Source organism: Halichoerus grypus, chromosome 9 (genome assembly GCF_964656455.1).
Source record: "Halichoerus grypus chromosome 9, mHalGry1.hap1.1, whole genome shotgun sequence".
Classification (NCBI taxonomy): domain Eukaryota; kingdom Metazoa; phylum Chordata; class Mammalia; order Carnivora; family Phocidae; genus Halichoerus; species Halichoerus grypus.
In genome coordinates, this window is record NC_135720.1 from 107,373,066 (window position 1) to 107,511,320 (window position 138,255).

The 138,255-nt window shown below is 44.4% G+C and overlaps 3 protein-coding genes and 2 long non-coding RNA genes across 7 annotated transcripts; 2 read left to right on the top strand and 3 right to left on the bottom strand.

The window, feature by feature from the left end:
* Positions 1 to 25,042: 25,042 nt before the first annotated feature.
* Positions 25,043 to 70,269, top strand: LOC144379084 (uncharacterized). The gene is made up of 3 exons (XR_013441266.1): positions 25,043 to 25,161; positions 52,485 to 52,635; positions 68,776 to 70,269. It is a non-coding gene; the product is annotated as an uncharacterized LOC144379084 (long non-coding RNA).
* Positions 33,411 to 36,453, bottom strand: LOC118542241 (uncharacterized). 2 transcript variants are annotated; one of them, XR_004920496.2, is made up of 3 exons: positions 36,306 to 36,453; positions 35,118 to 35,245; positions 33,411 to 34,358 (listed from the first exon to the last, which is right to left on the bottom strand). It is a non-coding gene; the product is annotated as an uncharacterized LOC118542241 (long non-coding RNA). The 2 variants fall into 2 exon arrangements; XR_013440953.1 differs by having other exon boundaries at positions 35,118 to 35,249.
* On the bottom strand, positions 55,954 to 64,418 carry NCR2 (natural cytotoxicity triggering receptor 2). 2 transcript variants are annotated; one of them, XM_036102211.2, is made up of 5 exons: positions 64,102 to 64,418; positions 63,612 to 63,953; positions 58,603 to 58,732; positions 58,375 to 58,485; positions 55,954 to 57,758 (listed from the first exon to the last, which is right to left on the bottom strand). In XM_036102211.2, the coding sequence occupies exons 1-5, from the start codon at positions 64,412 to 64,414 to the stop codon at positions 57,575 to 57,577; spliced, it is 1,080 nt and encodes a 359-aa protein (XP_035958104.2). In that variant the 5' UTR covers positions 64,415 to 64,418; the 3' UTR covers positions 55,954 to 57,574. The 2 variants fall into 2 exon arrangements, with proteins under 2 accessions (XP_035958104.2, XP_077911474.1); XM_078055348.1 differs by having other exon boundaries at positions 57,692 to 57,758; positions 58,700 to 58,732.
* A 6,541-nt stretch (positions 70,270 to 76,810) lies between the features above and the next one.
* Positions 76,811 to 80,606, top strand: LOC144378988 (trem-like transcript 4 protein). Its single transcript, XM_078054415.1, has 5 exons — positions 76,811 to 76,938; positions 77,130 to 77,474; positions 78,189 to 78,228; positions 78,916 to 79,015; positions 79,644 to 80,606. Exons 1-5 carry the CDS (start codon positions 76,887 to 76,889, stop codon positions 79,665 to 79,667), a joined length of 561 nt encoding a protein of 186 aa, XP_077910541.1. The 5' UTR covers positions 76,811 to 76,886; the 3' UTR covers positions 79,668 to 80,606.
* Positions 80,607 to 82,388: 1,782 nt separating this feature from the next.
* On the bottom strand, positions 82,389 to 83,412 carry LOC118542234 (heterogeneous nuclear ribonucleoprotein A1-like). Its single transcript, XM_036102225.2, has one exon. The coding sequence runs from the start codon at positions 83,373 to 83,375 to the stop codon at positions 82,389 to 82,391; it is 987 nt and encodes a 328-aa protein (XP_035958118.2). The 5' UTR covers positions 83,376 to 83,412.
* Positions 83,413 to 138,255: the final 54,843 nt, after the last annotated feature.

Genomic DNA, 138,255 nt, shown 5'->3' on the forward strand with positions numbered 1-138,255 from the left:
GAACCCGATGAGGTAGTTACTATTACTGTCTGCATTTAACAGATGGGGAAACCGAGGCACAGACCTTCACGTAGTAAAATAGCAGCTGAGATTCAAACCCAGGCAGTCTGACTGCAAACACCATGCGTTTAACCACCAAGCTAAGCTTTGAAAGCAGGAAGGGTTCCTTAGTCATATGTGCGGCACCTACAAACAGAGGCCTTGTGGCGTTCTCCTACAATGATAGGTGCTGTGGACATTTTTCTTTGAAAGAGTTGAATGAATCACACTGACTCTACTTGCCAAACACCTGGCTCCTGACACCATGGGGGCCCAGGTGGAACCAGGGGTTCTCAAGTGGGGACATGTGACAATTTCCGGAGGCATTTTTGGTTATCACAACTGGGAAGAAGTGTGTGTGTGTGTGTGTGTGTCTGTGTGTGTGTGTGTGTCTGGTCTCTACCCACTGGCATCTGGTGGGTAGAGACCAGGGATGCTGCTACACATCCTATAATGCACAGAACAGCCCCTGAGTCTCAGTTTTCTCACCTCTAACGTAGAATTTCATAAGACCCACTTCACAGGCTTTGGTGAGGGTCAGCCAAGATAGTGGCCAAAGGAAACTGTTACTGTGACTATTAAGGGGTGGGAAATGTGGGGCCTAAACCTGCCCTTTCCCCCTCCCCCAGGAGATGTAGTTTGCGTGGGTGGGGGGACAGAGCTTCTGGCCCCTGTCAGGGAAACGGAGAGACCGAATGGGGAGGCCCTCCGAAGTCCCAGGCCTGCAGGTCTCTGGGGACAGTGGGCAGAAGGGCCAGGGAGCAGGGAAGCTCCCAGGGGCCAGTAGCGGGCCCAGCCGCCTGCAGACCTGGCTCTGTCCCATTGGGGCCTGGAAGCCACTTGCCCAGACAGTAGCAATTATCGCAATCAAACAGTTGACACCAATTATGCACCAGGCCGAGAGGCATCAGCAGCTGCGCAGGCGCCTCGGCTTTGCATATCTTAATGCGGACTGACAGACGCTGACCCTTCGGGGCGCCGGCCTTGCCAGCTCTCAGCTGTTTCTGTGGCACCAATTTTCAGAGCCAAATTACTGCAGGGCCCGTCGCTTTGCAAGAGAGACCTGCGTCCCCAAGACAGAACCGTTAGCGCCTCCAGGGTCCCTGGATTGTGCAGCGCGGGGCAGAACTGTCCTTCCTGGGTGGGCCCAGCACACGCTGGGTTCTTGGGGAAGCGTCCATCAGGCCCCCATCTCCCCTCGCAGGGAACCCATCGCTCCTTGCCGCGAAGGATGGGGGCGCTCTCAGTCTTGTCTACCCCTTACGAGCGAGGTCTCGCTCTTAGCCCCTCATGCCCGGGAGGGGGGAGCAGGAGGGAGTGTTTTAGGAAGTAAGGATGGTCCTGGACACTTTTCTTTTCTGGAGGTGCAGTGGATGATGCACCGTCTGCCTTGCCATCCGCTGGGCGCACAGAAGTGCCTGCCAAGCACCCAGGTGCTGGGCTAGAGCCCGCACACAGGGGGTGTGGCGATTGTCGGGGTCTGTGTTGGTGCCATGGCACCTGGCAGTCAGGGACCTATGGAGCTCTAGTTTCCTGATCTGTAAAGGCCTTCTAGTTTTAGGACACAATCTCCTTAAGCAGGAGGTACATCCTCCTAAGGCCTTAGGTAAGGCCAGGTCAACGCCTTAGGTAACTTCAGGCGTTTGAGATCACCAGGGCAACGCCCTTTCCCTGGTCTTACATCTGACCTCCTCCTCCTCCCTAGGGAGTGCCAGCTCCTGGGGGACCCCATGCGCCCTCTCACCCCTGCACCGTGCCAGGCGCTCTGGAAGACTACGGGGTGGTGAAGGAGAAGCGAATCATGTTTGCAGCTAGTCTTTCATGTGCCTGGCTTTGACGAAGTGCAAGCCGCCTGCCCATCAGCGCCTCCCAGCTTCCGCAGGGCTGGCGCCTTCTTTGCATCAGAGACAAACAATGCCAGCAGCCTCTGAAGTGGCACCGCACTAGGCTCTGGGGGACCAGGGGGCCTGGCGGTCTCCCACTTCTCCTCTTTGCCCCCAGACCCTCCCTGAGCCCCGTGCTAGCCCATCCGGCCCGCCTGAATGTCAAGGAGGACTGCTTTGGGCCGGGGTCCCCTCCAGAGCAGGGAGAGCAGCTTCTTGGCCACTCGGGAAGGCGGATCACCTTACAAGAGCACTTTCCCAGACGGAGAGTTTCCCTAACGTGTCCGTCTCTCTCAACACCTCCAATGAGTTCCCCAACACCGCTCGGACTGCCAGCCCAATTTGCGTCTCTTAATGCACCTCCATCCTATTTCCCCGATCTTGTAAAAATAACCCCTTTCGGTTGGGCCTCTCCCTTGTTCAAATGGAAAAACAGATTCGGCAGGGGCGGGGTTGCCAGAAGAGCTGGAAGTGGGGCTGCGGCGGTAGGGACCATGAAGTTTTGACTCGCCACTGATGGAAGAACTCCAACTAGGCCATTATTGGGCACCTACTGCGTGCTCCTGTAGGCTTCTGTCCTTGGGCTGCCAATTCTTTGGCCCCGTCATAAGGACAGAGTTGTGCGAGGGTGACTGCCCTATTTTTGAAGACGTCGCCTGGGGACCCCCTCTAAGTCCCAGCCGCGCTCCCGGCCCGGGCGTCTCCTCTGAAAGCGAAGTTTCTGCGCGGGTATCCCAGCCAGTCTCTCGGCCCCGACTCTTCTGAGTCCTGGCTCAGACCCGGCGGCCCAGGAAGGCGGTTTCTGGGCCTCCTCCTTCAGGACGCCCACGTCGTTGGTGCTAGGGCATTAAGGCTGCGCCCTGAGGTCAAGGGCGCCGGCGCGGGGCGTTGCGGGCGTCCCTTCGGGCCCTCGCCGCACGTGCGCGTTCCAGCGCGGCCCCGGGGCCGTGTGAGTCACTGTCCCTGCCACGCGTGGCGCCCGGCCCAGGCGGCCGCCGCAGAGGCCGGCCCGGTGCCAGGCGGAAGTGGGCGAGATTCCGCCGTGCCCCCCGCCCCCCGCGGCCCCGCCTGCCCCCACCCCCCCCCCCCACCCCGCGGCGCCCGGCCCACCGCCGGTCCTGTGCGCTCGGCCGCCGCGCCGCTGCTCCGCGGTCCCCAGCGCCCGCGCCGCTTCAGACCCAGCGTGTAGCGCGGCTCCTGGGGTTCCCCCCCCACGGAGGGCGGGCGACGCCCCTGACAAGGACGGGGAACGTACACGGGTTTCTCGTGTCAGCAAGTGCATCGGCCGCCGAGCGGGATTCCTGGGGATTAACGATCAGACACAGGGAGCCCTGTTCTCTCCTTCTCCGCCCTCTTCCCCACCCCAGGAACAAGAAAAAGAAAAATCTGTTGAAAATGCACTCCCCCCGCCCCCGTCGCCCCCCTTCTCCTTCTGCTCTCACCGACTTAAAAGAAAAATAAAATACATTCCAGGAACCAGGACGGCTGCGGAGCAAACTCAAACCAGAAAATGCTTAAAGATGTTTTAATGTCTTAAACACAGGGGCCGGTTTGTGTCTAAAAGTTTCCACATTAAAAAAAAAAAAAGCAAATTCAATATTAAATATCCTTCCACTGCCTCCTGGGCCCCTCCACCAGCCTTCCTGGTTCCCCTCGCTTTCTGGGGCTCCACCTCCCCGTTTGCCTCTGCACCTCTGCTTTCAGCTGTGGGCTATTAGCACCCGGTGTGAACAGAGACCAGGCCTCTCCATAAAGTTTATATTCACATTCCAAAAATGAAAAAAACAAGGAAAAGGGAGAGAAACAACACCCTAGGTGCAGGCCCAAATGCTCCTGCGAGCAGAGGCCTCCCCTTCCCCCACGGTCCGGCTAGAGGAGCTGTTAACTAGCAGCTGACAGATTTTTACAGCACGAATTAGACCCTCATTTGGCTCAGGATTAGCCCAAATCTTCCATCTCATTACGGCTCTGCCTGGTTGGAGCCCCCTTTCTTGGAGCTGGGGAGTTGTGGATAGGTTTTTGGGGTCCTGGCTGGAGCCCTCACTCTCTGAGCTGGGATGGGATGGGGCAAGGAGGCAGGGTGGAGGCCCTAACTGGGGTGCCTTGGGGTCCTGGCTGGGGCTGGAGGACCTGCAGGAGTTTCTTGAGGAATTTGTGAGGTGGAGTGGACACCTGCCTCGTGTGGTAGAAAGGCAGGTAAAGTCTTATTTTTCCAAGGGATCGCAAACCTTGGGAGTGACAATAGTGATTTTAAGATTTCCTGAGCACTTACTCACAGACAGAGCCAAACTGTCTGTGAAGCCCTTTTTGCATTTAATCCTCATAATAAACCCATGGTGTGGGCACTATTACTATCACTCCCATTTTACCCATGAGGATACTGAGGCTTTGAGATGGTAGGACATTTCCCAGAGGACACAGCCCATAAGGAGGAGAGTCAGGATTCAAACCCAGCACTGAGTGACTCTAAATCTGAGCCCTTAGATCAAACTGCCTCTCATGTTAAGATCCCAGTGGGTGCCTACTCTAAAAGCATCTATTTCTAAGCTCTTGTTCTTCATCTCTCCCATCAACTATCAGGAACCTTAAGCCCAAATCCCTGCTGGTACAGTTCTGACCATCTCCTGTTATCTACTAGCTAGCACCTTCCCATTCTAGAACCACCCATCGGCTTTGAGAGGGGCTTAGGGTAGGACCCTGGTGGGGTGATGGGCTTCTCTCCCGCTCTTCTTTGGCCCAGTGAAGCACTTTACAGGGTGTAATGGGCCCGTGAGGCAGTTAGGCATTTGCCAAGAGGCACCATGGGAGAGAGGAGGCATTCATGTCATCCTCATGAAGAAGGGCTGGAAGATGCTGGAACCCCTGGTAGCTAGGCTGATGTTGGCCTCTGGAAGCTTGACTCTGCAGAGGCAACTCGAGCTCTTTACACCCTCTTGTCCTGACAAAGGTCAGCACAGGGTGGGGAGAAGCTGGTGTTGGAACCTCTGGTGTCTGGACACCAAGGACAGGGTGAAGCCTCTGCTCTCCCAGCTCCAGAGTGCTCTTCGGGGGACAGGACCCTTCAAGGGCCAGCAGCAAAATGTCTGGTAATTCTGGAGCTGTTCAAAATCCTTCCTTCCTTTCTTTCTAGGTGGAAATTGGAGGAAATCTTGAAGCATATGTAATACTTAGACTTTAAGTGCCGTTTACACAGTTAAATCACTTTGTCAGTTTAGGAATGTAAAAATGTTTTATGTATAACTTGGTTTGCTCATAAAATCTTAATTTGGGTGTGTTTAGAAATGCAAGGCCAGAGAAGGGGAAGCTGAGATTTGAGGGGGAAACCTCCAGCCCTCTAACTTGGAGTGAGAAAACAATTTCAAGGTGCTTTATAATTTTTGTTTGTCTCGGCGTGAGGCTAGGCACGCGTGTGATTCTGCACACCCGGACTTCAGAGGCTGCCCCATCTCAGGACAGAGCCACAGGGCAGGGAGAAAGAGACACGTACAGAGAAGTGACAAGGGCACGCAGAGCCAGGGAGGCCAGAGCTGGGTTTTCCTAGGGCTTTTGAAGGAGGAGGAGCATGGCTTTGTGCAAAGGGAAGCCATTTTCTTCACGGGAAGTCACCCCATTCCCTAAGACTCCAGTTGCAGTGTCTCTCTGTTATTTAGTCCACCCTACAGCTTTTAGTCTTTCTTCTAGTCTCCTGGCCACCCTCTGACTTCTAGTCTCTTGCCCCTGGACCACAGAGTCTCCCCAAAGGACACCAAGAGCTCCTAAACTCAGTTCATTTCAGCCAACACATATTAGGATCCAATCTTTGCCCTTGGGTGCCAGATGCAAGCCATGTCAGAAGAGGATAATGGCTATTTATTGAGTACTTTATATGTGCCGGGCACCGTGTTAAGTGATATGTGTATTTTATTAACACACTTACAGGGCGCCCGGCTGGCTCAGTCGGTAGAGCATGTGACTCTTGATCTTGAGGTCGTGAGTTTGAGCCCCACCTTGGGCCTAGAGCTTACTTTAACAACAACAACAACAACAACAACAACAACAACAACAACAAATACACTTAGTCCTAAGAGGTGAGTCCTATTAAATCCATTTTACAGATGGGGAAACTGAGGCACAAGTTGATTAAATAACTTGCCCAAAATCAGCTGGGATTCAAACCCAGGCAGTCTGAGCCCTGTCTGTGCCCTTAACTATTCCAGGATTCCAAGGCCAGAAGTGTTCGCACTGGGAGGGCATTGTCCCCAGCCTTGTGCATCCAGAAAGGCCTCCTTGAGGACATGACTCCTGAGTGGTTGCAGAGGCAAAGAAAACAGAAAAAAACATTCCAGACTGAAAGGACAGCAGACAGAGGTATCATGGTATAAACTCCAGTACCACATGCCAGGAGATAAAAGTTGTTTTGGAATTTCTAGAATGTAAATAAAGTGTGAAGCCAGAGTGGGGCAGGGGAGGAGGCTGGAGAGACAGGTAGGAGGAGGGCCAGACCATGGCGAGCTTGCACGTGCTTGGAGTTCCAAAGGTGATGAACAGCCATCAAAGGATTATGCCAGGGGATAAATACAGGACATCACACATCCTCCATAGAATTCTTCAGGGGTGGGGACCACCCTGGAAAAATGGGTAGAGGTGAGACTGGAGGTGAGAACATCAGTTGGGACCTGGATAGACAACTTGACATTGGCAATGGAGAAATGACTTGAGTAGAGGAAAAAGCTTTTTTTTTTTTTTTCTTTCACTTATACTTTATGTATCTATTTATAGTCTGCCTTATTCCATGGAGAGTTTTAGCTAGATCTCGGACTTCATAAATTCTCCTCAAGAATGTTGTCTTACTTTTCCCCCACTAAGTGCTCACCATTGGGTAACTTGACCCAGTTCACCTTACTCAGTTTCTTCTCTGAAAACTGGCATATTTATTATAGTGAGGTGACCATGCAAGCTGGTTTGCCGAGGTCCGTCCTGATTCCACCTGTAATGTAGTTAGTGATACCACTCCCCTTCACTCTGCAAAGTGTCCTGGTTTGAACTATGAATAGTGTAGTCACCCACTTGAAGAACATATTTGAAAATGATGGTGGGCTAATTTACGTATAGGTACATTAAATGATCTTACTGGTGGGGTGCCTGGGTGGCTCAGTCGTTAAGCGTCTGCCTTCGGCTCAGGTCATGATCCCAGAGTCCTGGGATCGAGCCCTGCATCGCGCTCCCTGCTCTACGGGAAGCCTGTTTCTCCCTCTCCCACTCCCCCTGCTTATGTTCCCTCTCTCACTGTCTCTCTCTCTCTCTCTGTCAAATAAATAAAATCTTAAAAAAAATGATCTTACGGGGCGCCTGGGTGGCTCAGTTGGTTAAGCGACTGCCTTCGGCTCAGGTCATGATCCTGGAGTCCCTGGATCGAGTCCCGCATCGGGCTCCCTGCTTGGCAGGGAGTCTGCTTCTCCCTCTGACCCTCCCCACTCTCATGTTCTCTCTCTCTCTCAAATAAATAAAATCTTAAAAAAAAAAAAAAGATCTTACTTGCTCCTAATGATAACCCTATGAAGAAGGCAGGAGAAAGGTTATTGTCCTTCCTTTTTCCCCCATCCCCTTCCTCTCCCTTCTTCCCTTCCTTTCTTTCTGTTTAGTATCTGAAGAAAAAGAGGTTCAAATAAATTAAATGACCTGCTGAAGGCACCCATGTAGTAAGAAGTAGAGATAGGAGGTAGACTCAGATCTTTTGAGGAATGGTCCACTAGCTTTCTGCTACACCATAGTCTCCCTTACTAGGCTGGTGTAGATTAAAGATGGCGGCATACTCTCTGTTGCTCCTCCTATTGAAAGGCGGAGTCTAATCTCTTTCCTTGAATCTGGGTAGATCTTAGTGATTTGCATAACCAATAGAATTTGAGAGAAGTGACATTCTGAGACTTCTGAGGCTAGGTCATAAGAAACTGTGCAGCTTCTGATTAGATTTTTTGGAATGCTTGCTCTGGGGGAAGCCATCTATCCTGTAAAAAGCCTAAAACATCCCCCCCCGCCTCCGCCAAGACTCCCATGCTGTGAGGAAGCCCAAGCCAGCCATGTGATGGAGAGAGAGACTGATGGATCTATGGCCAACAGTGGTGGTATATTGGGAAACCTGCTCTCTGAAAAAAAAGTGCCCTGATTTATGGTGTTTATTGATTTCTGGTTGTAACTAGTCCCACTAGGGCTGATTTTGAGCTACTAATGGCTTGCAAAAGTTTCTGAATATTTAACAAAATGGCTGGTATGAGGCAGCTTCAGCTGCCCAGCCTCCAGCCACATGAGTCATTCTGGTTAGGACCCCAGATATTGTGAAGCAGAGTGGAGGTGCCCTTGGTGAACCTTGTGTAAATTGAAGATTCATAAGCAAAATGAATAAGCGTTATTTTAAATCACTGTTTTAAGGTGGCCTGTTATACAGTAGTAGATAACCAGAACATGTGGAAAGACAGATATGCATGTCCTTGAAGAAATGGAAGCACTCTGAAAAATTTAAAGAACCACTTCTCTCCCTGTTTTCTCTGCTGTCATTAAACTGGTGAAATATTTCAAGTGAAATCTACAGTTTGTCATAAAGTTGGAGTCTGAGGTGGCTTTCTCTTTGCCTTTGGCCTCAGATGCATGGTTGGCACCATTCCCTGACACATGAAAACAGGGGGAAAGGCTGGGCTGAGAATGGGACAGGTTAAGGTTGAGGTGACAGTAGGCCATCTGAAGTCAGGTGTCCAGCAGGTAGTCAAATTAGGTGGAATTGACTTACGATTTGTAATACAGCTCAGCACCTCGTTTCTAACAATTCATTTACTTATGGTGATTCCAGTATTGCTTTTGAGCAAATGATAAAGCCAACAAAGCTTGTCTTCAGCTCATGAAGCATCCTCTCTGCTTTTTTCCTCTTTTTGGCGCATATTTACAACCTTTTGCTCTCCCTAAGAATGTGATTTGTCTTATCTTTCACTGTGGAAAATGGGAAGGTGGCATGGGAAGTTTGTTTCTTTAATGTACTTACAATCTATTGCTGTGTAACAAATTTCCCCAAAACTTAGCAGCTTAAAACAAAAATTGTTATTATATCATGGTTTCTGTGGGTCAGGAATTTGGGTCAGGAATCTGGCTCATTCTGGCTGAGGGTCTCTCATGAGGTTGAAGTCAAGGTGTTGGCCAGGGCTACAGTCATCTGAAGGCTTGACTGGGGCTGGGGCATCCACTTCCAAGATGGCTGCCTCACACTGCTGTTGGCATGAGTTCCTCGCCACGCTGGCTTCTCCATAGGGCTGCTTTTTGTGTTATGACATGGCAAATGGCTTCCTCCAGAGAGAGTGATGAGAGAGAGGAGGAGAGAGAAGAAAGAGAAAGAGGCAGAAGAAGAGGAAAAAGAGGAAGAGGAAAAAGAGGAGGAGGAAGAGAAAGCCATGATGCCTTTTATGACTTAGTCTCAGGACTCACCTACTGTCACTTCCAACATATTCTGTTTGTTAGAACCAAGTTGATGAGCCCAATGCACACACAAGTGGTGGAGAATTAGGTTTTACCTTTTGAAGGGAGGAGTGTCAAATGATTTGTTGACATATTTTAACCTAACCACAGTTTTTCAAGGAATTTCAGAGAGTAAATCAGTTGTATGTCAGGGGCTGGGGGTGGGGTGGGGGGAAGGAGACCTATTTTCCAGATTCATGCTTTATCTATTTGGCACACTTTTAAGATGGGCCTTGCTAGTTAGACGATTATATGGTAGAATGTTACAGTTGGAAGGGACCTCAAAGGACTTTCCAAAGGCTACGAACTGGTGATTCTTGGACCTAATTTGTCCAGCAGGTCTATTTTGGTTGGTGAAATCTTGATTTCTAAAATTTGAATGCCTTTAATTTGGACACATCCCCTCCAACTTGCCTACTGTACCTCATTATCTTACATAAGCCAATTCGCTCATTTGGGCAACCCACCTGACCTCTGGGTTTTCCTGAGTGCTTGAACCCCTGGTTCTTATCCCTTTCTCTCAGTTCAGACATGGGGAACCTGAGGCCCAGAGAGATGAAATTGACTTGCCCAAGTCAAAGGTTAAGTGAGTGGCAGAATCAGGTCCTGAACCAAGGTTTTCTGACTCCCAGTTCAGAACTCCACCCACTGCTCTCCTTGCCTCCCCACATCTCATCACAAGTGGCTTCCCTGCCTCCCCGTGTCCATAGAGAGCATCCTTGCAGCCCGTCCACTCACCACGAATGCCCCTGCGCCCCCATCTAGCCCCAGACAGAAGTGGGGAGAGCGATGTCTTTTATCCACATCTAAAGATCTGGAGATGGGAAATCTTTAAGTTTCACAGCCCTAGAGGAACAGAGAATCAGAGAGCGATTGCTGGGAAAACATGGGGGAAGCAGCATGGTGTGAGAGGGAGACCCTGGAGGGTATTTCAGTAGGTTAATAACCTAAGCTGTTGCCAAGTTGAAATTAGAAAGAGCAAGGCTCTGCCTTCTGAATGTGGAGGAGGGGGGCTAATCCTGTCCTTTGATAAATGGATGACATTCTAGCAAAATGAGATGCTCCGCCCCAGTGGCTGCAGGGGGACATTGGGCTGGGGAGGCGGGGGTGGGAGGGGGCCTCTGGAGCCCCAGCAATGAGGTTAAGATGCGGAACTGTGCAACACTGGTACATTAGCACGGAAATTGCAGTCATTTTGGTAGCACTTTATTAAATAACCTGCAATAGATACAACGGGTAGAGGCACCCATCTCGGTTTGGATCGTTCACCTCTCCCCCAGGTTTTCCTGAGAGCTACCCCCTTCCACAGCTTTCTTGGGTCCTCTCTGGCCCACTCCCCAGTTCTCTGCCCTCCTCACTCATTCTCCTTGATTCTGACCTGGACTGCTATAGCCCTGAGCAGCTCCAGCTTTTCCCACCTCTACTCACCCGCTGCCTTGCCTGGCCTGCAGTGCCTTCCAGGCTGCCCACTGGGAGTGCAGGGACTCTCCTCCCCACCTCTCCCTTCCCAGTGTCCCTCATCTCCAGGTAGTGGTCTGCAGTAAAGAAGTCACCTGCCTTTTGTACATTTTAGGGAGGGCTAGTGCTGCCTGGGTCTCCCCAAAGAGGGGTGACCCCCTGAGAGTCCCTGGGTATGCTCAATGTTCAAGCACTCCCAGCCCTCCAGGGATGCGTTTTCTCTGGTCTCTTAAATTCACAAACTGGTACACGTGTAGAGGTCTCAGAGGTAGAGACTGGCCCACGTAAGCTTAAAACGAGCTCCGCTCCTCCCAACTACACCCCCTCCACTCGCCCCTCAAGTCTTCCAGATGCTGAGTGGAGGCCCAGACATAATTTGATTTGGCGCAGTGGTTCTCTGAAAGGGAAGACTATTCAAGGGGTTAGGTGAAGCTCTTGAAACCTAACTCAACTGATACAAGCGCAGTTTATTCCAATTTTCTCCTTCTTTCATTGGGAAAAAAAGATGGAGTATTTTATGCATGCTGGGTAAAACTGTAGGCGTTGGGGATTTAGAGAGAGAGAGAGAGAGTGGATGGGACCCTGTTTCCCAAACTGCTCAGTCAATGATAATAATTAAGAAAGTCTTATTAGAGTGGTTATGGAAGGCTTCCTATGTGTCACAGCAGATGTGTATGTGTAATGTATGTCTCAGTTATTCCTCACAACAATCCTATGAGACAATTACTATTATATTCCCCATTAAATAGTGAGAAAATGAAACACAGAGAAATTTAGGAACTTGTTCAAGGTCACACAGCTAGTAAGTGGTAGAGCTGGGGTTTGAATCTAGGCTGTTTGGCTCAAGCTCTGGAATTTGTGCTCTTAAACACTAAATTACAATTCAGGGTAATTTTCATGGCGGGGGGAAAGGGAGGTAGCTAGACTTAGACCTGAAGGAAATGTAAAAGATAACCCAGAGCAACCCTAATGTCTCAGTTAAGAAAGCAGGGCTCTGAGAACTGAATGATTTTCCCAATTCTGGAGTCCCTAAGTGGGTGTTGAACTCATACTGCCCGTTCTAACCTAACAGGCAGGTTTCCCTTCCCTCCGCAGCTGCCAGGAATCTGGGAAGGTTTCCTAATCTGAGGGAGATGAACCTAGTGGGGGAAAAGCATTCCAGGAAGGGAGCTCAGCAGCAGCCAAGATGGAAGCCCAAGATTCCTGGCAGGTTCTGGAAACAGCAAGTAGAGGGAAGAGGCTGGAACACGGGGAGCCAAGGGGGCAGGGAAGGATGAGGGAGGAAAAGAAGATGGGGTCAGATTGGAAAGGGCCTAGACTATTTTGCTAAGAAGACAAATGAGAGTTATTAAGGACGCCATATCAAATGTACTTCACTGATGCTTTCTCTGGCCATTACACAGAGCCCAGGGAGGAGGAGACATCCTAAGGACTGGCATAGCAAGTCTTCCAGAATGCTCTCGTGTTACCAGGACATTGACAGAGGTGGTAAGAAGAGCACGGAAGAAGGACAAAAGGGGGAAGTAGAAACTCATCAGTCAGAATCCTAACTTGACTGAAGTTTGCAAAAAGAAAGTTAAAGGAATTGTCAGGCCAAGTTGAAAAGTCTTCAACCAGTGGGGTTTTACTAACAGATAAGAGCCAGAGTGAGTATTTTGCATTCACCTTCACAAGGAGAAGAACCTTTGGATCGAGGAGTGTGAGGCAAACATTAGTAAGAGAGAGCTGTAGCCTCTCAGAAGCCGGAAGACAGCGCCTGGGTTCTCTAAGCAAATTCAAGTCTCCTGAAAGCAATGCAGGGAAGGAGCTTGCCAAGCCATGCCCTTAGCCTTGGAGCAACCAGGGAAGGGGTGGGGGTTCTGCAAACTTCTGACTGGTTGTCCAACATTGACTGCAGTTATGATTCCAGATGGGGTTACGGAGGGTTTGTTTGTGATAGTCTCCCTGGCTCCAGTCTCTATTTTTCAAGCAACTTTAAAAAATAAGTTATACAATTTAATAAAAACAGTACATGCAGATAGTTGAAAAAGTCAAACAATGCTAAAAACGTTACAACACGACCCAGCAGTCTTCTGTACCCCACCCTGCTTTGCTCCCCATGCTGGTTGCTTGCCAGGCTCACCAGGGACAACATTCCCAAACTTTTTCACTTTTCCTTTTAGCTTTTCAACATGTTCTGGTACTTCCATGTTTTGAAATGATATGCATACGATACTGTCTCTTGATTCATTCCTTTTAGATTGTTTTGTAAACATCCCCTGGTGAACATTACCAGGGCTCCTCCACCGTACTTCCGAGTGTCCTTCTGGTAGATGGGGATATGTGACTGTTTGTGGCCAATGAAATTGTCCGAGGAGGTGACGAATATCACTTCTGAGACAGGAAAGGCTCACGAGTGCTTCTCTGGTTTGTCTGTTCTACCGCGGAACTGGGGTACCTCGTGTTCCCGATGGTGTAGCTACAAGTTGACTGAGTCCCCGAATATGGAGCAGAACCCCTGACGACCCACTTGGGGCATGTAATGTGAATAAGACATGAACTTCTATTATATTGTGCCATTTATTTAGATCTGGGTTTGTTACCGTAGAATAACGCCATGCATCCTGACTAATAAATATCTTTATGAGGAGTTTGGCTCACGTACACCCCCTTCTCCAAACACTCCTGATCACATTTTAATTTTTGGTTAAGTCTATTATCACTGTTTTCAATTTTATGATTATGTCAAGATCGCTCACTGCTGAGCTAAATAGTGTTTTATGATTGAATCTCTTTTATCATAAAACTTGTTTTCATTAAATTTAGTAATCATTTCGTTTTAGGAATTAGTTTCCTTTGAAATCCTGACTGAATTCTCCTCATTCCTCAACAACTTTCTACACAATGTACCTTATTACAATTTTCTACCCTGTCACACCATAATATCATTCATCAGCTTCACTTTCCTTTTTTCTTGGAAAGAGCTCTCCTGGAGCCCTCCAGACTTCTGCTCTAATATGGACTGAAGGCTTTCTAAATCTATACAATTGTTGATCCCCATTCTCTGGATCCCATGTTGTCTTCTTTTTTGGTTTAATTGCTCTTTTTGGTGGAACACCTCTTTTAGTACCTTTCTGAGAAAGGGCTATTGGAAGATTTATTTTTGAGATTTTGTGTGTCTGCAATGTCTTTTTACCATCCATATATGTGACTGATAAATGGGCTGGGTATACAAGGGTAGGTTGAAAATAACCATGGCAGAGACCACTAGCTGTTCACCAAAATCTTGGGCACACAGTTAGACTATATTTCTCAGCCTCCTTGGCAATGAAACTTGGCCATGAGTTTAAGTTCTCTTTGATGGAAATTAAAATCCCAGACCTGGCTCATTCAGACTCTCCTCTGCCTGCTCTTCTATGCTTTTCTCGCTTCCAGCAAGACAGATGGAGACAATGAAAATGGGATCCTAGGGGTTTGCAGAGCCATGAGATGAAGAGTGTCAGTTCCTGAATCATCACATGGAGAACTGTCCTGCCCTGAACAACCCTCCCAGGAATGGTATGTGAGCTAAAAATAAACATTTATTGCTTAAACCAGTGAAATTTTGGGGTGTATTTGTTATGTAGTCTGACCTACCCTAAACTAGCACAGAAATTGATTCTAGGCGTGGGGTGTTGTCATCGTAGAAACTAAAACAAGGGGCATTGGCTAGGGGTAAATGGTGAGGAAACAGATATAACAGGATGCTGAGGGGGTGGGGGAGGGTGGGGGTGGTGGGCGCCTGTGTGGCACAGTCGGTAAGTGTCTCACTCTTGGTTTCTGCTCAGGTCATGATCTCAGTGTTGTGAGATCAAGCCCCATGTCAGGCTCCACGCTCAGCATGGAGTCTGCTTAAGACTCTCTCTCCCTCTGCCCTTCCCCACCACGCTCTCTCTCTCTCAAATAAAATAAATAAATTAAAAAAAAAAAGATGTGGCAGGAGGGAGAGCTAGAGATACTTGTTATGCTGTTGTAAAAGTGTTTGGTAAAAGTAATACCAGAGATAATTTAGTATTCTACTGAGACTGCACCTAGAATGGAAGAGATGGGAAAAAGGCAGGCAGGGTTTGTCGTTGGTTAGTACCTCACTTAACATGTTGTCATCAGGAAAGCACTGGTCTGTTTGCAAGCAGGGATTAAGGGTTGAAGAAACAGTGTCTGGACCCCACAGAGGAGATGATAAGACCAAATAAAGTTGCAAGACTGTGAAAGTCATCTCAGTTAAACAGAGGTTAGCTAGCCCTGTGGCAAGGACACTGCCTCTCTAATAAGCCTCTTGTTACAGATGACTTTACAGTAGCTGATATTAATTTGACAGAGATTGGCATGGGGCCAAAGAAGCAAAAACCCAACAAACAGATTTAAGAATCATGGCTAGGACACTTTGAATGTGGTTACTAGCACATGTAACCAATGGGAAATAAATAGATCAAAAATCTATTTGAAGGAAGAAATTAAATTCCCAAGGAAACCACAAAAATGGCCTAAAAAAACCCTTTAAAACAACACTTGGATCCCCGAGCTTCCATGAGCAACAAGTGGGCTGTGAAAGTACCACCCCCAAAATGGAGAATCCCCCTTAAACCACTTCAGGTGAGGCCACAGGAAATAATGGACAGGGGAGAATTTCCCAGAGGGCAGAGCAGAGGCTGTGGAATACAATGGACAGTTCCTTCCAGAAGGAAGATCCAGGCTCCCATGAAGTGACCTCCATTGCCAAGTCTGGGGATCCCAGCAGTTCCTGTCATTGTTATGGACCAGGGACTGCCCGTGTTTCCTAATCTTCATTACAATTATCCTATATATTGGATGTGTGTAGGGTTGGAGGGTGTAACCCAATTCCTACCTAAGTCTTTGGACCAATAGAAATTCCATCAGATTTGACAGAAAAGACTGCACATCACCTAGAGCATGTGGACATAGCAGAGTGCAGAAGCTGGATGGGGCTTTGCTTTAACTCCTTTGGAAGGGGATCGAGTGTGTTCCATGAGTGGCAAGAGGGTCACATGGCTACTGCCTGTGGAAGAGACTGCCAGCTGGGTAGCCAAATCTGTTCTTGTTCTTTTTTATAAGCACAGAAATAAGGTTGTATTTTCTAGTCTTCCTTGTTGGGAGGTGCAACCACTAAATTCTCTCCAGTGTAGTGTGAGTGGACATTATGTGTGCCAGTTTCAAGCCTGGCACATAAAGATGTCCCCTGTATGGTATCTTGTGTGCTTTCCTTTTCTACTGGCTGGCTGCAGATATGAATGAAGGCTCTAGAGCAAGTGTCCTAACCTGGGGTCCATGGACCGGAAGTTCAGGGGATTCTATAAACTTGGATGGGAAAAGTATATCTTTATTTGCCCTAACTTTGAACTGAGATTTAGCATTTATTTCTGTTATGAATGAGCTTACAAAACACAGTAGTATTAGCAGTAGCTGGGACTTCGTCACCAGTAGAAATCATGGATATTTTCATATCACATTACAGTTGTTGCAGATATCTCAAAATATCATTAAATTCATCAGTACTCAGGAATTACAGCAGTTATTAGACCTGCCACTAGACTGCACATAATTGCAGTCTTTCTGTTGACAGACAGTCATGCAACACAACTGGCCGATGCTGAGTGGGGGAGGCATTCAGCCACCAAATGGTGAAGTCACATTGTCTCATATTGATGAGCCAGATATCTATGTTACTTTCCAATAATTCCTGCCTGCAGTTGTTGGTCAGTTAATATGTAGAGGTAAGGAAGTGGTTTTCATTGTCAAAGGTTGGCAATGCGGGGTGATTAAAATAAGAATTTTTTTTTTTTTTTTGAGTAGGCTCCACGGCCAGCGTGGAGCCCAATGCAGGGCTTGAACTCATGACCCTGAGATCAAGACCTGAGCTGAGATCAACAGTTGGATGCTAAACTGACTGAGCCACCCAGGTGCCCCTGAAATAAGAATTCTTAGCTCTCCTTGATATGCAGGCCACAATTGTAATCAATCTTCACACTGATATGTCTTTAAAGAATAAATGTAACTTTAACTCACCTATGCTTTAAATGTGTTGTCTTGTTAGCTATTGAATGAATACAGAAACATATATTAATTACTACATCAGGTTGTCTTTTTATGTTTTGTTAGCTATATGTCCACATAATTGGTTTGCTTTTTACTAGTATGAGTTTTGTTTTGTGGACTTGAAAATATTCTAAGAAGGGGTCAACAGGTGTCACCAGAGAGCCAAAAGGGCCCAGGGCACAAAAAAGGTTTGGAGGGAGCCTGTGGTATGGCTGAGCCACAATGTGGAAGGAGCACGGCTCCCATGGAAGACAGCCTGCCTATTACCTGAACATTCATCCAGGACTATTATGTGAGCAAAAAATAAACTTCTGTTGTTTTAATTTGGGGATTTATTGTTAGCAGAGCATAGCCTACTTCATGCAAAGACATTGATCCATTGATTTGTAGCATTTGTTGTTACCCTGGGGAAGTTCAGAACCAGACTGATACTTGTTCTGTGTTATTGCCCTGCTTTATGTAATCCTCACTCCCACCATTAAAAACAAGTTTTTTTTGTTTTTTTTTTTTTAATGAATCCTTTTGTTCTGAAATTTCAAATGTTGTGCCCTCTGGTGGCTCCATTAATTATGCCAGGCCCTCAGTGGGCTTTTTTAAGTCTGTCAACTTGTATCTCTCAATCTGAGGAATTCTGTTATCTCTTAGGCAATGTTATTATTTGCTATTTAACAAATCATTCCCAAAACTTAATGACCTAAAAGCGTAACAATCATTTTATAACCTCTTATGGACCTGGGGAAAGCTAAGCTAAGTGGTTCTCTCTCATGAGATTATAGTCAGATGGTAGCTGGACTGGAACAGTGAGGACTGGAGTACCTGGGGGCTTACACCCCTTCCCCCCTTCTTCTCATGGTAGCCAGTGTGATCCTTCCACATAGCATAGCTTGGGCTGCCTCATAGCATTGTGGCCTTTGGGCAATTGGACTGCTGAATGGCGGCTCGGGGCCCCAGGGAAATTATTCCAGCAAGCAAAGCAGGAGGAGCATTGCCTTTGATGACCTAGCTTTAGAAGTCACATACTGTATTGGTGAATACAGTCACAAAGACCTTTCCAGTTTCAAGGCCAAGGGAGTTAGATAGTATCTCTTGATGGGGGCATGGCAAGGTTTGAGAAAAGTGTGTGGGATATGAGGTGTTGCAGCCATCTTTGGGAAATACAACCTGCTACAATTTCCTGTTTCAGTTCTTTCATTATATTCTAATAGTCAGTTTTCATCCTCTGGACTAATCCTTTAATTTTCTTATCTATTCTCTCTTATTATCCCTCACTTTATCTTTTTGTTCTGCTTTCTAGGACATTTCATTGACTTTATCATCAACTTCACTACTGACTTTTACATTTTGACTACTATTTTTAATTTGTTCTCTGTTCCTTTTTATTTTCTTAAAATATTGTATCCTGTTTTTTGTGTCACGGATATAATATCTTTTGTTATCTTCCTGAGGCTATGAATCAAAATTTATTTGAATTGTTCTGCTTCCTACAATTCTTTCTTTTCTCTATGTGTTTTCTTCCCCTTCTTTTTTTTTCCTGTGGTGTTTGAATCTTTTCTTAAATATTTGATTATTTTTGGACTTTTCTGATTGGAAGTGCATAGATGAGCTTGTGGACGGCTGTGTCTTGATTGGGTGGCCAGCTGGCTGTTTTATTGGGAATTCCAAATGGCAGAGTTTGCCAGTCTTTTCTCTGGGGCCATTTGGTTTCTCTGGAGAAGGCTTTTTCCATCTCCTGTGTGGGAGCCAAGCTGCTGGTGTCTGGAACTGAGATGGGAAGGGCCTGGGGCCCTCATTACCATACAGACTCTGGTTTGATTTTCTCAGGCCTTTTGATGTTCCCATTTTGGAGCCTCCCTGGTTCATACCATAACTCCAGAACAAATGTCAGGTCTCCTGCAGGTTTGGGAAGGTGTGATTGGCTGATTGTAAGCAGTAGGTGGGTGTCTAGAATGGTCTCATTACTCCTTTATGCAGGGTTTCAAATAATCCCTGTGTCTAGCCCTCTGCTTCACTTTGGTTTTCTTCAGTAGCTGGTGTATCCCATTTTTTAATCATTCCTAAATTTTCTGAGGCCAATAGGTTTTCCTCTCCATGATACCTCTGCAGATATAGGGTTTGAGTTTCCTTTTCTTTGCTAGGTCATATGCCATTCTGCCATCTCCTCTGTTTCTTATTGTGCTACAAGGATTTAAATGTCTCCTCATTCTATTGAAGATGTAGTTGTGTTTCTGTTTCTTGCTTTATTTTATATTTTGGGTGGTATTCAAGCGGTGAAGGGATGGAATCTGGAAACCTTTTATGCCTATGTGTCACAGTGGGCTTTGTGGATGAGTGCCCCACAGGTCCCATGCTTAGGAGGGTCCAGCACTTGGTTTAATGCTCTACTGTTGTTTTCTTGAAATTTGTACTTGTTTTTGACAAGTGTCCCTGTATTTTCATTTTGCACTGGGCCCTGCAAATTATGTCGCCTATCCTGTCCACTCTTGATCTCTCAATCCATCTTCCCTGCTGTCGAGTGATTGTTTTGAAACAGAAACCCAATCATGTCAAACTCTTGCTCAAAAAGAATTCAGTGGCCCTAAAACCTTCAAGAAAGTCCAAGAACACTAGTGTTGTGTCCAGCCACCGTAAGCACACAAATGGACCACCTCAGGGCCCAATAACTGGTCTCTCAGTTTCCATCTTTACCTCCCTGTAGTCCAAAGGGCCATCTTTAAAAGATAGGCTGGACAGGCCTATCTCTTGTTCAACTCTCTTCACACTTAAAATACAGTGCAAGTCCTCACCCAGGCTCTCAAAGCCTCCTGTGGTGTGAGTTTTGCTTATCCTCTGACCTCACCACACCCATCACCCTCTCCACACCCCCACTGGCCTCCTTGCTATTCCTTCCTGTTCTACCTGGAAAATCATTCTCCCAGGAAACTGCACCCTTTTCCCTGATGCAGACTGAAATGTCACCTTCTCAGAGGGGCTTCTTAGACAACTGCATCTAAAACAGTGTCTCTCGGGGCACCTGGGTAGCTTAGTCAAGTGTCTGCCTTCGGCTTGGGTCATGATCTCAGGGTCCTGGGATTGAGCCTGCGGGGCGGGCAGGTTCTCTGCTCAGTGGGGAGTCTGCTTCTCCCTCCCCCTCTCCCTTTGTCCCCCCTACTCATGCTCACATGTGCATGCTCTCTCTCTTCTCTCAAATAAATAAATAAAATCTTAAAAAAAATAAAACAGTATCTCTCATCATTCGCTATTCCCTTACCTAGCTTTATTTTTCTTCATATCATTGGCTACACTAAAATTATATTTGCTTATTTATTAATTATCTGTCTTTCCCAATAGCACATAAGTTTCATAAAGGCAGGAATTTTGCCTCACTCACTAAGTATTTGTTGAATAAAAAAATATTTTTTGAATGGATACGTTTCAAGAAATATGCGGTAATCCTCACCACTGGGTAAGATATGAAAGCATAATCTCGACAGAGGTGTGTTTGGATTGAAAGAAGCTCTGGGATGGTGGGAGGAAAAAAGGGGAAACCTGGTGGTGCCTTCCTGTGTGGGATTAGAGCCATCGTCTCTGATATGCTAAGGGGCTGGTTTAGATGTCTCTCTGGGGCTCAAGAAGGTTGTCCCCTATGCATAGATCATATGTGGTTTACTTGTCCCTTTTCCTACTAGATTAGGAATACATGCAGAATAGAGACTATTTCTTATTTATCTTTATTTTCCTCGAGCCTAGGGGGTATCTGGCACATTGGAAGTACTCAATAAATGCAAATTGATAATGAATGAATAAAGCAATTCCAAACCACAAATGGCATCAAGAGCAGAAGCAACCCCTGAGAGAGAGGCTAAAATTTTGTTTAGAATTCTCCTAAGGCTAGGGCTGAGTGACATGACTCTTTGCGAGTTCCTTCAACATGACAGCAGAAGCAGTCCAGATCCTTGTGAGTATAAATTCAGATTGTCAGTTGGTGGCAGACAGTGCAATAAGGAGGGAGGTAGAAGATGAGGTCAGAGGCTTCTATAGTTGGTGACAACGGATGGTAGCTTGGACTAGGATGGTAGGGGTGCATGTCGTGAGAAGTGATTGAATTTTGGATACAGTTTGAAATTAAATTACAACATAATTTACTGATGAATTGCATCTGGGGTGTAGAGAAAGAAAGGAACCAAGGATACATCCAGAGTTTTTGGATTGAGTAACTGGTTGCCAAATTGTGCCATATACAGAGAAAGAGGGAAACCAAGGGTGTGGAGCAAGAGTTCATTCAGAACATAGTAGGTCTGATGTGATGGTTAGGCATCTGAGTAGAGGTGTGGAAAGGGCAGGAGATAGGAGGCAGGAAAATAGAAACCAAGGGTGGGCTGGAGATATGCACTAGGGAGTCAATAATGTGTAGATCATATTCAAAACCATGAGACCACATGAGACCATTGTACTGGGTTGAATAGCATCCCTTTAAAATTTATGTCCATTATGAACTATGGATGTGATCTTATTTGGAAATAGGATCTTTGCAGGTTTAATCAACTTAAGATGAGATCATTTTGCATTAGGATGGGCCCTAATCCAATGACTGGTTTCCTTTTAAGAAGAGGAAGATTTGGATACAGACACCCACAGAGGAAGATGGCCATGTGAACATGGAGGCAGACATGAGTTACACTGCTCAAACCAAGGATTGCAGGCAATCACCAGAGGCTAGGAGAAGCAAGAAAATATTCTTTCCTCAAGCCTTTGGAGGGAGCATGTGCCCTGATTTCAGGCTTCCAGCCTCTGAACTGCTAGAAAATACATTTCTGTGGTTTGAAGTCACCCAGTTTGTTGTACTTAGTCATAGCAGTTCCAGGAAACTCCTACAATCACCAAGGGTGTGAGTGTAGATAGTGGGCAGGGGGTCCCAAGGATGGAGCCCTGGGAAACCGAATCTAAAAGAGGTCAGGAAGAGGAAGAAGATCCTGCAAGAGAGACTGAAAAGGCATGGCCAAGGAGGTAGGAGGAAGACCAGGAGAGTGAGATGTCCCAGAGCCAACATGAAGGGAGTATTTCAAGAAGATAGAAAGCCTGAGGTGTTCCAGATAAGGTGGTAACAATGAGGACTGAGAACTGGTCTTTGGACTCGGCCATGTGGAGATCACTGGTGACCTTGACTGGCCTTGTTTTGGTGGAAAGATTGATTTAAAATTAGAGAATGGGAGATGAGGAAGTGCGGATAACAAGTAGACAATAACTTCCATTGTCCTTGATGGCATAGTTGGCAATGAGAATGATCTCATCTCATCCTTAACAGCGACCCTACAAGATGGGCATCATTATTTACAGAAAGGAAAACTGAGGCTCAGAGGTATTAGAGAATTTGTCTAAGTTCCCTGATAGAAAATAAGTGTCAGAAACAAAAATCGAGGGCTTCCCAGGAAATGTTTTCATTTAAAGAAGCCTTTTCTCCAGCCCTTCACCTGGCCCATACCTTCATCTGGTCTTTCCCGATGTTCAGGGGCCCGTCCCCCTTCCCCATCCCCCAGAGGATTCTGCCCTGTGGGGTGGGGATGCACAGTGATGGGGAGCCTCATCTTAAAGGCTAGTCTGTTTCCTCTCTCCACTCTATGTCTTCAAGTAGAGGTTGAACACTCAAATACCTCCAGGGGCTGGGCAGGTAATGGACAAGAGTTAAGTGTGTCCTGAATGGGATAATTGGAAATGGGTGAGGCTGAGGACAAAGTTGAACAGAAGGCCCCACCTGGAGGTGTTCAAATTCAAGTTTCAAAAACTGTGAGTCTGCCAACAAATGTGACTATGATTAAATTTGGTCCCAGGCCAGCATGTGGACTGAGATATTTTCAGTCACCCCACCATTCTTCCTATCCCAGGGGCTGGGGCCCTTACCCCTGAGGCTCCCTGTCCTGACACAAATGGGTGCCTCAAGCTCAACCAAATGACCGATGTCTAAAGAAGACCGGATGTGAGGGCTGAGGAGACACTGTCACCCCACAGTCCCTGCCCAGACCTTTACCCTTTCCTGGGTCTTCATCTGCCTCTTCTCAATGTGTCTTGCTGACTGTCAACCCCTTATACTGGCCATATTCCACTTGTCTTTCCAGAACCCCTTTTTGCCCACCTTGGGTGGATGATCTGTACGGGCTGCATCATGGCCTTCATGCCCTCTGGCTTCATGTTGGAATGGAAGCCTGACTAAAGGTCCAAGGGAACAGAGTGAGGGCAGAGCACCTATTGCCCTGGTTCCCTCCCCACAGGGCTGCTTTGGGCTTCACCAAAGGTCACAGCTCTTCTCAAGGTGGCCTTCTCTGACTCTCCTCCTGGTTCTTCTAATTACTCCTTCTCCTTGCCTTTTAGAAGTCGTTACATCTCTCTGCTTTTATAGCCCCAGGCACTGCACTATCCCTTGGGGTTTCCCCCATCTGTCCATATATACCTTTGTAAATAAGAGTCCCTTTGTGCTGGGTTGAATAGTGTCTTCCCCACAAATTCATGTCCACCCAGAATCTCAGAACATGATCTTGCTTGGAAGGAGAGTTTTTGCAGATGTAATTAGTCAAGATGAGGTCATACTGATTTGGGGTGGCCCTAACTCCGTTGGCTGGTGTCCTTGCAAGAAGGACATGTGAAGACACACAAGGAAGAAGGCCATATGGTGATGCAGGCAAAGATTGGAATGATTCGGCTACAAGCCAGGGGAACACCAAAGATTGCAGGCAACCACCAGAAACTAGGAGGGAGGCATGGGACAGTTTTCTCTCAGAGCCTCCAGAAGGAACTAACCTTGTCGACACCTTGATTTCAGACTTCTGGCTTCCAGAACTGGGAGAGAAGTAAATGTCTGCTGTTTTAGCCACCCAGTTTGTGGTTATTTGTTACAGAAGCCCTAGGAAACTTAATACACCATCAAATTTTCTTTCGATTCTTCAAACTCGAGTGTGCCATCTGTTTCCTGTGGGAATGCTGGCTGATAGAATTCTCTAACTCATCTCCAGGGGCGTTCCATCACCCTCGGTAAGCCCTAAATCCTCACCTTGGAATCTAAGACCCTCCCACCAGGGTTCCATGCTGCTTTTCCAGCCCTCTTTTTGCCTGGTTCCCATAAATGTGAATCCCTTGCCCCGGCCAAGCTGGTCTCTTGGCTCCTGATCCTGCTTTGCATTTGTTCCAGCTACTCTTTCCTGGTTCCTCCACCCAAATCTCATCCATTCTTAAACCCAACTCCACTCTTCCTCCCCCAGCAGAAAGCTTTCCAGACACCCCAGTCTGTGGAGATCAACCTTATTAGCTCTTGGTGCCAACACACTCAGTCCTGGGGTGCCTGGGTGGCTCAGTCAGCTAAGCATCTGCCTTCGGCTGGGATCGAGTCCCACATCCAGCTCCCTGCTCAGCAGGCAGTCTGCTTCTCCCTCTCCCTCTGCCTGCCACTCCCACTGCTTGTACTCTCTGTCAAATAAATAAGTAAAATCTTAAAAAAATAAAACCACACTCAATTCGGCATATGGGGGGTACACACCAGTGGCATTACACGGCATCCTGTGTGTGCTTCTCCCCAACTAGACTGCAAGCTCCATGAGATCAGGAAGAGTACCATATTCCCCATGTCAGGTCCCACAGTGCTGGGCACATGGGAATGAGAGTGAAGAAAAGCCTGACATGTTTCTGGAACTGATGCTGTTAGTGTACCACCAGGGGAAGAGGCAGGACCTTCTAGGCTCCAAGGAGAACCTGGGGTCCACAGCTCAGTGACTCAACACGGGGTCTTTGGAACTGAGTAGCTGCAACCCATCGGTGACATCATAGTAGGGATAGGGGCCTTCAGTCCCCTGGACTTCCACGGCTACAAAGAGACACTGCAAGAGGTGGAAAAGAGAATTCCCCCTTCTCTCTCAATTACATCTTTCCTCTCATCCCCTCTCACATTTCAGTTCCCAGCCCAGACTGTATAAAAGAGTGAGTCTGACTGATTCCCCTACTAGAGGTGTGTGTTGGGAGAGAGGGTGTGTGGGAGGTTCTAATCCTCCAGTCTGAAGAATCAGACTTCTCCTCCTTATCCTTCACCCTCCTCTCCCTTCCCAGAAAACTCCTCTGACTCACTGATATTTCTAGTCACCAGCTCACTCCTGCCCCAGCTTTCAATTTCTCTATTTCTCTTCTTTTTAGAGAAAATGAAGAGACACCCTGTTGTAGAATCCATCTCTAAGTCCTTACTCCTGGAGGAAGACAACTTCCTTCGGAAGGAGGCAGAGTGAGTACTGTATTGGGACCAGGCACGGGGAGGTGGGGGTGGGGGGTGGGTGGGGGGGTGGGGGGTCGGGAGACTCTGTCTTTGCATTTTCTTTATTTCTCTTTCAACTGATCTGAACTTCCCCCCTTTTAGGAAAGCCAGGCACCCCAAGGGATCAAGATGGGAGGCAGAGGAAAGCCTAAGGGCTCTGTCCCCTCACTCATTGGGGAATAAGTTCTGTTTCTCTGTGCTCCATGGCCCTGAGCCCTGTGTCTGTGGGTGTAGTCTGAGAACCAAAGCAGTGCTGCACCCCCGACCCCCTGCAGTTTCCCGCCCAGCCTCTCGGGTGTTCCCTAGCTTGTCAGAAGGGAAGAAGCAGCTGTCTCCTCCAGTGATTATCTTCAGGGCTCAACTCTCCCAGAGTTCTCCAAAGCCCAAGGCCAAGGCCAAGTCCCAGCTGCTATCTTGGCATGGGTCAAGAACTTCCTGCAATGCCATGCCACTATGCAAGCTGGTACCCATGGGTGTGTGGCCCCGGGGACTTCTTGACCCACTCCCCCAGTCCTTGCCAGAGAAATTCCTGCACTCAATATCCCATTGGGAGGGAGCCATCTCCCCAGCCAAGGAGCCATATCTCCAGTGATACTGCTTACAGAGGGTGCCCCAGTCCTCTCTACCATTCTTGTTTAAATAAAAATGTATTTAGTTAATTGTGGTCTTTTTCTCATATCTACTGAAAGCACAGTAATTGTTTGAACTGAGAAAATTATTTTATCTTCTCATTCTACTCCCATTTGGGTTTTCCAGGGTCCTGATCTTATAATTGAGGGTGTTAATGGTTTTTCAGCTATGGCTGCCTGTTACCTTGCGTATAGGGGGTACTGTGACCTTTGGATTTTTTTCTATAGTGTCCAGTTCCAGTGGGCCATAGAGTCAGAACTACCTGAGTTCAATTTCCATAAACCCATAAACCTGGTGGAATTTTGACTGGAATTGTATTGAATCTATATATCAATCTGGTGAGAACTGGTATCATTAAAATATGAGTCTTCTCATTCCTGAACATGGTATATCACTACGTTTATTTAAATCCTTAAATTCTCCCAGTAATGGCTTGTAGTTTCAGTGTAGAGGTCTTGCACATTTTTCATTACATTTGTTCCTGGGCACTGGATAAGTTCTGCTGCTGCTGTAAATTGTATTTTTTATAAGGAATTTTCCTAAGTACTGGTGATGGGTAGTGTAGGAAGGAGAGCCTCTGCAACATTTACCTTCATCTTTTTTCTAAAAGAACAGCTTTACTGAGATATAATTCACATACTATACAATTCACCCATTAAAAGTGTACAATTCAATGGTTGTTAATATATTCACAGATATGTGTGATCATCATCACAATCAACTTTAGAACATTTTATCACCTTGCAAAGAAACCGCATACCTTTTAGATATTACCCACTTATTACTGCATTGCTTTTCATAATCTTATTTTCTGTTTTTTGTTGCTGGTATAAAGAAATATAATTTATCTGAGTTTATCACTTGCATTTAGTGACTTGGTTAATTCTATTAATTCTAGTAGTTTGTAAATTCTTTTGGGTTTACTATGTACAACTTAATGTCATCTATGAATAATAATATTTTGACTTTTCCCTTCCCAATCTTTAAGCCTTTTATTTCTTTTTCTTGTCTCATTGTCCTAGCTAGGATATCTAATGCAATGTTGAATTGAAAGTTGAAGTGGACATCTTGTCCTGATCTAAAGGATGAAACTCACTATTTCATCATTAAATATAATGATTGCTGTAGGGTTTTGTTTTATCTGTAAATAGTCTTTTTCAGGTTAAGGATGTTCCTTATAAACTTACTGTTTTTATCATGAATTGGCCACCCGAGTTCAAATCTTGAATCTTCCACTTATTAGTCATTCTACTTTGTGGAAGTCATTTACCTTCTTTGAGCCTGTTTCTCTATCTTAAATTGGGGGAAGGAATTTCTATCTTAAAGTTTCTTGCAAAATTGAATATTTATAAATAACACCCAACCCATAGTAGGCACTCAACTAAATGTCTAGCGTTACATTATGCCTTTTTTATCATTCTCCTCCTGTTGCCTATATGCCCCATGAAGGTTTGCTTTGCCTCTGTTGTTCTGTGCTGTGTCCTTAGTGTTTAAGAACAGTGCCTGGAATAGAGAAATTGCTTCAGGCAAGAACTTTTTTGATTAATCAATGTCAATTCCCTCTTTTCTAGAATCCTATGACTATGAATCATGGTTCTAGGGCCTGGAATTATACTTGCCCCTAGAGAATCACATAGTTCTCTTGGGTACTTCCAAAGTTCAGTGCCAACTTTCCTTTTGACCTTTAAAAAATGTTATGTTTTCCCTTCTAGGTTTTTTTTTTTTTAAAGGTATTATTTATTTATTTGTCAGACAGAGAGAGAGAAATAGGGAGCAAGCACAAGCAGGGGTAGCAGCAGGCAGAGGGAGAAGCAGGCTCTCCGCTGAGCAAAGAGCCCAATGTAAGACTCCATCCCAGGATCCTGGGATCATGACCTGAGCCGAAGGCAGACGCTTAACCAACTGAGCCACCCAGGCATCCCTCCTTCTAGGTTACTTAATCAATATCTGCAATCTCTTCCTCCCTAACTTGCTATACATCCATGATAGAACTTGAGGGTTGAGTCCCAGCCTTCCCAGATGCACTGCAGGGCAGTGGACAAGTCCCTCCCCACGAGTCTCTTAGACCTTAGAGATTTCCTTCAGTTGTGGTTCCAGTGCAGATGGGATGCTTGTGGTCTTACAAATCTTGGAGGAATCTGCTTTGCTTTATCGAAGTCTCTCCTGAGAGCAGCAAAGAAACCAGGTCTAGGATGAACCTTTTAGACCCCCAGCAAGTTCTGAAATCAGGGAGGCGAATGAGGAACTTGTAGCCTGAGGGATGAAGACCAGAACAGGGACACCTCTGGGCACTCCCTAATGCCACTTCCTTTCAGTTCATATCAGGTCTTCCAGAACACACCCTTCTCTGTCCTAGAATGCCTTTCCTTTGCCACCCAATCCCTTTTATCCCCTAGATCAAGAATTCTCAACCTTGGCACCATTGACATTTTGCACCAGATAATTCTTTGTTATGGGGGCTGCCCTGTGCATTGTAGGATGTTTAGCAACATCCCTGACCTCTAGCTACTAGGTGCTTGTAGTTATGATAGCGCACTCGGAGTTATGATAACCAAAAATGTCTTCAGACAATGCTAAATGGCCCCCGGAAGACAAAACTGTCCCTGGTTGAGAACCACTGCTCCAGATGATCCTTCTGAAGCCCCCTTTTCATCAACCTCTCCCCAGCTCAAGTTGTCTGTTCCTCGGCCATCCTTTCCTCCCCTGCTTATACTCATCCCCCCTCCTCTGAACTCTGAGTCAGCCTGAACCAGAGCTGCCACCATGCCCGGTAAGAATAGCGTCCAGCATTTACAGAGCACCTGTTGCTGTTGCACAAATTATCTGATGTAATCCTTACAACAGCCTTGTGAGTAAGTAGATGTATGGTCCTCTCCATGTTTCAGATACTATCCAGAGAGGTAAAGTCACTTGTCCAAGGTCACACAGTTGGTAAGGGGTGGATTGGGAATTCAAATCCAGGCTGTCGGCTCACAGGATCATAAACTATTCACTCTATACAACTGGATATTTCCTCAATTGTTTCACTTATGTTCGTCTACTTCCAGACTGGACCAAAAACCCTTTGAGGGCATTTGTGGATGCTCCACAGTGCTGAGCATAGGGCAGAAGGGTCCAGTATGACGTTAGTGATTGACTTCCTGCTATTATGGGGTTTGAGACATTACAACAAGCGTGTGTATGGGTGAAACTGAGGATTGAGGGGAAGAAAAATCTCAATTTGAGGCTTAAATATATATTCACAAAATGCATTTAGCATAGGTGCACATCTCAATGAACTTTCACAAACTGAACACACGTGTATAACCTGATCAAGAATCAGATCACCAGGGGCGCCTTGGTGGCTCAGTTGGTTAAGTGTTAAGCGTCTGCCTTCAGCTTGGGTCATGATCTCCGGGTCCTGGGATCCAGCTCCATGATGGAGGGGAGTTCTGCTTTTCCCTCTCCCTCTGTGTGTGCGCACGCTCCCTTTCTCAAATAAATAAATAAATAAATAAATAAATAAATAAATAAAATTTTTAAAAAATCAGATCACCATCAGCCCAGAAGCTTACCTCATACTCCCTTCTCCTCATCCTCTCTTGAAGTAACTACCATTTTGCTTTCTGATAGCATAGATTCCTTTTGCCTCTTCTTGAACTCTTAATAAATGGAAACATGTAGTATGTACTCCTTCATGTCTGGTTCTTTTGCCCAATATTGTCTGTGAGAATCATCCATGTTGCATATAGCAATAGTTCGTTCTTTTCTCTGTAGTATTCTGTTGTGTGCCTATATCAATTGATTTATTCATTCTATTGATAGTGGACTTGGTAGTTTCCACTTTGGGGCTATTGTGAAGGGCGCTGCTGTGAACATTATTGTATATGTCCTTTGGTGAACACATTATACATTTCTGTTGGAGGAATGCCTACCTATAGAATTGCTGGCTCACAGGTATGCATGCTTCAGCTGCAGTAGACACTGAAATTTTCCCAAAGTTTTTGCATTTGGAGACTTTTAGAGCCATACTTACCCCCCCCCCCCCACTCCCTTGCTTTTCTGAAGAGATGGGAGGAGAGAAGTGGTATGGCTTTTCTGGAATCTTTTAGATGACCACTCTACTCAGAACCTTCTTTATAGGAAAATAATGTCAGAGATGAAAGGGATGGTATGGATCCCAAGTCCAAGACTCTCCTTATGCACAGGGAGAAACTGAGGCTCAGAGACAGGGGTTGCCTGGTCCAAGGTGAGTGGCATGGTTCTAGCCTGGTCTAGAAGCTAAGTTTCTGGATTCTGGATGCCATTTTGTTTTTTGAGTACCTGAAGAGAGATGGTCATCTGGCAGGTGATGGAGTGGAACTAGATGCACAATTGGACCCACCAGAATTGTATGTGAAGCATGTGGGGGAGGTGGGACTGGTGAGCTATCTTGCTTCCTATATTTTCCTTGAGTCTGGGCTGAAGCCAAGGAAAACAGAAGCCTGGCTGCTCCTCTCACCAGGGGAAGTCAAAGTGAGGGGCTTTACAATTAGAGTCTGGAAAATCTTCCACTTCACAGCCTCCTCCCTGCACCCCCACCCCCAATCCAGGGAGAGGACTGGGGGGAGGGCTCTGTTGGCAGTAGGGACAGGGGTTCCAGAGTCTGGAAACAAGATGGGCTTCCCCCTCAAGGGGCTCACAATCTTGGGTAAAACCAGACAGACCTTGGGCGTAGAGCAAAACCCATTTATTACATACTGAAATTTCATCCAGTAGGAACCTGGCGGGAGCCCTGAACCAACCTGCGCGGAAACAGCTAAGCCCGCATGACCACCAGCTCCAGTCTCAATCCTTACCTGGTGCCCCAGACACACCCCTATTCCTGCAGCCCTGAAACTTACTTAGCCTGGCCCCCGCCCCACCTGAAACTCCCGTTCCATTTTCAAAGAAGCGGTTTTAAGCAGACAATCTGGAAGGGATAGAAAACGTCCCACCACCTTGCGCCAACTTCCCTTACCTCACACTCCCTCCCCAGACCTACAGGTCCCCACCGGATAGTTGAAACATAAGGCAAGGATGAAAGAAGGGTTGCTTCTCTTTGCAAACTCTTTTGGCACCCCCCTTCCTTCCCTCCCCAACCATCTGCCTTCCCGCCCCGGCTCCCGCACCGGGCTGGGGAGCCAACTAAATCTGATCAAAATGCAATTGCCAAGTCGTTAAGGTATTTGAATTAAAAAAAAAAAAAAAAAAAAAAACTCCCGAGAAAGAAAGTATTTGATGGCTAATAATCTCATTTCAATATAATGGGACCTTCTTCTGCAGAGAGCAAGACAGGTTAAGAGATATAATTATGACTTTGCAAACTCTCTCCCAAGCGCGGGAGACGCGCTGACAGGTCTGCGCGCGGCTGCGCCCGACTCCGCTCGCTCCGAGGGGAGACGCTTTGTCTGCAGGGCCCGTTAAAGAAACACGGTCCCTTTTCCCCCCTCGGCCTACATTGCAATTTAACTGTCAGTCGCGTTTTCGCCCCTGGATCGGTGTCGGCGTCCCACGCGAGGGTCTGGGTGGGGTAGGAGAGGGGGGACCGGAGTGAGGGGAGGGGGAAAGGAGGAGAGCGAGGGGTTGACACGTCAAACGCTGCCCCGGGAACCGGGAGCTGGGCTTTCCAACCCGCTCCCTCGGGGGCTCTTTAAGGTCACGTCTGCACCACAGGCTCCGGGAGGAGCGATGATTGGGGGTGGGGAGGGATTCAGGCAGCGCACATTGATCGCCCAGCTCCGAAGTGGGCCTTTTTGAAAGACCTCAAAGGAACGGAATCCTTCCCGGCTGAATTGCTCGGTTTCAGCTGATGGAAAGGGATCGAATCAGGGGAGAGATGGGGGTGATGCCGTTCATGTCCACTTTAATCCCCCCCTACACTCTAAGCAAACTTTTTTCCTCTCTTTACTTCAAGGGGAGAAAAATACCCATTTGGAGCCCAGATAGGAAATCCTCAAGGAAAGGGGACTTTTCTTGGTTTTTTTATCTCGCTCCTTCACGAAAGTTCGAGAAAGGAAATCTCCGATGCAGTGTATACGTGTGTGTTTGGGGAGGCGGGTGGAGGCAAGCGAACGATCCCGCACTCTTTTAAAAAAGAGTATTGATTGCCGTTCAGGTCGAGAGACTTGGGGTAAAGTCAAGGCCAGGAGCTCCAGAGGTGTTTGAGCCGCGGCAGCCATGAAGCTGCGGGCGCAGCGGCGCCCAGGAACCCAGGACGCAGACTTGCAAGTGTGGCGAGTGTGCGCGCGCGTGAGTGCGTACGTGTATGAGTAGGCTCCCAGGAGAACGCTCGGCTCCCAACGCAGTCAATAGTCGGTGCTGAAAAGCGGAGGCAGGGACGCACTACAGACAGACAGACCGACAGACCGACACGCCTGTCCCGAGAAAAGGAGCCGGGGTTAAAGGGGGCCGGAGGCCATTGGGGTCCCCGCCTTTGCTTGTCCCCGATTCTCGCGAAACTGATGGGAGCTTTGCTCTGGGCATTCCCGGCCGTTCTCTGCACCGCCCACCTTCGCAGTGAAGGAATTCGGAGGAAGCGGGTGCGCCACTACCCCTCCCCAACACTCCAACCCCCAAGCTCCAGGCCCCCCGAACGGTGGCCCGCCAGCGGTGAGGCCCGGGTGAATCTCTGGGCCGTTCTGATCGGCGGGGCCGCTAGGCCACCGGACGCAGCGACCCCTTCTCAAGTTGATGAGGCTACGGAGCCCGGGTCCCGGGATGCCCTCAGATCCCCGCGCCCGGGGCAGGGGACTGTTTGCACGCACATGCAGCCACGGCGACTCCCCAGAGTCATTCGCACAGCAATAAAAACGAGGTTGGCGCTGTCGTACGTCCTGCGTGTACGGTACACCCAGCGGCGTATCCTCGAAGTGGGGTTGGACAGGAGCAGGGTCATCCTCACTCGCCCGTCGGCTCCCCCTGGCGGCCCGGGACGCAAGTTTTCCCCGCCGCAGAAGACCTGGGGAGGACAAGGCCTCGGGAGAGAAGCGATGCTCACCTGGTTGGGCCGGGCAGAGCACCCCGCGCGCCCCAGCACACTACCCCTTCGGCTTTGTCGGGCCCGCGGTGGCCTTACTGTGCGGTGGCGCCCCTAGCTTCCCGGCCGCGCACCACAGGACGGGAAGGGGACACATCTGGAAGTAGCGGCCCCCCACCCAATCCACTCACTAGGCAGTAGTTTGCCAGGCGGGTTTCTGACACCCCTTGCCATTTCGTCTTGGTGTTTAATGATCCCAGGACTGAGGCCTGGCGCGCGGCCGCCGCAGGGGAGCGATGCCGACAGGAGCCATGTGGCCGCGAGGGCGCGGGACTCGGCTGGGGCTCCCCGGGTGGCGCTCTGGGGGCGGGGGCCTGGCCCGGTGGGGGGCGCCGGCGAAGGCGGGCGCGGGCCGGGCGCGCCGCCGTCGGGGTCAGGGGCGAAGGGGCAGGCGGAGGGCAGCGCGCGGGGAGCCGGCGCGGCGGCTCGGGTTACCGCGGCCCGGCCCTCCCACCCGCAGCTCGGGCGCGGGGGCCCGGGCGGACTCGGGCCGTCCCCCGCTGTTTGCATTTCTCTGGCAGGCGGCGGGGCTTGGGTTGAAAGGAATCGCCTCCATTTGGAACGTTGTTTATTTTTCTTAACTAGCCAGCGCCGACAGGCGACCTCGAGAGCACGGCGGCCGGATTCGGCCGAACCCTCGCTGGGAAAGGGGTCAGGACAAGGGGCGGCCCGACGAGAGGGCGCTGCGAGCCCCCGCCGGGGGAATGCGCCCGGGTCCCCTCGCGGCCAGGGTGGGGGAAGGGTCGCGGTGGGGCGGAGAATGACTTTCCTCTACGTAGGAAAACATACTTTCTTCTGTCGCGGTTACCTTAGCTTTGACCTTGCGCGAGGCAGGGCGGCGAAGCGGTTAAGCTTTCCGGCTTTGGCGTCCGGCCGCCTTGGATTTCGGTTCCGCTTCCTCCGGTTTTAGCTCCTTGACCTTGAGCAAGGCGTCTTTGTGCCTCAGTTTCCTCTTTTCTCAAATGGGTACAACGTAGTGCCTAGCTCTTCGGGTTGTTGCAAGGACTGAATGAGATCATTCACCTAAACCCTTAGCGCAGGGCCTGGAACTTGCCGAGAGCTCAGGAGAGGTTAGCCCCTCTTGCGGGGGCTGTGGGTGTTTGTGGTGCTCTGGCCACGCGAGGGTGCAGCCAGCAAGTGCTCGGCCCACAGGGAAGGGGCTAGAGCTGGAGGCCCACGACTCTCAAGCTCTGGGGAGAGGTGCGGGCTGGGGAGAGTTCTGAGCGTTTTGACATGAAATGAATAAAATGCAAATGATATTCAAAGCAAGATGCTAATGAAGATCTATTCTTTGAGCGTCCACAGCCCCGGCAGTGCCCAGAACAGTGGCGGAGCTGGTGTGAACTCAAGCATGGGCAGGGTCCTGCAGCCCAGGTCTCGGGTGTGTGTGTGCCCGTGTGCGTGTGTGAGTGTCGGCGCACGCCTGCTTCGGAATGTGCGTAGCCGGCTCCGGGTGTGCTCGCGCCGTCATGAAAATGAGGTCAGGGAAGGTCGTTCCACTCTGCAGCATAAATCAAGGAGGAAAGGAGAATGGATGTGAGAGACAGTCCCTGGAGACCGCCCCGAGAGAGGCGGCGCGAGGGAAGAGGGAGGGGGAAAAAGTTCTGCGGAGAATAGGCGAGAAGCTGGCCCAGGCAATCTCCCTCCCCGCGCTTCTCGCCCGGGCGGCGGGTCCCTTCGCGGAGCAGCGGCGCCCCGAACCCAGCCGAGATCGCGCTTGTAATCCCTCATCCTCCTTCCCAGGTTCCCAGGGACTTTTCCTGTCCCCCCTCCCCCATTTAAATGTTCCTCGTCTAATCGCTCTTTGTGTGAACGCTGAAGCTCCGTGCACCCAGCCTCCTCAGGAGCTTGTAGGCGCCTACGTGCATACGCCAGTTGCACACAAAATTGCACACTTGTTACTCGCGCGCACAACCGCCGGGGCTCGCAGTCAAACGTTCCGGAGCCGGCTGCTCTCCGCTCTCCTCCTGCCGCGCCCTCTCTCCACGCGGTTTGCCTCCCGGGTCTGGCCAACACCCACTACGGCCGCGCGCGGGCCCCTCTTGCTCTTCGCCTTCCGCCTGCCGCCGGGAGAGCGCGGTGCTCCAGGCCGGCGTTGCCCGGCGCTTATCCTGTGACCCTAGCCGGGAACCTCCGGAGGCTCGGGCCGCCCTGGGCCGGAACCGAGGCACAAATCCCGGGCGACCTGGCTCTCAGGGGAAGGGGACGAGCGCGCAACAATCCGGGATGGAGGAGAGAGAGGGAGAGGGGCATCTCTTACCTCTCTCTTGCATCTTTGAGACTTCAGGGCCAGAGGGCTGAATGGGGGCAGGGGACTGTGCAGAGACTCCCGCCTCCCCTTGGAACCTCTGTAGCGCCCAGAGGCTTTGCTCTCCGCTGGCGCAATGGCTACCTCCAAAAATGGGAAGAGAGCAGGGAAGAGGATGGACTGAGCCCAGGGTCTGCACTTTGGGCCCAGATCAGATTTATTTCCCATCCCATTCTCTTTGTGACAGTGAGTAAGAACAACGATGACACCTAAGAGCTTGTACAGGAGGCACAAAATAGGTGCACTAATGCAGCGAATGAAATGTACAAAGAGCTGTCACCACCACGACTCTTCCTGAGCTTCCACATTTTGTAGATTAATTCATTAAGTCATGAATTTATTCAACAAATATTTAGTGAGCTCCGACTGACAGAGAAAGGGGATGCCAAGAGCCTGGCCCTCTGGGCACTTACATTCTCCTGGCACAGAAAGACAGGAAACAGATAAACTCAGACACATCATATGATGTTAGGCAGGGCAGTCCTCTGTGCGGGGAATGAAAGATTATACTGGGTTGGAGAGAGCCTCCCTGGGAAGGAGGCAGAGGCCTGAATGAAGTAAGGGAATGAGCCATGCAGACTGCTGGAGGGACAGAGTCCCAGGCAAAGGGAGCTGGCGGCGCAGTGGTGGAGACGTGGGAAGCCTGGAGTACAGCCTGGCAGGGAGGAGAGAGGAAGGAGGTGAAATGGAAGGTCAGGCCTGGGTTTGTAGGTCATGGTGGGGAGTTTGGGATTATATACCAGGTGTGATCGCAGAGCCACTGGAGAATTTTTAAACAGGGACTGAAACAACTTGGTTTGTGTTTTAAAAAATGATAAACAAAGAGAATTTAACTAACTTGTCCATGGTTTCCAGGTCTGTGAGTGTCTTAACCCAGATCTCTAAATGTGTCCCCGTCCAAAATAGCAAATAGACAAGCCTAGGCAAGATCGCTCCAGAAGGGGCCCAGGAGATGTCGTGAAGGGTACTCTGTCCCTCCCACCCATACTTTTAGGAACGTTCCGGAATGGGACAATGGGTAGGGTCTCTAAATCTGCCAGCTCGGGAGTCTGGGCTGTGGGCGAAGATCCCCAACCTGAGGATCTCTGCCGTTTTCACTTCCGGATTCCCCACCCCACCTGCTGCCCTTGCCCTGCCTACCTGGGCCTTTACCGGCTGTGGAGACTCTGGAGAGTCGGATCGAGGGCAACTCTGGCACAGGAGGGTAAGACCTAGTCTCCCCGACGCTCCAATTCCGCCGCTTTTCAGGCTGCGGGATTCTTTCCCCAGAGTGAGTCTGGTTGTGCGCAGACCGGCACTGTGGTCCCGCACCGCCGCCCGGTGGCCAAGGATGATACTGCAGCCGGAGTCGGTACAGGATGCAGAACGTACCAGAGACCGCAAGGGGCGCAGGAACAGGTTTAAGCGATGGCGTGCCAGGTGCCAGGTGCCGTGAGAGGCGCTTCAGTTACTTTATTTAACCATCAGAGTAACTCCCGGAGAGAGAACTACGATTTCATTCACTATACAGACAAGGAAATTGGGGCCAAGAGAGGCAAAGTACTTTGTTTAAAAACATACAGCTAGTAAGTGGCAGAGTGATTTACCCATTTTCACTCTCTCTTGCCCACATAGAGTGTGTTAAGAGGGAAATATTGACCTCCATCCTAGAAAGCTCTCCCTCCTTTTGGCCCTGAAGAATCATCTAGAAAATGTCTTTAGCAGGTGCCCTAAGCTTCCAAGTCCGTCTCTGGAAGTGTTTCAAGGTCCTTTGACCTGCTCCCGTTGAGCGCATTTCAAATGGGTCTGCAGCTGGAGACCGGTTCAGGGACAGCAGCACAATTCTGTACTGCATGTTGCATGCCTGGGGGGCGGGGGGTGTCAGAGGTCTCTGTCTCCTCTCTGAGATTCAGACTGGTTGAGCAAACTTGTCCTTGACAGCGAACAGCAAGGTGCTCTGTGTGGGGAGCTCCTGAACCTCAGATGGCACGAAAGAAGGGGACGCTGGGAATGACCACACTGAGCCCACTCTGTGCGCCTTCCCCAACTTTAATCCCAACGTCGGGAGACCCCTACTTTGGCTTGGCATTGGGGCTCCCTCTTTATCAGGCCCTGGGACTGCTCAAACTGGTTTTGCACCTGCAGCTGTCTGGGTGGGCAGACCCTGTGCCCTTCCCGGGAGATGCTGCCAGTCTCAGCGCCGAGCTGGGAACCGTTCTCCATCCTCTGCTGCCCCCTAGTGTGCGAGGATATGGCTGCCGCCGGCCGCGTCTTCCTTCCTACCTTCTTGCCTTCCTTGGACAAAGGTTTCTTCCGAGAGACCAAACAGACATGGAAGAGTCTGGCTGCAGAACATCCCAGAGCTGTGTCCCCCTAACACCAGGATTATTACCCTCAACAAACATTTAGTAAGGGCCTGCCATGCACTTGGCCGTGTGGGGAGTCAAGAGGAAGCCCTCCCCCAGCCCGCCCCTCCGCTTCTTCAAGACTTGGGCTTGAAGAGCTCACAGTTTAATGGAGAAGACAGACATAAAATGACTCCTACAATCATTTTTTAAGAAGCTTATTAACTTTTTAAATAATTATAGATTAATAAAAAGTTCAAAGATAGTACAGAGAGGTCTTGGGTACCCATGCCCTGCCTGTGTGGATTCTTGAAACCACCACTGCAATCAAGATATCAAGATAGAGAACTATTCCAGCACCACTAAGATCTCCCTGGTGCTACCTCTTTATACATACACCCATCCCTCCCTCCACCAGTATTCTTAACCATTGACAACCTTTAATGTTTTCCATCTCTACCATGTTGTCATTTCCAGAATTTTATACAATGGAGTCATACAGTATGTGGCCTTTTGAAACTGTTTTAAATTCACTCAGAAAAAAATATTGAGATCCATCCAAGTTGTTGCATGTATCAGTAGTTTGATTCCCTGTGATTCCTTTTTATTGCTGAATATTCCATGGATGTATTACTGTTCATCTGCTGAGGAGCATCTGGGTTGTTTTCAGTTTTTGGCTATCAAAATGAAGCTGCTATGAAGTCATGTACAGGTTTTTATGGAGACATAAATTTTTATTTCTCTAGAATAAATTACCTAAAAGTGCAATTACTGTTTCTTTCTTTTTTTTTTTTAGAGTTATTTATTTATTTTAGAGAGAGAGGGAGCACAGGCAGGGGGAGGGGCCGAGGGAGAGAGGGAGAATCCCAAGCAGACTCCCTGCTGAGTACAGAGCCCATCCCACCACCCTGAGATCATGAGCTGAGCCAAAATTAAGAGTTGGCTGCTCACTTTGGAAAACAGTGTGGAGGTGCCTCAAAAATTTAAAAATAGAGCTACCCTATGACCCAGCAATTGCACTCCTGGGTATTTACCCCAAAGACACAGATGTAGTGAAAAGAAGGGCCATATGCACCCCAATGTTCATAGCAGCAATGTCCGCAATAGCCAAACTGTGGAAAGAGTCGAGATGCCCTTCAACAGATGAATGGATAAAGAAGATGTGGTCCATATATACAATGGAATATTACTCAGCCATCAGAAAAGATGAATACCCAACTTTTACATCAACATGGATGGGACTGGAGGAGATTATGCTAAGTGAAATAAGTCAAGCAGAGAAAGTCAATTATCATATGGTTTCACTTATTTGTGGAACATAAGGAATAACATGGAGGACTTTAGGAGAAGGAAGGGAAAAATGGGCGGGGGGAATTGGAGGGACAGATGAACCATGAGAGACTATGGACCTGAGAAACAAACAGGGTTTTAGAGGGGAGGGGGGAGGGGGGATTGGTTAGCCCGGTGATGGGTATTAAGGAGGGCACGTACTGCATGGAGCACTGGGTGTTATACGAAAACAATGGATCGTGGATCACTACATCAAAAACCAATGATGTATTGTATGGTGACTAACATAACATAATAAAATTTAAAAAAAAAGAAAAGAAAAAAAAATGTATGTACATACGTATGATAACTTTTTCAGGAATTGGAACAAGATTCTTATATGTTCCAGGCCTGTTAATCAAAAAACTAAAAACCACTGGAATAAATTACAAAAAAAAAAAAAAAAAAAAAAAAGAGCTGGCTGCTCAAGTGACTGAGCCACCCAGGCACCTGCAATTGCTGTTTCTTATGTTAAGTGTATGTTTAGTTTTTAGAAGAAACTGCCAAATTATTTTCCAGAGTAGCTTACCATTTACATTCCCACTAGCAATCTATGAGAGATCCAGTTTCTCTGCATCCTTGCCAGCAGTTGGTAACGTCACTATTTTTAATTTTAGCTATTCTAAGAGGTTCGTGGTAATATCTCATCATGGTCTCAATTTGCATTTGCCTAATGGCTAATGATGTTGAGCATCTTTTCATGTGCTTATTTGCCATTGGTGAAATGTCTGCTCATGTCTTTTGACCATTTTCTAATGTGATTGTTTATTTATTTATTTATTTTTACTGTTGAGTTTTGAGAGTTCTTGATATATTGAGATAGGAGTCCTTTGTCAGATGTGTGATTGGCAAATATTTTTTCCTAGTCTGTAGATTGTCTTAACATTGTCATAACAGGGTCTTTTGTGGAGCAAAAGTTTTTAATTTTGATGAAGTCCATTTGTGGATTTTTTCTTTTATGGATTGAATCATGCTTTCAGTGTTACATCTAAGAACTCTTCACTAAGCCCTAAGTCTCCAAAATTTTCTTCTATGTCATCTTCTAAATTTTTATAGTTTTATGTCTTACATTTAACCCTGTGTTCCATTTTGAGTGAATTTTTGTATAAAGTGTGAGGTTTAGATCAAATATCTTCTTTGTTTTTTGCTTTTAGATATCCAATTGCTCTAGCATCATTCGTTTAAAAGACCATTCTTCTTCCATTGAATTGTTTTTATATGTTTGCAAAAAGTCATTTGGCTATTTATGACAACATGGATGGATCTTGAAGACATTATACTAAGTGAGATAAGTCAGACAGAGAAAGACAAATACTGTATATCAATAATATGTGGAATCTAAAAAAGCCAAACTCATAAAAGAGTAAAATGGTGGTTACAGGGGCTGGGGGCTGGGGCCATATGAGAGATGTTGTTTAAGGGTGCATACCTAGTAGATAAGCAAGTCCTGGAGATCTGATGTATATAGACAACAATACTGTATTATAATCATCAAACTTGTAAAGAGACTAGATCTTAGTTATTTCCACCATAAAAAAAATGATAATTATGAGATGTGATAGAGGTGCTATCACCACAATGGCAATCTTGTTACAGTATATAAATGTATCAAATCAGTCGGTTGTACATCTTAAATATATACAATGTTATATGTCAAATGTATTTCAATTAATAATATTTCAAATAAAAAATCAGCTGGTAATCATATGTGGGTCTATTTCTGGGTTCTCTGTTCTCTTCTACTGATCCCTCTGCCAATACCCCCCAGTTTTATTACTGCAGCACTGTAATTTAAGCCTTGAAACTGGATAGAATGATTCCTCCCACTCTATTCTTCTTCTTCAGAGTTGTTTTGGCTCTTTAGTTCCTTTGCCCTCCCACACAAGTTTTAGAAGAATCTGGTCTATGTCTTTCTGGGATTTTAATAGAAATTACATTAAATCTCTATATCAATTTTGGAGGAACTGACATTCTTACTATATTAAGTCTTGCAATCCATGAACATTCCATTTATTTAGATCTTCTTTGACTTCTTTCATTTGAGCTCTCAGCATATAATTCCTGCACATGTTTTGTTAGATTTATATCTGAGTATTTTACCTTTTGTGAGTGATTGTAAATGGTGTTGGATTGTTAATGACGATGTTCACATGTTTATTGCTAATAGATGGAAATACAATTAATTCTTGTATCTTGTGACTTGCTGAATTTGCTGATTAGTTCTAGAATTTTTTTTTTTTTGGTAGATTCCTTAGGACTTTTTTTTACATAGATCATTATGTCATCTGCAAATGGGGACATTTTATTTCTTCTTTCTGATATGTATGCCTTTTATTTCCTTTTCTTGTCTTACTGCATTGTCTAGAACTTCCCGTACTATATGAATAGCAGTGGTGAGAATGGACATTCTTGCCTTGTTCCTGATCTTAGGGAGAAACACGCAGTCTTTCACCATTTAGTATGTCAGCTGTAGGTTTTTTTAAATAGGTGTTCTTTATCAGCTTGAGGAAGTTCCTCTTTATTACTAGTTTTCTAAGAGTGTCATGAATGGATGTTGAATTTCAAGTGTTTTTTGTACCTCAATTGATATAATCATGTGATTTTTTTCCTTTAGCCTGTTAATATGGTGAATTACACTGATTGATTTTCAAATATTGGATCAGGTTTGCATCCCTGGAATAAGCTTCACTTGGTCATGGTATATAAGTACTTTTATATATTGCTGAATTCCATCTGCTAATATTTTAAAAGATTTTTTTACATATATATATATGTATATATATATATATATATATATATATATATATATATATATATAATGGCCAACTTAAGCCTAATTAATCAATAATTACCTAATTGCTAACAAACACATTCTAACATCTATGCATCTCAGTGTTAGTGTCTTTTGATTATCTTTTCTCATTCAGTTTGAGATCTTTCTGGTGTTTGGAGTGATGAATAATTTTCGATTGAAACATGGGCATTTTGGGTGTTATATAAGACACCAGATTTTTTTAAAGATTTTATTTATTTGAGAGAGAGAGAAAAAGAGAGAGAGAGGCACAGAGGGAGAAGCAGGCTTTGCGCTGAGCAGGGAGCCAGATGTAGGGCTCAATCCCGGAACCCTGGGATCAGGACTTGAGCAAAGGCAGATGCTCAACCGGCTGAGCCACCCAGGTGCCCCAAGACACCAGATCTTATTTAAATCTTATGTTTTAGCAGGCCTTCTCTGACACTGGGTGAAGGTGGGTGTCCCCTTATTACTGCCAGGTGGGGGTGGAAGTCTAGGTTCTCCTCTTGGCCTCCTGGACTCCACTAGTCCTCGGACATCACCCTGCAGGAAGGGGGAGAGGTGCCTCATCACTACAGGACTTTGTCAGAGGAGTGGTGGAGGAGAAGTCCAGTCTCCCCATGTGGTCTCCACTGATTTTACCCCCAGAAGTGGAAGGTCCTGGCTTCCTACTTGGCCTTCCCTGGCTCCACTGCTGGGTGGTGGGGGTGCCTTCCTACAGCCTGGCTGTGGAGAGTGGGGTCTAGGCTCCCTTCTCAGGCTTTGCTGGGATGGGGTTTGGCTGGGATAAAATGGTTGGTGCCTAAAAGTAGACTGCCCTTTCCTGGTCCTCTGGTCAGAGGAAGCAGGCATTTTTTTAGGGCTTTTTTTTTTTTTTCTTTTGATGGGTGGCCCTTCTCAGTTGCCGTTTTTCCAGTACCCAGTGTGGGATGCGAGAGGTAAAAAGGAACGCAGGGAACTGGCTGCAGTGCTGCTCCTTAGGTCCTGATGCTTCTCTCCCTCCACCTTGCAGTCATGTGTTTGTTTTATATACAACAATGTCCAGGAGTTTGTGTTCTACTTAGAGGGAAGAAGAGAGAAAAGTATATCCACTCCATCTTCCCAGACATGGAAGTTTTGTATAATCATTTTTCAAAATTTAAGTTTGAAAAACTTCAGTGGTTCAAAAAATACATAAAAATATATCTAAAAAGTGAAAAATCTCCATTCCACACTGTCCCCCATCACTTACTTCTATCTTACCCCAAAACCATTATTATTGGTTTATTGTTTTCTTTTTTTTTAAAGATTTATTTATTTATCTGACAGAGAGAGTGAGAGAGCACAAGCAGGGGGAGCAGGAGAAGGAGAGGGAGAAGCAGGTTCCCTGCTGATCAGGGACCCCCATGTGGGGTTTGATCCCAGGACTCTGGGATCATGACCTGAGCCAAAGGCAGATGCTTAACCACCCAGGCACCCTGGTTTATTGTTTTCCTCAAGAGTTTTCTAAACAAATGTAAGTATAAATCCTTAATTTCCACATTTTTAAAAACACAAAATAATTTTGAAACTAATTTTGAAACTAACCAAATGCAAAGTATCTTGCAGATCACTCTTTATTGGTACATAGGGAAATTCCTCATCCTGCAAAAGTGCAGAGAATTTCATTGAATGATGTATTGGACATTTAGATGGTTGTCCATCTTTTGGAACTACACATGGTGCTATGATATGTCATTTCACATATGTGTATCTGTGGGATACCTTCCAGAAGTGGAATTTCTGAATCCCTGAAGTCCTGAGAGACACTTTCTCGCTGAGATAGTTGCTCAAGAGGCTGACAGATGAAGCTGGTTAAGGTTGTGTTTACATCATGGCAAAGCTTGGGGTCAGTCTGAAAAACCAGTCTCTCTTCCCGGACACATAGACCTCTTCCAATAAGAAGGTTGGGACAAAGGCATAGTGGAGAGGTTGTTGGAAAGGACATGTTTTTCCCATAATCTCTTTCTGTTTTGTTACCTCCTGGTCAAACTGCAGTTGGAAGACTCTAGAACAGTTAAGGTAAGCTGTTCACCATGACAGCCCCTCTCAGTGCCCCCTGGAATGGTCTCTGAAGGCCACATGGTAGGAAGGTTGGGAGCACAGAGCATGGACACAATAGGGGAGCTCCCTTTCCTCTTGGGGGCCTCAGTTTCTCCATCTGCAGAAGGAAGACATAGGGACAAACTTCTGTTGAGAGAGGGAGCTTACCCTTCTTCATCAAGCACCACATCACTCCAACGGGTGTCTGTACAAGGGTGCATGTAGGGTTCCATTTGGTGGGAGCTTTCAGGTAGTAGAGAAAAAAGAGAGGAAGAAGAGGGGGGAAAAAAAGGAATAAAGATGGGAATGGAAGGAAAGAAAGCCCCGCTTAGATGTGCTCCATGTGCATGGATCGGGCAGAAGAGGCTGCAGTGAGCAGGCTCTTTGGCATGAGACAAATGCCTCTGTTTTATTATTTATATTGGGGGTATGGTTTACATACATAGTGTACAGTTCTAGGATTCTGACAAATCATAGTCATGGAACCATCAACACAACCCAGATATAGACAGACTTATCTCCCCACCCACCCAAATTCCCTCAATCAGTGATTTCTGTCCCAATAGTTTTGTCTGTTCCAGGATGTCAGATATATGGAATCATGCACTATGTTGCCTTTTTTTTTAAAATAGAGGCATAATTAGCTTTTTGAACCTGGGCTTTTTCAAGGTGCACTGGGGCTTTATCCATTTTTTTTTGTCCGTGCATTGGTCGTTTGTTCCTTTGTACTGTTGGTTAGTATTCCATTGCATGAAAATACTACAAGGGTGCCTGGGCAGTTCAGTCGGTTAAGGATCGACTGCTGAGTGTGGAGCTCGCTGCGGGGCTCAATCTCATGATCCAAAGATCTCTCTGGATCTCTCTCTCTTGATTTTGGCTCAGGTCATGATCTCAGGGTCATGGGACTGGGCCGTGTGTCAGGATCCATGTTCAGCACAGAGTCTGCTTCTCTTCCTCTTTCTCTCCCTCTCCCTCAGCCCCTCCCCACTGCTCACACACTCTCTCTCTCTCAAATAAATAAATAAAATCTTAAAAAAAAAGAAAGTACTACAGTTTGCTAGTGGAAGGACCTTTGGGTTGTTTCCGATTTTTGGCAATTACGAATAAGGGCATTATGAGCATTTGTGTCTGGGTCTTTGTGTGAATATAAAGTACACAAAGAATGCTTGCTGTTTGTATAGTTAGTGAGAAGTCAGGGGTGAGACATGGAGTAGGGCTTCAGCTGGTGGTATTGAGCTCACTGGATGGTGGAGGGGACAGAACAAACGTGCAATTAAAGGGTTAGGCAACTCACAAGAGCACATACCACGTGGAAGATGAGCCTCCAGAGAGGACATTGAGACTATCCTGTCACCGCGGGACATGGTCAACAGGATGCACAGATCCCTCCACTGCCCTCCTGGGGGCAAAGGCTGGTGGCACAAATCTGCTGTGACCTCTGACTTCCTCATTGCCCATTTGCTTCAACAGTCACGAACAAATTTCCATCTTATCTTACCCAAGTACACTTTATTGTAAAAATATTCAAATACAGGATACTCAGTAAAATGTGAAAGTCCCCCTTCACATCCCTGTCACACATGCCCTACCCAGACTTGGCTCCTGTGAGCATGTGATCCTTACCCACATTCTTTCCTGTTTTTATACACACACACACACATACACACACACACCCAGTATCTATGGATATGACTTTACCTCTGTATCTTTTTAACTTATAATAATGAGGTACTATGATGTGTCACTCAGTAGCTTGATTTCTGGGGGGCCTAAACATGGCTTGGCAATCTGATCCATGCATTCTGATCTGCTTCATTCTTTGTAACCTGCCACACAGTACGAGAGATGATACATCATTTATTTTCTTGCTTTCTTATTCATGGCTAGTTTAATTTATTTTGAAGTTTCACTGTTACATAAAACATTGTGACAAACAACCTTTTATATACGGCTTTGTGCGCACATGATTCTCTTCTCTCACACAAACCCTAGAAATGATTAACTTGTTTGCAGGAAAGGGAAGGACATTTAATATTTTGATAAATCTGGACAAATTGATTTCCTAAAAGGATGCACTCATTTATATTCCTATCAATTTTCTCACAACCTTATCACCACTGGAAATGACCAATCTTTGAAATTTTTATTAACTTAATGGGTGAAAAATGATCCTCCCCCCATTGTTTTAATTTGCATTTTCCCATTTACTGATAAAATGGATCCTGTCTTGTACATATGAATTTTCTCTGGGTGTTTCTTTGGATTGTAGTTTCTACCTTTTCTGTTTCTTCCATTGAGCATTGTCCTTTTCTTATTAATTTTATGTTCTTTATACATCCCGGATATTAATCTTTGTATAACATGTATTATTTTCTCTATCTTGTCACTTAAAAAATATTGTTTATGGTGTTCTTTATCATACATATTGTTAAAAAAATGAAATTCAACTGAGTGTATTTAAAGATATTGGCTTTATTCAGTGATTCATGAATTGGGCAGCATCCCATCTAGTAGCTGGAAAGGTGTTCCAAGGAGCTGTACAAAATGTACAAAATGCTTTTATAGGCAGAAAGGGGCAGAAATAAGAAGTGTTTAGCAAGGAGTGTTTCAGGCAAGGTCACCTTTCACTAGCGGAAAGCAGGGCTCTATCAAGTAGTGTTCACCAGCCCTGACCAAGTAACTCCATATTGACTGGTTCCCAGGAGGGGCGGAAGCTGCAGTTGGGTTAGGTATTAAGTCTTGGTTTGCTGATGGGGCTTAGCACAGTGACTCCATTTTGGATCTGTTGTTTCTGTTTTAACAACAAAAATTGTTTTTTTAAGTAAGAAATCTGTCAGTGTTTTTCTTCCTGGCTTCTGTGGCAGTGGGGTGGGGGGGGCAGCTGTTGTGGGGAGGGGTGTGCAGTCCTCTGGGGAAAGGGTGGGTGAGCAGAAGACTGAAGCCTGTGAAGACCCATTTCCTCAGGGAAGGTTTCATCTGTGAAAATACCAACAGTTGCAGGGAGCACTGCGTTTCCCATCAGCGGGCCTGAGCTTGCCTGTTGGAGCCCAGCCAGGGTGAGGGTGAAGCCAGACCTGTTGTCCTGGGCTGAGTCTTGCCTTGTGCTAGTGACTGGAATATCACAGAGATTTGCTGAGACTCCCTCCTTTGTGCTTCTTCTTGGGGCTGGCACCCGCCACTTTCCTTCAGGGTCCAGTCTCTCTCCCCAGCAGCCTGGAATACAAGGCCTCAGGTCAGGGGCCCTGCAGGGCGGGCGGGGGGGGAGGGAGCAATCAGCTGTGTGCCCAAAGCTGGAACATGCCTCCTGGTTGGCCCTCTGGTTGCAGAGCTACTTCTCCTTGCCCCACCTCTCCCATCCCCAACATTCTATCCTGCCCTTTTCCCCAACCCCTCATCTCCTGTCAAGGGCAAAGGCCTCCTTTGGGGAAGTGGGAAGCACGGGGTAATGGGCTCTATTGGAATAGGGAAGGAGCGAAGAGGAGCCAGGAGAACCTCTCCCCTAAGGGGCATGGATGGTCTCTGGGTCCTGAGAGGCATCACCTTCCCCGCCCCCCCCCCCCCCACAGCAGTCACAGGAAACTGAGATGCTCTTGGCTCCCCTGGTCCCAGCTTTCACCTCCCCGTTTGGGCGGGGCAGGAGCGCTGGGTGGGCAGGGGAGGAGCCGAAAAGTCCCTGGAGGAAACTGTGGTCAACTCAGCACTGTCCCACTCTTTCTTCTCTCTCTCTGCACACTGTCTCTCTGCAAACTGTCATTTCCTGGGTGTTGGTTTTACCCCTCTTCCCCAGAAGGATGGGCTAAAGACAGATGACAGAAGCAGAAGGTCATTTGGGTCCTGACCACAGTCCTAAGTCCCATTCGGCCCCATAGGCCTTGCATCCAGTAAGTGGTGGGCCAGGTTTGTGTGTCCACCCTGGGAGGTTTTGTGGGTGCTGGAGGTGAAGGAAGATGGGAGGTGCAGGGAGAGTCTCGGGCAAAGGTGGGGAGAGGAGAGCTGAGAGCAGAGAGAGGAGAGCGTGCCAGGCCGGGGTCCTCAGAGGGGCTGGTGGGAGAGGAAGGGGCTGGCTCAGGTGGGCAGAAGCAACCTCAGTGCTGCACCCCTCCACCCCACGCCCGTACCTTAGTTCCCTCTGTGGCCCGACCTCCTGAGGCTTGTGACATGTCACTTGAAAAAATAAGTAGATGAAAGAATCTAACAGATTTTCCTTTAGTGAATTTCAGAGGTTTTAGAATCAGGAAAATGTTGATGTTTATACATAATTTACAAAGGAAAGAGAAAAAAACCCCAAGAAACCTGGTGTGATATTTGTGAGATTCTAGACGCAGCCCTCGCAGAGATCCGCCAACCGGTGTCAAGTCCAGGGCCTCCTAGAGACCTGAGCGTGTTGTTGAGACTGTGGATTCGATGGTGGCTTCATTTGCATCTGATGACACCCAGGTGGAACCCTTGGGTGTATCAGTCATCGGGGCCGCTGAGGGGGGGGGCCCCGGTGGGGGTAAGTCAGCCCTTGGAAGGGGTTGCATTTTTCTCATCAGTGGCCCTCAAAGAGTGCTTTATTGTAATCTCTCCATGGGAATGGTGTCTGGTAGGGGGGGCGGGGAGGAGGCATTTGTCTAATTTCCAGAGAGGAGCAGGATGTGTCTGTGGCAGACACGGTCACTGGAGCTCGGAGTCCAGGTACTCCACTCGACTTCTTTATTTTTAACTCACTGTATTCTTAATGAGGAAGTATTTTAAAATAAATTGCAGATATCCTGACATTTCACCCTTAAATAATTCAGTATGCAGCTCTGAAAAAAAAAAAAAAGAGCTTCTTGCTACATAGCAAATTAACATTATCATAACCAATGCAATTAAACACCATTTAATAGACTGTACTACCCAGTCCATATGAGCAGAAATTCTGGTGTGTGCAAGCGAGACCGCCGATTTCCCCAGAATGCCCCTCCTTGGGCCTGGTGTAGAGCCTGGTCCTCGAAGGAGCCCAGAAGGGAGGCTGAGGACTACAAAAAAAGGAGGTGGATTTCTGAGGAAAAGATCCCAAGCCTGGGAGCCTGAATTGTCCCTGGGTACCAGCATGCTGCCAGACTCTTAGGGGTGAGTGGAGATGGGACAGGGGCTTCAGCCCCTTCCTGGGACCTTGTGTCCTCGCTAGGGAGCACATGAGGTTTTGGCTACTCCAAAGACTAATGTGATTCCATAGCAAAGCTCCTCATTAAGATGCGTGTTTTTTCCATACCACCAAGCAATTAATGCAATTCTTCACGGACACTGACTGGGTGTTCCACAAATGGAACTTCGTCCTGACACTATTGACCTGGGGTCAGCACCAGATCCCGCAGGTTAAGGGCTAGGTCCCAAAAGACTGCTCCCACTACAGACCCCAGTCACAAGTCCCAGGTTGTCACCTGTGCTTCTAACCAGCTACAAATCGGGGGTTCCCACGACCCCTTCCTCGGGCTCCACTAATTTGTAGAGTGGCTCACAGAACTCAGAAAACTTGTTGACTCACTAGATTACTGGTTTATTACAAAGGATTACCAGTTTATTACAAAGGATATTAAAGGGTATGAGGCAACAGTCAGAGGAAGCAATGCATAAGGCGAGTTTCAGAGTGCAGGAGCTTCTGTCCCAGGGTTCCTTGGGGCCTGGTACAGGGGTACGTGGAAGCATTCTGGTTCCCCAGTGTGGATGTGCCACAAGCCCCGTCCTTCCTTGGATTTTTTGGAGGCTCCCTTACATAAGCACCATTGATTAAATCGCTGGTCATTGGTGATTGATTAAACTTTCAGCCCCTCTCCCCTCCTGGGAAATCAGGGGATGGGATTAGAAGTTCCAACTCTCTAACCACAGTTGGTTCCCCTGGCAACCAGCCCCCATCCTTAGGGGGTTTCCAAACGTCAGCACATTAACATAAACTCAGAGGTGGTGGCAAGGGGCTTGTTATGAATAAACAAGTCACCCATGTCACCTTTATGGCTCTGAAGCCATTTTGGGAACTGGAGACAGAGACCAAATATGACAAAAGATGCTTCCATCTCAGGAGCAAAAGAGGCTTTGATTGGGACACCCGGGTGGCTCAGTCGGTTAAGTGTCCGACTCTTGATCTCAGCTCAGGTCTTCATCTTGGGGTCCTGAGTTCAGGCCCCATGTTGGGCTCCATGCTGGGTGTGGAGCCTACTTTAAAAAAAAAAAAAAAAAAGAGGCTTTGATCGCTCAGGAGATTCCAAGGATTTTAGCAGCTGTGAGCAGGAACCGGGGATGAAGACCACAATAAACATGTATTATAAATTGCAATATCACACTCATCCTTGCTGGGCTCCCTCTGCCACTCTCCGGTGCCCACCAGCGTCCCGCTTCTCCCATCCCCTCCCCAGCCACCTCCTGTCCAACTTTGTTCCCATACCATTGCTCCTTCCCTCTGTCCGCACTGGAATCGTCTATAGGGGACCCTCCACCTATAGACCCTGAGGTCAAGGGCTGCTGGCTCCTTCTGTCTGTTTGTATCTCATGGTGCTCTGTCCCTGGCAACCCAGCCAGGTGCAAGAAAGTTCATCTCATGCCCATCGGCTTAGCATCCTGTGGAAGGGGCTTTAGAACTCGTCTTCATCCCCTTTGTTTTCCAGAGAAAAACAGAAGTTCAGAGAGGGGTAATGACCTGCCTAAGCTTACACAGGGCTGAGCTGAGACAATTAATCGGGGTCTTATTTCCAAGCCTTGCTCACCCTGTGCCTCTCTGCTCACTGGGCTTATGTGCAGTGCCCTTCCCTGCTTAGAACAGCACCGATGGGGGTTTCTGGGCATCCAGGGGCCAATGGGAGAACTGAGGATAAAAGGGAGATGATGGAGAAAATAGGGCAAAGTGGAGAAGTTGGTTCCCTGGAGATCAAATGTGGGAATGCAGGACAGTTTTAGAATTTGAAGAAAACTTAGGCTGGCTCAGGTGGAGGAGCGTGTGACTCTTGGTCTCAGGATCGTGAGTTCGAGCCCCATGTTGGGTGTAGAGATTACTTAAATAAATAAAACTTTAAGAAACAAAATAAAACAAACAAAAAAGAATTTGAAGAAAACTTAGGAAACAATATATAATCACATAATTTTATAATTTGCAAGGCTTGTCCATTTGCATTGTTTATCTAAGTCCTCCCAATAGCGTGGTGGTAATATTTATCTCCCTACAGGTGAGGAAACCAGTCTGGAGAAGGTCAATGACCTACTGAAAGTGACAGGTGGCTTTACTGGCATCTGGGCTCCTGAGTTCCATCAGGATTTTCCACTGCATGTTCCACCTGCAATCAGAGCAGGAATCCAGGAGGGAGAGGTCAGGCACTGCGTCAGAACAGCACCCAGATGCAGAGGCAACCCCTTTCCCATCCCATTACACTGGTTTGGTCACCACAGCCTCCCAGCAAGGAAGAAGGCTACCCCTGGCCACTGCTGGCCTGAAGAGAGTTGTCAGTGAATATGCATGTGTTTTGGGCCTAGGTTGGTCAGTTTCTTCACCCTGATTCTCTCCTGTGTTCCCCTTTGCTGTCCTCCAAGAAGAGGAGCCAACTCCCTGTAGGCTCTCTGTGCCTTCAGCTGAGGTTAGCTCTGAGTTGCCCCTGCTGTGGAACAGGTGAGTCCTCTTCCTACTACACGTCATTCCCTCTTAAAGCTCAGCATTTGTTCATTGTGTCCTCCATATATCTGATGCTACTTAGTAATCCAATATATATCATCCTACTTAGTAATCCAAATAGCTTGGCTATTATCAGTTCTCCCTTTACTGCTGAGGAGCTTGGGCATAGAGACCTGAAGAACATTCTCCAAATTCACTGAGCCAGTAGGGGAGAAGGAGAAGGAATCCTTGCTGTGTACTGGCAGAAGGTTTAGCAATATTGCCACTTGCAGTAATGTGGAAAGTAGAAAAAATACGTAATGAACTGGGTGGTATAGCTAAGGTCTCCGGGTGAAGTGTTGAGGTTGCTGCCTGGTTTCCTCTTGCGGCTTATTGGAAACTGTGAGTGCAGGGAGGTAAACTATAGGCAGGACTATTCAACACAAAGGAGCTGGATCCTGATGGCTTTGAAAATTCTCAGGATCTCCACACAGTGAATGATGCTGAAGTGAAACCCAGGACGCTTTCAGGAAAATATGGTCTAAAGATGAAACCAAGGGTGGCTGTGGAATCCCTTGTTAGGACCTGAGAAAGATAAAGGTAATGCTTTAGACAAAAGCCCCCTAAGGAGCTTGAGGGTGTGTGCCTCATGGATTCCTTCAATGAAACTCAAGGGCTTCTATGATGCTAAAAGATATGACCCCTCAGCTTCTCAGCAGAAGCCCAACGTAGGGAAGAGACCTTATCTTGAAGAGATTTGTGAGTATGGCTTAATGGATTTCCATAAGATTCACAGGAGACCCACACATTTTTTAGAGAGCGATATTCACAAGACAGCTTGGACTGAAAGGAACAGAGTATAAAATTTTAAAAAAGGCCTTTGTATCCTCCCAAGTCTACTGGAAGGAATCAGGTTGAGAACACTGTGAAGATGTACATACAGGCTGCCTTTCATGGAAAGTGAAGGATGCCTCAGAGTGCAGACCTAGGAGCCCAGCATGAGGGGCCAAGAGCCACGATGAATCATCCCCAGGTAGAAGCAGGACAGAGTCCGAATCAAGGAATTTCCAACATCTGTCCAGCAGAGCTCCAGTTTTTCCATGGATCAGTGCTCTGTTGGCTTCCCAGGGATATCTCTCGTGCTATCCCAGGCCTGTATCACCATTGTATGTTGGGTTTGTATCTGGCAGATAACTCATCTCTTCTGCCCACAGGTCTTCATGTGAGAACTAACTGCACACAAGGAGCTGTATGTAAGGAACTGCACTGAAGGAGCCTCATCCATACCTGGGCCTGATTTAAGCAACAATCTTTTGGACCTTTAAGCGACAAACTTCTGGACCAATTTGCCGATGCCATATTCAAGTGAGATTTGCGGAGGCTTTTGGAGGGGATTGTGTGTATCTTTCTTCTCTCCATTTCTTTATCTTTCATTTTTACCTTTTGACTCCCTTCACCCGTGAGTGTATTTTGGATGAGTGTATTTTGAATGTGGGAGAAACCTCAATAATTTGTGGCCAGATGAGGTACTGCAGGGGTTCCATATCTCTTCCTTCAAGAGATGGAGCCCCATCCCTCTCCCTTTGAGTATGGGCTGGCTCCAGCGACCAGCTTCTGATGAAGTGTGTGTGACTTCGGAGACTAGGTTATGAAAGGCACTGTGACTTCCTCCTCAGTCTCTCTTGGATCAGTCACTCTGGGGAAGTTAGCTCCCACATCATGAAGTAAAGTCCACATAGTGAGAAACTGAGACCTCGTCCTGGCAACCATGTGGGTAAACCATCTTGGAAGTGGTCTGATTGTCAAGCTTTCTGATGACCCATTTCTTGCTGACGTCCTGACTGCAATGCATGAGAGATTCTGAATCATGAACACCAGTTAAGATGTTCCCAAATTTCTGACTCCCCCCTCCAGACCTATCTTTGAGATAATAAATATGTCATTTGTTGTTTTATGCTACTAACTTTTCAGGTAACTTATTACACAGCATCAAATGAGTTGGGAGGAACATGACAAGATTTTGTTGTTATTGTTGTAAGCCAAGGGAAAAAAAGCATTTCAAGAAGGGAGGAGTGGTGAGTCATATCCAATGCTGCTCATCTTTCCAATATGATGAGTTTTGAGGACTGACCTCTGGAGTTAGTCACTGGAGACTGGGGGAAGATGTTTCAGGGAGTGGTACAAACAAAGGCCTGATTGGAGTGGGTTCAAAAGACAACAAAAAGAAAGATATTGGGGGCTGAGAAAAACTCCTTTTATGGGTTTTGTCATAAAGGGCAATAAAATGTGGAGCAGTAGGTGGAGGTGCTGTGGGGTCAAGAGAGAGTTTTTAATACATCATAACCCATTTATATTCTGGTTGTCATGACACATGAGAGGGGGGCAAACTTCTGGAGCAATTCTCTTATGTAGGACAAGAGAAGATGGGATGGGTCCTATGTGGAGAGTTTGGCCTGTGATGGGAAAAGGGAGAAGAGAGTGCACTTGGGGTACAGAAGGGGGGTGATTGATGGGTGCAGTTGGACCAAATAGGCCTTGTTGTTCTCAGTGAGTTCAGATGCAAGGGCACCAGCTGAGGGTGAAGAGAGGACACTGGAGTTTGAGGGGCCAGAGGGCGGTGTGAACTAGAGGTCTAGAATGGAGACCACTTGTGTACAGGGAGACACTTCGCATGATAGGTTGGTTTCCTCCAGCCATGTTCAGCTTTAGGACAAGATGCAGGATGGAGCAATGGAAAGCTGGATACAACCAGGGCTGGAGTTGTGCCAGGGGAGTTCAATGAAAGCAGAGGGGGAAAAGGAACTGAAACTGTGTGCCAAAGAGTGATTGTAAGGATGGGCCATGGAATCCAAGGGAAAGGAAAGCATGAGTGAGTTGAGGGAGGGGAACAAAATGGCAGGACTAGTGGATCAGGGATCCCAGTAGTGTTGAAAAGGCACTGTGTTCAGGTCAGTAGGCTTGAGTTAGAGAGACAGGTGGTGGCTGGAAGGTGGGTGCTCCAAGTTGAGACCAAGGAGGGGAGCTGCTATTCCTGCTGACCATCTGAATGGGTGGCCAAGGCAGGGAAAGGGATGTCATCATTGTGGGAGAGGAGGTCAGGAACTGGGAGGCCAGGGATTTGGAAAGATCATCTATGAGTCCAAGTGGGCCCCAGCTCACCAAGGATGATGACAAGAGCCATGGGAGTGACCATGAGCCAGGGGTTAAGGCCAATGAGAAGAAAGAGGGAGACTCCAGATTGTATAGGAGATGTGATAATAATGAGGTCTATGGTATAGTCTGATGGCAGGAAATCAAATCGTGGAGCTGCTTTAGGGAGGGTAAGAAGAAAGGAAGTGGCAATGAGGAGTGAAGAAGACACCCCTCCCACCTCAGGCCTTGTGGTGAAGGAAAGTGAAATGCCCCCAACTACAGAGAGAGCAGTGTTCTCAGAAGAGAGGCAGATTTTAGTGAACATAGGAAGGTGACCTACAGAGAAGTTGAGACCACGAGTGCTCATGTTTCAGAGGGCAGAGAGAAAAGATTGATGGATTTGGGGAAGAGTGGGAAATGGGACTCACTTGATGAATTCACAAGGTTTTATTGCAATGCGATCCTGGGTGATGAGGGAGGACCAGGGAGCCCTGGTCTCTTGTGATTGGGATGAATAGGGAGAAAGGAATGAAACCACAAGTCTAGGGGTTCCAGCACTGGCTGTAGGGGGGCGGGGTGGAGAAGGGGCCAGGAGTCTTTACAGGAGCAAATGGAAATCTGGGGTCTTGCTCAGTCCTGCCCATGGTGTTGGGAGTGGGGAGGGGTGGTTTGATGGAAAATCTTGGTCCCCTCTGCTCCTGCTAAGGAGGTGTGGAAGCTGTGTGAGGGAAGTGGTGGTAAATGGGCAAAAATTATATAAATCCATCTTCAAGGATGGGAGCTCCATGGACGTCTTTTTTTTTTTTTTTTTTAAGATTTTTATTTATTCATTTGACAGAGAGAGAGTCAGCGAAAGAGGGAACACAAGCAGGGGGAGTGGGAGAGGGAGAAGCAGGCTTCCCGCGGAGCAGGGAGCCCGATGCCGGGCTCAATCCCAGGACCCTGGGATCATGACCTGAGCTGAAGGCAGACGCTTAACGACTGAGCCACCCAGGCGCCCCGCTCCATGGACGTCTTAGAGCTGGGTAACAATTGGATGACTTTAGTGAACCAGAGAAAGGTGGGGGTAGGAGAAATAAGAAGTGAGTCATTTTTACCCTAGGAGCCCAGAAAGCCCTAGAAATTGGAGGCGTGGGTAGTTCAGGATGCAAACTACAAGTGGGGGCCTGGGGTTGAGAAGCAGTCTGACTAGTAGCTTCTCTGCCTCCCCCGAGACAGAGTGAGTGGGTCAACTGCCCACATCCTTTCTCCTTCCGCTCTTTAAGCCCCGCTGACAACCTTCAGGTTAGTCTCTGATGAGGGCTGAGTCACAGAGACGCCTGCTCAGGGCACCAGGCACCGCGGAGAGGGACAGTGTATTCCCTTGGTGCCCGAATGAGTGAAAACAGATGCTGGGCAGAGAGGCCCCTTTGCTTTGCTATAGTTGGTGCCTAGAACCAGGCTTCCACCCCCAGGAGCCTTTTTGGAGAAACTGAGCTGTCAAAGAGAAAAAAATGCAGCCAGGCTTGTCTTAGTCCGCTTGGGCTGCCGTAACAAAAATACCATCGACTCGGTGGCTTACAAAACATTTATTTCTCACAGTTCCAGAGGCTGGGAAGTCCAAGACCAAGTTGGCGGTGGATTCCGTGTCTGGCGAGACCTTCCTGCTTCATACAGGGCTGTCTACTTGCTGAAAGAGCCAGAGAATGCTGTGGGGCCTCTTTTATAAGGGCACCAATCCCATTCATGAGGGCTCCTCCCTCATGAGCTAGCCACCTTCAAGGCCCCCCTACAAATACCATCATCTGGGGGGGGTTAGGATTTCAACATATAAATGGAGAGGGGGTACATAACAGTCTATAACAATGCCCTTGCCAAATCAATGTAGAGTCCATAAAGCTCTGTAATACACACAGAGCATCCAAGCTTTTAACTCCTGATGGGCTGCCAAGAAGCAGCAGGGGTTTCCAGAAAGTTCTGAGGAAAGACAAGAGGTCAAGGAAAGGAGAAAACAGAAGATACAAAAAGGTATTTGGAGGAAACGGCAGATACACAAGGCTTAAAAAAAAAAAAAACCCTCAAAAGTGAAAACTTTAATATTGCCTGAGAAATAATGGCATCCCCAAAGAAAACATGCACGCTGTAGAGGAACATTCAGAGAACAAATGGACCATTTAGAAATGTTAAGATGTGGTAGCATAAATAGTAAATCTTCGAATAGAAGAGCTGGAACGTAACCTTGAGGAACTTTCCCAGAAAGAGGAATAAAGAAAAATAGATGAAGAACAGGAGGGAAAAGAAAGAGGCTCAGTCTGGAAAGTCTGACATTGAGAGAGTAAGTGCCAGAGAGACAATAGCCCTACGAGGGGCAGAGCCTGGGGTCAGACCAGGCTGGTTTCCGTTGTGGAGCCTCCTGCTCAGCTCGTGCAGGAAAAAGGAAGGTCACTCCTCTCTAGAGCCTGCAGCCATCTTGGTGGCAGTGAGGGCAGCACGGGGGGTGCACAGTGACATGGTGACAAGGGGTGGCCGAACTTGGCAGAGCATGAGGCCCCAGTCATGACACTGGACTCCACCCCCATGCAGTAAAAATGCACAGGGGTGTTGTTGAGAAGGAATGGATAAGGAGGAACTGTCCAGGAGGTAGGGACCAAAGGCAGGACACCAGTTAGGTGATTGACAGACTGGCCGAGTACAAGTGCCCGGTGATGGGGACTTGCAAAGTGGGAGGAAGAGGAGGGAGAGGTGGAAACAACAGAGAGAAGCAGAACAGAGGGTCTTGGCAGAGTGTGGCTGAGCAAATGGAGATGGGGAGGGAAATGTTAGTGACCTGGGATCTTGGCTGAGCTGTAGGGCTGCAGACAGGAGGGGCAGGGGGAGGGAAGAAGGGGTATAAGGAGGAGGGGAAGGAGAGGAGGAGGGGGAGAGGGAAGACGGAGAGGGGAGCAGGAGGACGGAGCAGGGGCATGAGGAGGAGGGCTAGGGGAGGAGGCAGTGGGGAGAGGAGTCGGAGTCGCCCACAGTGCTGGCTCGGGTTTGGTGGACAGCTGCTGCACTGGCCTTTGGCTCCCATCCCTGGACGGTGCTGGCCCAGATGCCAACTGCCTGTGAGCCACTAGCAGGCCTGGATCTTGGGAGGAGGCCAGGCTGGGAAATCCTCAGCCCTGGAGTGAGGGGTGTAGTCAAGGGTCTTGGATCAAGTTCTGGGGGACTTCTGCCTTTTCTTTGCAGTGAGCGAAGGGTTCAGAGGCCAGGCAGGAGCTCCCCGGGGGCCTGGGGGAGAATGGCCATTCTTCTTGGACCCCGAGGCCTGGGGTCTGGGCCGAGCTGGGCACATCAGACACCTCCCTCTATGTTGCACGCGTGGACTCCTTAAGGCTCTGAGACGGGGTGGGGAGGGGGGTAGAAATACAGAAAGTGAGTCAAATCCACTCTTGGACCTTGCTGCTCTGTCCCCACAGCCCGTCCCTCCTTCGGCAAGCCTGCCACCAGGGACTCTTTGTCTTGCCTTTCCCCCAGCCCCACCTCCTGCGCTCCCCGCTCCCCGGGGCACGGTTCTCCGTCCGGTGCACAGCCTCTGTCCCTCACCACTTGGGAAGGGGCTGTGCCCTGTGAGGTGCCCTGGGTTGGTGGCTGTGGGTAGACCTTCCAGGAAGGGCGGGCGGTGGGAGGTTGTATACAGTCCAGTGGTACAGGAGGAGGGATGAATCAGAGTGGGAGAGGGGCAGGGGAAGGAAAGGAGGAGAAGGAGAAGAGGCGAGGGAAAAACAGACCGAGAAATGTGGACAAGGCACTCGAGTTCGAGAGAGACACAGGGGAGCCGCTAGTGAGCACGCACGATGGATGGAGTCCGTGAGGGGTTCCTCTGGACAGCCCTGTTGCGTATCATTTTTCCTGCCTCTGTGTTTGCCGGCTGATTCCCTGTCTGACCATGGGTCTAGGGACAGAAGCCGTTTCCTGCTCCATTTCCCCCCAAGCCCAAGCAAACCCACTCACCGGACAAGCAGAGCTGATAGCACCAGGCTCTTGGCCACAAGCAGTGCACAGAGCATGGGGACCAGAGCGCTGGGGGCTGCAGGGTGAGACTGGAGGGTGGAGTTTTGTTGCCTGGAGGACAGGGGACAAGAAGGGGAAAGGAGCGTGTTGGGGGGCAGCTCTCACCTGCGGGCCCCTGAGCCAGGGCCGTCTGGCAGAGGGTCCCAGAGGGTCCCACCCTGAACTCACTGTGAAGGGGTGGTGAGGGCAGAGGAAGCCCCAGGGGCCTCCCTGGCTCTTCCAGTGGGGGGCACAGAGCTCTGGGTCGGTGATGAGACCAGCTCACCTGAAGCCCGGATGGCCTGTGTGGAGGCACGAGCTGTCAGCAAGAGAGAAAGAACCCTTGTTAGCTGGTGGGACAGCGTGTCTGTTCTGGCTGGTGGGAAAGATGGGACAGGGGCCTGGGCTGGACTGGGAACAGCCCATCAACCCTGGAAGAAACCAATTCATGGCGGTGGGACTGGGCTGTGAAGTCCTGTGGCTCAACACTAGATAGAGCTGCGGCTCAGGCTCTGTCCAGTGCCTGTGGGGGTATTCCTGGACCTGGGAAGAGCCCTGGAAGAGGAGTCAGGATGCCTGGGCTTCCCTCCAAGCATTTGTACGCGTCTGGAAGGGCAATCTCTAGCTCTCAGCCTCCCTGAGTGTAGACAGAGTCACTGTCTTTAAGCAGCTCTCATCTCTGGCATCCGGTCCTTTTCTCACACTTCTGGGGCTATTAGGGGAAGGGGGCCCCTTATGGGGAACTTTAAGGCTGCTTTCCCAGCCCTGTCCTTCCTGGTTTGGCAACAGAACCCTAAGCCCCTCTGCAGGCCCCACTGCCTCAATGGCCTGTGTAAATGCCTTTTCTGGGGCCCCCTCTTAATTCTGAAACTTTGTGAGCTACTTGCCCCCCATCCCCACTGCCTTGCCTTCCCAGAAAGACCCCAGACCTACCAACGCTAAGAGCTCTTGATGGAGGCTGGTGGAAGGTCACCTCTGGAAAGGTGATGGGGCTATGAAGGAGACAGAGAGGACAATGACTGTCGGGGGTGGGTGAGGCCCAGAAGGGAAATAGATGGTGTCAGCCCGAACCTTGTGACAGGAACTGTGGTCTCTCAGTGTCCTCAGCTAGGTCTGCACACCCACCCAGGGCCCAAGAGGGGAGCAGTCTCCCCCAAGCTGGGGAAAAGAGAGAGGCAGGGGCCGAGGAGGCATGGAAGAGAGCGTACTTAATGCTGGGAAACCTCATGGCTGGAGACTTCCCTGGAGAGAGTCCCAGGCCAACGGACATGTGGACATGATCCTATCCCACAAGGGCACTCTCTCTGAGGCTGCCTGGAGCGATGACCAGGAGCAACCCCTACGTCCAAACTGGAGGAGGTCCTCAGGACCCTCAGGGAAAATTCTAGTCCTGAGCTACAGTGTGTGAGCTATGGGCTGGTCCTGGTCCACAAATTGTTTATGACCTGCCTGCACAAGGTAAATATAGAAATCGGGAGTAAGGATCTTGAAACTTTTACATCAGTTTGACATTGCCTCAAGGTCCAAGCATGTGACTGGTAAACTGGTCCAGTTGAACAGGATATAGACCAGTTTGGGTGTTGTCACCCTGTCATGGAGGGCTCCATATGGGGCAAGTTACATGACAGCAGAAGCAGGACCATGACACTTGAACATTAGTTGGTCGACTCTAACCCAAAAGTGTATAAACACCTGAAAAAAATTATTTTTATAATTTGTTACTCTTATAATCATTGAGATTTTCAATCTATCCTTTTAAAAAAATTTAGAGTTTAACATGATTAGGTAAGACAGAGTAGTGATTAGCTCATTCAAGGACTACTTAACAGCAAAACAAAGTCACTGAGCTTTTTATCTAGAAAAGCCATCTGTTTTCTGAATGTCTCAGTAATAATAAACCAAACGGTGATAGTGGAATTAATTCTAAAGATACTTTCCCTTCTGAAGTTATTCCAAAGGGTTTGCATTGGTTTTATTTGAAAATGTAATCCTTCACTGTGGTAGGCAGAACAATGTCCATGTCCTACCTAATCCCAGGAACCTGTGAATGTCACCCTACATGGCCAAAGGGACTTCTCAGATGCCATTAAAGTTAAAGATCTTGAGGTGGAGAGATATTCCGGGTGGGCCCCATCTAAAGATTAGTATTTAAAAGCAGAGAGTGGCGGCGCCTCAGTGGCTCAGTTGGTGGCTCAGTTGGTCAAGTGTCTGCCTTCGGCTCGGGTCGTGATCCCAGGGTCCTGGGATTGAGCCCGAGTCTGACTTCCTGCTCGGCGGAGAGCCTGCTTCTCTCTCTCCCTCTGCTGCTCCCCCTGCATATGCTCTCTCTCTCTGTCATATAAATGGATGAAGTCTTAAAAAAAAAAAGCAGAGTGTTTCCCAGTTGTAGTAAGAGAGAAATGCAGGTGGGAAAGGGCCTCTGGCTTTGAGGACGGAGGAAGGGGGCCACAAGCCAAGGGATGTGGCAGCCTCTAGAAGCTGTGAAAGCTGAAAAGTCCATAGTCTGCAAGAAAACAGGACTTTGGTCCTATAGCTACAAGGAACAAAATTCTGCCCAAGACCTGAATGAGCAAGAAGTGGATTCTATCTAACAGCATTCAGGAAGGAGCAGAGCCTGCAGACCCCTTCCAGACTTCTGATCTGTAGAACTGTAAAATCATAAATCTGTGCGGTTTTAAGCCACTACCTTTGTGGGGATTTGTGCTGACAGCCATGGGAAATGATGACACTCATCTATAGTATGAGTTTTGTAGTTACAATGAATGAAGTACTAAAACCCAGCGAGTTAGCTGCTGAGATATACTAGCTAATGAACAAATACATCATGAAAACAAGTGACATTTACATGGAAAACATAAAACCACAAATTCAAAATAAACTTTTTTTTTTTAAAAAAGAGGATTGAATTACAAAGTTCTTAAAAGCAGTCAGTATTTCACATACAAACTCTAGTATGCTGTGGGCTTCTTGTAAAGTAGCAGCTTTGTGTTACGAGGACAGAGTATCTATCTACAGTTATCAAACGTTATGGCAAGACTGTACTAGAGGTATTTGCTCCTCTGTGTTTTGTTAGTCAGTGGCAAGGAAGGGAGCTTAAACATCCCTTTCTATTGACACATCAGCTCCACATCGTCAGGAATTGGCAATCGAGAAGGAAGATCAGCTCCTGGAGCAAGTCAAGCTAGCAAAGTATTTTTCGTGGCAACTTGAAAAATGCACACATATTGCAAACGTAGCTATTCTTTTTATTTTACGTGCAATTTTGAACAGGATGAGAGGTTTTCCTCTGTCTCGTTTTGCTTCATTGTCAGAAACACAGCTAACCCTGAGCTGAAGAGAGCTCTGAAGAGTTGTATTATTGACCAGGGGTTTGGGGCTCCAGTTTCACGTAGGACTGTGTTCTGATGGTTGTAGCTGCTTGGGCAGGAGGACATTCTGGGGCGGTCATTCAGATTAAGGAGACTTGCTATGAAAAAGTACCAGCTGACCTGCACCGTGTGCTTCCCAAAGTGGTAAAAATTGTGAATTACATAAAGATGAATGCGTTGAATTTGACATCGTTCTCTTTATGATGTGATAATGTGGAAACCCTGCATGGTTGTTATTGCATGCCAACGTCACAGTGATTACCGAGGGGGAGAGTTCTGTTGAGAATGTTTGATCTATGAAAAGGGCTTCTAATGTTTTGGCAAGATTGAAATCGAGTCATGACTAACTTTTTAAAGATGTGAATCACACAGTCAGCCTTGTTGATATTAGGGCTTTGAGGTTATTCTAGCAAGGGAAGAACGCAACATATTTTTCAGCGGCAAACAAAATCTCAGGGCAAAAACAAAAGTTGGAGGCTTAGAAGAAGTTTCTATGAGTTGTTACAGCATGTTCTTAATTTGGTAACAATTATCAACAGAACAGGAGATGATTTTGATATTGCATATCTGCAAAAGTACTCATGGAAAAACCTTAATAATTTGATACAATGTTTTCAATTTTATTTTCTGCTCAAAGAAGACATGTGATAGGAAGTTCATAGATCCAGAATCCATTTTTTCATCAAAAGATATTTTAAATATAAACATAACTTTATAAGATAAATTTTGGAACTAGCTAATGATGAAGGATTGAGGATGCATTTTGAAAATATAACATCACTCGCTCCCTTTTGTAAAAATTAAAAATAAAAATATTAAGCTTGTGGAAATTGATTTAAAATTCCTGGATTTCTGTCAACATAACTCTGTGAGACCGGTTTTCTATTATAAGTGTATTAAAACAAAGCATTTAAACAATTTTGAATGTGTTTTCTCTGAAGAGTTATGGTGTCCTAGTGTCATTCAGATTAGGTAAGTTAACAAGCAAAAATAATGCTCTTTTGTCACATTAAAATCCTTCAATGTGGATATACAGGGTGTTTGTTCAAAGTGTGGATGACATTTAATATGGGAAATTGCTATTTCACTTCTAAGTTTTTGCTCAGTTATGACTGAGGCACAACAACATTACCGCTAGAATGTTCAGCAACTACATCCATCACCTACATGCATACATGCGATGAACAAGTGGTCCATTTTTATAACTGAACTTTTAGCCTCGTGGACCATATGGTCTCTGTTGGAACTATTCAACTTCACTCCTGTAGCATGAAAATGGCCTCAGATCATAGATAAACAAATGGGCATGGCTGTGTTCCCCAAAAAACCTTTATTTCTGGACACTGAAATTTGAATTTCCTAGAATTCTCATGTGTCGCAAGATCTTATTTTTCTTTTACTTGTATCCCAACCATCTAAAAACCATCCTTGGTTTTCAGACCTGTTTGCTGACTGCTGATCTGGGCCAGGAGGAATGGACAGCCCAACATGCTACCAACATGGTGGGGGCGGTTTGTGGCCAGTGGCCAGACATTTACTGAGCACCTACTACGTGCCAGGTACAAGCGCCTTCTCTAAAAATGCCAAGCAGTCTTGGGCTCCCCTGTGGCCAGGTCATAGGAGCTCGGGCTGGTCAGCATGCTCAAATGATCTGTTTGAGCATCTTTTAGGAGGCTTGTAAATCATCAAGACGGACAGCGAATGAAGTGTGTGTGTGTGTGTGTGTGTGTGCACTTGTTCCCAACAGCTTTCCCAGGAGAACTGGATGGGGGGACTAGGAAACAAGGAGGCACCAGGAGGGAGCGAGGGGACCCCCGCGAAGGGGCTTACCTGGAGATACTGCCAGATAGAATCTTACGGACTTAGAGACAGAGTTGCTGGAAGCGTGGTAGATTCTACACCAGTAGTGTCCTGAGTCTTCCTCCTTCAGACCAGTCATGGTGACAGTGAAGATGCCAGCGCTAGGGTTGTCCCAGATGGAGAATCGAGAGGCCTGAACCAGTCTGCCGGGACTGGAGCTGGTGACCAGCCTGGTGCACTTGAACGCCGAGAGCTCCTTACACCAGCCCTTCCTCTCGTAGGGCCAGCCCTTGCGGGGGTACTGGCACGTCACAGAGAGCGTCTGCCCCGCCACTCGGTGAAGATGCTGCGCCTCCGGTAGTGCCCACGAGCCTGGAGAGCAGGCTGCAGGTCAGGGTCACACCAGCATCAGCTCCACCAGCCGTCCCCGCGCACAGAGCACTAGCGCCACATCCCACTGTCCCAGATGTCCTCATAGCACCCTCTCCTCTCTTCCCCGCGCTCTTCCCTTCCCCCTCACCTGGGATCAGCACTGGCAGCAGCAGCAGAAGCAGGAGCAAGGCTCTCCAGACCCTCCGGCCCTTTCCCTGTGGGCTGGTGGCAGGAGACATGGGGGACACTGGGGAGAGAGAACCAGGAGCTGGTCTCACTCTGCTTAGCTCTTCCAGTGCTTCCGAGATAGACAAAACGAGAAAGGCCAAGGCCAGCCTGGGCAGTGGGAGACCTGGGGAAGGCTGACTGCACGCAGAGGGAAGCAGGGACCTCCAGGGGCAGGTGCGAAGCTGGACGTGGAGGCGACAGCCCTGCTTGGCGCGCAGCTCCTGGGTCTCCATAGAGGCTGCTCCTCTCCTCTGTGCCCAGCTGCCCCTTCCCCATCAGGGCCGGCCCTTGGGGGAGGAGCTGGGATGGCCAGGAGGAAGCTGTGGTCAAGTAAAGGGCTGCCCATCCACTTCTCTCTGTGCACTGCCTCTTCTTTGCAGGACCCTGGCTTTGCCCCCCTCTCCAGGGAAAGCCACGCTGAAGGTGGGTGACGAGCTCAGGGGCACTCAGAGGTCTGAGCAAGAACCCTAAATCCTACTGGCCCTGGGAGTGGTCAGAAACCTCATGCCCAGTCCTGCCTGGTGAGTGAGTGATGTATTTCCACCCTGGGGGGTTTTATGGGTGCTGGAGGGGAGAGGAGAGCAGGTGGAGTTTCAATACCGGTAAGAAAGTGCAGGGAGGGACCCTGGCAAAGGAGGGGAGAATGAGGCTGGGAGCAAAGAGAGCCGGGCTGGTGGCAGGGATGGGTCAATGAGGGGCGGGGCGTGGAGCACAGGAGCCTGGACCCCCAATCACCTCTAAATCTTCAACTCCTGCCCCCTGTGGGCACAAGAGCGCTGGTTGTGTAATTGTTACACAAACAGACGCAGGACTCTGGCATCTCTTTCTTTAGTGAATGTTAGCACTTTAAAAAATGATGCAATTTACAAAGAGATTTTCTATAAAACAAAAGAGAGAGAGAGAGAAGTCAGGACACCGTGCCCTGTGCTAACATGTAACTCCACATTCGGCCACCAGGGGCTCTGCCAGTCTAGCAGCCGCTGCAGGGAGCCCTGCACAGAGCTCATGACTGAAGAGGGGCTTTGAACTAATTGAGGGTATTGGTTGCACGTCCCCTGTGGCCCCCCCGCCCCTTGACTCCTGCTCCCCACTCCACCTGGGTGCAGAGCCCTGCTCCTTGCAGTGGGAGTGAGCAGAGACTGAGGATAAGGGCAAAGGGACAGACAAGAAGAAAAGGGACACAGGAGGGCCGTGGGCTCTCTTGCCTAGAGACTCCTGGGGAAAAGCAGGATGGAGTTGTGGAGACAGAAGGAAAGTTTGGGCCAACCCCCACTACCCACTTGCACGAGTTAGGTTACTCAGCGTGTTTGTGTGTGCTCTCTCCACACGGGGGAACTGAGGCTCAGATCTGTCCGTGACCCGCTCAAAGTCACGTGGTGCCATGCAGATGTAACCAGACCAGCTTCCTGACTTCTGGCGGGGCCTTTTGCTGAAGCCTGGCCCACAGACAGGGCAGGAAACCAAACCACACGCACTTGCAGAGGCGAGCTCCCAGCAGTTTGTTTTCTAGCCTTGGGCTGGGCTCAGTGTTTCCTCTCCGAACCCAATTACAGACAAAATGCGGGGGTGGGGGGCACCCTTCTGGGGGGGGGGGCCTCTGGCCCTGGCTGGTGTAGGTGTGTGTCCCTTGCATGAGGGTGTGCAGCAACTATTTCCCACAGCGATTTCCCCTTTGTCTGGTTGCTGCTGACCACCGGGAAGGGATGCCTCCTCCCTGCAGCTCCCCAAGATCACTCTTTGCCCACAGCCCACTATCTCTATGTCCCCCCAGCTTGGGGTTGGCTCTGACTTGTTCTCTGCCTATCAGCCTGGGTCTGTGGTGCCCAGGGGACAGGAAGTTTTTGAGCAAACTCCTATACCTCTAAAAGTCTGAGTTTTCTGGGGCACCTGGGTGGCTCAGTTGGTTAAGTGTCTGCCTTCGGCTCAGGTCATGATCCCAGGGTCCTGGAACCAAGCCCTGCGCCAGGCTCCCTGCTCAGCGGAGAGCCTGCTTCTCCCTCTGCCTATTTGTGCTCTCTATCTCTCTGTCAAATAAATAAATAAAATCTTTAAAAAAAAAAGTCTGTTTCCTCCTTTAATAGATAATGATGGATCACTAATATGATTATTCTGGGAATCAATAAGTAAACCCTTGCAAACATTTACAGAAGTGCCCATTACATGGTATCTCTTCAGTGAATATCTGTCATCAAGAATCAACATCCACAATATCATATGTCTTGACTTTTAATTATATATGTAGACATGGAACAGCAGTACAGCAAACTTCTAAAAGGAAATAAAAATACAAGTTATGTCATTTAGAGCAGAACTTTCTTTTTTTTTTTTTTCATTTTTTTTATTTAAATTTTTTATTGTTATGTTAATCCCCATACATTACATCATTAGTTTTAGATATAGTGTTCCATGATTCATTGTTTGTGCATAACACCCAGTGCTCCATGCAGAACGTGCCCTCCTCAATACCCATCACCAGACTAACCCATCCTCCCAACCCCCTCCCCTCTAGAACCCTCAGTTTGTTTTTCAGAGTCCATTGTCTCTCATGGTTCTTCTCCCCCTCCGATTTCCCCCCCTCATTCTTCCCCTCCTGCTACATTCTTCTTCTTCTTTTTTTCTTTCTTAACATATATTGCATTATTTGTTTCAGAGGTACAGATCTGAGATTCAACAGTCTTGCACAATTCACAGCGTTTACCAGAACACATACCCTCCCCAGTGTCCATCACCCAGTCACCCCATCCCTCCCACCCCACCCCCCACTCCAGCAACCCTCAGTTTGTTTCCTGAGATTAAGAATTCCTCATATCAGTGAGGTCATATGATACATGTCTTTCTCTGTTTGACTTATTTCGCTCAGCATAATACCCTCCAGTTCCATCCACGTCGTTGCAAATGGCAAGATCTCATTCCTTTTGATGGCTGCATAATATTCCATTGTATATATATACCACATCTTCTTTATCCATTCATCTGTTGATGGACATCTTGGCTCTTTCCACAGTTTGGCTATTGTGGACATTGTAGAGCAGAACTTTCTAATCATGTCCCTGGTGCCAGAAATTATATAGGGAAAAATGCTCAGTCATTCTACATACAGATTAATACTTGGACATGATAAAAAGATATGACAAACAACATTTAATAGCAAATCACAGCTGTGAATTAAGGTTTCCTTCCTATTTGGCAGATAAAGGGTTATTTGATTTCATATGAAAAACAAGTCTTTTAAATAATAAGAGAAAATGAATATTTCAATAGGAAAAGGGAGTGAAGTTATGAACAAGTACTCTTCTACAGAAGAAATACAAATGAACAATGTTAAGGAAAACAAATCCAAAGGGGATATTATTAAAATAAATGCAAAACCACTCTTCTCATCAGATTGACAAGAGTTAAGAGAAATGATGATAACCAGGGTTGGGGGACTTTTAGGGAAAAGACAATTGCATATTCTGCTGGGTAAACATATCGCTACCACCTTTCTGAAAGACAGTGTAGGCAGATTAACCCAAATCTACTTTAAAAAAGAAATCACCTTTGACTCAGCAGTTCTAAATCTAGGAATTGAAAAAGGGTACAGTGGCTGTTGCAGTATTATTTCGTTTTAAAATTTCATCAAAATCATGCATATATGTGTCTTCAAAACTTGTAGCTCCAAAAATTGTAGGTTATAAACTCATGTTAATAAAAATGCAGTAGTTCTATGCCCCAACACTCTACACCCCAGCTCCCTTTCTTGCTAGGGAGTCACTGTTTTTTTAAAGATTGATTTATTTATTTGAGAGAGAGAGGTGAGTATGTGCACGAGCAGGGGGAGAGGCAGAGGGAGAGAGTCTCAAGCAGACTCCCCGCTGAGAGCAAAGCTGGCTGCAGGGCTTGATCCCACTCCCCGTGAGATCATGACCTGAGCAGAAACCAAGAGTAGGATGCTCAACTGACTGAGCCACCCAGGCACGCCCTCCAGGGAGTTTCTTTTAAGTAGTTTTTATATTTACTATTATACTGATATTTCTCTACTAGACAGGGGTATGTATTATCCATGAAATGTGCCCTATGGAAGATGACGTTTTCTCTCTCTCCCATCATGCCCCTGCCTGTCCCTTCCTCCACCTTTATTCTCCAAATAGTCAAATAGAGTTACTGATAAAATTAATTTTTAGATTTTATTCTTCCTGACCATGTATATGTCTTTTTCATAACCCAGTCATATAGTTCATAATGATCACATTTCCTCTGTGGTACAGCTTTTTATTTTCCATGAAGTTATTAATTGCCTTAATTTTAAAGTTTATATTCTAGCCACCATCATCAATTCATCCCTAAACTCTATTCCCAAATGTAAATTTCACCTTAGTATATTTGAATATATCAGTTCATCAGCTGGCTTTTTTCCTCTGGTCCATCCCCAGGTGGTCTAATGTCCTCTGGCCCCAGTCTGGACTAGCTTCCCCCTAGGCCTTCAGCAAAGTTGCCTCCCTGACATATCCCTTGGCTTTCTCCTTGGGAATGCCCTTGGCCATATCCAGTGTTGCAAGTGCTCTCTTTCTCGACCCCACATCTAACTCTTTCTTTGTTTGCTCTCTCCTTTTAGGGCAAGGGTTGGCAAACTAGAGCCCTTGAATGAAATTGAACTCATCACCTGAATTTGTAAGTAAAGTAAATGCAGACATGCTCCTTCATTTATGTGTTACCTGGAGAATCTGTCATGCTCTGAAAGCAGCTGAGGAACAGTGACAGAGATCCTCTGGCCCATGAGCACAGGATATTTACTATGTGGCCCTCGACAGGAAAAGCTTGCTGACTTGAGAGATGGAAGATGACAAAGAACAGAGAAGCAGCCAGTGTGTGATGGTGTCTCTGAAGGAAAGGCCAGAAGCATGAGAACACAAGCAACAAATGTAGGCTGAGTGGGAAAAAGAATTTAAGTGCCGGATGACAAATGTGATTTTCCATTAATAGTCACTGAAAAAGGTACAAACTATCTTAGAACATGGGCCAGGTTCTGCTGGAGTAATAACCACAGTTCAGTGTGTTCACACAAATAATGTCTTTTCTTGCTCCTGTGAAGCCCATGTGCCCAGACGACTGTCCAGGGCAGGAGTCCGCTGTGGGCCAGTTCAGCATCTGAGGGACATTGACTTCATGGATGTGCACATCAACACGTGCTTCTCTGGCCGTCACCATAGGGAAGAGAGTGCTGGAAAGTGGAGCTCTTGCTCCTCAATGGCTCTGTGGGAAGTGAGACACATCACTCCCACACATTGCACTAGCCCGGCAGGTCGCCAAGGAGCTGAGAAACAGGAGCCTTCCATTTATGCAGAGGTAAAGGGGAACCAAATACTGGTCAGCAATAGTGATGCCTATCACACACTTCTGTAAGAAAAATACTGCAAGCTCCAGAGCTGGAAGGAAGAGACAGTTACTTCCAAAGGAATGAAAAATGAGTCTCATTGGCTTCAGAGCTTCCTGCTGCAACACCAAATTTTAGAAGACAAGAAATTGGTTTCTGGGGCACCTGGGTGGCTCAATCGGTTGGGTGTCTGCCTTCAGCTCAGGTCATGATCCCAGGGTCCTGGGATCGAGCCCCGCATTGCGTTCCCTGCTCAGCGGGGAGTCTGCCTCTCCCTCTCCCGCTCCCCCTGCTTATGTCTCTCCTTACTGTGTAGGGACAACCAGACCATGTTACACATGATAGTAACCACATCCCTCTTGGACAAAAATGATCTGAATATTGGCTTCAGTTCACTGCTAGTTAATTTTTTTAAAAGGGCCAACAAATGGTGGTGGTAAGCACTGAGATAAATCCAAAGAAAGAGAGGTTTAAATAATTATTGCATCTTGGTGATAAAGCTGACCAAAAATGATGTCATTGTAAAATCGTATTTTGTAATTGTTTGTTTTTTGTGAATATATGTGCAATTAATTTTTGTATGTAGATCTTTTTTCTGGCTAAATTAATAATCCATTATTTCTAATCATTTGATTATTCATTTATGATTTATATGTATTGAATTGTAACATAAATGATAAATTTACATCGGTGTAATTAAATATAAATTTAAAACATGAATATCATGTGAAATATTTTGCAAGAACATATTTATATTTAAGTATGTATACATATAAAACATATAACATAAACATATAGTGAAAAATAAGACTGTCCATCCAGAAATGTGAAAAAATTTAAATATGATGAAATGAATAAATGTGCTGTTGGGAAAAGATTTTTAAAAGGAAATACTTCTTTTTTTTTTTTTAAGATTTTATTTATTTATTTGAGAGAGAGAGAGAACAAGCAGGGGGAGCTGCAGAGGCAGAGGGAGAAGCAGACTCCCCGCTGAGCAGGGAGCCTGACTGGGGGGGTGGAGCTCGATCCCAGGACCCCGAGATCATGACCCAAGCTGAAGGCAGATGCTTAACTGACTGAGCCACCCAGGCACCCCTAAAAGGAAATACTTTTATGTTCCCTTGGGAATGACAAATTAGTTGAAATCACAAATATGAAATGTATAGGGGCTCATGGCTGGCTCAGTCAGTGGAGCATATGACTCTTGATCTTGGGGTTGTGAGTTCGAGCCCCACATTGGGTTGTAGAGTTTGCTTAAAAATAAATCTTAAAAAAAACCTTAAAAAACACCAAATATGAAATGTATTAGAAAACATATAAATGATTGAATGTAATTCTATAATCACAAAAAGTAAAAATCCTGATTGGATGACCTATTAGTTTCCTAGGGCTAACGTAGCAAATGACCACAAACTGGGTTACTTAACGGAAATGGAGACATGAAGTCTGACATCAAGGTGTTAGGGCTACTCTCCCTCCAGAGGTTCTAGGGAAGGATCCTTCCTTGTTTCTTTCAGCTGCTGCTGGCTCTCAGCCGGTGGCCCCATCATTCCCATCTCTGTCTCCTAGTCATGTTACTTGCTCTGTGCAAGACTCTGTCTAATCGCCTTGGCCTCTCTCTCCTATAAGGAGGCAGGTGATTGCATTCAGGACCCACAAGAGAATCCAGTATAAAGGCCATTTCTCAAGACCCTTAATTTAATCACATCTTTTGCCATAGAGAAGGGCAATACTCATAGGTTCTGGGGACTAGGAAGTAACTATATCTTTGGGGGTCATCTCTTCTGCCTTCTAGAGATGAATTTCTTTTTTTTTCTAAATGAAAATGTGAGTTAGAATTAGGTCAAGATTTAAAATCGTCAGCTGACAACTAACCATGGATGATACTTGTATGGGTGTAAAAATCCGCCTACAAATCAGCCTAGGTGCTGATTTAGGTGTGAGTCCCGACATACTTGCAAGAGACAGATGATGTTTATCAAATCTGAGCTGTACAAAGAGGCAAAAAGATGAAATGCTTCCTGGCAGGTTATAACAAGATAAAGAAAAAGTTTAAATTCTTGTAAAAGCTTGACCAAAAAAAAAAAAAAAAAGGCCAAAATTAAAAAAAAGTGTGTATAGCAAATTAAAGACAGGAGTATACGGAAAGAATAATAAAACTCATGACTAAATAGCTTGTATTATGTGAATACAATGTGTTTGGCTATCAAAGTTAGGTCAATGCTTGATTCTATTTCAGTAAGTCAAAGGAGAAAATTATATGAAGATATTGATCGATTGCAGAAAGGCATTTGGTAAAATTCAACATCCATCCTAGACAAATTTTTTACTGTTCTATAAATAGGAAATTGCTTTCCTAATAAAGAAATGGTTTAGTGAATTAATCAGCTAACATCACACTAGGAAGAATCATGTTAAAGGCTGAGATCAAGATAAAAACGTTCAATGTCAAAAGTATTGTTTAACATGTTTCTGGAAGTACCAGCAAATGTAATTACATAGGAAAATAAAATTGGACACATAAACTTAAAATAACAGGCTAAATTACCATGATTTGCTGGTTGTGTAGTTGTCTACTTGAAAAATTCAAGGATATTTGCTGAAACCCCATACAAACCAAAGGAGAGTTGTCAAAGAAAAAACAAAGCCGAGCAGCAGCTAAAGCGGTGAAAAGAGATTTTATTTAGGAACTACTGCAGTCGGGAAAGGGAGACATCAGTACAGAATTGGGCTCAATTAGGAATACAGCACGGGCCAGTGGGGATTTATAGCCAGGAAGCAGGTGGGGGTTAGGGGATGGAAAATTACTGAGAGGAAACATCAGGAGTAAGGGGGAGGGGTTCTGGCTAAACCCACTCCACCTAACAGGATTTTTTGCTGAGGACAGGCTGGGGGGACCAGACATCACTGGGCCATGGCGGAGGATGAGGAACTCCATCAGATATTGATATTGAGGATATCCATGTCTTCACCTGCAAGGTGGGCTGCACCTACTGTCCCTGGGCCCTGGAGAACACAGAATTCATGCTGAGCTTTAGAAGGAGCATAGAACAGTGGAAAAATCAGGGTTCTTGCTAAAACTGGACTTTACGAGGAAGTGCATTGATGCCTAGGAGAAGGTTCAGGAGCCTCACCAAAGTTTGGTCAAGCAAGGACTCCTTTCTCAGAGTTTGTTCATTCATTCACATGTACTTTCAACAAATATTTGCTAAGATCCTACCATTCCAGACATAGGGAATAGATTGAGACAGCATGCAGTCATGCAGCTTATGTTCAGAGAAGGGTGTTTGGCAGGATGGGGAAGGCAGAAAGGAGAGAGGAAATTAATATGCAAGTAAACAATAATCAAGTCATAGTAAGAGTAAGCACTACGTGGAAAATCATAAGATAGTCAATATTTAATTAAACATTAAAAATAAATAACCATCCATTATAACAACAGTAATCATTTCAGACACAGAAACATTTGATAGAATTTGCCAGTGAGAGCATCTGGGTCTCTAGCTTCAAGAGAGGCTGAGAAATGGGTATTTAGCAAGACCAAATGCCACAAATATTTAAGAAAGAAACAATACCAAATTGAAACTCATAAAATAGGCGACACATCCCAGCTCATTTTATAAGGCCGGAATTACCCGGAATGTACCCGTACAAAAAGCAGAGAAAGGAATTAGAAGCCAGGAAAATGACCAACCAATATCCCTCATGGCCACATGTATCCTGAGCAAAATATTAGCATACTGCATTCATATACACAAAAGATACCATGCCCGCATCAGACGGGGTTTTCCTGTGCAGCGGCCTGGCGGGGTCTCGGGGCTGGGTGAGGTGGATGACAGCAGGTGGGGCACTGGCCCCCTGAGTGGGGACCCAAGGGGACCTCACATCCGAGCAGATGGCAGCCTGAGGGAGAAAAGGAGGAAAAGAGGAGGGGAAAGGCTGACCTGGTAGGAAGCTAAACACAACAGAACGACCGTCCCTCATTCTGCCAGCACCAGACTTGTCTTAATGGTTTCACTGATTAGGGACTTGCGTGCTTGTTAGAGTCAAAGGAAGGCCAAGTTCATTTCTTTAAATGATGGCTCCGGGTGCCCCCTCCCCACATGTGTTTGAACCATTATCATGGTCAAGATGGGAAAAAAATAGAAAAATTCTATAATTGAGAAAATCCCTCAAGGTAACTTGTATTTTCCTCTATTGTAGAATATCGTAAAACTTTGATAAACATGACCTTTGAATTAATGGTTCTAGAGTTTCGTGTCGGTCCCAAATTTGTGTCAAACTGGAAAGTTATAAAAAGCTTTCAAATACATGGTTTCCTTTGTCACCAAACCAGCCAGGCCTTTTTCAGTTTCTGGAATCCTTGCCTCCTCCTTCCACCTAGAAGACAAGAGTCATCCACCAGGGAACCCCCCCCTCACCTCCCCGCATGCAGCGTCTTCCCCTGCGGGGCACACTGCATGCCCTGTACCCAGCCCCTGGAGGAGACGGAATTAAAGCAGAGCTTTTGAAAGTGTGGAGGAGTGATCAGCCTGATCCTGTGTGTGTGTGTGTGTGTGTGTGTGTGTGTGTGTGTGTGTGTGTGTTTGGGGGCCAGGAGTGGTCAGAGGGGTTGGGAAAGAAATAGCTCAGATCTACTCAACCCGGAGACACCTGGCCCTGAGCATTCTCCTAGGCTGCAGGAAACCTCTGCAGGGGACCCAGACCAGAGAGCCCCAGGCGGGAAGACCCAGGGAAAAAGCAGGGAAGGCCATTAGAGGTTTACCAGAGCTATTGACCTCATGGGCTCAATGGGACAAAAAGGTGTAATATTCCTATTTTACAGTCAGGGAAATGGAGTCCCCTCTATCCCTGCAGCCATACTGAGAGGGAGGAGAAGGTTGAACTGCCCTTCCTTACCCCTCCTGGGACTGTTGTGGTCTGATCTTCTCCCAGTTTCTTCTCCTGTCCCGAATCCTGGGTTTGGAGGAAGAAGGCAGGTCCTCTCTAGATGGTCATCAGAGTGGGATTCCAGAGGTAACAGGGGCCACCCAGGGCTATTTCCTTTACCCGGGCCACCAACGGTGCCATTCCCTGAGAGTGAACCCTAGTCCCACGCTTCCAGGCCATCTCCCAGAGTCCGGTTCCCACAGAGCCCTGTGACCCAGACTCCTCCCGGGAGAGCCGAACCTCTGAAGAGGCGACCCTTCTCAGGATTGGGGACCAGAGACTGATTTGGGGTTCCTGTCTCTGCAGTTTCCATCCCCGGGGATGCCACTGCCACTGAGCTCTGACAGGTCTAAAGGCCCAGATGCTGCGCACGTCTGTACCCTTGGGGAGTCTAGGACCCCAGGCTCTGCCCGAGGGTGTTCACCCCACAGACCCTGGTGGGGAGCCCAAAGCGCAGAGAAATGGCGATTCCGCCCGCCAAGTGCTCCCTGTCTGCTGCGAATGGAGGGCCTCCTTGTCACACAGCAAAGAGCAGGTTAGAAGGACTGAGGACCACAGGGAGGGCAGTGTGGGAAGGAAGAAGGTGACCTTGGGAAAGGGAAGACTCCAGGAGAACGTCTCACCCGGTAATGGCGCTCTCCAGCCAGCAGGGGGCAGGGCAGCCCGTCCGTTCCAGCAGCGCTCTCCTGCCCACCGCTGTGGAGCGAGGAACAGGTCCCCTGAACCCGAGTCATGCAAGTCATGTGACAACAGCCCACCTCCTGCTGGGGTGCCTGTCCTGCCGGAGGGCGAAACCGGCTGCAGAAGGAGCTCTGCAATGCCACCAGTTCACCGGGGAACCTTAAAGGAATCACCAAGACTCCTTGTGCCTCAGTTTCCCTATGGTGAAAGGGAGTAGTGACCACTGCTTCTCAAGGATTTTGTGGAAGTGAAATTAAACCAGGGGTTCCCAGACTTGTCTGCACACTGAGATCACATGGGGAGCCTCACCACACTGGGCTAGGTTCTTTGGTCTGGGTGGTGGCTTAGGCCTGTACATTTTTTTCCATAAGCCTGAGGTGATTAAAAGGTGCAGACAAGTTTGGGACTTCCAGAGTTAAATACGCCTGTGACCAGGCTTTGTAAACTCTAAGTTGCAAATTTGATTTTGCTCTTTTTCCTGAAGTCTCTTTTCCCCCTACTTTGTTTTCATAAAATTGAAATTCCATCCCCTCTCTTCTCATACCTTATAACCTCTCAAAATGGAAAACGCAGATTTCCCTCACAATCTGAACCCGGGCTACTCAGCCATTCCCTGACACAGGTGGTAACCTGTACGAAGTTTGTCCAAGGTGCCCGGAGTAAAAACCTCCTGCACCAAGGGAGATAGGCAGGGTGCCGTGAGTCCAGGGGAGGGTTGGGTCTGAGGCCCTAGTATCTCCACTCTTCCCCCCAATGGGATCACCGTCAGAGGGGGACAGCTCAGGCACCTGCAGGGCTCAGCCAACCCAGGTCCAACTTAGATAAAATCCTTAGTAGCTTTAGCCCTTGTTTCATGTGTACCTATACTACCATAGTCAATGTTCATGACAGTACAGAAGGGAAATAGACTTTGTATCCACAATCATGTGGAGCCCTTGTGATCTTCATATAAACCTACTCACAAAAGAGACCACTACACATGAAATAATGTGGGATTTGGCATTCGGGTGTTGAGTACTGAGCCATACTTGGAGCTGATGATTGGGGTCCGTGAGGGGGTGCAGTGAGAGTCGGGGAGCTTGCCTTGGGATTGCACGGCCTGGGGATGTTTTACTATGGTTCCTATTTGTAGCAATGGGGTCCAGGCTCGTAGTGTACATCTTGGGGGGCTATGAGAGTCTATGAGTAAGTGTGCCTATGTCATTTCAACCGTGCTCCCTCCACGCCAGGGGCTCTCTGCTCTTCCTGGGGGCCACAGGTACTTAAGGGCAGCTCGGGCCTCAAAGAGTCCCTACCTGCCTTGGGCCAGTTCTCTCCTGGCTTTTGGAGATGGGTGGAAAAGCCAGGCCTCTGAAAGGATGAAGTGAAAGGAACCAAGATTGAAAGAAGTAGGGTGGTCTCTTATTTTCACCTAGCTTTCCCCTGTAAGTGCTGGGTGGGGTGTGGGGTGGGCCTGGGGAACCCAGAGCAGCCCCAGTGCCTGGACCACCCGGCTGAGCAAGGCTGAAGCTGGAGATGCCCCCAGCAGCTGGAGGTTCCCCCAGGGGGCCCCACCTTCCCCGCTGCCCACAGAACCTGCCCTGCAGGCCTCACACTTACTCAATCAAGACCTCTCTTTTCTCAATCTTGCCCTTGATGTGCTGGGGCATCTGGGCAGAGTCGGGCCTAGCTCCTGGGTCTCTCCGTCCTGTAGCCACCCTGTACCCCTCACTCTAGGCAGCCTCGCACGGGGACAGGGCAGTATGACCCGGGAGGCCCTACACCTGCCGCTGGTCCTGCTGCTGTTCGCCTTGGGTAAGGGGCCCTCAGGAGGAGGGTGGCTCCAGGGGGACAGGGCAAGGGAGGGAGGGAGGTTGGAGGTGAGTGTATGGGGTGCAGTGCGCTATGGGAGGGTGGGAAAGGGAGGGCTGGAGGGCTGTCTGGGGTCATGCTTTGAGGGTGACTGTGTCTCCTTCCTTAGCCTGACCTGAGAACTTGTTTTCTAGGCTCCTGGGCACAAGTCCGGGAGAGTGAGCTGGTGTGGGAGCTTCAGCAGCAGGTGGTCTCTGTGCAATGCCCGTCCACGCCCCCGGCAGGTGAGTATGAGAATAAAATCTGGTGTAAGGAAACCAAGCCAGGTTATTGTTTGAAGCTGGTCACCAGCACAAGACCCCAGGTAATGGCTCAAAACCCTCCACATTTGATCTGGGACAACCCTTCTGCTGGCTTCTTCATTGTCATCATAACAGAAATCACGAAGAAGAGTTCAGGAACCTACTGGTGTGGAATAGACAGAGGTCCTGAGGAGAGCATCTATATTCTCAAGAACATCAGCCTGGTGGTGACTTCAAGTGAGTTCTTTGCGGAGGGCAAGGGCCTTCCTGGGGTGTCCGGGGAAGTGAAGCCACTCACCTCCTTCCCCTGCCTTCCTCACCCAATCCTACCACTTCCGTGCTCGCTCCCACTGTGGGCAGTTAGGTCCCTAGTTCCCATATTTGGGCCATCACCTCCATCCTTGGGTGTCCTCTCCCAACAGGTATAAGCTGATTTGGGGTCCACTGGGTGTAGCTCCCCAGTCCACATGATGGCTCAGACCCAACCTCACCCACCGATCCCCAGAACTGGCCACCCCATGGAGGTACAGGGTATCTGTGTGGGGCCCTGTGGCCTAGGTCACCCCCAGACTGGACATGCTGGTTGTTCAGGACCTGGGTCCGAGGCAAGACTAGAAGGGTCTCGAGACTCTGATGGTGAAGAGGCCAGGCCTTTGGGACAAGTGGTCTGTGCCCTCTGCACAGGAATGCTCCTGACTCTCCCTGCCCTTGGGGGTTTGGGGACCCGGTATGAGGCTTCTCTCTCAGTCCAGGCCTCTCCCAGCCCCTGCCTCTCTCTTTCCACCAGCTCTGAGAAGTTCCGTGTCCTTGGACCCCAGTTAGCCCTGGCCTGGGGGGCCCCAGGGGCTGGCTCTGGCCACTCCCCCTCTTCCTCTCAGGCTTTGGGGGCTGACCTCTTCTCTGGGGACTCTAGGCCTTCTCTGTTGTCATCAATCACACTTTCTTTTCTAGTGACAACCAGTTCAACCTTCATCAGTGACTCTGATTACTGGTAGGTCTGGGGTCTCACCTAAAGGGAGGGAGCTGGGAAGCTGATGACTTGTGTGGACTCTGAGTCAGGAGATCAGGGGGACATAGAGGTCTAAAAGGGGCTCCAAGGTCTCAGCTCAGAGCTGGGCTAGGTTGGCAAGGGTGAAGGAGTGGCTCTAAACTTCCCCCATGATGGAGCAGAAATAGCTACATATCAGGAATGCAAGAACTTCTATTAGTGCTGATTCACAGGCAAGAGAAATGACGCCTGTCCAGAGTCACTCAGCTACTTCAGGGCGGTGGCAGGACCAGGATCCAGGCCTTCTGTCCCCTGGTCCAGGGCTCCTGTGGGGTTCAGACATTCTCCAGGGGCACCTCTGGGTAGTCCCCTCCCTGGTTTGCCTATTACAGATCTCGGAGCTCTCTCCCTCTGCTTTTTCGTCTGCTCCCTATCCATTGGAGCTGTGGCACACCCTGATAGTGTCACCCAGAGAAATGACAACTCTGATCATTTCTTTCCTCCTTTCCAACCTCTCCCCCCACCCAAGGTTCCTGGGTTCTCATGATTTTGTTCCAGGTGATCCCTGTGGCTGACCCCAGTGAGTTCAGGGTGGGGCTGGCCCATAAACAGGCTCCAGCCCCATGCTGAGTTCAGGGGCTGCTCTCCACAGCCTGGATCCTCCCCTCCTTCTTCCCCCTTCTCCCATAGTCTGTTGGGCGGCACTTTTGTGATGCCGTTGTGTGCATTCCTCGTGACCAAGATCTTGGCTTTGACAGCCCTCCCCCTGTTTCTGACCTACAGAGCCCAGGTGAGTGGGGCCTGGGCTGGCTTGGGGGCCAGTGGAGCGGGGGAAACGTCTCTCCTGGGAGAGAGGTACCGCAGGACAGAAGTAGCCAGGAGTCACACAGGGGGCATTGTATCCTTTGTAAGTTAGACCAACTTAAATGTTCTTTTACCTCGCCCGTCTCTGCACACGCATTTGGTTGTTATAAGCCACCATTTTCTTGGACATTCAAACTCATGCCCCTGGGTCATGTCCACCCACAGCAGCTGGGTTGTCTAGTTTTGAGGCCAGCCTCAGGCGTCCTCCTTAAGTGACCCCCAAGTGTGCACACAGAGGTACCAGATACACGTGCAGACATGCACAGGTATTCATTCCCTCCATCAGAGACCACACCTACCCAGCCTGAAGTCCCTTCTAAGGGTCCCCCTCCCACCACCACCGAGACTTCAGCTCACACTCTAGAGCTCCCACCCCAGGACTTTGTCTCATTCTGTCCTGAAGGGGGAAGCGTGCGCAGGGAGAAGAAGATGAGGACCCGACGAGAAGGAGAGACTTCAGGAATGGAAAGGGGATGGGGCTGGAAGTGGGTCAGATGAAAGAGGTGAGGAACAGCCAGTGAGTGTGTTTCTGAGCCCCCTTCCCCACTTCTCAGGTCTCCACCACACCATGGGAGTAGCAGCAATGGCTGCCCCCAGCCCCACCAAGACCCGAGAGCCCTTGGGCACTCCCCACTGAGCCTGGAGTTCCCCCACCTCCTCCTGCTCCATCAGGACCACTAAGATCTGGAGCCTCCAAGACAAGGCCGTTCCTGTGCCTCTGGAAGACACCTCCCGACACCTAACTCCACCATCTATGCCATGGCGGTGCCTCTCGTCCCAGAGCTGAGGATCCCCATGTTGCCTTCTCCAACGCCACGTCCACAAAGCGGGGACCCACCACCTGAGAGACTCTCCCTGTGCATCCAGGCCACCCCCTCCTACCCAGTGGACCAAACTCAACTGGTAGGCATCCTCCCCCTAATGTGTGCCCCTCCCTCCACTCCAGGATTTCCTGTTTCTCTGTCAGCTCACAGTCCAGCTGGTCTTCCGATCACCAATGCCCACTGCAGTCAGCTTTGGTTCTTCTTCCGCCCGATAAGGGAAATATCCTTCGTTCATACCATATACAAATGTAATATTTGATATTTCCAAAAGTGACACGTTTTAAAAGTATATGACAATGAAGGAATAATATTTCCATCCCCTATGCCAGATAAAAGGGTTAACAGCTTTAGGACCTAAACATCTTTTTCTTTTAAATAAATAAGAATCAGGCAAACATTTCCATTTTAAAGAGGGCTAAGGATAGGAACAAGTTAACCGTTACAGAATAAAGAACAAATACTACATATGAACATGTGTCCAAAATGGCTGATAATCAGAGAGATGAGAAATGAAGTGAGACCCCACGCTTTGCCTATCAGTTCAAAGAAGATTAAAAACAATGGTAATCATATTCTGTGCTGGAGAGGTGTAGGGAAAAGGGGATTCTCATGAATTGTTGGAAGGACATAATTGATAGCCTCTTCCTGGAGGGGCAATTTGGTGATGAATTAAAAGGCAGAAAATGTAATTTATTCATCCATTCTACTGTTCATGGACATTTGGGTTCTTTCTCCTTTTTGGCTGTTGTGAATAAATCTGCTATGAACATTCAAAAAAAAAAGGCAGAAAAAAGGAAAACAAACAAAAGAAACATCTGGTTTGTGAAGCAGCAATCTAAACAATTTTTTTTTTAAAGATTTTATTTATTTATTTGACAGAGAGAGAGACAGCAAGAGCAGGAACATAAACAGGGGGAGTGGGAGAGGGAGAAGCAGGCTTCCCACTGAGCAGGGAGTCCGACGTGGGGCTTGATCCCAGGACCCTGGGATCATGACCTGAGCCGAAGGCAGACGCCCAATGACTGAGCCACCCAGGCACCCTCTAAAAAATTTTCTAAGTACTTTGACATGTGTGGTGATTGCTGTTGTTTAAAAAGGAAAATAATGGTATGTCCACTATATGTCAGTTTAAAAAAGTGTTTCAATGATACTTGAGTAAAAAAAAATAATAAAAATAAAAAAGCAAATAATTGTACAAGACTCGAAAGTCCGAAGCAGTCTCGTGCTCTCCCACTCTGAGCCCCCAGCTTCCATTCCCCTGAAGGAATCCACATCTTTTATCTATGTATTCTGATATTTACCTCTTTATTTGTGGAAGAGAAGAAACAAAGCTTATACTGCTCTTTGTTCATTTTCTAGTTTTTGATATTATCCACTAATCTCCCATTAATGAGGATGAGAATTGGGTCATTTCACACACAAATCACTTCCCTACCCACCCCCACACGCTCTCTCCCCAAACCACAATATAGTCAAATCACAACTGCCCATAAGAAGGATATGCAGATTTTACATTTTGGGACCCTGTAAATACTTGTTTTTCAGCCTAGCCATGGAATGAATGTATTATGATTACGTTTTCTTTTCAGTATAATTTTTGATTATCCCCCAACTTGCCTTATTTTTGTTTGTTTTATTTTTTATGTATTTGCCATTAATTCATTTGTAAAGTCTCTACCAAAAGTGTAAATTTCATCTGGGAAGTTCAAACACATGAAGTCAGGCATTGGATTCATTCCATTGAGATGCCCGGGGCATACTGGTTGTCCTACCACTGCACTGGTTTCCCTATAAGCCCAACCCACAACCTCCTGCAATTTCTACTCACCATCTTCTTGGACACTCCCTTGGCTTCCATTGGGTGTTCGATGTGCTCTCTTCTGAATTTCATATCTTTCTCTTTCTGAGTTTATCCTTCTTCTTCTTCTTCTTTTTTTTTTTTAAAGACTTTATTTGTTTATTTGACAGAGAGAGAGAGTATAAGCAAGGGGAGTGGCAGGCAGAGGGAGAAGCATGTTGCTGCATGCATTAATTCCTTTCTGTTCCTAAGTCATAGTCCACTGTATGAATATACTGGCTTTTTCATCCATTTATCTGTTGACATTTGTGTTATTTGGCTGTTATTAATCATGCTGCTGTGATCATTCTTTTTTTTTTTTTTAAAGACACATTTATTCAGCGTCATGATCAGACTATTACATTTAGCAATCAACAGCATGGGTGCAAAAAAAAAAAAATCTACATTAAAACCCTTTGTTGGAATGCTTTCCACTTTCCACAGAACAGAAACTAAAATAACCTGTTATACAATTAGTCACAAATACAGTCCTCGAGTTTTTTGCCCATACACATGAGTATTGTCTAAAACATGTCTTCTTTGTAGCAGCGAGGCCCTGCCACCACTGTGCTTGGCTGAGTTCACAAATCTGCGGTAACCTGTAGCTTCCCTGTCACTTCTCGGGCTCTCCTCTCCTGCTAAGCCTTGTTTCCTGGCAGTAATGAAAGCCTCCTGCCGCTGCCGTAGCTCCTGCTGCTGCGGGAACTGCCACAGCCACCTTGGTTTCGTGGTTTGGCAAAGTATTGGCCTCCACCACCATAGGGGCCAGAGCTTCTGCCTCCAAACTTCCCTCCTTTCATGGGTCCAAAATTTGAGGATTGATTGTTGTAATTGCCAAAATCATTATAGCTTCCGCCACCTCCAAAGTTGCTTCCATCGTTACCAAATCCGTTACAGCCATCCCCACTGCCACCATATCCACCACCACCTCGACTGCCACCAAAGCCACCTCGACCACTGAAGTTCCCTCCACGACCAAAGTTGTCATTCCCACCAAAACCACCTCCACGACCACCACCAAAGTTTCCAGAACCACTTCGACCTCTTTGGCTGGATGAAGCACTAGCCATCTCTTGCTTAGATAGGGCTTTCCTTACTTCACAGTTGTGGCCATTCACAGTATGGTATTTTTGAATGACAATCTTGTCTACAGAGTCATGGTCATCAAATGTTACAAAAGCAAAACCTCTCTTTTTGCCACTGCCCCGGTCAGTCATGATCTCGATCACTTCAATTTTCCCATACTGTTCAAAATAATCTCTTAGATGATGTTCTTCAGTGTCTTCTTTAATGCCACCAACAAAAATCTTTTTCACAGTTAAGTGGGCACCAGGTCTTTGAGAATCTTCTCCTGAGACAGCCCTCTTTGGTTCCATAACTCTTCCATCCACCCTGTGTGACCTTGTGTTCATGGCTGCATCCACCTCCTCCACAGTGGCATACGTGACAAACCCAAAGCCTCTGGAGCACTTGGTGTTTGGATCTCTCATTACCACACAGTCCATACGCGTTCCCCATTGCTCAAAATGGCTCCTCAGACTCTCATCGGTTGTTTCAAAGCTCAAACCTCCGATGACGAGCTTCCGCAGCTGTTCAGGCTCTTTGAGAGACTCTGACTTAGACATGACGGCGGTGGGAGGGGAGACTTTAATGATGCTTACTTGGCGGCGTCCACGGGCAGAAAGCTGCTGTGATCATTCTTGAACAAGTCTTTTTATGGACATCCATTGTAATAGTTTGCCAGGGCTGCCAGAATGTTCCTTAACAACAGATATTTATTTTCTCACAGTTCTGGAAGCTAGACATCTGAGGTCAAGGTGTGAACAGGGTTGGTTTCTTGAGGACTCTCTCCTTGGTTTGTAGATGGCTGTCTTCTCCTCCCTGTGTCTTCATGTGGTTGTTCATCTGCACTTATCTGGGTCCTCATCTCTTCTTACAAGGATACCAGTCATATTAGGTTATGGTCCACCCTAATGCCCTCAACTTAACTGTCTCTTTAAGTACCCTAACTCCAAATACAGTCACACTCTGAAGTACAAGGGGTTAGAATGTAAACATATGAATTAGGGGGGACTCAATTCAGCCCATAACATGCATTTTCCTTTCTTTGGATTAAATACATGGACACGGAATTGCTGGGTTATAGGATAAGAATATGTTTAACTTTATGAGGAACTGCCAGGCAAATTTCCAAGTTATTGTACCATTTTTACACTCCACCCCACCTCCAACCAACCATTGTATGAGAGTTTCTGGTTCCTTTATATCCTTGCCAACATTTGGCATTGACAGTCTTTTTAATTTTGGCTATTCTAATAGATGCATAGAGAAATCTCACTGTAGTTTGACTTTGCATTTCCCTGATGAGTAATGATGATCAGCATATCTCCTATGCTTACCAGCCACTACCATATCTTCTCTTAGGAAGTGCTCATTTCCTCATCTGCCTATTTTTATTGGATCATTTTCCTTTCTAGTATTGGGTTCTAGGAATCCTTCAAATATTCTGGATATAAATCTTTTTCCAATCTTTGGATTGTGCATATTTTGTCTTAGTCTGTGACTGGCCTATTCATTTTCTTAATGGTGTCTTGGGAGAAACAAATAATTTTCGTTTTGATAAAGTCCAATTTCTTTCTTTCTTTAATGTTTAATGCTTTCTGAGTCCTGACTAAGAATCTTTGACCACCCCAGTGTTATAACAGCATTTGTAAATGTTTTCTTCTGGAAGCTTTATAGCTTTAGCTTTTATGTTCAGATCTATAATCAATATTTAGTTTATTCTTGTGTATTGGGGTTCATTTATTTCCGTATGGCTATCCAGTTGTTTCAGGACCATTTGTTGAAAAGATTTTCCTTCTCCGTTGAGTTATTTTAGCGCCTTTATAAAAATGACTTAAATATATAGGGTAGATCTCCTTCTGGACTCTCAATTCCATTCCACAGATCTATTTAATTGTCTTTAACTAATATGATACTCCTTTAATTACTGTTGCTTTATAGTAAGTCTTAGAATCAGGTAGTGCTAGTCCTCCAAGTTTTTTTCCTGGTTATTCTAAGTACTTTGCTTTTTCATAAAATTTTAGAATCAGCTTATCAGTTTTTACAGGAAAATTCTTTTTCAGGCATTGTGTTGAACTTACAGATCATTAGGAGAATGGGCACCTTAACAGTATTGAGTCTTCCAATCCATGAATATAGTATGTCTCTTCATTTATTTGGTTTCTTGGGTTAGTGCTTCATATTTCTCATATTTTCTCTGTTAATTTTCATCTCTTTTTGTCCTTTGATTCTTCCCCAAATATTTTGTCAGTGTTATCTTCCAATTATTCTATTGAATTATTCTTATTTCTATTATATGTTTAATCACAAAAGGTACTATTTTTGTTCTCAGAGGACCCTCTTTGTCTAGTATTCTGTTCTAGTTTCATGGATGTCTTCTCTGTTATTTTTAAAGATATGATGTATAAGACTTTTAAATTGTTTAATTTAGGCCCCTGTGTTATCTATTTCCTTCATGTTCTTTTGTATATGTTTAAATTTTTGTGCTATATATTAGAGGCTTTCTTATATGTATCATTACACATATTTCTTCTTATTATTTATATTTTTCTGGGCATTTGCAAATTTTTAAAGATGAAAAGTTAGAGAAGAAAGACTGCAGCATAAAAGTGATAGGGAATTCTGTGTGTGTGGGGGTTGCTGAATGTTGGATTATACTCTAGAATAGAGTTTCTCAGCTTTGGCACAATTGACATTTTGGGCCAGATAATTCTTTGTTCAGGAGGCTGTCCTATGCATTGTAGGATGTTTAGCAGCATCCCTGGCTTCTACCCACTAGACATAGGTAGCACCTTCTCCTCAGTTATGACAAGCAAACACTTCTCTAAACATTGGCAAATTTCTCCTGGAGGGGCAAAATCACCTACAGTTGAGAACCACTGATCTATATTAATCAGTCAAGAGCCTCTGTTCTTTTTGAAGGACACCCCACTCTCAGTATCTCCAGTACTTTTCTCATAAACTGGTCATTTCCCTTTAAAAATGAATCCCTCTAACATTCCTATTTGGGGTGAGGAGAGTGTATAAGCCCAGCTGCCAGTATTCTTGAATCATAGTTGCTGCTATGGTTAAGTAATCATGATATAAAATACAGATATTCCTTGACCTACGATGGGATTATGTTACAATAAACACATTGTAAGTAAAAAATGAATTTAATACACCTAACCTACAGAACATCATCGCTTGGCACTATCTTAAGAGTGCTCAGAACACTAACATTAGCCTACCGTTGGGCAAATCATCTAAGATGTAGAAGAAATTTGAAGTGAAACAAACAAACCCTGTGTGTTGATCAAAGGGAAAAAAATCAATGAAAAGAAATCTGTAGCTTATGTTTAGGATAGGCTCCTTCATGCTGGAGTAATAAACAACCCCTAACCTTCAATAGCTTCCCACAGCCAAAGATTATTTCTCTCCTGTGCAATGTCTCCCGAGGGTCCAGGCACACTTTCAGGATACAGTTCTCCCAAGGTTAGCTCTGTGTTCCAGGCTGCTTCAATCTTTCAACCCTTCCAAATTAACAAGTGCTTCTACAGCAGGAGAAAAACTGCCAGAAAGATAAGCAATTCAGCACTCCCAGTGACATTTCATTTACATTTCTTTGGGTAAAACAAGTAATATTGCCTTGTCTGGTTCCAAGGGGCCTGAGAAATATGATTCTCCCAAGTGTCTAGAAATAAAAGTAAACTGAATACTGCTGAATAGTAGTAATGTGAAGCATATACCTCTAGGCATATCTAGCAAAAACATTTTTTTCTGTGATAACTAAGAAAAATCTATAAGCATTAACATTGGAAGGAAGAAAGGGTTAGTGCTAAAGGACTTAATAGCAATCTTGGTTTCAGAGTTTTCTGCCACTACACTAAATGCTAGAAGACAACAAATTATCCTTTTTTGAGAATAGAGGGAAATATTTTGAGCCAGTAATTTTCTGCCTCATTAAATTGTCCTAATTTTGTAAAGACAACCCAAAGAGTTTTCATATGAAAGAACCTAAGGTACCTTTCTTTGAAAACATAGATTGAAGATTTGCTTCCATTTACTGAGGTAAAAAGTAAAAAACGAAATGAAAAATGAGGCTGTGGTGGTTAAAAATCTGGAATGAATCAGAAAGCAGTCAGACTATAAAGATTAGCTCAAATAGTTGCTGTAATTCTGTGTTAAAAATGAACACAACTTATGTTTGTAATTGTTGCTAGTGTACAGAAACATAATTGAGTTTTGTATTTTGATCTTATGTTTGGTGACTTGATAATTTCTCATTATTTCTAATGATTTATTGTATATATTTTTGGAACTTCTACATAGATAATCATATCACCTGCGAACAATGTGAGTTTTATCACCTGCTTCAGATCCCTATACCTTCTGTTTTTCTTTTCTTTTTTTTTTTAAGAGAGAGCAGATGCATGTGTGAGCAGGGAAGGGGGGTAGGAGGGGCAGAGGGAGAGGGAGGGAGGAAATCTTTTTTTTTTTAAAAGATTTTATTCATTTATTTGAGAGAGAGAGAGAGTGAGAGAGCACAAGAGGGGGGAGGGTCAGAGGGAGAAGCAGACTCCCCGCTGAGCAGGGAGCCCGATGTGGGGCTCAATCCCAGGACTCTGGGACCATGACCTGAGCCACCCAGCCGACTGAGCCACGCAGGTGCCAGGGAGGGAGGGAATCTTAAGCAGGCTCTATGCCCAGCACAGAGCCTGACTTGGGGCCTGATGACTCTGAGATCATGATCCAAGCTGGAACCAAGAGTTGGTCACCCAACCAACTGAGTCACCCAGGCCCCCCTCCTATGCCTTCTGTTTTTCTTGTGTTAAGGCATTACCTTGGCTTTTCAGCACAAAGATGGCTAGAGGAAAGGAAAATGAGGATGCTTCTCTAGCTCCTGAATTTAAACAGAATAATCTCACATTTCAAGGAAGCACTCCAGCTGTCTATGCCTCTGTGAATTTCAACCACGAGTTATTTTGAAATGTTTTAATTTTTCAAATATCTACTTTTAGTTATATTTTTGTCAGTTATTTTTAATCTAATTTTATTATCATTGCAAAATGTGGTCTGTATTCTGGGGTGTCATGTGCCCAGTCTGTGGTATCCAGATTCTCTTGTGGGTAGAGGTGGTTATTTTACTAAAGCTCTTGCCGGGGTGATAGAGGTCCCAGCATTTAGTGTGAATTTCAGGCAATCTCAGGAAAGAGCTTAGCTTGCTCTTTGTGCACTTGCCTCCCATGCAGTAAATCATTCTTACTTCCTTTTCTCTGTGACAATTTGTCTTAACTGGAATTTAAATAATTATCTTTTAAAATTTTTATTTTTTTTATTTTTTTATTTTTTAAAGATTATTTATTTATTTATTTGACAGAGAGAGAGAGAGACAGCGAGAGAGGGAACACAAGCAGGGGGAGTGGGAAAGGGAGAAGCAGGCTTCCTGCTGAACCAGGAGCCCGATGTGGGACTCGATCCCGGGACTCCAGGATCATGACCTGAGCCGAAGGCAGTCGCTTAACCAACTGAGCCACCCAGGCGCCCCTAAAATTTTTATTTTTTATGTTATGATATAATTCAACCCCCAAATTCTTGGCCACATGTCGTAATCTCCTCTCAAGACATTCTGACATATCAGGTATTCTACTGATTCTCTTCTTTTTTTAAAATTTTTTTTTTAAGATTTTATTTATTTGACAGAGAGAGCACAAGCAGAGGGAGAGAGAGGGAGAAGCAGGCTCCCCGCTGAGCAAGGAGCCCGATGTGGGACTCGATCCCAGGACCCTGGGATCATGACTCGGTCCCAAGGCAGCCGCTTAACCAACTGAACCACCCAGGCATCCCTACTTCTAAAAACTCACTCTTGGAGCCTTCTGTTGCCCCCGTGTGGATTCGCTACCCTCCATACCTGGTACACAGCTGTCATTTGGGGTCTCTGTCCCTCAGGACCCAGGGGCTTCTCTTTGTCCCCCCCCCCCGCCATATTGTTTGTTTCTAGTACCTTTGTTTATTTCTTCCTACAGGTGGAGCACAACCCTCAGCGACGACCAGAGAAAGAAGGAAATGAAAAATACATTTTGAACCATTTATACCTAAAATGTCCTTTTTGGGGGGCGTCTGGTTGGCTCAGTCAGTTAAGCATCCGAAGCTTGATTTCTGCTCAGGTCATGATCTCAGGGTAGTGAGATTGAGCTTGCTTAAGATCCTCTTTCTCCCTCTCCCTCTGTCCCTCCCTACCCTAAAAAAAAGTCCTTCTTCACCTTGACACTAATAGTTTGACTGACCTAATATTCGGAGTTGGAAATCATTTGTCCTCAGAATTCTGAAGACATTGCTGTATTACCTTCTGGCTTCCACTACGGTTAAAGAGGCTGAAGCCACTGTGATAACTGTGATGAGTGATCTATTGCTTCCACTTTGCTAGTGCGTGTCTTTGTTCCCGCACCCTCCAGTGCCACAGAGTGTGTCTACTTCCAACCATTGTTCCCTGCAGTGAGTGGCCCTTGCAGTCTAGAAATTCACTGGAAAACTTCTTGAATTTGATCGTGAATGATTTCCTCCTCTGTTTTCTCTGTCTTTCTAGAATGTCTATTTATTAAAATTTTTAAATTTAAAAAAATTCCGGTATGGTTAACATACAGTGTCATATTAGTTTCAAGTGTACAACACAGTCTAGAACTTTTTTTTTTTTAAAGATTTTATTTATGAGGGGGAGAGAGAGAGAGAGCATGAGTGGGGGGGGAGGGGCAGAGAGAGAGGGACAAACAGACTCCCCACTGAGTGCAGAGCAGGGCGTGGGACTTAATCCCAGGACCCTGCGATCATGACCTGAGCCAAAGTCAGATGCTTAACCAACTGAGCCCCTCAAGGGCTCCTGGAGTTTGATTTTTAGGTTGTTGCTGGTCTAGTCAAGCTTTTAATTATTTTATGATCAATTTCAAAATTTTATGTTTTTCCAGAAATGTATCCATTTTTTTAGAGGTTGGGAGGGGCAGAGGGAGAGAGAGAATCTTAAGCAGACTTCACACCCAGCGTGTGAGTCCAATGCGGGGCTTGATCTCACAACCCTGAGATCACAACCTGAGTTGAAATCAAGAGTCAGATGTTTAACTGAGCCACCAAGGCACCCCTGGAAATCCATTTTAAGTTATCAAATTTATTGGCAGATGATTATTCATAACACTTTTATTTTAAAAATCTCTTTTGGGTCTCCAGGTATTTCTCATTTGTTTTCTTCCTTTTTTTTTTTATAATACTTTTTTTTATTAACATATAATGTACTATTTCTTTCAGGGGTACAGGTCTGTGATTTCATCAGTCTTACACAATTCACAGTGCTCACCATAGTACCTACCCTCCCCAGTGTCCATCACCCAGCCACCCCATCCCTCCCACCTCCCACCACTCCAGCATAAGAGACTCTTAATCTCAGAAAACAAACTGAGGGTTGCTGGAGTGTTTTCTTCCTTTTATATTTGCACTTCTTAACTTTTCTCTTGATTAGTCTTGCTGGAAATTTATATATCTTATTCTTTTTTTTCTTCCAAGAAAAGCATTTTATTGTTCATCTCTCTCTTGCTCTCATTCCTGCATTTAATTGACTTCTGCCTGTCTTGCTTAGGATGATCTTAGCTACTCTAACAGTTATGTTCCAAACTTGCAGAGAATAAAAGTTGATTTCTTACTCATCTCAGAAACCAACAGGTGGTCAGGGGCAGCTCAGGGAGCCAGGCTTTCTCCATCTCGTGGCTCTGCTGTCCTGAGTCTTCAGTGTCCTTTGCTTCAGGCGATGGATGGCACAGAGGAAGTGTGGCACATGGGAGGGTCTATAGCCAGGTCTGGAACAGATCTGGACCAGTGCACATCGCTTCTGCCTCCATTCCCTGGGCAAAAATGGGGTCTACCTGAGCGTCCGGGAAAACAAGAAAATAGGCTTCTGTGAGCACAGTGCAGCTCTGCCTCCCTGCCTTCACCTCTCTCATTTCTTCCTTCTTACTGTTTGGGGTTTGCTGAAAGATGGTGCCAGTTACGTTCCCCACCTCCGCCCCCACCCCAACAACCAATGAGGGTGGGCTTTCTGTCAGTGTCCTCACAGTGTCTATCATTCCTTTTATTTTTGTCAATCTCATGGTAGAACAAATATATCCCCTTGTCATTTTAATTTGCAATTTTTTGATTACTAGATATGCTGAACAATTTCACATTTCCTTTTTGCCCATTTGTATTTCTTCTCTCATGAATTTCTCACTGATGTCTTAGATCCCTCTTCTATATATAGGGATATAACTATCTTTCTAGTTGATTTCAAAGGCTTCTTAAATATTACATGTAACAATCCTTTGAATATTATATGTTCACATGTAGACCTTTTTTCTTAGTTTGTCTTTTTATTTTGTGTTGTAATTTTATTTTATAATTTTTTTATACTGTCGGTTCATGTTAACAAGTTCTATTTTATTACCAGCTTAAGTACATGTTTCATGTAATTTTCTTCTAAAACTTTTCTAACTAGTGTCCTTCTAGAAAAAAAAATATAGTTAAAAATCAAGCCAATAACTGGGGCTACCCTACACTCCTCTCTCATTCTTTTTTTTTTTTTTAAAGATTTTATTTATGTATTTGATAGAGAGAGACACAGCGAGAGAGGGAACACAAGCAAGGGGAGTAGAGGGAGAAGCAGGCTTCCTACAGAGCAGGGAACCTGATGTGGGGCTCGATCCCAGGACCCTGAGATCATGACCTGAGCCGAAGGCAGACGCTTAATGACTGAGCCACCCAGGTGCCCCTCCTCTCTCATTCTTTAATGGCCAATCCATGAATGAACCCTATTGTTTCTCCTTAACAAGTTTAAATGGTCACTTGCCATCAACTTTACGAGGCCACCATCATTTCTTACCTAGATTTTTGCAATAACTTCCCAGCTGATTTCTCTGCATTTACCATTGCTTCCCTACAGTGCATTGTCCATACAATAGGAATAATCCTTTGAAACCGTAGATCAGCTCCAAACCTTTCAATGGCTTCCCTTCTCAGAGTGAAAGACAAATTCATAAAATGGTCCACAAGGTCCCCTGAGATCCAGGCTGTTCCTCTCCCTGACCCCCTCCCTTAATACTCTTCCTTTCCAACTTTTTTCTGAGGACCCTCAACTCTTTGCTGTTTACGGACCACACTCTCACCTCCAGATTTGTGTACTTTTTATCCCTCTACTTTAATGTTATTCTTCCAAAACAGTAGATGCATTGTTCCTTCCCTGCTTTTATGCCTTTGCTTAAATGTCTCCCTATCAGTGAAGCCTTCTCTGCCCCCCTGTATGAAATAAAATTTCCCCACTCCCAGACAGACGTCACCCTCTGATCAGTCAAGGTGTGTTTGGGGAAGTGGAAGCATCTTGAATCATTTGGGATTATGGGAATTATAGGGTACGGACCTTACACATTGGTGAGATCTGGGCAACAAGTCTGTAAGGTGGACTTGGCAGCTGGTCCTGGGCCTGCAGTCACTGTAAGTCAGTGGGGTGGATGACCGAAAGAAAAGTTGGATTTTGCGGAACCTGCCACTGCATCTCATTGCCCTCCAACCTCAGCGGCGAGGGCGGACTGCGGGAGGAGCCTCGGCCTCTGGCCCAGGACTCTGGAGGTTGAATCACAGCCAGGAGCTGCCCCACACCAAACAGGTGAGTCCAACAAGGCACGTGCGCTGCAGTGGTACCGACACCAGCCTTCAGGGCACCATGACTGCGGCTTCAGTTCTGCTTCCAAATCCCATGCAGCTTGCTCTTATGGAAAGCCATAACCTGGAGCCACTGAGGGAAATGAATTCTGAGAAATACAGTTCCAGCTTATCTGAATTGATGACAGTATAAAACCAGTACACCTTCCCTATATCCACCATCCTTCTCTTTTTCCTCCTTAGCACTTGTCACCATGTGATACTTGGTCTATTTGTTTGCCTACATCCCTCCAAAAGAATGTAAACTCTCTGAGGACAGGGACTATGTTCATCTTGTTTATTTTGGTATCCCCAGCCCTAGAACAGTGCTTGACATATAGTGGTAGGTAGTATTTCCGGATCTGGAATTTATCCAGTAGTATGTACCAGACTCTGCTCTAAGTCCTTTCAAAAGGTTAATTCATATAATCCTTAGAAATACCCTGTGAAGAAGTCATTGGTGTTAAACATTTTTGGAGATGAAAAATCTAAGACTTATAGAGGTTTTGCAACTTAATTCAGATGGCTCATGAAAGACGGAGTTGAACTATAAACCTAGATGGTGGGGCTCTAGAGGAATAGGACTGTGTGATTTAAGTGCCATGAAAACCAAAATTCAGTAGAAGTATATATGACTCTTCTCCCATTTCATTCATTTATTTTTAATACAGACATATCATACAGAAAACAACTTTTTAATACCCATTTAACCCAGAAAAAAAGGCTAGAACACTCACAAGAGTTCAGTTTGATAACTTGCATATGGTATATTGAAATATGGATAAGCACTTAGTATAAGTAGGAAAACAGTAAAAACTAATGAAGCAAAATTTACTTGTGAACTACTTAAAGTTATACCCAACAGAAGCAGTACCCAAGTATTTGCAAAAATCTTCAGAAGAGCTATAATCATAATACTATGTAGGAAGCCACTCTATTTGTTAAATATGTTTCTCAGAAACACTTCTCAATAAGTAAATTGATCTTGAAGGGAGTAGGGGGTCAACTTTAGCTAAACTGGGATGCCTGGGTGGCTCAGCTGGTTAAGTGTCTGCCTTCAGCTCAGGTCATGATCCTAGGGTCCTGGAATTGGGTCCTACATCAGGTTCCCTGCTCAGGGATGATCCACAAAGGATCATCTGCTTCTCCTTCTCCTTCTGCCCCACCCAGCACTCGTGGTCTCTCTCTCAAAAAAAACTTTAGCTAAACTGCTCTGCTCTTGGGAACCTGGGTGGCCTCTCCCAGAAACCATGTGACTCCAAGGTGTCCCCACACCCCTCTTAAGACTGGAGGTACCTGGGAAAAGGAATGCCCATGAGTCTTCAAATGTGGCTTGGGACACTCACACTTAATCTTGTGAGGATGGCCTGACCCTGTGGGACACTCACCAAAGTGGAGGCCAAGCCTGGAAGACAGTGGTGGTCTTCTCAAGGGTTCATCTTCCCAATGACCAGAGAGCATGGCACAGACCCCAGGAGAGCTCATGATCACTGAGAGCTCCTCTGTCAGCTTTCCCTGTTAGTCAGTCAGACTCCCGGAGGTTACCACCCTGACTCAGGACCAAAATCATCTTCTCTAGCAGCTCACATACATCCTGATCTCATGTTTTCATTCCCTCAGTTTTACAGAAAAGCCCTGCAAACTCAACCCACTCCCTGTGGACTTCAAGCAGTGTTATGTTCAAGGCATTGAGAGTAAGGATATACAAACACCCTCACACGTATACCACATACTGACTCATGCATGCACACACACACTGTGCACAGATGCATACACATACTTAAGGTCTAAACACATATGCACATTCATGTGTACACACATCCATGAGGCTCTTTCCAGATACACATATTACTACTATATTCTTTGCTCTTCCCATGTTATATTCTCTTCTATTGCTATTTCCACATGTGGGGTTGAATCACACAATGGGACAAACATGCATGGCTGACCTTTGCATGCTGAGATTGCAAGGCCAGAATGAATGGAGCATTCTCCAAAATCTTTACAGGTTTTCACCCTTTTGTGGATCATATGCTATTTTCATAAAAGAGAAGAAAAAGTGATAAAGTTGAAAAAGGGTTGGGTCACTTTACAGAGAAAGAAAGACATACCAAAGAGCTAGAAACTGATTCTGGAAGCATTGAGGCATTATGGGGACTTGTTTAAAATTAAATGCACTTAAAAAAATAATAAGACTTCTGGTATCCAATCAGGCATATAAGGAGCTTGGAAGTTGTCATGAATCCTAACAACAAGTGAAATTCTTGAACAAACTGAAAAATCAACAATTATTTGTAGATCTGTCAGAGAAGTGAGGTCCCAGAGTAAATGCTCTCCCCTAATTGGAGAGACGTACAGGCAGATACAAAGAACCACAATTTACCGGAGCAAAAACCCAAGAGCAGAAACTTCTTTTGGGACCAATACCAGGGTAGGAAAACCTGAACTGTCATTGATGAATTGGTGGAGGCTCAGTGTGGACAAATCTGAGAGATAAAATCTCCAGGGGGGGCCCACTAATAGGGAGGCCCCAACACTTTTGTGAGTTTTACCTTCAGGATCTGTACCAGGTTCTTGCAGTGAATATTGGAGAAAAATCCCTTTGTGCTCCTAGCAGGGGGAGGGGAAGAGGAATCATTTTGAAAAATGCCAGAGCAGTCTGTTCTTCCTTGAGTTCTGTTCTCAAGAGAAACCATTTTATCAGAGCCTAACCTGCTGGGGTTTTATCAGAGTCCAATTAACCTGGGGGAAGGAAAATACTCAACTCCAGTGTGATATAGCCTCCTATGTGCAAGAAGGGAAATATCCAACTGTAGCCCCCTTTAGCCAACCTGTCCCACCTAAGAAGGGGAGCAAAAACTGAGAATCAAATGTAAAGTTCTTAGCCCAGGGGCACAAGCTCACTAAAAGACTGACCTCTAATTAGTCTTGTGCTCCCCCCACACTTTACCACCACATTACTAAAGGCCTGGTTACCACACTACTTTTACTCAGTACATCATGTCCAGCTATCAAGAAAAAATTACAAGGCATGCTAAAAGGCAAAACCATACAGTTTGAGGAGACTGAGCAAGCATCAGCAAGAACCAGACTTAGATATGGCAGGAATGGTGGAATTATCAGATCAGGAATTTTAAAAACTGTGATGAATATGCTAAGGGCTATAATGAAAAAAGTAGACAACATGCAAGAACAGTGGGAAATGTGGGCAGAGAAATGGAAATCCTAAGAAACAGTAAAAAAGAATTGCTAGAAATAAAAAATATTGTAACAGAAATGAAGAATACCTTCGATGGACTTCTTAGTAGACTGGACATGGCTGAGAAAAGAATCTCTGAGTTTGAGGACATGTCAACAGAAACTTCCAAAACTGAAAAACAAAGAGAAAAAAGACTGAAACAAAAAACCAGAACCAAAAGTCCAAGAACTGTGGGACAGATACAAAATTTGCAACGTGTGTAAAAGAAATACCAGAAGAAGAGAGAAAGAAAAAAATATATTTGAAGCAATGAGGACACTAACTAAAAGAAAGCAGGAGGGGGTGCGGAGCAAGATGGTGGAGGAGTAGGAGACCTGGATTTCATCTCCTCTCAGGAATTCAGCTGGATAGGGATCAAACCATTCTGAACACCTACAAACTCAACAGGAGATCGAAGAAAAGAATAGCAACAACTCTCTGAACAGAAAAGCGACCACTTTCTGGAAGGTAGGACGTGCGGAGAAGTGAATCCGAGGCGATATTCGGGAGGATAGAGGGCGGGGGGGGGGGTTCCTCCGTCGGCCGCTTCTGGCAAGTGATAGACCACGGAGCACAAAATTGGAACTTTTAGAAGTCGGCTCTGCTGAGGGACGTCACTCCGGTGGCTAAGCGGGGGGTGGAACCCTCGCGGGACAATGTGGTCTCAGGACCCTCGGGGTCACAGAAAGACCAGGGGTGCCTGAGTGCGGCAGAGCTCCCAGGTATCGGAGCAGGGAAGCCGGCTGCAGAGACGGAGCCCAGGCGCGGGCTCTCAGCTCGGGGTTGCTATAAACCGTGATCCGCGGCACAGTCGGGCCACTGCTCCTCCAGCAGGGACCCAACAAGCGGCAGATCCAGAGAAACTCCCCTTCCTTCCCCGGGAGGAGAGGTGCGGGAGCGCACCAAGGGGATCTGCTGGGTTTGGGGACTCCACACGGGGTCAGGTGCCAGAGATAGAAACGCGCGGTCACAGGCCGGGTGAGCACGGAGTGCGGCCGGAGACCGGGGAGATGGGAGTGACTGGAGGCTTTTCTCTGGGGGCTCACTGAGGAGCGGGGCCCTGAGTTCTCGGCTCCTCCGGGGCGGAGACTGGGAGGCCGCCGTTTTCACTCTCTACCTCCAAAGCTGTACGGAAAGCTTGCAGGGAACAAAAGCTCCCGAGAGCAAACCCGAGCAGATTACTTAGCCCTGACCGGGCAAGGGCGGGGCAATTCCGCCTCCGGCAAAGACATTTGGGAACCACGGCAACAGGCCCCTCCCCCAGAAGATCAGCGAGAACAGCCAGTCAAGACCAAGTTTACCGATCAATGAGAACGGCAGAACTCCAGCGCTAGGGGAATACTGCACATAGAATCCATGGCTTTTTTACCATGATTCTTTAGTCTTTCAAAGTTAATTTTTTTTAACTGTCTTTTTTTTTTTTGAATTTTTCTTTTTCCCTTTTTCAACCAACATCTTATCAATCCCTTTTTTAAAAAACATTTTTATTTTTCATTTTTAGAGTCATATTCTATCCCTTCATAGTAGTTACCCTTAGTTTTGGCATATATAGATAAGTTGTTCTCTCTTTAAAATCTTGAGATAGTTTCTTCTAACAGATCAAAATATACCCTAAATCTCTAGTGTATGGTTTTGTTCTACTCTCCTGCCTGATCACATTCTCTCCCTTTTTTTTCTTTCTTTTTTTTTTTAAATCCTCTTTTCTTTTTTCAAACAACTTCTTATCAATTCCTTTTATAAAATTTTTTTATAATTTTCATCTTTACAGTCATATTCCATCCCTTTATCATACCAACCCTTATTTTTGTACATATATAAGTTTTTCTTTCTTTAAAATTTTGGGAGGCACTATCTTCTAACAGACCAAAATACACCCAAAATCTAGTGTATGGCACTGATCTATGTACCAGCCTGATCATATTTGATCATATTCTGTTTTTTTTTTGTTTGTTTTGTTCTGTTTTTTTTCTGTTTTTATCTTTTTCTTTTTCTTTTTTCTTTTTCTTTTTTCTTTCTTTCCCTTTCTTTTTCCCCCAGCTTCAGGTCTTTTCTGATTTGTTTAGAGTATATTTTCTGGGAATGTTGTTAACCTGCTAGCATTTTGTTCTCTCATTAATCTATTCTCCTCTGGACAAAATGACAAGATGGAAAAAATTACCTCAACAAAAAGAACAAGGGGTAGTACCAACTGCCAGGGACCTACTCAATATGGACATTAGTACGATGTCAGATCTAGGGTTCAGAATCATCACTTTAAAGATAAGAGCTGGGCTTGAAAAAAGCATGGGAGTTATTAGAGAAACGCTTTCTGGAAAAATAAAAGAACTAAAATCTAACCAAGTCGAAATCAAAAAGGCTATTAATGAGGTGCAATCAAAAATGGGGGTGCTAACTGCTAGGATAAATGAGGCAGAAGAAAGAACCAGTGATATAGAAGACCAAATGATGGAAAATAAAGAAGCTGAGAAAAAGAGAGATAAACAACTACTGGATCACGAGGGCAGAATTCAAGAGCTAAGCGATACCATAAGACGAAACAACATTAGAATAATTGGGATCCCAGAAGAAGAAGAAAGAGAGAGAGGGGCAGAAGGTATAATGGAGCAAATTATAGCAGAGAACTTCCCTAATTTGGGGAAGGAAACAGGCATCAAAATCCAGGAGGCACAGAGAACCCCTCTCAAAATCAATAAAAATAGGTCAACACCCCGACATCTAATAGTAAAACTTATGAGTCTCAGAGACAAAGAGAAAATCCTGAAAGCAGCTCGGGAGAAGAGATATGTAACCTACAATGGTAGAAACATTAGATTGGCAACAGACTTATCCACAGAGACCTGGCAGGCCAGAAAGGACTGGCAGGATATATTCAGAGCACTAAATGAGAAAAATATGCAGCCAAGAATACTATATCCAGCTAGGCTGTCATTGAAAATAGAAGGAGAGATAAAAAGCTTCCAGGACAAACAAAAACTAAAGGAATTTGCAAACACAAGACCAGCCCTACAAGAAATATTGAAAGGGGTCCTCTAACCAAAGAGAGAGCCTAAAAGCAACATAGACCAGAAAGGAACACAGACAATATAAAGTAACAGTCACCTTACAGGCAATACAATGGCACTACTAAATTCATATCTTTCAGTAGTTACCCTGAATGTAAATGGGCTAAATGCCCCAATCAAAAGACACAGGCTATCAGATTGGATTAAAAAACAAGACCCATCGATATGCTGTCTGCAAGAGACTCATTTTAGACCCAAAGACACCCCCAGATTGAAAGTGAGGGGGTGGAAAACCATGTACCATGCTAATGGACACCAAAAGAAAGCTGGGGTGGCAATCCTTATATCAGACAAATCAGATTTTAAACCAAAGACTGTAATAAGAGATGAGGAAGGACACTATATCCTACTTAAAGGGTCTATCCAACAAGAAGATCTAACAATTGTAAATATCTATGCCCCTAACATGGGAGCAGCCAATTATATAAGGCAATTAATAACAAAAGCAAAGAAATACATTGACAACAATACAATAATAGTGGGGGACTTTAACACCCCCCTCACTGAAATGGACAGATCATCTAAGCAAAAGATCAACAAGGAAATAAAGACTTTAAATGACACACTGGACCAACTGGACTTCACAGACATATTCAGAACATTCCATCCCAAAGCAACGGAATACACATTCTTCTCTAGTGCCCATGGAACATTCTCCAGAATTGATCACATCCTAGGTCATAAATCAGGTCTCAACCGGTACCAAAAGATTGGGATCATTCCCTGCCTATTTTCAGACCACAATGCTTTGAAACTAGAACTCAATCACAAGAGGAAAGTTGGGAAGAACTCAAATACATGGAGGCTAAAGAGCATACTACTAAAGAATGAATGGGTCAACCAGGAAATTAAAGAAGAATTTAAAAAATCCATGGAAACCAATGAAAACGAAAACACACCTATTCAAAATCTTTGGGATACAGCAAAGGCAGTCCTGAGAGGAAAGTATATAGCAATACAAGCCTTTCTCAAGAAACAAGAAAGGTCTCAAGTACACAACCTAACCCTACACCTAAAGGAGCTGGAGAAAGAACAGCAAATAAAGCCTAAACCCAGCAGGAGAAGAGAAATAATAAAGATCAGAGCAGAAATCAATGAAATAGAAACCAAAAGAACAGTAGAACAGATCAACGAAACTAGGAGCTGGTTCTTTGAAAGAATTAACAAGATTGATAAGCCCCTGGCCAGACTTATCAAAAAGAAAAGAGAAATGACCCAAATCAACAAAATCATGAATGAAAGAGGAGAAATCACAACCAACACCAAAGAAATACAAACAATCATAAGAACATATTATGAGCAACTCTATGCCAGCAAATTCGATAACCTGGAAGAAATGGATGCATTCCTAGAGATGTATCAACTACCAAAACTGAACCAGGAAGAAATTGAAAACCTGAACAGACCTATAACCACTAAGGAAATTGAAGCAGTCATCAAAAATCTCCCAACAAACAAAAGCCCAGGGCCAGATGGCTTTCCAGGGGAATTCTAACAAACATTTCAAGAAGAATTAATACCTATTCTTCTGAAACTGTTCCAAAAAATAGAAATGGAAGGAAAACTTCCAAACTCGTTTTATGAGGCCACCATTACCTTGATCCCCAAACTAGACAAAGACCCCATCAAAAAGGAGAATTACAGACCAATATCCCTGATGAACATGGATGCAAAAATTCTCACCAAAATCCTCGCCAATAGGATCCAACAGTGCATTAAAAGGATCATTCACCACGACCAAGTGGGATTTATCCCTGGGCTGCAAGGTTGGTTCAACATCCGCATATCAATCAACGTGATACCATACATTAACAAAAGAAAGAACAAGAACCATATGATCCTCTCAATAGATGCAGAAAAAGCATTTGACAAAGTACAGCATCCTTTCTTGATCAAAACTCTTCAGAGTATAGGGATCGAGGGTACGTACCTCAATATCATAAAAGCCATCTATGAAAAACCTACAGCGAATATCATTCTCAATGGGGAAAAACAGAGAGCTTTCCCCCTAAGGTCAGGAACGCGGCAGGGATGTCCACTATCACCACTGCTATTCAACATAGTATTAGAAGTCCTAGCCACAGCAATCAGACAACAAAAAGAAATCAAAGGCATCCAAATCGGCAAAGAAGAAGTCAAACTCTCACTCTTTGCAGATGATATGATACTTTATGTGGAAAACCCAAAAGACTCCACCCCAAAACTGCTAGAACTCATACAGGAATTCAGTCAAGTGGCAGGATAGAAAATCAATGCACAGAAGTCAGTGGCATTCCTATACACCAACAACAAGACAGAAGAAAGAGAAATTAAGGAGTCGATCCCATTTACAATTGCACCCAAAACCATAAGATACCTGGGAATAAATCTAACCAAAGAGGCAAAGGATCTGTACTCAGAAAACTATAAAATACTCATGAAAGAAATTGAGGAAGACACAAAGAAATGGAAAAACGTTCCATGCTCATGGATTGGAAGAACAAATATTGTGAAGATGTCAATGCTACCTAGAGCAATCTACACATTCAATGCAATCCCCATCAAAATACCATCCACTTTTTTCAAAGAAATGGAACAAATAATCCTAAAATGTGTATGGAACCAGAAAAGACACCGGATAGCCAGAGGAATGTTGAAAAAGAAAAGCAAAGCTGGCGGCGTCACAATTCCGGACTTCCAGCTCTATTACAAAGCTGTGATCACCAAGACAGTATGGTACTGGCACAAAAACAGACACATAGATCAATGGAACAGAATAGAGAGCCCAGAAATGGACCCTCAACTCTACGGTCAACTAATCTTTGACAAAGCAGGAAAGAATGTCCAATGGGAAAAAGACAGTCTCTTCAACAAATGGGGTTGGGAAAATTGGACAGCCACATGCAGAAGAATGAAACTGGACCATTTCCTTACACCACACACAAAAATAGACTCCAAATGGTTGAAAGACCTCAATGTGAGACAGGAGTCCATCAAAATCCTAAAGGAGAACACAGGCAGCAACCTCTTCGACCTCAGCCACAGCAACTTCTTCCTAGAAACATCGCCAAAGGCAAGGGAAGCAAGGGCAAAAATGAACTATTGGGACTTCATCAAGATAAAAAGCTTTTGCACAGCAAAAGAAACAGTCAACAAAACCAAAAGACAACCGACAGAATGGGAGAAGATATTTGCAAATGACATATCAGATAAAGGGCTAGTATCCAAAATCTATAAAGAACTTATCAAACTCAACAGCCAAAGAACAAAGAATCCAATCAAGAAATGGGCAGAAGACATGAACAGACATTTTTCCAAAGAAGACATCCAAATGGCCAACAGACACATGAAAAAGTGCTCAACATCGCTCGGCATCAGGGAAATCCAAATCAAAACCTCAATGAGATACCACCTCACACCAGTCAGAATGGCTAAAATTAACAAGTCAGGAAAGGACAGATGTTGGCGGGGATGCAGAGAAAGGGGAACCCTCCTACACTGTTGGTGGGAATGCAAGCTGGTGCAGCCACTCTGGAAAACAGTATGGAGGTTCCTCAAAAAGTTGAAGATAGAGCTACCATATGATCCAGCAATTGCACTACTGGGTATTTACCCCAAAGATACAAATGTAGGGATCCGAAGGGGTACGTGCACCCCGATGTTTATAGCAGCAATGTCCACAATAGCCAAACTGTGGAAAGAGCCAAGATGTCCATCGACAGATGAATGGATAAAGAAGAGGTGGTATATATATACAATGGAATATTATGCAGCCATCAAAAGGAATGAGATCCTGCCTTTTGCAATGACGTGGATGGAACTGGAGGGTGTTATGCTGAGCGAAATAAGTCAAACAGAGAAAGACATGTATCATATGACCTCACTGATACGAGGAATTCTTAATGTCAGGAAACAAACTGAGGGTTGCTGGAGTGGGGGGTGGGGTGGGAGGGATGGGATGGCTGGGTGATAGACACTGGGAAGGGTATGTGCTATGGTGAGTGCTGTGAATTGTGCAAGACTGTTGAATCACAGATCTGTACCTCTGAAACAAATAATACATTATATGTTAAGAAAAAAAAAAAAAGAAGAAGAAGATAGCAGGAGGGGAAGAATGAAGGGGGGGAAATCGGAGGGGGAGACGACAAACCATGAGAGACGATGGACTCTGAAAAACAAACTGAGGGTTCTAGAGGGGAGGGGGGTGGGAGAATGGGTTAGCCCGGTGATGGGTATTAAAGAGGGCACGTTCTGCATGGAGCACTGGGTGTTATGCACAAACAATGAATCATGGAACACTACATCAAAAACTAATGATGTAATGTATGGGGATTAACATAACAATAAAAAAATTTTTAAAAAAAGAAAGCAGGACTACCTATACTAGTTTCAGACAGAGCAAGCTTCAAAGCAAGGAAAGTTATTAGGGATAAAGGAGGGCGTTATATAATGATAAAGGGGTCAATTCTCGGAGAAGACAAAATAATCCTCAAGGTCTATGCACCCAACAACAGAGTGTCAATTTTTACATGAGGCAAAAACTGATAGAACTGCAAGGAGAAATATATGCATCCACTATTATAGTCTGAGACTTCAACACGCCTCTATCATCATCAATCAACTGAAAATTGTAAATATCTATGCCCCTAACATGGGAGCAGCCAATTATATAAGGCAATTAATAACAAAAGCAAAGAAATACATTGACAACAATACAATAATAGTGGGGGACTTTAACACCCCCCTCACTGAAATGGACAGATCATCTAAGCAAAAGATCAACAAGGAAATAAAGACTTTAAATGACACACTGGACCAACTGGACTTCACAGACATATTCAGAACATTCCATCCCAAAGCAACGGAATACACATTCTTCTCTAGTGCCCATGGAACATTCTCCAGAATTGATCACATCCTAGGTCATAAATCAGGTCTCAACCGGTACCAAAAGATTGGGATCATTCCCTGCCTATTTTCAGACCACAATGCTTTGAAACTAGAACTCAATCACAAGAGGAAAGTTGGGAAGAACTCAAATACATGGAGGCTAAAGAGCATACTACTAAAGAATGAATGGGTCAACCAGGAAATTAAAGAAGAATTTAAAAAATCCATGGAAACCAATGAAAACGAAAACACACCTATTCAAAATCTTTGGGATACAGCAAAGGCAGTCCTGAGAGGAAAGTATATAGCAATACAAGCCTTTCTCAAGAAACAAGAAAGGTCTCAAGTACACAACCTAACCCTACACCTAAAGGAGCTGGAGAAAGAACAGCAAATAAAGCCTAAACCCAGCAGGAGAAGAGAAATAATAAAGATCAGAGCAGAAATCAATGAAATAGAAACCAAAAGAACAGTAGAACAGATCAACGAAACTAGGAGCTGGTTCTTTGAAAGAATTAACAAGATTGATAAGCCCCTGGCCAGACTTATCAAAAAGAAAAGAGAAATGACCCAAATCAACAAAATCATGAATGAAAGAGGAGAAATCACAACCAACACCAAAGAAATACAAACAATCATAAGAACATATTATGAGCAACTCTATGCCAGCAAATTCGATAACCTGGAAGAAATGGATGCATTCCTAGAGATGTATCAACTACCAAAACTGAACCAGGAAGAAATTGAAAACCTGAACAGACCTATAACCACTAAGGAAATTGAAGCAGTCATCAAAAATCTCCCAACAAACAAAAGCCCAGGGCCAGATGGCTTTCCAGGGGAATTCTAACAAACATTTCAAGAAGAATTAATACCTATTCTTCTGAAACTGTTCCAAAAAATAGAAATGGAAGGAAAACTTCCAAACTCGTTTTATGAGGCCACCATTACCTTGATCCCCAAACTAGACAAAGACCCCATCAAAAAGGAGAATTACAGACCAATATCCCTGATGAACATGGATGCAAAAATTCTCACCAAAATCCTCGCCAATAGGATCCAACAGTGCATTAAAAGGATCATTCACCACGACCAAGTGGGATTTATCCCTGGGCTGCAAGGTTGGTTCAACATCCGCATATCAATCAACGTGATACCATACATTAACAAAAGAAAGAACAAGAACCATATGATCCTCTCAATAGATGCAGAAAAAGCATTTGACAAAGTACAGCATCCTTTCTTGATCAAAACTCTTCAGAGTATAGGGATCGAGGGTACGTACCTCAATATCATAAAAGCCATCTATGAAAAACCTACAGCGAATATCATTCTCAATGGGGAAAAACAGAGAGCTTTCCCCCTAAGGTCAGGAACGCGGCAGGGATGTCCACTATCACCACTGCTATTCAACATAGTATTAGAAGTCCTAGCCACAGCAATCAGACAACAAAAAGAAATCAAAGGCATCCAAATCGGCAAAGAAGAAGTCAAACTCTCACTCTTTGCAGATGATATGATACTTTATGTGGAAAACCCAAAAGACTCCACCCCAAAACTGCTAGAACTCATACAGGAATTCAGTCAAGTGGCAGGATAGAAAATCAATGCACAGAAGTCAGTGGCATTCCTATACACCAACAACAAGACAGAAGAAAGAGAAATTAAGGAGTCGATCCCATTTACAATTGCACCCAAAACCATAAGATACCTGGGAATAAATCTAACCAAAGAGGCAAAGGATCTGTACTCAGAAAACTATAAAATACTCATGAAAGAAATTGAGGAAGACACAAAGAAATGGAAAAACGTTCCATGCTCATGGATTGGAAGAACAAATATTGTGAAGATGTCAATGCTACCTAGAGCAATCTACACATTCAATGCAATCCCCATCAAAATACCATCCACTTTTTTCAAAGAAATGGAACAAATAATCCTAAAATGTGTATGGAACCAGAAAAGACACCGGATAGCCAGAGGAATGTTGAAAAAGAAAAGCAAAGCTGGCGGCGTCACAATTCCGGACTTCCAGCTCTATTACAAAGCTGTGATCACCAAGACAGTATGGTACTGGCACAAAAACAGACACATAGATCAATGGAACAGAATAGAGAGCCCAGAAATGGACCCTCAACTCTACGGTCAACTAATCTTTGACAAAGCAGGAAAGAATGTCCAATGGGAAAAAGACAGTCTCTTCAACAAATGGGGTTGGGAAAATTGGACAGCCACATGCAGAAGAATGAAACTGGACCATTTCCTTACACCACACACAAAAATAGACTCCAAATGGTTGAAAGACCTCAATGTGAGACAGGAGTCCATCAAAATCCTAAAGGAGAACACAGGCAGCAACCTCTTCGACCTCAGCCACAGCAACTTCTTCCTAGAAACATCGCCAAAGGCAAGGGAAGCAAGGGCAAAAATGAACTATTGGGACTTCATCAAGATAAAAAGCTTTTGCACAGCAAAAGAAACAGTCAACAAAACCAAAAGACAACCGACAGAATGGGAGAAGATATTTGCAAATGACATATCAGATAAAGGGCTAGTATCCAAAATCTATAAAGAACTTATCAAACTCAACAGCCAAAGAACAAAGAATCCAATCAAGAAATGGGCAGAAGACATGAACAGACATTTTTCCAAAGAAGACATCCAAATGGCCAACAGACACATGAAAAAGTGCTCAACATCGCTCGGCATCAGGGAAATCCAAATCAAAACCTCAATGAGATACCACCTCACACCAGTCAGAATGGCTAAAATTAACAAGTCAGGAAAGGACAGATGTTGGCGGGGATGCAGAGAAAGGGGAACCCTCCTACACTGTTGGTGGGAATGCAAGCTGGTGCAGCCACTCTGGAAAACAGTATGGAGGTTCCTCAAAAAGTTGAAGATAGAGCTACCATATGATCCAGCAATTGCACTACTGGGTATTTACCCCAAAGATACAAATGTAGGGATCCGAAGGGGTACGTGCACCCCGATGTTTATAGCAGCAATGTCCACAATAGCCAAACTGTGGAAAGAGCCAAGATGTCCATCGACAGATGAATGGATAAAGAAGAGGTGGTATATATATACAATGGAATATTATGCAGCCATCAAAAGGAATGAGATCCTGCCTTTTGCAATGACGTGGATGGAACTGGAGGGTGTTATGCTGAGCGAAATAAGTCAAACAGAGAAAGACATGTATCATATGACCTCACTGATACGAGGAATTCTTAATGTCAGGAAACAAACTGAGGGTTGCTGGAGTGGGGGGTGGGGTGGGAGGGATGGGATGGCTGGGTGATAGACACTGGGAAGGGTATGTGCTATGGTGAGTGCTGTGAATTGTGCAAGACTGTTGAATCACAGATCTGTACCTCTGAAACAAATAATACATTATATGTTAAGAAAAAAAAAAAAGAAGAAGAAGATAGCAGGAGGGGAAGAATGAAGGGGGGGAAATCGGAGGGGGAGACGACAAACCATGAGAGACGATGGACTCTGAAAAACAAACTGAGGGTTCTAGAGGGGAGGGGGGTGGGAGAATGGGTTAGCCCGGTGATGGGTATTAAAGAGGGCACGTTCTGCATGGAGCACTGGGTGTTATGCACAAACAATGAATCATGGAACACTACATCAAAAACTAATGATGTAATGTATGGGGATTAACATAACAATAAAAAAATTTTTAAAAAAAGAAAGCAGGACTACCTATACTAGTTTCAGACAGAGCAAGCTTCAAAGCAAGGAAAGTTATTAGGGATAAAGGAGGGCGTTATATAATGATAAAGGGGTCAATTCTCGGAGAAGACAAAATAATCCTCAAGGTCTATGCACCCAACAACAGAGTGTCAATTTTTACATGAGGCAAAAACTGATAGAACTGCAAGGAGAAATATATGCATCCACTATTATAGTCTGAGACTTCAACACGCCTCTATCATCATCAATCAACTGAAAATAATTGACATCTATAGACTACTTCATTTGACAACAGCAGATACACATCCTTCTCAAACTTACATGAAACATTTACCAAGATAGACCACATTCTGTGCCACAAAACATTACCAAATTTAAAAATACATAAACCATACAATATCTGTTCAGATCACAGTGTAGTTAAACTAGAAATCAATAACAGAAAGGTAACTGGAAAATCCCAAAATACATGGAGAACAAAAAACACACTTCTAAATAACACATGGTCAAAAAAGAATATTCAAGAGAATTTAAAAAATATTTTGAACTAAATAAAAACACAACTTATCTCAAAATTTGTAGGATGCAGCAAAAGCAGTGCTTATAGTGAAATTTATAGTATTGATTGTGTATATTAAAAAAGAAGAAAGTTCTAAAATCAATAACCTAAGTTTCCACCTTAGGAAGTTATAAAAAAAAGAGCAAATTAAACCCTATATAAGCAGACAAAAAGAAATAATAAGAACTAGAGCAGAAATCAGTGATATTGAAAACAAATCAATAGAGAAAATAATCAAAACCAAAAGCTGATTCTTTGAAAAGCTTAATAAAACTGATTAGCCTCTAGCCAGGCTTACCAAGAAAAAAAGAGAAAACACAAATTACTAATAGTAGGTATGAATAAAGGGAATCACTACATATTTCAAGACATCAAAAGGATAATAAAGGAATGCTATGAACAACTCCATGCCTACCAATTTGATAACTTAGATGAAATGGACAAATTCCTTAAAAGACCCAATCTGCCAAAACTCACACAAGAAGAAATAGACAATCTGACTAAGGCTATATCTATTAAGGCAATTGAATCAATAATTAATAACCTTCCAAACCAGAAGGTGCCAGGCCCAGGTGGGTTCAGTTGCGAATTCTACCAAATTTTTAAGGATGAAATTATACCAATTCGCTACAATCTCTTCCGGAAGATAGAATCACAGAGCTTACTACCTACTCATTCTATCAGGCCAGAATTACCCTCATACTAAAACCAGACAAAGACATTACAGGAAAAGAAAACTACAGATCAATATCTCTCATGAACATGAATGCAATGATCTTCAAGAAAACATTACCAAATCATATTCAACAATATACAAAAATAATTATAAACAATAACCAAATAGATTTACTCCAGGTATGCAAGGCTGGTTTCAACATTTGAAAATAATTTAATGTAATTTATGACATCAACAGACTAAAGAAGAAAAATCACATGATCAGATCAATAAATACAGAAAAAGCATTTGACAAAATTCAACACTCACTTATGAAAATTTTCAGCAAACTAAGAATAGAAGAGAACTTCCTTAACTTGATCAAGAACATTAAAAAAAATAACCCTATGGATAACATCATACTTAATGGTGAAAGGTGAAAAATTTTCTCACTAAATCAGAAAAAGGCAAGGATGTCCCCTCCAACTACTGCTTTTCAACATTGTACTGGAAGTCCTTGTTAATGCAATAAGACAAGAAAAGGAAATAAAAGGTATATAGATTGAGAAGGAAGAAAAAAACTGTTTGCAGATGACATGATCATCTATGTAAGAATCAGAAAGAATCAGTAACAACAACAACAACAACAAACCCTCCTGGAACTAGTAAGCAATTACAACAAAGTTGCAGGTTATAAAGTTAACATACAAAAGTCAATTGCTTTTCTATATATCAGTGATGAACAAGCGGAATTTGAAACTAAAAATACAATACCATTTACATTATCACCACCAAAAATGGAATACTTAGGTATAATCTAACAAAGTATGTACACAATCCATATGATAAAAACTATAAAACCCCAATTAAAAAAATCAAAGAAGAGCTAAATTAATGGAGAGATGTTCCATGTTCATGTATAGCAAGATTCAATACTGTCAAAATATCAGTTCTTTCCAGCTGATCTATAGATTCAATGCAATCTGAATAAAAATCCCAGCAAGTTATTTTGTGGATCTTGACAAAATTATTCTAAAGTTCATATGGAGAGGCAAAAGACCCAAAGTAGCCAATGCAATATTGAAGGAGAAGAACAAAATTGGAGGACTGAGACTACCCAATATCAAGACTTGCTATAAAAAGCTACAGTAATCAAGACAATGTGCTATTGGTGAAAGAACAAATAGATCAATGAAGCAGAATAGAGAGCTCAGAAATAAACCCATGTAAATATAGTCAACTGATCTTTAACAAAGGAACAAAAGCAATACAATGAAGAAAAGATAACTCTTTTCATCAAATGGTGCTAGACATTCACATGCAAAAGATGAATTTAGACACAGACATTATACCTTTCACAAAAATTAACTCAAAATGGGTCATACACCTAAATGTAAAACATAAAATTAGAAAACTCCTAGGAGATAACCTTGGGTATTGTGATGACTTTTTAGACACATTGTAAAAGACATGATCCACGAAAGAATAATTGATAAGCTGAACTTCATTAAAATTAAAAACTTATGGGAGCCTGGCTGTCTCAGTCAGTAGAGATGTGGTTCTTGATCTTGGGGTCATGAGTTTGAGCCCCATGTTGGGTGTAGAGCCTACTAAAAAAAAAAAAGCTTATGCTCTGTGAATGACCCTGTCAAGAGAAGGAAAAGACAAGTCACAAACTATAAGAAAATATTTGCAAAATATATATCTGATAAAGGGCTATTATACAAAACATTTAAATAACTTCCAAAGGGCAATAAAAAGAAAATGAACAATTCAATTGAAAAATGAGCAAAAAACCTGAACAGACATCTCCTCAAAGAAGATGTACAGATGGCAAATAAACACGCAAAAAGATGCTCCACATCATATGTCATTAGGGAATTGCAAATTAAAACAACAATGAGATTCCACTACACATCTATTAGAATGGCCCAAATCCAAAACACTGACAACACCCAATGCTATTAGGATGTGGAGCAACAGGAACTCATTCACTGCTTGTGGGAATGCAAAAGGGCACAGCCACTTTGGAAGACTGGTGGCTTCTTATACAGCTAAACATACTTTTACCGTAGAATTCAGTAGTCATATGCCTTGGTATTTACCCAAAGGAGTTGAAAACTTATGTCCACACAAAAAGCTGCATGTGGAGAGGCACCTGGGTGACTCAGTTGGTTAAGCATCCTATTCTTGGTTTCAGCTCAGGTCATGATCTCAAGGTTGTGAAATGGAGCCCTGTGTTAGGCTCCCTGCTCAGCAGGGAGTCTGCTGGAGATTCTCTCTCTCCCTCTGCCCCTTACTCCTGCTCTCAAATAAATAAATAAATCTTTTTTTTTTAATTTTTTATTGTTATGTTAATCCCCACACATTACATCATTAGTTTTAGATATAGTGTTCCATGATTCATTGTTTGTGCTTTACACCCAGTGCTCCATGCAGAACGTGCCCTCCTTAATACCCATCACCAGGCTAACCCATCCTCCCAACCCCCTCCCCTCTAGAACCCTCAGTTTGTTTTTCAGAGTCCATTGTCTCTCATGGTTCTTCTCCCCCTCCGATTTCCCCCCCTTCATTCTTCCCCTCCTGCTACATTCTTCTTCTTCTTTTTTTCTTTCTTAACATATATTGCATTATTTGTTTCAGAGGTACAGATCTGAGATTCAACAGTCTTGCACAATTCACAGCGCTTACCAGAACACATACCCTCCCCAGTGTCCATCACCCAGTCACCCCATCCCTCCCACCCCACCCCCCACTCCAGCAACCCTCAGTTTGTTTCCTGAGATTAAGAATTCCTCATATCAGTGAGGTCATATGATACATGTCTTTCTCTGTTTGACTTATTTCGTCAGCATAACACCCTCCAGTTCCATCCACGTCATTGCAAATGGCAAGATCTCATTCCTTTTGATGGCTGCATAATATTCCATTGTATATATATACCACCTCTTCTTTATCCATTCATCTGTCGATGGACATCTCACCTCTTTCCACAGTTTGGCTATTGTGGACATTGCTGCTATAAACATCGGGGTGCACATAGCCTTTCGGGTCCCTACTTTTGTATCTTTGGGGTAAATACCCAGTAGTGCAATTGCTGGATCATATGGTAGCTCTATTTTCAACTTTTTGAGGAACCTCCATACTGTTTTCCAGAGTGGCTGCACCAGCTTGCATTCCCACCAACAGTGTAGGAGGGTTCCCTTTCTCCGCATCCCCGCCAACATCTCTCATTTCCTGACTTGTTAATTTTAGCCATTCTGACTGGTGTGAGGTGGTATCTCATTGAGGTTTTGATTTGGATTTCCCTGATGCCGAGCGATATTGAACACTTTTTCATGTGTCTGTTGGCCATTTGGATGTCTTCTTTGGAAAAATATCTGTTCATGTCTTCTGCCCATTTCTTGATTGGATTCTTTGTTCTTTGGCTGTTGAGTTTGGTGAGTTCTTTATAGATTTTGGATACTAGCCCTTTATCTGATATGTCATTTGCAAATATCTTCTCCCATTCTGTCGGTTGTCTTTTGGTTTTGTTGACTGTTTCCTTTGCTTTGCAAAAGCTTTTTATCTTGATGAAGTCCCAATAGTTCATTTTTGCCCTTGCTTCCCTTGCCTTTGGCGATGTTTCTAGGAAGAAGTTCCTGTGGCTGAGGTCGAAGAGGTTGCTGCCTGTGTTCTCCTTTAGGATTTTGATGGACTCCTGTCTCACATTGAGGTCTTTCAACCATTTGGAGTCTATTTTTGTGTGTGGTATAAGGAAATGGTCCAGTTTCATTCTTCTGCATGTGGCTGTCCAATTTTCCCAACACCATTTGTTGAAGAGACTGTCTTTTTTCCATTGGACATTCTTTCCTGCTTTGTCAAAGATTAGTTGACCGTAGAGTTGAGGGTCCATTTCTGGGCTCTCTATTCTGTTCCATTGATCTATGTGTCTGTTTTTGTGCCAGTACCATACTGTCTTGATGATGACAGCTTCGTAGTAGAGCTGGAAGTCTGGAATTGTGATGCCACCAGCTTTGCTTTTCTTTTTCAACATTCCTCTGGCTATGCGGGGTCTTTTCTGGTTCCATACAAATTTGAGGATTATTTGTTCCATTTCTTTGAAGAAAGTGGATGGTATTTTGATGGGGATTGCATTGAATGTGTAGATTGCTCTAGGTAGGATTGACATCTTCACAATATTTGTTCTTCCAATCCATGAGCATGGAACGTTTTTCCATTTCTTTGTGTCTTCCTCAATTTCTTTCATGAGTATTTTATAGTTTTCTGAGTACAGATCCTTTGCCTCTTTGGTTAGATTTATTCCTAGGTATCTTATGGTTTTGGGTGCAATTGTAAATGGGATCGACTCCTTAATTTCTCTTTCTTCTGACTTGTTGTTGGTGTATAGGAATGCCACTGACTTCTGTGCATTGATTTTCTATCCTGCCACTTGACTGAATTCCTGTATGAGTTCTAGCAGTTTTGGGGTGGAGTCTTTGGGATTTTCCACATAAAGTATCATATCATCTGCAAAGAGTGAGAGTTTGACTTCTTCTTTGCCAATTTGGATGCCTTTGATTTCTTTTTGTTGTCTGATTGCTGTGGCTAGGACTTCCAATACTATGTTGAATAGCAGTGGTGATAGTGGACATCCCTGCCGCGTTCCTGACCTTAGGGGGAAAGCTCTCAGTTTTTCCCCATTGAGAATGATATTCGCTGTAGGTTTTTCATAGATGGCTTTTATGATATTGAGGTATGTACCCTCGATCCCTATACTCTGAAGAGTTTTGATCAAGAAAGGATGCTGTACTTTGTCAAATGCTTTTTCTGCATCTATTGAGAGGATCATATGATTCTTGTTCTTTCTTTTGTTAATGTATTGTATCACGTTGATTGATTTGCGGATGTTGAACCAACCTTGCAGCCCAGGGATAAATCCCACTTGGTCGTGGTGAATAATCCTTTTAATGTACTGTTGGATCCTATTGGCTAGTATTTTGGTGAGAATTTTTGCATCCATGTTCATCAGGGATATTGGTCTGTAATTCTCCTTTTTGATGGGGTCTTTGTCTGGTTTTGGGATCAAGGTAATGCTGGCCTCATAAAACGAGTTTGGAAGTTTTCCTTCCATTTCTATTTTTGGAACAGTTTCAGAAGGATAGGTATTAATTCTTCTTGAAATGTCTGGTAGAATTCCCCTGGGAAGCCATCTGGCCCTGGGCTTTTGTGTTTTGGGAGATTTTTGATGACTGCTTCAATTTCCTTAGTGGTTATAGGTCTGTTCAGGTTTTCAATTTCTTCCTGGTTCAGTTTTGGTAGTTGATACATCTCTAGGAATGCATCCATTTCTTCCAGGTTATCGAATTTGCTGGCATAGAGTTGCTCATAATATGTTCTTATAATTGTTTGTATTTCTTTGGTGTTGGTTGTGATTTCTCCTCTTTCATTCATGATTTTGTTGATTTGGGTCATTTCTCTTTTCTTTTTGATAAGTCTGGCCAGGGGCTTATCAATCTTGTTAATTCTTTCAAAGAACCAGCTCCTAGTTTCGTTGATCTGTTCTACTGTTCTTTTGGTTTCTATTTCATTGATTTCTGCTCTGATCTTTATTATTTCTCTTCTCCTGCTGGGTTTAGGCTTTATTTGCTGTTCTTTCTCCAGCTCCTTTAGGTGTAGGGTTAGGTTGTGTATTTGAGACCTTTCTTGTTTCTTGAGAAAGGCTTGTATTGCTATATACTTTCCTCTTAGGACTGCCTTTGCTGTATCCCAAAGATTTTGAATAGTTGTGTTTTCATTTTCATTGGTTTCCATGAATTTTTTTAATTCTTCTTTAATTTCCTGGTTGACCCATTCATTCTTCAGTAGGATGCTCTTTAGCCTCCATGTATTTGAGTTCTTTCCGACTTTCCTCTTGTGATTGAGTTCTAGTTTCAAAGCATTGTGGTCTGAAAATAGGCAGGGGATGATCCCAATCTTTTGGTACCGGTTGAGACCTGATTTATGACCTAGGATGTGATCGATTCTGGAGAATGTTCCATGGGCACTAGAGAAGAATGTGTATTCCGTTGCTTTGGGATGGAATGTTCTGAATATGTCTGTGAAGTCCATTTGGTCCAGTGTGTCATTTAAAGTCTTTATTTCCTTGTTGATCTTTTGCTTAGACGATCTGTCCATTTCAGTGAGGGGGGTGTTAAAGTCCCCCACTATTATTGTATTGTTGTCAATGTATTTCTTTGCTTTTGTTATTAATTGCCTTATATAATTGGCTGCTCCCATGTTGGGGCATAGATATTTACAATTGTTAGATCTTCTTGTTGGATAGACCCTTTAAGTAGGATATAGTGTCCTTCCTCATCTCTTACTACAGTCTTTGGTTTAAAATCTAATTTGTCTGATATAAGGATTGCCACCCCAGCTTTCTTTTGGTGTCCATTAGCATGGTAAATGGTTTTCCACCCCCTCACTTTCAATCTGGGGGTGTCTTTGGGTCTAAAATGAGTCTCTTGCAGACAGCATATCGATGGGTCTTGTTTTTTAATCCAATCTGATAGCCTGTGTCTTTTGATTGGGGCATTTAGCCCATTTACATTCAGGGTAACTATTGAAAGATAGGAATTCAGTGCCATCGTATTGCCTGTAAAGTGACTGTTACTGTATATTGTTTGTGTTCCTTTCTGGTCTATGTTGCTTTTAGGCTCTCTCTTTGCTTAGAGGACCCCTTTCAATATTTGTTGTAGGGCTGGTTTCGTGTTTGCAAATTCCTTTAGTTTTTGTTTGTCCTGGAAGCTTTTTATCTCTCCTTCAATTTTCAATGACAGCCTAGCTGGATATAGTATTCTTGGCTGCATATTTTTCTCATTTAGTGCTCTGAATATGTCCTGCCAGTCCTTTCTGGCCTGCCAGGTCTCTGTGGATAAGTCTGTTGCCAATCTAATGTTTCTACCATTGTAGGTTACATATCTCTTCTCCCGAGCTGCTTTCAGGATTTTCTCTTTGTCTCTGAGACTCGTAAGTTTTACTATTAGATGTCGGGGTGTTGACCTATTTTTATTGATTTTGAGAGGGGTTCTCTGTGCTTCCTGGATTTTGATGCCTGTTTCCTTCCCCAAATTAAGGAAGTTCTCTGCTATAATTTGCTCCATTATACCTTCTGCCCCTCTGTCTCTTTCTTCTTCTTCTGGGATCCCAATTATTCTAATGTTGTTTCGTCTTATGGTATCGTTTATCTCTCGAATTCTGCCCTCGTGATCCAGTAGTTGTTTATCTCTCTTTTTCTCAGCTTCTTTATTTTCCATCATTTGGTCTTCTATCTCACTGATTCTTTCTTCTGCCTCATTTATCCTAGCAGTTAGCGCCCCCATATTTGATTGCACCTCATTGATAGCCTTTTTGATTTCTACTTGGTTAGATTTTAGTTCTTTTACTTCTCCAGAAAGGGTTTCTCTAATAACTTCCATGTTTTTTTCAAGCCCAGCTAGTATCTTTAAAGTGATGATTCTGAACTCTAGATCTGACATCGTACTAATGTCCGTATTGAGTAGGTCCCTGGCAGTCGGTACTACCTCTTGTTCTTTTTGTTGAGGTGATTTTTTCCGTCTTGTCATTTTGTGCAGAGGAGAACAGATTAATGAGAGAACAAAATGCTAGCAGGGTAACAACGTCCCCAGAAAATATACTCTAAACAAATCAGAAAAGACCTGAAGCAGTGGGAAAAGAAACGGAAAAAGAGAAAAAAGAAAAGGAAAGACAAAAAAAAAAGAAAAAGATAAAGATAAAAACAAACAAAAGCAGAACAAAACAAAACAAAACAAAAACAGAATGTGATCAAATATGATCAGGCTGGAGTATAGATCAGTGCCACACACTAGATTTTGGGTGTATTTTGGTCTGTTAAAAGAAAGTCCCTCCCAAAATTTTAAAGAAAGAAAAACTTATATATGTACAAAAATAAGGGTTGATATGATGAAGGGATAGAATATGACTGTAAAGATGGAAATTATAAAAAATTTTAAAAAAGGATTTGATAAGTTGTTTGAAAAAAGAAAGAAGAGGATTAAAAAAAAAAAAAAAGAAAGAAAAAAGGGAGAGAATGTGATCAGGCAGGGGAGTGGGAAAAAACCATACACTAGAGATTTAGAGTATATTTTGATCTGTTAGAAGAAACTATCTCAAGTTTTTAAAGAGAGAACAACTTATATATATATGCCAAAAATACGGGTAACTACTATGAAGGGATAGAATATGACTTTAAAAATGAAAAATAAAAATGTTTTTTTTTAAAAAAGGGATTGATAAGATGTTGGTTGAAAAAGGGAAAAAGAAAAATTCAAAAAAAAAGAAAAAAGGAGAAAAGAAAAAAAGACAGTTAAAAAAAATAATTAACTTTGAAAGACTAAAGAATCATGGTAAAAAAGCCATGGATTCTATGTGCAGTATTCCCCTAGCGCTGGAGTTCTGCCGTTCTCATTGATCGGTAAACGTGGTCTTGGCTGGCTGTTCTCGCTGATCTTCTGGGGGAGGGGCCTGTTGCCGTGGTTCCCAAATGTCTTTGCTGGAGGCAAAATTGCCCCGCCCTTGCCGGTCCGGGCTAAGTAATCTGCTCGGGTTTGCTCTCCGGAGCTTTTGTTCCCTGCAAGCTTTCCGTACAGCTTTGGAGGCGGAGAGTGAAAATGGCGGCCTCCCAGTCTCCGCCCCGGAGGAGCCGAGAACTCGGGGTCCCGTTCCTCAGTGAGCCCCCAGAGAAAAGCAGTCAGTCACTCCCGTCTCCCCGGTCTCCGGTCACACTCCGCGCTCACCCGGCCTGTGACCGCGCCTTTCTATCTGGCACCCGACCCCGGGTGGAGTCTCCAAACCCAGCAGATCCCCGCGGTGCGCTCCCGCACCTCTCCTCCCGGGGGAAGAAGGTGAGTCTCCCCGGATCTGCCGCTTGTCGGGTCCCTGCTGGAGGAGCAGTGGTCCGACTGTGCCGCGGATCCCGGTTTATGGCAACCCCGAGCTGAGAGCCCGCGCCTGGGCTCCGTCTCTGCAGCCGGCTTCCCTGCTCCGATACCTGGGAGCTCTGCCGCACTCAGGCACCCCCGGTCTTTCTGTGACCCCGAGGGTCCTGAGACCACACTGTCCCACGAGGGTTCCACCCCCCACTTCGCCACCAGAGTGACGTCTCTCAGCGGAGCAGACTTCTAAAAGTTCCGATTTTGTGCTCCGTGGCTCTATCACTTGCCAGAAGCGGCCGACGGAGGCCCCTCCCCCGCAGTCTATCCTCCCGAATAACGCCTCGGATTCACTTCTCCGCACGTCCTACCTTCCAGAAAGTGGTCGCTTTTCTGTTCAGAGAGTTGTTGCTATTCTTTTCTTCGATCTCCTGTTGAGTTTGTAGGTGTTCAGAATGGTTTGATCCCTATCCAGCTGAATTCCTGAGACCAGACGAAATCCAGGTCTCCTGCTCCTCCGCCATCTTGCTCCGCCCCCTAAATAAATAAATCTTAAAAGAAAGTTGCACATGGATATTTATAGCAGCTTTATTTATAATTGCCCAAACTTGACAGCAACCAAGATATCCTTCAGTATGTAAAGGTATACATAAACTGTGGTACATCCAGACAATGAAATGTTACTCAGCACTAAAAAGAAATAAGTTATCAAGTGCACTAAAAAGAAATAAGCTATCAAGTCATGAAAAGACATGGAGAAAACTTTTTTTAAAAAAGATTTTTATTGGGGTGCCTGGGTGGCTCAGTCGTTAGGCATCTGCCTTCGGTTCAGGTCATGATCCCAGGGTCCTGGGATCGAGCCCCGCATTGGGCTCCCTGCTCAGTGGGAAGCCTGCTTCTCCCTCTCTCTCTCCTGGTCCCCCTGCTTGTGTTCCTTCTCTCGCTGTGTCTCTCTCTGTCAAATAAATAAATAAAATTTTATTTATTTATTTGACATAGAGAGAGCGAGAGTGAGAGAAAGAGAGAGAGCGAGCATGAGCAGGGGGAAGGACAGAGGGAGAGGGTGAAGCAGGCTCTCCACTGGGCAGGGAGCCTGACTTGGGGCTTGATCCCAGGACCCCAGGATTATGACCTGAGCCAAAGGCAGACGCTTAAATGTCTGAGCCACCCAGGCACCCTAAGACATAGAAAAAACTTAAATGTATATTGCTAAGTGAAAGAAACCAATCTGAAAAGGCTACATACTGTGTAATTCCAACTACATAACATACTATGGGGACAGTAAAAAAGATCAGTGATTGCCAAGGGATAGGTGGGGAAAGAGGGACCACAGAGAATTTTTAGGGCAGTAAAACTATTCTGTATACTATAATGGTAGATACATGTCATTACACATTTGTCCAAATCTGTAGAATATACAACACCAGGAGTGAATCCTAATGTAAACTATGGACTTTGGGTGGTACTGATGTGTCAGTGTAGGTTCGTTGATTGCAACAAATGTACCACTCTGGTGGGGGATGTTGATAACGGGGGACTCTGTGGGGTGGTCAAGGGGTATATGGGAATTCTTGGTACCCTCTGCTCAATTTTGTTGTGAACCTAAAAAATTAAAGACTATTAAAAAATGCATGCACATGGTAACAAAAATTTCCAAGCAGTTTAGAAGTATAAACCGAAAAGTAAAAGTAAAAAATCATTCTTGTCCTTTCTTAACCTCCAGGTTCTCTCCTCAAAGGCAACCTCTATTAACTGATTTTTATATATTCTTTCATAAAATGTTATACCTTTATAAGAGCATATACTTCTATCTTTTAACATTTTTTACACAAAACACACCATGCATGGTCTTGCATCCTTTTTTTTTTTTTTTTCTGATCTTGGAGATTGCTGATCTTGGAGATTGCTCTTTATCTACATGTGGAGATTGGACTCATTTTTTTACATTTTATTTTATTGCAGTTCACTCAACCACTTCCTTAATGATTGTGAAAGTTTTAAAAGGCTCTTACCAATAGTGATGCAATAAACTTCCTTGTAATTTTGCAGCACATCTATAGGCAGATTTTTAGCTGTAAAATTGCTGGGTTGGTAGGTACGTGTATTTCTATTGATGTCAAAATTGTCTTCTTCAGAGTTTACACCAACTTGTACTCCTAATAACCAACAGTGCATGGGGTGCCCACACCTTTGTTAATACTAAATGTTATCAACATTTCCAGTTTTTTGCCAATTTAATAAGTCCAGGTTATATTGTGGTGTTGTTTTGTTTGCATCTTTTCAGTTACAAGGAAGGGTGATCCTCTTTCAATGTTGACAGACTGTTTACATCGCTTTTTTTTCTGTGATCTGCTTGTTCATGTCCTTTGCACATTCTTCATTAGTTTATTAGCTTTTTTCTTATTGACTTCTTTGAATCACGAATAGTTGAAAATTTCGAAGCAGAGATGTGCTTCAGAAAAAATGGTCTGGGAAGTGTGAGCAGTCTGGATTGAAGCAGACAGAATGTGAAGCAAGACGAGCTTCTGGAGGCTCCAAAAATCACCTGGAGAAAGGTGACAAGGGAAGAGGTGACATGGGAGACAGGACCAGTGAAGTGGCAGGAGGATGCAGGAGGATTAGGTTGAGGTAGAACTGACTGGCTGTGGCAGAAATGGGATGTGGAAGATGAGGGAGAGAAACAACCATAGCTGACTCTAGCAGTAGCCACAATGACTGGCAGATTAATGGGGCCAGTGACAATAGAGGGAGACCCTGGAGGAGTGGGAAGTCTGAGCTAGAGAGGAGGTCTGAAGATCCTCAGTCTGGAGGGGTGGGGGGAGGAATGCATCACAAATGCTAGGTGGTGTTCTCCATGTACACAACATCAGGGTCTTTTCCTTCATGGGAGCTGTGTGGCTCATGTGTCAGGGACCTCCCAGTAGACATGCATGGGAGGGGAGCATGGGAGGCTTGGCTGGAGCTGCTCATGGATCCTGTGATATCCTTTCAGATGCTCTAGAGTCTAAAGGGAAAGAGAGAAGAGAGAAGAGGCCCACCACAGCCAGGATGTAAGTTCAAGGCTAGATCACTCGTCCAGACTTTGAACCACATCTCCTGGAAGTGTGGATTCCTCAGACCAACAGCATGTTATGAAATATCTTGCATGCCAACATAAGGGCAAATTTTTTATTTTATAAAAAAATTACTTCTATCTTCTATGGTCATCATTTTATGTAAAAAAAAGGAATTTTGAAATGGCGTATGTTGTCTCGGATTGTGAGCGTAAGAACTACATCTGGTGATGGCAGGATATTGAGCTGAGGAAACCAGAGGCCTGAGAACTTAAGGGAGCCCAGTCCCTATCCATCTGGGAGGCAGCACAGCTGTGTCATTACAAGGTAAGAATAAACCTCTAAGCTGGGGTTAAGCACCGTTGTCTGGGGTTTTTCTATTCTTTATAGCAGAATCCAATCCTAACGAATACAGCTCTCACTATTGAGAGTTTCATTAGGTATACAATTTTAGTTTATTTTCCCTAGGCACTTTGGTGATTTCGTTCCATCGCCACCTGGCTGGCATTATTACAGCTGAGAAGTCTGTTATTTAACATTCTTCATAAATGGTGACTGCTTCCTCTCTGTTTTGTGCTCTTTAATTTCTTGACAATATGCCCAGATGTCGATTTCTTTTTGTTTACATTGCTTGGTTGATGATAGCCTGGGTCTGCGGCTTACTGACTTTTCATAGCTCTGGAAAATTTTCAGCCAATACATCTTCACAGATTGCCTCTCAAGTTGTTTATGCCTAGGATACGGAAAGCTCAAATGAGTGCTGCTCCCGTCTGAGCAATAAGAAAAAGCTAGGTAAGCTGTAGGGTCATGACTTTCCCTGAACCTAAAAGAAAGCTGAGGTTGCAAAGCAACCAAGTGATCCAAAACCCAAGGGAGGATAGGCCACTGTAAGTGGACCTGAGATGTGAGCCCTTGCTCATATACCCCACAGAAAGGGAGGAAGAGAGGCAGAATACCAAATGAGTGGGTAAGAACAATTCAGTTAAGATTTTGACAAATTGTCAAACATCAAGTGCAGGCTGGCATGACTGCACAGGACTCCTGGGGTCCCAACACAAGAAAAGTGTTCACATTCACTTGCAATCTCTTTTCTAGGTGCTCACGAGAGAGACTGAAGGCAGAGAACCTCCCTCCAGCGTGAGGACCTGGAAAGAGGGAGTGGGAAATAGATCCTTATCTCTATGGAACAAAAGCATCAAGCCACTGGCATCGGGGCAACAAGCCTGGTCAGCCTCAGGGAAGAGGCAAAGACCCCCTGAAGTTAAGGAAGTATATAAGAAAACATTTTCTGGCTGTCTAGAACACAAATGTGATGGCTGGAGCTCCAGCAGTCATTTTGGCCCACAAGATGAGGGGATTTGGAGGCTATGAGCTGGGATGCTGTGGCAGAGAGGAGGAATCAAAGTCCCTGATGATGAAAAACTACCATACCAGCCCTGAGATGCCTATTTCTGAACTTTTTAGTGAGAGACAAGAAACTACTATCTTACTAGAATTTTCTGTTACATTCATCCAACTAATTCTAACTAACCAGAACCAGACCTACAACTCATTTATAGAGAAACCTCATGTCCCTGGGACCTCCCTAGATCACGAACACTGTATGTAAACCAAGATTCAGCTAGGCCAGACAGTAACCTTGTCCTTATAAACTACAGTTACTATTTAAAAAAAAAAATCTTCCAGGTTAAAACTATCTTAGTGTAAAAGATATTACTAGGATAAAACTTTTTGAGTTTTAAGGCCTGAGGATAAGGAGTCTAAAAACTATGGCCTCCTTAGAATGCCACTTCCCACTTAATTGCCATATGAAGTCACAGAAACTTACCCCAAAATAAACTAGACAAATTGCTTCCCCTAGTGGTGACTTTAGATTTATACCAGGCTGTGACCTGAGGGTTTTGTTTTTGGATCCCCACCCCATCACACCCCTCAAAAATGTGAGTTTGGACAATTTTAAACTAATTTTCAAACTTTTTTTCTTTAAAACAAGTGAGTTGGTGTTTCTTTTATTTGATCATAGTGCAGTTACTGTGCGATGAATGACATTTTTCCCCCACTAAAACTTACTGGGCTAAGGGTTTCTGACATAATTATTTTATAAAAAAGTTTAAAGTTGCCATTATCAGACTGGTTACTATATAAATAACTGGTGTCTATATAAATTGGTTATTGTAATCCATATAAAATGGAAAATTGTGTGGAGTAGTGCTATCATTCTACTTGGACCTTTCGGTAAAGTTTTAAAAACATAATATTTCTATACTAATTCTTCATATAACTGAATTGATGGTTAATAATAAACTAGCCATATTTTATGAACTTATTAATTAATAAATTTTGGACTAATGCAATACTGGGAAAATGAATATTTCTATCTAAATATTTTTAAGAAAACTGAAGTTTAAAATTAAATGGATTATGGCAAAAAAAATAATTCTAGTGTATATTAGGGACCGAATCTACATTAAAGACCTAATATATATTATTTATATGGTAATACACATACACACAGACGTACACACATATATGTACTTTTGACCAATGGAATAAAGAACTGAGGTTTTAGATAAAGTTTCAAAAACTTGTTCTTGTCTGTATTCTCCCTTTCATTTATCATATGAAATTACCCCTATAGTTATTAGAGACTCTCCCTAATCTATTCCTGAAGGTAGAACAGAAGTGCTTCTTTACAGTTTACTAGTATAGCGCAAAGATCATACTAAAAGGGAGGATACTCTGGACAGACACCATTTGAAATAAATGCCCAGATATTCAGGCTAAGAATTAGGAAGAATAAATACTGTTCTCATACAGTCCCCATGAGTTCTATACCTATGTGTACTTATCAAAATATAGAACATGCTGCTTTTTTCTAAAACCCAAAATGAAAAAGGAAACAAATCTATGGTGGACATTATCCACAGTAGAGACTTGGCTGATAGAAGCTTCTATAACCACTTTAGAGGAAGAGGAAATGTGGTGAATTCTGTGCTGACTCGTAAAGCCTCATTCCAATGGATATGTATTTTTGCTCATAATTCACTGGCCAAAGCAAATCACATGACCATACTTGCTTCAAAGGGTACAGGGCACTGCAATCCCACAATGTTCCAGGAAAAAGGAGAGACTGAGCATTTGTGAATAGTTTTAAAATTAACAATATATGATATGTTTTAAGAATAAAAAAATGTTTTTATTTTTATTTTTATCTATTTATTTTTAATTTTTTATTGTTATGTTAATCACCATACATTACATCATTAGTTTTTGATGTAGTGCTCCATGATTCATTGTTTGTGCATAACACCCAGTGCTCCATGCAGAACGTGCCCTCCTTAATACCCATCACTGGGCCAACCCATCCTCCCACCCCCCTCCCCTCTAGAACCCTCAGTTTGTTTTTCAGAGTCCATCGTCTCTCATGGTTCGTCTCCCCCTCCGATTTCCCCCCCTTCATTCTTCCCCTCCTGCTATCTTCTTCTTCTTTTTTTTCTTAACATATATTGCATTATTTGTTTCAGAGGTACAGATCTGTGATTCAACAGTCTTGCACAATTCACAGCGCTTACCAGAGCACATACCCTTCCCAGTGTCTATCACCCAGTCACCCCATTCCTCTCACCCCACCCCCCACTCCAGCAACCCTCAGTTTGTTTCCTGAGATTAAGAATTCCTCATATCAGTGAGGTCATATGATACATGTCTTTCTCTGTTTGACTTATTTCGCTCAGCATAACACCCTCCAGTTCCATCCACGTCATTGCAAAAGGCAGGATCTCATTCCTTTTGATGGCTGCATAATATTCCATTGTATATATATATATATATATATACCACCTCTTCTTTATCCATTCATCTGTCGATGGACATCTTGGCTCTTTCCACAGTTTGGCTATTGTGGACATTGCTGCTATAAACATCGGGGTGCACGTACCCCTTCGGATCCCTACATTTGTATCTTTGGGGTAAATACCCAGTAGTGCAATTGCTGGATCATATGGTAGCTCTATCTTCAACTTTTTGAGGAACCTCCATACTGTTTTCCAGAGTGGCTGCACCAGCTTGCATTCCCACCAACAGTGTAGGAGGGTTCCCCTTTCTCTGCATCCCCGCCAACATCTGTCCTTTCCTGACTTGTTAATTTTAGCCATTCTGACTGGTGTGAGGTGGTATCTCATTGAGGTTTTGATTTGGATTTCCCTGATGCCGAGCGATGTTGAGCACTTTTTCATGTGTCTGTTGGCCATTTGGATGTCTTCTTTGGAAAAATGTCTGTTCATGTCTTCTGCCCATTTCTTGATTGGATTCTTTGTTCTTTGGCTGTTGAGTTTGATAAGTTCTTTATAGATTTTGGATACTAGCCCTTTATCTGATATGTCATTTGCAAATATCTTCTCCCATTCTGTCGGTTGTCTTTTGGTTTTGTTGACTGTTTCTTTTGCTGTGCAAAAGCTTTTTATCTTGATGAAGTCCCAATAGTTCATTTTTGCCCTTGCTTCCCTTGCCTTTGGCGATGTTTCTAGGAAGAAGTTGCTGTGGCTGAGGTCGAAGAGGTTGCTGCCTGTGTTCTCCTTTAGGATTTCGATGGACTCCTGTCTCACATTGAGGTCTTTCAACCATTTGGAGTCTATTTTTGTGTGTGGTGTAAGGAAATGGTCCAGTTTCATTCTTCTGCATGTGGCTGTCCAATTTTCCCAACCCCATTTGTTGAAGAGACTGTCTTTTTCCCATTGGACATTCTTTCCTGCTTTGTCAAAGATTAGTTGACCGTAGAGTTCAGGGTCCATTTCTGGGCTCTCTATTCTGTTCCATTGATCTATGTGTCTGTTTTTGTGCCAGTACCATACTGTCTTGGTGATCACAGCTTTGTAATAGAGCTGGAAGTCCGGAATTGTGACGCCGCCAGCTTTGCTTTTCTTTTTCAACATTCCTCTGGCTATGCGGTGTCTTTTCTGGTTCCATACACATTTTAGGATTATTTGTTCCATTTCTTTGAAAAAAGTGGATGGTATTTTGATGGGGATTGCATTGAATGTGTAGATTGCTCTAGGTAGCATTGACATCTTCACAATATTTGTTCTTCCAGTCCATGAGCATGGAACGTTTTTCCATTTCTTTGTGTCTTCCTCAATTTCTTTCATGAGTATTTTATAGTTTTCTGAGTACAGATCCTTTGCCTCTTTGGTTAGATTTATTCCCAGGTATCTTATGGTTTTGGGTGCAATTGTAAATGGGATCGACTCCTTAATTTCTCTTTCTTCTGTCTTGTTGTTGGTGTATAGGAATGCCACTGACTTCTGTGCATTGATTTTCTATCCTGCCACTTTACTGAATTCCTGTATGAGTTCCAGCAGTTTTGGGGTGGAGTCTTTGGGGTTTTCCACATAAAGTATCGTATCATCTGCAAAGAGTGAGAGTTTGACTTCTTCTTTGCCAATTTGGATGCCTTTGATTTCTTTTTGTTGTCTGATTGCTGTGGCTAGGACTTCCAATACTATGTTGAATAGCAGTGGTGATAGTGGACATCCCTGCCGTGTTCCTGACCTTAGGGGGAAAGCTCTCAGTTTTTCCCCATTGAGAATGATATTCGCTGTCGGTTTTTCATAGATGGCTTTTATGATATTGAGGTATGTACCCTCGATCCCTATACTCTGAAGAGTTTTGATCAAGAAAGGATGCTGTACTTTGTCAAATGCTTTTTCTGCATCTATTGAGAGGATCATATGGTTCTTGTTCTTTCTTTTGTTAATGTATGGTATCACGTTGATTGATATGCGGATTTTGAACCAACCTTGCAGCCCAGGGATAAATCCCACTTGGTCGTGGTGAATGATCCTTTTAATGCACTGTTGGATCCTATTGGCGAGTATTTTGGTGAGAATTTTTGCATCCATGTTCATCAAGCATATTGGTCTGTAATTCTCCTTTTTGATGGGGTCTTTGTCTGGTTTGGGGATCAAGGTAATGGTGGCCTCATAAAACAAGTTTGGAAGTTTTCCTTCCATTTATATTTTTTGGAACAGTTTCAGAAGAATAGGTATTAATTCTTCTTTAAATGTTTGGTAGAATTCCCCTGGGAAGCCATCTGGCCCTGGGCTTTTGTTTGTTGGGAGATTTTTGATGACTGCTTCAATTTCCTTAGTGGTTATAGGTCTGTTCAGGTTTTCAATTTCTTCCTGGTTCAGTTTTGGTAGTTGATACATCTCTAGGAATGCATCCATTTCTTCCAGGTTATCGAATTTGCTGGCATAGAGTTGCTCATAATATGTTCTTATGATTGTTTGTATTTCTTTGGTGTTGGTTGTGATCTCTCCTCTTTCATTCATGATTTTGTTGATTTGGGTCATTTCTCTTTTCTTTTTGATAAGTCTGGCCAGGGGTTTATCAATCTTGTTAATTCTTTCAAAGAACAAGCTCCTAGTTTCGTTGATCTGTTCTACTGTTCTTTTAGTTTCTATTTCATTGATTTCTGCTCTGATCTTTATTATTTCTCTTCTCCTGCTGGGTTTAGGCTTTATTTGCTGTTCTCTCTCCAGCTCCTTTAGGTGTAGGGTTAGGTTGTGTATTTGAGACCTTTCTTGTTTCTTGAGAAAGGCTTGTATTGCTATATACTTTCCTCTCAGGATTGCCTTTGCTGCATCCCAAAGATTTTGAATAGTTGTGTTTTCATTTTCATTGGTTTCCATGAATTTTTTTAATTCTTCTTTAATTTCCTGGTTGACCCATTCATTCTTTAGTAGGATGCTCTTTAGCCTCCATGTATTTGAGTTCTTCCCAACTTTCCTCTTGTGATTGAGTTCTAGTTTCAAAGCATTGTGGTCTGAAAATAGGCAAGGAATGATCCCAATCTTTTGGTACCAGTTGAGACCTGATTTATGACCTAGGATGTGATCGATTCTGGAGAATGTTCCATGGGCACTAGAGAGGAATGTGTATTCCGTTGCTTTGGAATGGAATGTTCTGAATATGTCTGTGAAGTCCATTTGGTCCAGTGTGTCACTTAAAGTCTTTATTTCCTTGTTGATCTTTTGCTTAGATGATCTGTCCATTTCAGTGAGGGGGGTGTTAAAGTCCCCCACTATTATTGTATTGTTGTCAATGTATTTCTTTGCTTTTGTTATTAATTGCCTTATATAATTGGCTGCTCCCATGTTAGGGGCATAGATATTTACAATTGTTAGATCTTCTTGTTGGATAGACCCTTTAAGTAGGATATAGTGTCCTTCCTCATCTCTTATTACAGTCTTTGGTTTAAAATCTGATTTGTCTGATATAAGGATTGCCACCCCAGCTTTCTTTTGGTGTCCATTAGCATGGTAAATGGTTTTCCACCCCCTCACTTTCAATCTGGGGGTGTCTTTGGGTCTAAAATGAGTCTCTTGCAGACAGCATATCGATGGGTCTTGTTTTTTAATCCAATCTGATAGCCTGTGTCTTTTGATTGGGGCATTTAGCCCATTTACATTCAGGGTAACTATTGAAAGATAGGAATTTAGTAGTGCCATTGTATTGCCTGTAAGGTGACTGTTACTGTATATTGTCTGTGTTCCTTTCTGGTCTATGTTGCTTTTAGGCTCTCTCTTTGCTTAGAGGACCCCTTTCAAGATTTCTTGTAGGGCTGGTTTTGTGTTTGCAAATTCCTTTAGTTTTTGTTTGTCCTGGAAGCTTTTTATCTCTCCTTCTATTTTCAATGACAGCCTAGCTGGATATAGTATTCTTGGCTGCATATTTTTCTCATTTAGTGCTCTGAATATATCCTGCCAGTCCTTTCTGGCCTGCCAGGTCTCTGTGGATAGGTCTGTTGCCAATCTAATGTTTCTACCATTGTAGGTTACATATCTCTTCTCCCGAGCTGCTTTCAGGATTTTCTCTGAGACTCGTAAGTTTTACTATTAGATGTCGGGGTGTTGACCTATTTTTATTGATTTTGAGAGGGGTTCTCTGTGCCTCCTGGATTTTGATGCCTGTTTCCTTCCCCAAATTAGGGAAGTTCTCTGCTATAATTTGCTCCATTATACCTTCTGCCCCTCTCTCTCTTTCTTCTTCTTCTGGGATCCCAATTATTCTAATGTTGTTTCGTCTTGTGGTATCGCTTATCTCTCGAATTCTGCCCTCGTGATCCAGTAGTTGTTTATCTCTCTTTTTCTCAGCTTCTTTATTTTCCATCATTTGGTCTTCTATCTCACTGATTCTTTCTTCTGCCTCATTTATCCTAGCAGTTAGCACCCCCATATTTGATTGCACCTCATTAATAGCCTTTTTGATTTCGACTTGGTTAGATTTTAGTTCTTTTACTTCTCCAGAAAGGGTTTCTCTAATAACTCCCATGCTTTTTTCAAGCCCAGCTCGTATCTTTAAAGTGATGATTCTGAACTCTAGATCTGACATTGTACTAATGTCCGTATTGAGTAGGTCTCTGGCAGTCGGTATTACCTCTTGTTCTTTTTGTTGAGGTGATTTTTTCCGTCTTGTCATTTTGTCCAGAGGAGAATAGATTAATGAGAGAACAAAATGCTAACAGGGTAACAACGTCCCCAGAAAATATACTCTAAAGAAATCAGAAAAGACCTGAAGCAGGGGGAAAAGAAAGGGAAAGAGAGAAAAAAGAAAAAGAAAAAAAAAGAAAAAGAAAAAGATAAAAACAAACAAAAACAGAACAAAACAACAACAACAACAACAAAGATTATGATCAAATATGATCAGGCTGGTACATAGATCAGTGCCACACACTAGATTTTGGGTGTATTTTGGTCTGTTAGAAGATAGTGCCTCCCAAAATTTTAAAGAAAGAAAAACTTATATATGTACAAAAATAAGGGTTGGTATGATAAAGGGATGGAATATGACTGTAAAGATGAAAATTATAAAAAAATTTTATAAAAGGAATTGATAAGAAGTTGTTTGAAAAAAGAAAAGAGGATTTAAAAAAAAAAGAAAGAAAAAAAAGGGAGAGAATGTGATCAGGCAGGAGAGTAGAACAAAACCATACACTAGAGATTTAGGGTATATTTTGATCTGTTAGAAGAATCTATCTCAAAATTTTAAAGAGAGAACAACTTATATATATATGCCAAAAATACGGGTAACTACTATGAAGGGATAGATTATGACTCTACAAATGAAAAATAAAAACGTTTTTTAAAAAAGGGATTGATAAGATGTTGGTTGAAAAAGGGAAAAAGAAAAATTCAAAAAAAAAAAGACAGTTAAAAAAAATTAACTTTGAAAGACTAAAGAATCATGGTAAAAAAGCCATGGATTCTATGTGCAGTATTCCCCTAGCGCTGGAGTTCTGCCGTTCTCATTGATCGGTAGACTTGGTCTTGGCTGGCTGTTCTCGCTGATCTTCTGGGGGAGGGGCCTGTTGCCGTGGTTCCCAAATGTCTTTGCCGGAGGCGGAATTGCCCCACCCTTGCCGGTCCGGGCTAAGTAATCTGCTCGGGTTTGCTCTTGGGAGCTTTTGTTCCCTGCAAGCTTTCCGTACAGCTTTGGAGGCGGAGAGTGAAAATGGCGGCCTCCCAATCTCCGTCCCGGCGGAGCCGAGAACTCAGGGCCCCGCTCCTCAGCGAGCCCCCAGAGAAAAGCAGTCAGTCACTCCCGTCTCCCCGGTCTCCGGCCGCACTCCGTGCTCACCCGGCCTGTGACCGCGCCTTTCTATCTCTGGCACCCGATCCCATGTGGAGTCTCCAAACCCAGCAGATCCCCGCGGTGCGCTCCCACGCCTCTCCTCCCAGGGGAAGAAGGTGAGTCTCCCTGGATCTGCCGCTTGTTGGGTCCCTGCTGGAGGAGCAGTGGCCCCACTGTGCCACGGATCACGGTTTATGGCAACCCCGAGCTGAGAGCCCGCGCCTGGGCTCCGTCTCTGCAGCCGGCTTCCCCGCTCTGATACCTGGGAGCTCTGCCGCACTCAGGCACCCCCGGTCTTTCTGTGACCCCGAGGGTCCTGAGACCACACTGTCCCACGAGGGTTCCACCCCCCGCTTAGCCACCGGAGTGACGTCCCTCAGCGGAGCAGACTTCTAAAGGTTCCGATTTTGTGCTCCGCAGCTCTATCACTTGCCAGAAGCGGCCGACGGAGGCCCCCTCCCCCGCCGTCTATCCTCCCGAATATCGCCTCGGATTCACTTCTCCGCACGTCCTACCTTCCAGAAAGTGGTCGCTTTTCTGTTCAGAGAGTTGTTGCTATTCTTTTCTTCGATCTCCTGTTGAGTTTGTAGGTGTTCAGAATGGTTTGATCCCTATCCAGCTGAATTCCTGAGACCAGACGAAATCTAGGTCTCCTACTCCTCTGCCATCTTCCTCCAGAAAATGTTTTTAAAAAAGCAAGAAAAAAGTTCATGAAAGAGGGAAATCTAAATAATATGCTTTTATATCAAGATCCAATAGAAAATGACAGAGTAAAGTTCAAGTTGATTTGGATACATCTAAAAGTGCATTTGAAGATTATATATTCTATTTTCTGTCTTGTTTAGTTTGGTCTTTGCCATTAATCTTGATGACAATTCGCAGTTGTTTCAGGCTTAACAACAAATAATTTTGGAAGTTCATTTATAAATTTATACTTTAATTGTATTACTAGAATTTCTATTGTTATGGATAGTCCGTGCAAAGTGAATTTGTTCAGTGGGGATCCCGCTTATTAACATGTACAGAAAACCATGCATTGAGCGATTGATGGCAGACCTACTGCAGCTAAATGAAAGGCTTTTAGACAGAACTGTTCACTTTTTCCCGCTTTGATCACAATTTAGACTTGTAGAGTCAATTTCACTATCCTGCCATAGCAAAAACCAAGTATAAAATGTCCTCTGATAGGGTACGGCTCAGATGGATAAGCGTCTCCTCAATGAAAATGAACAACAGTGGGCATCAGAGTTTATATAACTAAAACAGAACTAAGAATTATTATAATTCTTAATATAAGTATGTTATAATTATCATAATTGCATGTAATTATTACATAATTTTTTACATGCATATATGTTATATATTACATATTATATAGTGGAGCCAGCTTGTACTGGCTCATGGAAGCTGATTGCAAGCATCTCTTTCCAACTCCACATTCAGTGACATCATGTTGGGAGCTTGAAATCAATCCTTATGGGAGTATTTATACCACAGAAATTGGCTTGCTACATATCAAGCCACTTTTCAGAGAGCTGGTTATCAAATATTTCCCAGGACATCACTGAATGTAAGTGACTCTAGAATAATGCATATTGGATATTTGTTTTATTTTCTTTGGAGAAATTTGCCCATTATAAATTTAGATTATTTGTCTTTTTATTGTTGGATACTAGATCCTTATCAGATATATGATTTGCAAGTATTTGCTCCCATTCTGTGGATTGTCCTTTCACTTTGATGGTGGTATAATTTTGTAGTACAAAAGTTTTTAATTTTGATGAAGGTCAGTTTATCTATTTTTTCTTTGGTTGCTTGTGTTTCTTAGATATGACAATATCTAAGAAATCACTGTCCAACCCAAGGTCATAAAAATTTATTCCCTTGTTTTCTTTAAGAGTTTTATAGCTTTAGCTCTCACATTTAGATCTTTGATCCATTTTGAGTTTTGTATATTGTGTGAAGTAAGGGTTCAAATTTGTTCTTTTGCATGTTGCCATACAGTTGTTACAGACCAATTGTTTAAAGACTATCCTTTCCCTTTTGAATTGTCTTGTCACTCTTGTTGAAAATCAACTGATCATAGATGTCTGGGTTTACTTCTACACCATCAATTTTATTGCATTGATTTATGTGTACATATTTATGCTAGTACTTGCTGTCAATTTCTAAAGAAAAGGAAGTTGGAATTTTGATAGGGATTTCATTTAATTTGTAGATAAAGTTGGGGAATATTGTCATTTTAATAATATTAAGTCTTCCAATCTATGAACAAGGATGTCTTCCCATTTATTCAGATTAAAAATTTTTTTTTCAATGTTTCGTAGTTTTCAGTGTACAAGTCTTGCCTTTCTTTTGTTAAATTTATTCCTAAGTATTTATACTTTTGGATGCTATTGTAAAGGAATTGCTTTCTTAATTTCATTTTCAGATTATTCATTGCTAGTTTGTAGAAATACTGCTAAGTTTTGTATAATGATCTTATATCCTGCAGATTTGCTGAAATCATTTATTAGTGCTGTTTTTTTTTTGTTTGTTTGGTTTTGTGTGTGTGTGTGTTTTGATTCCTTGGAAATCTCTATGTAGAAGATTAGGTCATCTGTGAACAGAGATAGTTTTACTTCATCTTTTCTAATCTGAATGTCTTTTATTTATTTTCTTGTGAAATTGCCCTGGCTAGAATCTCTAGTATAATATTGAATAGAATTGGCAAGAGAAACATCCTTGTCTTATTCCTGACCTTAAGAAGAAAGCCCCAGTCTTCCACCATTAAATATGATGTTAATCATGGGTTTTTCATAGATGCCCTTTATCAATTTGAGGAAATTCCTTTCTTATCCTAATTTATTGAGGGTTTCTTTTTTTTATCATGAAAAGGTGCTGGATCTTATCAAATGCTTTTTCTGCATCTGTTGAGATGACCATGTGTTTTTTTTCTCCTTTATTCTATTAATATGGTGTATTACATTAATTGATTTTCACATGTTGAACCAACCTTGCAATCCTAGAATAAATTCTGCTTGGTCATGTTGTATAATTCTTTTTTATATGTTGTTGTATTCAGTTTGGTTGTGTTTTGTTGAGGACTTTTGTGTCTATATTCATAAGAGATATTGGTCTATAGTTTTCTTATAGTGTCTTTGTCTGGTTTTAGTATCCGGGTAGTACTGGCCTCATAGAATTAGTTGAGAACTGTCCCCTCCTCTCTATATTTTGGAAGAGTTTGTGAAAGAGTGGTGTTAACTCTTCTTTAAATGGTTGGTAGAATTCACCAGCGAAGTCATCTGGTCCTGAGATTTTCTTTATGGGAAGTTTAAAAATTATTAACCTTTTTTTTTTTTTAAAGTATTTTCTGGCTCTTCCTCTGAAGTGGCTTGAAGCAGGGTTATCTCAGTAATAATTATACTCATGAGAAACAACTAATGATCCTCACTTGGTCCCAGAGATTGGTTTCTAACACTGTTCTCCTCTTCAAGGTTTCTTGGCTTCTTGGAGGGTGGCTGATTCCATTTTGGGAAGGGAGAACTTAAGATAAGCTTGTGGCATCTTGTTGCTGTCAAGTGAGGACATATGGGCGCCTGGGTGGCTCAGATGGTTAAGCGTCTGCCTTCGGCTCAGGTCATGATCCCAGGGTCCTGGGATCGAGTCCCACATCGGGCTCCCTGCTCCTTGGGAGCCTGCTTCTCTCTCTCTCTCTGTCTCTCATGAATAAATAAATAAAATCTTTAAAAAAAAAAAAAGTGAGGACATATTTGACATTCTGTGTGGTGGTGAAAGGCACAAAAGCCAGCTTAAAGGCCCCCCAGTGGCCAAACTGTTACTACATGAACATCAAAAATGAAATAGCAGCCAATCTATTAAAAAATTGAGTCTCAAAAAGCTGTATCTATCTTTTATTGTATTAAAAAAGGAATAGAATGTGTTTTTCTTTACAAATTAATAAGTGCTACATATAGGTTGATATTTTTTTGCCCAGATTAAAAAAAAATGTTCACATTTAATTGTATGTATGTTTTCAGAGTGGGTAGAAGTGTTTCCATGTCCAAAGGTTGTTCCATGTTCAAAGTCACCGTCAGCAAGACACATAAAAGATTCCCATCCCATGACTAGGACAGCCTTGTTTATTGATTGTGAGTGAGCTGGTTATTCAGCTATCACCTCTCTGATTAAACCTTTCTCTTCCCTGATCTGAACTGAGATTCTGAAACCAGACTTCTTTGCCTGTTGGTTCCCTATTGTCTTCTGTCGATAAGGGGGTTAGAGGCAGACTGGGGGACTGGAGGAGGGGGACAGGATGGTTACATCCTGTTCCTTTGAGTGTCACACAGCAATGCATTTCATCAGGGCAAGGACAGTGGTTCCAGCAGCTGTAGTTGGTGCCAGTTTAAAGCTTTTTCCACTCCCAGTAAAAGCCTCATTGAGCCTTCTCAGAAACACGAGCACCAGATCTCAGAGCTCTGTGTCCTAGACCTGTGGGACCCTCTTTTGAGACAGAAAAGAAGATATGCATAACCTCCCTGTTAAAAAATGTCACAGATATATTCCAGCTAGGTTAGAACAGATATGTGCTTAACCAATCCATATTAAGAAAGAAACTGCTACCTTACCCCATCACGATGATTGGGACATATTGACTTGGGCCAGTGACTTTACTGAAGGAAACAAAAAACCAAACAGAATAATATTTGTACAGGCTTTCATGATCACACTGAAAATAATGTTTGACCAATAAATACAAAAAGGCTCATGGTACCTTAAAAATAAACCTTCCTGGTACTCTGGCCACCAAAGGATTAAGTGTGAAAGTAGAACTTTTGACTCAGCCTCAATGAAATGAAAAGAAACTATAGGTCACAAGACCCACGATGATTTAATGAGAAGCCTTAAGAGACAGTAGCCTGATGGGAAAACTAGTTTGAGAATTTAAGATACTACACAGGTCATCCAACTCCTCAGAAAACTAAGGGATAAGGGAGTAGAGGATATTTACATTCTGTTTACCTTAAGTGCACAAAGCAGACAGAACAGGTGGAAAAAGACTTTATTCTCATTTTATTTTTAGTTTTTAAAATTTTTTTAATTAAAAATTTTTTTTGCAGAGATTCTCTGCCTTTATTTATTTATTTATTTATTTATTTACTTTTATTATGTTCAGTTAGCCAGCATCATTTTTGATGTAGTGTTCTCATTTAAACACACTCAGGTGCCACCTTGGGTTAAGATGGTATGAAGGAGGAATCCACTTCTTGTGATAGTTAGAAATCCTTCTTGGGCTGTTTAATTAAAAGTTCCCAAAAAGAAAACAGAAGAATGAGAACCAACAGGAAAGAAATAGAAAGCAAGTAATAAAATGATAGACCAGGTGCTAACATATCAATAATTACCTTAAATTTAAATTGTTGAAATATGCCTATTAAAAGACAGAAAATGACAGAGTGGATAAAAGAGAACAATATGACTAGATACTGCTGACAAGAAATTCCCTTCAAAGTCAATGATTAGGTAAGTTGAAAGAAAAAGAATGGAAAAAAATATACCATACCAACAATAAGTTTTTTTTTTTTTAAGATTTATTTATTCATTTGAGGGGGGAGGGGCAGAGGGTGAGGGAGGGAGAGAATTCTCAAGCAAACTCCCCACTGAGTGCAGAGCCGGACGTGGGGCTTGATCCTATGACCCTGAGATCATGACCTGAGCTGAAATTAAGAGTAGGACACTCAACTGACTGAGCCACCCGGGCGGCCCCAACATTAACTTTTTAAAAAGCAGGAGTGGCTATATTAATATCTGATTAAGGTAGACTTAAGAGCAAAGAAAATATCTACAGACAGATGCAATATAATGTTAAAAACATCAATCCACCTAGAAGATTTAATGATCCGAAATGTATACACGCCAAACAACAGAGCCTCAAAGTACAAGAAGCAAAAATTAATACAGCTAAAAAAAGTTCTCTTAATCTTCCAGGAAATTAACTCTCAAAAAGAAGTATGCAAAGACATGAAAAATTAGGAAATGTTGTGTTATTCATTTAAGTGTGGAATTTGTTGTAAGAAAAGGGATTTGTTAAATGAACTGTACTAATCTGATTCATCCCTATAAAAAATCACTTAGGCTTCTCTCTGAGTCAGAAAATTTCAAAACTGTCTACGTTTCCTCCCTGTGGGCCGAAGGAGTAAAACAAATAGTGGGTCTGGCAGATTTCAATCTAAGCTCAGTTTGAAGCCTGGATTCTCTTATTTATAGAACATAGAAGGAACTTTAGTGAAACCTTAACTATAATAATATCTGCAGGGTGTAATAATATGATTTCAAAGTCTACTACTATGTATATTTTAGAAATTGCTACATTCCACAGTTTTAGCTTAAAAAGTCAAAGTTAACTTTAGAATTTCTTTTTAAATTTGCAAACATAATCATACCTCTTTGTTGTTTTCAGACTTGAATAGCAATCAGTGTAGGTGTAAAATTCTAGTCATAATGTTCTTTATACATCATCCTACTGTCTCTTAGCATTTGTTGCTTAGAGAAAAATTATGAGTCCTGCTCATTTGAATTCTTTTGAAGGAATCAAGGTGGGTTTTTTTCCTGTTTATTTAGCAGTAGGAATCTTTTAAAAATTAATTAATTAATTAATTTTTCAAGTTTTTATTTGAATTCCAGTTACTTAACATACAGTGTAATATTAGTTTCAGGTGTAGAATTTTGTGATCCATCACTTACATACAACACCCAGTGCTCATTACATCATGTGCCCTCCTTAATACCCATCACCCATTTACCCCATCCCCTACCACCTCCCCTCCAGCAACCCTCAGTTTGTTCCCTATAGTTAAGAGTCTGTTTTCTGGTTTGCCTCTCTCTTCTCTCTTTTCCTCTGTGTTCATCTGTTTTGTTTCTTAAATTCCACATGTGAGTGAAATCATATGGTATTTATCTTTCTCTAACTGACTTATTCACTTAGCATAATATGCTCTAGTTCCATCCACATCACTGCAAATGGCAAGATTTCATTCTTTTTTTATGGCAGAGTAATATTCCATCATATATAATTATATACATCATATACATATCACCTCTTCTTTATCCATTCATCAGTCGATCAGTTAGTGGACATTTGGGCCCTTTCCATAATTTAGCTATTGTTGATAATGCTGATATAAACATTAGGGTGCATGTATCCCTTCGAATCAGTATTTTTGTATCCTTTGGGTAAATACCTAGTAGTGCAATTGCTGGATTGTAGGGTAGTTGTATTTTTAACTTATTGAGGAAACTCCATACTGTTTTCCAGAGTGGCTGCACCAGTTTGCAAGGAATATTTTTATTTAAATTAAAAAAATTTTCACCTGCTGGGATGCCTGGGTGGCTGTCGGTTAAGAGTCTGCCTTCGGCTTAGGTCATGATCCCAGGGTCCTGGGATTGAGTCCCGTGTCGGGCTCCCTGCTCAGTGGGGAGCCTGCTTCCCCCTCTGCCTGCCACTCCCCCTACTTGTGTTCCCTCTCTCTCTGACAAATAAATAAATTTTTTAAAAAAAATTTTCAACTGCTGATAAATTACTGAACACTACATCTGAAACTAATGATGTACTATATATTGGCTAATTGAATTTAAATAAAAAATTTTTTTTCACCTGGGAACTTCCTTGGTCTCACTTCATGAATTTTTTTCTTGCCCCTGTTGGGCTTTCAACTTCCAATTACAGATTTCTTTTCAGATCTAGAAAGTGTTTTTCTTTTTAAAATTGAGGTATAATTGAATTACAACATTATATTAGTTTCAGGTGTACAACATAATAATTCAGTATTTGTATTTTTGCAAAATTATCACCACAGTAAGTCTGGTTAACATCTGTCACCTACATAGTTACAGAATTTTTTGTGTGTGATGAGAACTTTTCAGATCTCTTAGCAACTTCTAAATATGCAATATGGTTTTCTTCACTTGCCATACTGTACTGAAAGTATTTTCTTAAATATACATTTTTATCCTCATTTATGACCCACTGTTCCATGTTATACTTCAAAAACATCTCTTATTTGTATATTACTTATTGGATTTCTAGGACTT

What these genes read in the sequence shown, in the direction of transcription:
- LOC144378988 (XM_078054415.1), top strand. Translation starts at nt 76,887, where the DNA reads ATGACCCGGGAGGCCCTACACCTGCCGCTGGTCCTGCTGCTGTTCGCC. An exon ending in CCTGCTGCTGTTCGCCTTGG is followed by an intron (nt 76,939 to 77,129) that starts GTAAGGGGCCCT and finishes CTTGTTTTCTAG; the next exon opens with GCTCCTGGGCACAAGTCCGG. An exon ending in CAGCCTGGTGGTGACTTCAA is followed by an intron (nt 77,475 to 78,188) that starts GTGAGTTCTTTG and finishes TTTCTTTTCTAG; the next exon opens with TGACAACCAGTTCAACCTTC.
- NCR2 (XM_036102211.2), bottom strand. Translation starts at nt 64,414, where the DNA reads ATGGAGACCCAGGAGCTGCGCGCCAAGCAGGGCTGTCGCCTCCACGTC. An exon ending in GCTGCCAGTGCTGATCCCAG is followed by an intron (nt 63,954 to 64,101) that starts GTGAGGGGGAAG and finishes CCTGCTCTCCAG; the next exon opens with GCTCGTGGGCACTACCGGAG. An exon ending in CTATCTGGCAGTATCTCCAG is followed by an intron (nt 58,733 to 63,611) that starts GTAAGCCCCTTC and finishes TCTTGCTGACAG; the next exon opens with CTCGTGCCTCCACACAGGCC.
- LOC118542234 (XM_036102225.2), bottom strand. Translation starts at nt 83,375, where the DNA reads ATGTCTAAGTCAGAGTCTCTCAAAGAGCCTGAACAGCTGCGGAAGCTC.